The sequence below is a fragment of the Drosophila hydei genome, unplaced genomic scaffold (assembly GCF_003285905.1).
Source record: "Drosophila hydei strain 15085-1641.00,03,60 unplaced genomic scaffold, DhydRS2 tig00000001-arrow-pilon, whole genome shotgun sequence".
Lineage (NCBI taxonomy): Eukaryota > Metazoa > Arthropoda > Insecta > Diptera > Drosophilidae > Drosophila > Drosophila hydei.
In genome coordinates this window covers 7,513,037-7,657,215 of record NW_022045643.1, presented here as the reverse complement: position 1 = coordinate 7,657,215, position 144,179 = coordinate 7,513,037, and the positions used below count along the sequence as shown (strand labels likewise).

At 39.3% G+C, this 144,179-nt stretch overlaps 4 protein-coding genes and 6 non-coding genes across 10 annotated transcripts; 8 read left to right on the top strand and 2 right to left on the bottom strand.

Annotated features, from left to right (window-relative positions):
• The first annotated feature begins 26,963 nt into the window (after positions 1–26,963).
• Positions 26,964–27,826, top strand: LOC111604536. The gene is made up of 2 exons (XM_023322635.2): positions 26,964–27,448; positions 27,653–27,826. Exons 1-2 carry the CDS (start codon positions 27,186–27,188, stop codon positions 27,696–27,698), a joined length of 309 nt encoding a protein of 102 aa, XP_023178403.1. The 5' UTR covers positions 26,964–27,185; the 3' UTR covers positions 27,699–27,826.
• An 8,620-nt stretch (positions 27,827–36,446) lies between these two features.
• Trnap-agg lies at positions 36,447–36,518 on the top strand. Its single transcript has one exon. It is a non-coding gene; the product is annotated as a tRNA-Pro (tRNA).
• A 1,740-nt stretch (positions 36,519–38,258) lies between these two features.
• Positions 38,259–38,383, top strand: Trnal-caa. The gene is made up of 2 exons: positions 38,259–38,296; positions 38,339–38,383. It is a non-coding gene; the product is annotated as a tRNA-Leu (tRNA).
• A 200-nt stretch (positions 38,384–38,583) lies between these two features.
• On the top strand, positions 38,584–38,710 carry Trnal-caa. The gene is made up of 2 exons: positions 38,584–38,621; positions 38,666–38,710. It is a non-coding gene; the product is annotated as a tRNA-Leu (tRNA).
• A 309-nt stretch (positions 38,711–39,019) lies between these two features.
• Positions 39,020–39,144, top strand: Trnal-caa. Its single transcript has 2 exons — positions 39,020–39,057; positions 39,100–39,144. It is a non-coding gene; the product is annotated as a tRNA-Leu (tRNA).
• Positions 39,145–60,539: 21,395 nt separating this feature from the next.
• Positions 60,540–125,276, top strand: LOC111604521 (leucine-rich repeat and immunoglobulin-like domain containing-NOGO receptor-interacting protein 4). The gene is given in 5 exon segments (XM_023322617.2): positions 60,540–61,105; positions 80,819–80,872; positions 91,174–91,250; positions 102,618–102,691; positions 122,124–125,276. A coding segment is annotated over 1 exon segment (2,355 nt). The 5' UTR covers positions 60,540–61,105; positions 80,819–80,872; positions 91,174–91,250; positions 102,618–102,691; positions 122,124–122,449; the 3' UTR covers positions 124,805–125,276.
• Positions 89,496–89,567, top strand: Trnad-guc. The gene has a single exon. It is a non-coding gene; the product is annotated as a tRNA-Asp (tRNA).
• Positions 125,277–126,538: 1,262 nt separating the features above from the next.
• LOC111604526 (probable serine/threonine-protein kinase clkA) lies at positions 126,539–128,868 on the bottom strand. The gene is made up of 3 exons (XM_030225727.1): positions 127,342–128,868; positions 126,897–127,285; positions 126,539–126,834 (listed from the first exon to the last, which is right to left on the bottom strand). Exons 1-3 carry the CDS (start codon positions 128,866–128,868, stop codon positions 126,603–126,605), a joined length of 2,148 nt encoding a protein of 715 aa, XP_030081587.1. The 3' UTR covers positions 126,539–126,602.
• A 141-nt stretch (positions 128,869–129,009) lies between these two features.
• On the bottom strand, positions 129,010–133,682 carry LOC115483270 (venom allergen 5-like). The gene is made up of 3 exons (XM_030224616.1): positions 133,587–133,682; positions 129,681–129,861; positions 129,010–129,623 (listed from the first exon to the last, which is right to left on the bottom strand). The coding sequence occupies exons 2-3, from the start codon at positions 129,849–129,851 to the stop codon at positions 129,105–129,107; spliced, it is 690 nt and encodes a 229-aa protein (XP_030080476.1). The 5' UTR covers positions 129,852–129,861; positions 133,587–133,682; the 3' UTR covers positions 129,010–129,104.
• Positions 130,164–130,245, top strand: Trnal-aag. The gene has a single exon. It is a non-coding gene; the product is annotated as a tRNA-Leu (tRNA).
• Positions 133,683–144,179: the final 10,497 nt, after the last annotated feature.

The window sequence follows — 144,179 nt, the reverse complement described above, 5'->3', positions numbered from 1 at the left end:
TACAAAAACGAGAAAAAAGCACAGCGTGGCAGCGGTTCTCACACTATGCGATTTTGTTGCCGAGTGTTCCTGCCTGTAGTTCCTTAACTCTCCACATCGCTCTTATTATCGCGTCAAGCTCCAGCAACAACAGCAAGAAAAACTAAAATGCTGCCAGCAGCTTCGCTGTGGAACTATTTTGCGGTCCGTTGCCTGACAAATGGCAGCAACGCCATCGTCAGAGCATTTAGCCAAAGTCCAGGGAGTCGACGTCGACTGCCACAGCCAGAGACACAGCCAGGGCGAGAGCCAGCCACTGACCGCCTCTCGGTATAGGCTTTGTAGTCTACTTTTCTTTAGTACTCTTCAGTATTGGGTATATTGATATAGGCAAAAGGCAAGCGGCAGTCAGCTAAGAGTAAAGTCTGAGGTATAGAGAGATGAATCATTATATACCCAATGATATATATATATAGATGTAGAGATGATATTTAGGTGGCTAGTTGGATAGATAGAGATAGAGTAGATTGGTAGACGAAAAGAAGTAGCATCCGAATGGATAGAAAGATACGAATATATAGATACATATAAAAAGATAGATATATGTATTTAGAAATTTAGAAAGAAAGTTGTCTTTAAACATATATTTATTTATATATAATCTATAAAAAATGCAAATATAAAATATATAATATTTAAAGTGGGATAAACATAATTATAAAGTTATATTAAGAATTAAACAGATAGATGTATAGATTGATATATAAATAAATAATAATATATATATAAATAAATAATAAATAAAAATGCTCATTTTTACAAACAAATAAATATATGTGATAGCTCTACAGCTGGATAGACAGATAGATAAATAGCTAAATAAATATAGAACACGATTAAGCACATTATCATCTAGGTTAGCTATCAAAAATATTTCTACCAATATTATTTCTTATTTCAATTTTATATTAAAAATGCTTTCTCATAAAAATTCCATATCGGCAGCTTTACCTGCTCGGCAGCATATTTCATAAAAGGCAGCCAAAATTCTCACTCAATCTGTTCATTATCGTCCAGTTTTCGCCTATTCATTTCGCTCTGAGAGTAAGGCAAATGATTCTTTGATTCCATTCAGAACTTCGCTTTTCTTTACAATTAATCGCCTTAAAGAGCATTTCAGCTTCGTCATTCGCTTTGAATTGTGTATAGTTTCTGGGCTCGTTGGTAATTAGATTTAGTTTAGCGCACAGATTTTGATACGTTAATTGTAAATTGTGCAAATACATATAATTGTGTGCTGCCTGAAGATAGCTGCCTCCGATTTGCCTGGTTGCCCTCGCACTCCGACGTGGAGTGGACTCTGCCTTTTTTATTATTTCTGCTTTAGTTTTGCTAAATTAGCGGCTGGCTAATGCGCTGCCCCGCTGCTTGCTACACTTCTTGTGGCGTGAAGAAGACAAATGCCGAGCATTCTTTTCTCAAGCCTTTTGGCTACGCTTTTGATATGTGACCGAGTCGAGAACTGGGCATGACCACTGCACTCCGAGGCGCAATTAATAGCCACGACAATTGCCGCAGTTCATCAGGTTCCCACGTGGAATCCATATACCCAACGGCCCCAGCTTGTATATGAGTCAACAAATCCGTTTAAATAACAATCATTAAAGGTTCATAGCCAGCCTAATTGGAGCTCAATTCATTTTCGATTATGTTCTTATATAATAGGCGTATCCTATACAAGCTGCATTCTGTCCCAATCATAATGGAGCCCATTATCCTGTTGTGGTAGCCGAATCGTCTCAATATAATGATTGCAAATTAAATTCTATTGGCACAAAAGCTCAAAATGAGAGATTTCTCTGAAGACGTGAATGAAATGTGCGAGGGCAGTCTAAGAGATTTATACCAGATACTCAATCTCTCCTCATATATAAGTTTTTATATTTAATTTGTGAAATATTTTTTGTACGCCCCATTTGCATTGATGACAAATCAAATTATCTGCGCCACAATAAACCTTCAAAGCACCGATTTAATGAAGATGATAAAAGAAACTTTTCCTCTGCCCCGGCATACATTTATGATAAAGCCCAACGCGTTGCACTTCGTTATACGTATGTATAATGGGTCTGAAAATTCCTGGAACTCAACCTTTTTGCTACCTTTGCCCAAATTATGCGCTTCAATTTAAAGCTGCATAGTATACCGATGCGTAGTCCGACCGATATATCCACTTGCTATACGCTTGCAGAAAAAAGATTTCACCAGAATACAATAACGAAATTATCATTGTCTCCTACATCATTCGCTTAATGTGGATCCATCAATCTGTGTCCATGAGCGCGCGACTGTCAAACACCGACGAGACTGAGAGAGAGAGAGGGAGAGGGAGACGATTCCGACGGACCATCAATCGCATTAAAACCATAAAAGGATTGCTCATATGTAGTCAAGACTGAGAACTGGCGATTCATTGTTGTTGTTATGGACTGTTTATTTTGAGCTCTTTTTTTACAAGCTCGGGCGGCGGCTGTTTAGGCAACTGATGAAAAAGAATTTTTAAGTCCATTGTGTGCAGTGTTAAAAGTGCCCGAAATATGCGACTGTGTGTGTGTGTGTCTTGAGTGGCGAAAGGACAAAATGTCACAAAAGCGTGACGATGTGTCGTAAAGTACCCAAACACTAACCCAAAGGGCCGGAGGCTGCTGGGCAGAGCGGGCGGGCGCTGCTTGAATGGGTTGCGCTGAGTCCGGTGCGGCGTCTGGGACATGGCTTTTTACTACTTTGTGTTTGCTTGGCTGCGCTTTTTATGATTTCCATGTGCCACACTCGACTGTCAGCAGTCAGTCAGCCAGCCAGCCAGTCAAGCCATGCCTTAGTCCAGGCACAGTCCCAGACCCAGATACACATCCCAGCTCGCGCTCCACTGCTGGCTTAATCAGTTCACTTCTGTTCAGTTCGAAAGGTTGGCCGGTGCACAAAGAGTCTTTGGCATTGGCATTGGCTTGGCTTTTGGTTCAGGCTCTTTGTTATCTGAAGCATTCATGTGCGACATACCAAGCAGACACAAACACACTCACATTGCTGTATATACGTGTGTATATTTGTGTACATATCTGAATATTTTATAATGGGTTCTTCGCTTGGTTTTATGGCAGCATCTTGCACGCATATACACATGTGCATGTCTCTCTCTGCATTGGACTGACTCTTTAAGCGTTTGCTTGTTGATTTTTCAGCTGTCCAATTAGTCATTTTCATCGGCTTAAAAAGTTTATTGGTAGCCACGAAATGCGATTTTAACTGCCCGCTCGCCCGCCAACATCTTTCAGCTGCCTGCATTATTTTTTTTTATTTTATGCTGCGCTCGAGTGGCAATTAAAACTATAAATGTCCAAAAAAAAAAGTCACGATATGCCAGCCTTTATGGCCAATATACGTACTTAAGTATAAATAGTTGTTGTTAGCCCACTTATTCAACTGCTCCAGACAAAAGTCTAGACAAATTTTGCAGTGCTTTTAATTGCATGTTAAATGCCACTCGAGCAGCAGTGGGCGAAAAGTTGACTTTTGTATGAGCAATTGAAGTTATTGGAAAGCTGAAACCGAAATGCACTAAATATATAATTGACAAAGGAATTTGATGTCACAGCACAAGAGAATATCAAATTTTTATTAATTGTTAGCCAAGCTTAGTGGAGCCTTAGTGAGAAGTTACTTGAGTAAATTTAATTTTAAGCAAATATAATTTAAGCAACTGTTGATGTTTTATTTAATTATATTTTATTTAATTTAAGAAATAAAAATTAGGTGTAATGCAACTGTGCAATAAATCAAGTGAAATTATTAGAAGCAATTATTGTTATCAAAAATATTGAAAAAAAAAATCATTTATCATCATTTATATTTAGGAATGACTAAATTTTGGAAGCTTTTCCAAACATTTTAAATAATATATTAAACGTTTTTGCTGAAAACATACAGTACTAAATTTTGTTTTCGTTTAAACAAAATAAAACCGAGTCTATTAGAGAAAAATTATACTATTATAGCTGAAGAGATATAGAAAATATTCAACATTCATGAAGGCTGTCTAACCTGATGACCTCAGGCGTGTATGGTGCATGCCTTTGCTAGCGTTAGTTCCAGGTTCGTATATGAGGTTAGTACCTGATTGTATTACTGTCTTTGACCAGTTATAGATAAGTAATATAAATTTCTAATAGCTTAAACTCTTATTTCTATATCCCAATGCCTGTTAGATATTCTTTTCATTTGTAAAATTTTTTAAAGTCTTCGGAACTAAGCTAAGTATTATAATATATAAAACTTATATAAAATATATATTTTTTTAAATTAAAAATTAAATTGTAATATATATATGTATATACTGGTATATAAATATTAGTTCTGCTTTTCTAGTCACAAATAAAATGTTGTTTCTAATTTATATTCTTTCAGTGCATTTTGATAGAAGTTTTTGCTCTGCTGCTTATTTGAGTTATAGCTTTGTCTTTAGATTGGCCTATATAAAATGCAAAATAAAATACATATTAAATTCTGAGTGACTTCCCCTTTCAGGCATGCACTTGTGATATAATTCATTGCAGTTTCTATCTCTCTCTCTCTCTCGCTCTCGCTGCTGCTTCCGCTGCTTGTTGTCTCTGCGCGTGAAATTCACAAGAAATTAACACAATTAACACTTTAATTGCAAACTTCCGTTTGCGCTACTTTTTCTTTGCCAAGTTCCGCCAGCGCGCTCTGCCGCCACTGGGACAAAGACGGCGCTGCAACGCTTCAAGACTCATTCGCAGTGTCTCTGGTCTCCTCGACGTCATTGTGCATCCTTTTTTTTACTTTTAGTTGGCGCCGTCCCGCACATATGTCTGTGTATTGCAAATAAAGTGAACGACTTTGCTCTCGGTGTAGACTTTGCCTCAAATGAAAGCAATTAACACTTTAATGACACTTCCAAATGCCCGCACAAAGGCACCGAACGAACTTCTGAGTGAGGAAAATGTGCCTACGGCACATACGCATTACCCACATTTTCCCAGCTGTCTTTGCGCATGGGCTTTTCTTTTGTGAAAATATCCAAATGTGCCAACTGTCGCACCGGCCACATCTCCGACGTCTCTAGCCCATGCTCGTCATTAAGATCGAAATTGGCCAAGCTACCAATTGAGTCTCACTTTTATGCAGTGCTCGCCTCTGGCCAAATGCATAGACGAGTTATTATGCGTTTTCCTAATTAGAGAGGAAAATTGTTAAATTCCATAGACGACCAGCTTCTGTCGTGTGCAGCAAATTGGCAACGACTCTCATGTTCTCATTCTTCTTGTCAGCCAATTCATATGCTCTTGATTATAGGCCAACCACTGTGAATGATGTGTGCAGGCCTGCCAGAATTTGATTGCTTTTCACATTTAATGCGCACACTTGACACTTTTCCTTTGCTCAGCTCAGTGCCGCAGGCGGCCACAGAACGAGTCTTTCACTGAACTGCAATCGGCTGTCTAGTGAAAATTAGCTACAGGAAATCAGAGATTGAGCTTCAACTAAAAGCGGTTAGCTGTGCAGATTGTGCTTGCAGAAGAGACTCTAGAACTATGAAGTTGAGTTGGGCCTTAGAATTCTTTGTGCTGATTGAATGAAGATCAAAAGGAACCGAAATCTGAAGAGAAGGCAAATATTTTAAATATATATATATATATTTTTAATATTATAAAATTCCTACATATATTCTAAAGAAGAGAAGAGTGAAATTTAAATTCCTTCATCATCCTCAAACTCTGACCCCAGAGGATACTGCTGGCTGGGTAAGATCTTCTTTACAAGCACTTAAATAATGATATTTTCTACTGGCTCTTAGCTCTTATTAGACTGCATCTCTTACTTAATATGTTAGATCTTTTCCTGATCATTTCCAAAGTCACCAAACGCCAAAGCCAAGTTGAAAAATATGTTTTGGCGTAAGCCCATCGAACCTATTCAAGACATCTTGAACTTTCAAATATTATTAAAGATGACAGTTTTACTTCAGTTCAGTTCGAGTTGAAAAGCGTTAGAAATTCGATTCAGAAACTTTTCAACTTCTATTCCAATTGCAAACGATGTTGGCAATAGCCAGCTAATACCTGCCTTAGTTTATTGCCCTTGCCAAGCAAAGCTCAACCATATTTCTAACAACTCTCTTTACCAGCTCTTGGCTCTTGTATAACTGTCCAAAGTCTATGCCTTTATTTAATATGCCGTGTCTTCTACTATGATTCTCTCCAAAATCAGCTATGCATAGCCGTTGGTTAATTTAAGCCAACTTGACAGTGGGCGCTTGGCCCCAAAAACCTATCCGTGGCAGCTTGCTAGGTTTTGTTATTTGAGGAGTGAACATCAAGACCTTAAGAGTTTCCTTTCAACATTAAACTCACACCCGCCGTGAATAAAACATATTTCAGCTCGTGGCGCAGCTCCGTTTGCTTGTTGCCTGTCGCCTTTTGTTGAAGCAGCGCCTGGTCCAGGGCCCCACCCGGAGGCGAGCTGCCAGCTGGCAACTGGCAACTGGTAACTGGCCTGTCAATGCAATAAACGCAGCAGCCAAAGGAGCAACAGCATCCTAGCCCGCTCCACAGTTGTGTTGTTGTTGTTGTTGCTGCTGTTGCTTGCCTTTTTCATGTTTATTGCAAGTATTTCAATTCGGCGTTTCTCATTTTGGCCAGAGCTGGTGAGCTATCCTGTTGCCTGGCTTATTTGCAAAATTTTTTTTCTATTTTTTTTCTCTCTGTGCTCTCGACAAACAACAAAGCAAAGCGAAGCCGGAGTGGTAGCCGCAGTCGAAGTCGCAGTCAGAGTCGCAGTCTGGGCTGGGCATATTCTTATTTGCCTGCCGGAGCAGCAGGAGCAGCAGCTGCTGCTGCTGGAGCAGTGCATATGGCAAACGGCTTGGCTGGACACGGTAGCTGCTCTTGCTGTGCCCTGCTGGGTTTTGCTTTTTTACATACGCTGGGCGCCATTTTATTTGCTTCTTTTTGCGAAAGACGCGTGTCGAAGGAGCGCTTCGGCAGGGTGTAGGCAGTCATATGTTTTGGCCGTCGCTGCTCTCCCACTAGACAGCCCGCTGCGCTGTAAGTAATTTGTGGTTTCAGGCAAATACTCTGATGATGTTTTTCTTAAATGCTTTTTTCGTTACCCGGATTGCCCTGCTCCGTCCGCTTCTTTTTTTTTTTTTTTTGGTGCTTCCTTCCGCTTTACGGGGTTTTCTGTGCAAGCTTTTCTATGGTCGCCTTCTTTTTAGCGAGCTGTATCGTTAAAAATGCCTTAAAGGCATTTAATTTCTTTTGTTCATTGGGCGAGCGCTTTTCTAATGGGCGGGCAGCTGCGAAAAAAAGGCAAACCACACACAAACACACAGAGAGAGGCCCCAGACCTCGGCTGAGACCCAAACTGAAGCAAACAAATCGACGTTGCATATCCTGCGCCATAGTCCTCTGTCCTGCTTTTAACAATTTCAATAGAAAATTAAAACGCAGCGGAATTTGCTTTGCTCGTTTCCATTCTTGGTTTTTATTTTTTTTTATTTTTTTTTGTCTGGGCGTTAGCTCAAGAAAAATTGTTGTTCTCTCTGTGTATGAGTTGGCACTTTTTGTTGCGCTGAGCCGCAGCTGGACCGCCTCGGAGTGGGCCCTATGTAAATAGGCGTCGGTTTTTGGTAGCCCTCTACAAATTGCACAATACTCGCTTGCAAGGCAAACGCAGGGGGCCAACTCGCTTTTTATTTGCCGTCTGTGGGCGGGGCAAAGTGTTTGCCGGCTTTCGGTAGCCTTTGTTTGCAGTTTGTTGAACTCCCGGCAAGTGGAGCTTGTTCTCGCTGTAGATATAAAATGTAACTACGGCGCCGTTTCACTTTGGATTAACTTAATGCTTTGAAATATGTACTTGCCAAATGCTGTTTCGCTGCTAATTAAAAAATCTCTTTGGGTTATTAGAGCAGACAAATAATCTTTAAGAATTTCAATTCAGTTTGCCCGCAGTTGAAGCTCTAATGACTTGCTGAAGAGGGCTAACAAGTGTGCTAGCTAGTGGCATGTCTATGAAAGCAAGGTTAGCTTTTGTCTTTTATTGTGTTTTGTGCTGTCAAATTGGATCATTGTGAGCCAGTAAAACGTTTAGGAATGCAGATGATAGAAGCGAGATAACATGTTTTGTATTCCCTAGTTCCCTTTGATATACTTGTGCAAGCAGGTGGCGCAGCCAGTAAATCGTTTAGGAATATTCCAAATAAATATCTTAAGCTAATATACTCAAATACTGTATTATTAGATACATGAATACTCGTTACTTTCAACGAATTCACAGCAGCCAGTAAAACGTTTATGAAGACTAAAAACTTGCAAAACGAATTCCATTCATTCTTATATCCTCAACTTTTCTTACAAATGTTTTAGGCATAGCAGCCAGTGAAACGTTTACGAATATAGACAAGTCTTTAATAAATATAATTACACTCTTATGCATCTATATATATTTTTGTACTGCATCACTTAAGTTTCCAATATATCTATACCAGGACACTCCAGCCAGTAAAACGCTTATGAAAACAGAAATATCAGTAAATTAACCTCGTTGTCCATTCTTGAGTTTGAAGCATTCCTGTCAATATTTCTGGTTAGTGCAGCCAGTGAAACGATTACGAATATTGAGGATTTCTTTTGCATTAAATTACTTCCTTAAGCAGCTATATTCATATTTTCGTTCTCCATTCACCTATACCAATACCAGTAAAACGTGTACCAATACACCAAATTCATCTAGGTTTATTTTATATTAACTTGTTCGCTGTCAACTTGCAGCAATCCCCCTTACACTCTGACACATCCATAAGAATTTCCTTAAGTTTTATTTTGCTTCCCTTGTGCTGCGAAACTGTCGAAATTCTGATGCTTCGCTGTCATCTGTGACATGCTCTTGTCCATGTTTATTAATATTGTGTGCTCTTATGTATTATGCCCGCCACCCCACATCAAATTGCAGCATGGTCAATCATCATGGTAGCCATTTTCATTTGCCCCCCATCGATGCTTTACTTAAGTGAGCCCAGCAGACTGTTTGAGCTAAAATACCGCAGCCATACCGTTAAAGACCTTTTTCGATTTAACGCACTGCGGGAGGGGATTATTTCATACGCAACTCTCATCAGCTTTGCGCTTAGGGGCACGAGCAAAACCCAAAACCAAGGCGAATCTTTACGCAATCAGGCAGACTGGAAAAAAGTGTTCTAACTTTTGACTGAACGAATGAATGAATGAATGAATGAATGAGAATGAGTGCGTGAGTGAATGGAGTTTAGTTGCCATTTTTTCATTACGACAATTTACGAGCAGACGCTACGCGCTCCAGCGGGGGGCGTCGAATGTGCGCGAAATCAAAGCGCGAAACATTTGCACAATGCAACCGGGGTTTGAGTCCGATTTTTTTTCTCGTTCGCCTTTGGCATAGCTATAGAGACAGCGGTTATAAATTGCAACCCTTTGTGCTGAATAATAGCGAAAACGCACCCGTTCGAAAATTACAGTTATTAATGCATGGGGTGCCAAAATACTTTAGCAGTTGTTGTGCGTATATTTATGGTTGTGCGTGTGTGCGTGTGCTTTTTCCGTAACGCCCCGTGGATTTGCCCCCTCTCACATGTTTTTTAGCAACACGACAATATAATTTACTTTGACACTTCGAGCAGTTACTCCTTTTCCTTTGCCGCAGTTTTTTCAACTTTGCGTTTTTTCTTTTTTTTCTTTTTTTTTTTTTTTTTGGTGTGACATGTCACAATAATCTGACAGTTTAATTATATACGCGGAAATTTATATATACTTCCACACTGTCCGTAACTGAAGCCGACTCCGTTACGCCCTTTGGCAATTTCCTACACCATTTCTTTTGCTCCGGTTCCGTACGTATCGTTTAGCAATTCGTGGTTAAATCAATTTTTTCTTGCTGGTTGCCTGCTGCCTGCCGGCTCCATTTGCTTTTCATTTGACAGTTTTGGGTCAGCTTTGGCAATTTTTGGGGCAGTTTCCCCTTTTTTTTGTGATTTTTGTCGAAAGGTTTCGCCTAGGCAAGTGATTACGCCATACAGATTTTTTTGTCGGACTTTATTGTTGGTAGAAGTCATGAATTACTTACTTACTTTCATTTGGTTGCATTGAGGACAAGCTTTTGAGGCCGGTATGCGAGGTCGCTTGCTCCCGAAAGGTGACTACATAAGGAAATACAGTGAATGAAGTGCATAAAACGGTCTCAGGACAAAGCCTAGAAGACATGCGTTACCGTCATATGTGTTTGCCAATAGTTATTTTAGTATTTGCCGATTTCTACTTTCACTTCGTTGCTCCTCCTTTGTCATATGACAATTCTGCCCTCTGTGAACTTTGCCTTCCATCTACATGTGCCCATTTAAAAGCTTTACGCTGTTGTTTTGGCACTTCCTGAGCGCTGCTTCGCATATGGGTTCAACTCAGCTGAACTTCCGCAGCCTTTTGATGGGAACAACTGCTGTAGCTGCTCAAAAATTCGATACATCATTCATCAAAACGCGTGGCGTGGGCCATCAGACAAAAGCCATCCCATTAGAGGCGAACATAGTTTCGCGAGCAGCTCTTAGGTCTTTGCCAAGTTTTTCGCCCGTAATCCCTTTCTAATCGAATTACGGCAAATCCCTTGAGCACTTTTTGTGCATTAAGGCAAATTCAAGCGTAAGAAACTAATTTGAGGCGCGATGCTCATGCATATGCGCACTTTCTGTTCTCCCGCTGCCTCACTCTCTCTCCCATTCCCTCTTCCATTTCTTTTATATATAGGAATACCAGCCAGGCAAGCAACCAGGCATCTAATTTAATAGAACTGCGCTTTGCCATCAGTGCAAAGTCATAAAAACGTTGCGGCTGTACAGATATCTGAGAATTGATAAAAAGCGTCGAATCAGTAAAAACTCACAAGAGCCAGATTAGCGAGCAGTCAGGGGCTAGCTGTCTGATTATATATATATATATATATATATATATATATATATATATATGAAACTTACCCCTAAATGGGTGTTTCCCACAGGACTAGCCAGGCTGGCCAACCACCAGGCAACACCCACCCCCCTTTTGCTGCTCTCTGATCACATTGTTTTCCCAAATCGGATTTTAGTTTTACACTAATTTCTTTGGTTTAAGACTCGCTCACTCGCTCGCTCGGTCGTTGGCTGCTCGGCATCTGATATGCTCAGTCCTTGGTCCTGGGTGCCGGCTGCTGGCTGCTGGTTGCTGGCTGCTGTTCGCTGCTGTTGTCTGGTAGTATTATAAACGCTTCGCTGGACATTGCCGGTCCTGGGCTGATGAATCCTCTTTGATTGCACTAAACTGCAATCGAGACGAATGCGCAAAACGTGCAGTGTCATGCGGCAGGCTCATCTCGGCTTGCTACGCTTCCTCCGGTGTGCCAATCTCCAATTCCAGTGCCCGCTTGTGGTGTGTGATAAAATTTTATTCACTTGACGGCTGACTGGTCAGGCCCTTATCACAATGCTCAGATCGTGCTCTGTATAGCTCCATATCGGGGTTTTAGTTTTACTTTCAGCTAGTCTTGCTGCTGCACATTTTTATGGCCAGAACAATTTAATTGGCTGGCAAGAGATTCCAATTTTTTTTTTCATTTATTTTTGGGGGACACTAAGCTTACATTGTGCCAGATTTTGTGTCTAAAAGTTTGGCCAAGTTTGATAGCGTTTGAATTCCGGCTGAGTCATCTTGGCTGAGATTGATTACAAATTGCATTGGCCAGTGGCAAGGCAATAAAATTACTGAAGCCAGTTCGTAGACAAGAAAAATCAGATTAAAAAGTCATTTGACTTGCCCAGAGAGGGAGATTAAGTAAGTACAAATTGAATATTTAACTAAAGGCATTTGTATATAATGAGAAACAGTGAAGCAAAATCACAAACATTGTAGAAAAGTTCTTAGACAAGAAATAGATTTGTTAAAGAAATTATTTATATTGGATACTCTGAGACTCTTGTTAAAAACTAAAGAAAATGTCGCTAGCTAATATGTTTATATTAACTTAAATATAATTGAAGACAAATAACGCTAATTGTATACAAATTTTGAGCCAGCTGAAACAGCTGCCTTAAAGGAAAATAATTCTCTTAAGCCATTCGAGTAAGACATTTGCTTACGCTAATTATTTTAGAGGAGCTTGCTGACTTCTCTATGGCAAATAAATAATAGACACATTAAAGCACAAAGAATATGATTGTTAAAAGTTTCGAGCCCGCTAAAATTCTAAAGTCTAACTAGCTGAATAGACAGAGCTTGTTGTCATCTTGCAGCTCATAGGAAGCTGAACTGAACCAGTAGAGTTAGCGCTTAATGAACGCTTGTCATCTGCTCTGCTAAAGCCAGCCACACTGACTCACCTACGGCTGGAAGACCAGAAGTGCAAGTTTGGAGTCAGCCTCTATGTCGGGTGCGTGCAGCTGGCAACATCTTGACATGATCGTTGTCGCTCCAATGGCACTTAAAATGCCAGAACTTATTTCCATTTGGCTGGGCAATTATAATATTTTGTCCAGCTCAAGCAGGCAGTCGGCATAAACTCTCGCCTCTCTGCGTTTCACAGCCACAAAGAAATGCAAAAAGAAAACAGAAACTGCTTTTGCGTTTACCTTTTTGTGATTTGTGTGTTTTACTCCGTGAATTTTTTGCCGTAACGGGCTGCCAGACAGTTCAGACGACGATGAAAGACGTCTTAAATATAATATTGACATTTCTTTCGCAATGCCTTTTCACTCTTGTGGCTCAGGTTTCCAGCGGGTCCACAAACTTTGACTTACGCAGTACAAATAATTATAGACATTTTGCTCCGCCCGCAAGATATATAAACGGGAGGCTGTCCAGTGGGAGAGAGGGAGGGAAAAGAGAGGGAAGAGTGAGAGAGAAGGTGTAGAGAAAATAAAAAAGGGTTAAGTGCTTTGCTTTGCTCTGCTTTGCTTTGCTTTGAGTGTCGTTTACATTTTTGCGGCAACTGTCGCATAATTTGCTTTGAATTATTTAAAAAGCAAGCTGGGTCTACATTTCGCCCATAGAGTGCGTCCACTGTGGCATGCCTAATTGAAAATGCTAGACGGCATTTTAGTTGATTTTCGGTTTCGGTTTCGGGTTCGCATTACTCATAAAGCATTGCAATCCATCAATTAGCAGCTTCCCTTTCGGTGTGCTCTGTATGCGTGAGACCGCAGACTCAAAAAAAAAAAAAAATAAAATGAATGACTCATTGCGCTTTCATCAGTCGAAGCTGCTGTCAATAACTCAGCCAATGCGATCCGCTGTATTATGCACAATTGTTGCGGTGCGAGTTTCAACACATTGCCGCATTCGGACAGCTCCGATAAGCATGAACTTAACTCAACGCAGCTCAACTCAAGTCATCTCGGAGTTCACTTAAAACGATTCACGAGCCTCTCCTTATTCGTCCCCGGCCTTTGTTATACTTTACTCAATCGATAATTAGCGCACAGCTCTTCAAATTTATGTTGAAAATTCAAAATGATGTTACTGTTTCGCCAGAAACTTGTCGCCTTCTTATGAATAAGCCACAGCCAGAGTTGTCTCTCGTAACTTTGCGCCCAGATCTTGAATTATTGTTATGATAATTGTGGCCAAGTATATATTTTTTTTTTACTTTAGACGTCCCACTCTGTGGGTAGCTGTTAATTTAATAAACACATTCAGTTGGTTTATTTATTTTATATTTCTTGTTCAGCGGAAATGCCTGGCAAGCAACGCATTTACTTAGATAAAGTCAGGTGAACGTGCTGCTGACTCATGTGCGCTAAAATAATGCGACAACTCTTCGGAAATTTATTGAGTTGACCAAACAACTCAATCTATGTCGCATGATAGCTACTAGACAAAGTGCCAGAGGCCTCTGCAAGGTTGACTATTATGAAGTTTTCATTATGTTAAGTGGTTTAACTATAGCTTTTCTACTCACTCATAATCACAGCTATTTTATCTTTGGCAACCTGAACTTATGAGAAATGCATAGAAAGGCATTGCACGAAAACGATTCAGATTTGCTAGCAGTATTTCTCCTTCTCTCTCATTAACTTCCACTTGAAATCATGAGAATTGCATAGAAAGGCTATACACGAAAAGGATTCAGATTTGATTGCAGTATTTCACCTTCTCTCAACCACTTGAAATCATGAGAATTGCATAGAAAGGCAATACACCAAAACGATTCACATTAGCTAGCAATCTTAGTGCTCCTCCGCTTACTTCTGTGAATTTATGAGAACTGCATCGAAAGGATCTCTCCTCCTCATCAGCACTCTCCACATACAAATATTCCCTAAAAAATATACAGCTTAAAGCTTAAATATAACTGTGGACTAACAATTCGTATGGACAACTCTTTGTTCCAATTAAATTGAGTGACTCTCAATGTCATGGATAGCAGTTTCATATTCTGTGTAGCAATTTATTCGCAGCTGGCCGAGCTGGCCCAGCTGTGCACATCCTGGCTGTTAGCCTTGTCGTCTGCGACTTGGTTGTGATTTTGACATGCCTCTGCCACACACGCCGCCCACATGGGTGCGGTTGTTGCTCTTGTTAGTTGTCGAGCTTCCATGTCTGATTCTGGTTCTGTTTCAAGCCCTGACCATTCACTCAATGGCCAGCCAAAGCCAATTGTCAGCATGACAAACGGGCCAACGACAGACATTTTGTTGCTTGTTTGTCTGTTTGTCCGCTTGCTTGTTTGTTTGTCTGTTGGAGATGTTTGCTGTTGCTAATCCTGGGGCACAACAGAGTGGAGCCCACACGCTTGTCAGCCACCATATTGTTTGTTATAGTGTAGCCCTAAAATTATTGATAAATATTTGTCAATGTTCTTTGCTGAATTATGCGCGAGTTCGTTTGGGGGTGCTGCCAATGCTTGGGGAGCTATTGCTAAACATGATTGATTCATGGTCCATTCCCGAATGCACACACAAATAGCCAAAGCAGTCCAGTCATGTGGGAACGCACAGACCCCTTCGGAAACGAAACGAAACTATGAATGCGATTTGGCATACGCAGTCCTAAATGCATGCAACTCTCAAATCGAGCGTATGGCTGACTGCGCTGCACAGAAGGACGATGCTGACTAGTACTGACAATGTTGACAGCAATCGTATGTTTAAAAAGCATAATCCCAGACGAATGATGATGAATGGTCTTAGCGTAGCAACCGTACCCAGCGCAGCCTTACCACCCACAGACGCTCGCCGTCGTTTAACTAAATCCTTGATGAATGATGTTGCCGGCGCAGTGGCCCCTGGCGCCTGGCACCCGAATTCAGTTGCCGTCTGCTGCGCTTTCATATTTGCAGGAGCAGAAATTCAAAACGGCAACGACATTAGCAACACGCCACCAACACCAACACCAATGCCGCACGGATGTTTTGAGGCGCAATTTTCATTTACGCGTCATTTTAATGATGTTAAGTGATTGTGCAGAAAACGAAAAAGGCACCCACACAGAGGCGAGGTAGAGTTCCTGCTTAGTTGAGTTTTTGCATTTGCCAACCAAAGTTTTCGTAAATAGATTTTTGTGCTCTGTGCACTGCACATTCTGGTTTCACCAGCTTGTAATCCATTTGAATCCATTTTTCACTTTGTATTTGCTATGGTTTTAGCACTGGGTCGCAATGAGTTAAGGTCTCAGCATCGTTTTGATTTGTTTGCACGAATTGATAAATGATGTCTGCACCACAAAGCAGACACATGGCATGGAATGAAGTAACCTTTTGAGTTGCTTTAAGCGATGCTTGCTGGCAGTGCAAGAGATAGGGCATATAGTAGTGGTAGCTTGTCCAAATTCTAGTTATGAGCAGATCAATATGTGTGTATTCTATAGAGGATTATTAACTGTGCTAGATAGAAGCCAAAGCTTTAACTCTTCTTACTTATCAGTTCCGATTAATCCCAACGGAACTCTTGGTTGCTTTAAGCTAATGAATCAGCATATATAGTAGTTGATGCTTATCCGAATTCTAGGTTTGAGTTGATCTTTAAATGGCTATTCTAAAGAGAACTACATTGGGCTAGATAGAAATCAAAGCTTTAACTTTAGCTTACGTCTCAATTCCGATTTAAGTCAACCTGAGCGACTTCAGTCAACAGTCAAAAGCTTATTAAATCTGGGAAAAGCTCTTAAGTTGCATTAAGCTACAGAATCAGGGCATTTTGTACCTTAGCCAAATTCTAGCTATCAGTAGATCATTAATTGGTTATTGTAATAAATTCCAAATTTGGCCTGATAGAAGTCAAAGCTTTGACTTTTGAATACTTTTCAGTTGCCACAAACACAAGCCTATTAAACTCTGTCTAAAAGATGTAGAGTTGTCTTAACTAAAGCTTGCTTCCATCTGACATTCCAGATTATAAAGTTGTGAAATATCTTATTTAAATTCTGGCTACGATAATGTCTATAATTGGAGACTTGAGCTAAGGCCGTACTCTTCTGCAAGCTTTTACTTTTTCTTATCATACTGAAATGTACTCAGTTCCGCTTAAGCGAATTCGTGGGCGACTTCACTTAACAGCCACAAAATTTATTAATCCCAACGGCACTCGGTCATCCAATAAATATTTCAATTTCCTGCGATTTTTGGTTGACTTGGCACCGTTTTGTATCAAATGACTTATCAACTTAATGTGATTTGGGGTTTTAATGAATTTGCAGAAATTAATTTCCAAGCTGCGATTGCAGCAGCTGATATCAGTGTTGAATATATATATTTCTATATATATATGTCTTGGCTGGTGTCGCGGCATTATCGGACGTCGTGCGACATCGTTATGAAGCATGTGCCGATAAAAGTAATATCCTGTAAGTGACACGTGTCGATGCAGTCATGCGCATTGGGTTTAGCTAGCGCGACAAACTAACCTCAGGCTCTCGCTCAGCAAGTTGGCAGTCCTGTGACAGCATAGCCAACTTGCTAGCGAATGCAGGACTCTTTTGTGCCGCCTGCTTGTTTGTACAGCGTTGCTAATGCTCTCACTTCAATAAACAACGTTTTTTTGTCCCAAAAATGAGCAGCGCTGCCCGGAAATGCAATTGCATTTGCTGCGACAATGTCCTTAAGCCCACAACTAGGCTTCCTCCTACCACCCCTCGTCCTGCGGGCTCTCTAGTTTCGAGGGTGGCTAAGCAATTGGGTTCGGCTACGTGAATTTATGAAGCATAGCGAAAAGTGCAATGGTCGGTGCAAGCAGCGGACAATGCATGGTTCGTGTTGCAGTGGTTTTGCTCTGGGGTTTATCGCCCTTCAATGGCTATGGCCACCCTATGTTTACTCTGCTGTCGCTAATTGCTTGATATATGCTTGTACTTGTTTCGGCTTATGTATGTAGTTCTTGTTGCTGCTGTTGTTATGGCTAACAATTCGATTGCAAGTCATTAAGATGTGCATTTTCAGGGTTGCACGGGCTGGTTAAACCTGTCCGTGGGTGTCTAGCTGAACGCCAGCTGCTAAATGGGGCGTACAGCAGGTGAAAAGTGTCTCCACTTAACATTAGGCTGATAATTGTTACTTACAGCTCCGAAACTTATATCGATATGATTTGTTTTGGGTACTCAAAAAAGTTCGCTCATAATTACATATCATTAAAAACTTTCAGAAAGTTATCGAAGTTTGTTAAACAGGAAACTTTGTTGTAATAATTCAATCAATATAAATATGACGCTGTTCTTATCTATTTTTAATTAATATTCACAATTTCATAATAGGCCAACTAGTTTAATTATAGCAACTTCTATTTGGACAATCTTTTTAAGCTTCTTCTTTTTTTCCTCATCGAGTGACCACAAACTTTTTAAATGACAAAGTTTTGGCCATTTTTTCCTCAGCCAGTTGTGTGTAGCTTTTATCAGTCTTGACAATTGACCTCACAGAGATGGTGTCTGGCAAAGTTCATCCGAGTCTCAGTTAATTTTTGTTCTATACACCTACTTTTCGTCAGTTAGCTATTCATAAACATTATTACAAAGTTGCCTCCCCAGCGATTAAGGCGACTCGAAAGTTTTCCCTACCTACACATAACTTGGCTCATGTCACAAAGAGGCAACCCCACGCCTTGCCCAGCCAATCAAATTAACTACTTATAAAGTAATTTGAAGGAACTTTGACTGCGACCCGAACAATGCCAATGCGTCGCCGTAGCTCATGAAAAATTCTATTAACGGCAACGGCATGGTGCAGGCGAAGCCCAGCCACCTGGTTTGGGCCCTGCAGCTGTCATTTGCTACGAGTATATGCATTTTTGAGCCAATCAGGCAATGCCGTTGTTTACTTAAGCAGCTCTGTTCGGCTCCTTCTCCCCCCCCGAGAGCTGGACGCCCATTTGGTAGCTGGCAAGTTTACATTTGACACACCTGCTTTCGTTTGAAACTTGCCACGGGGCAATAATTGCAACAACGAGCCGCCGCTGCCACCGTCGCCATCGCCGCCAACACCCGCAACAACAACAACAATAAACAGCCAAATGAGTGCAGTCTGTGGGCCCCGGCATTGTGCAAAACTTGTGCCAAAGAAAGCCGTCGGAAATGCTGTTGTGGAGTTGAATCGCCTGCGCTCCTCCTGCCACGGTCGTCATGCTGACGGCTTGATTGAAGCCAGGCAGGCTGCTGCCAAAACGCCTGCGAGCTGTTTGTGCTGGATTGGACGGTTAGAGCGTGCGCCTTAAATAAACAATTCACATTTAATTACGTCTAAATTTGGTTTTGAGAACAAACAGCGCGACGACAGCCGCGAATGCAACAGCAACAGGAACTGGTACAGGAAAAGGAACAGGAGCAGAACGCACACGTCCATGGGCGTCGTCAATGAATGTCGAACAAATTGGCAACACACGCGATGAGAGCTAAATATTGCAGGAAGCGTGGGCATTGAATGCTGAATGGCGGCGGCCAGGAATAATAAACGGACCTATGGCTCCGCATTCCTAGGGGATAGAATTATGGGTTCCTTAAATTACTTTATGTGCTCATTCTACTAGCACAGCCGCAGTCCTTTGGTCCGTTGGCACTTTGGAGGCGAGCCAGTGCTGATTGCATGCAATTCAATGAAAACTTTTTGCCAAGATTCCCCCTGCCAGCCGCTACTCCCCCGACCAGCTGGCTGGTCCAGTAGGTAATGCACCCTCAAATCGATAGTAATGGCGGTTTGGGGATGTCAGGAGAGTGTGTGTGGGTGTGTGCGTGCGAAGCAAATTCCCAGTCTCAGTTGTGCCAAAGCACTAAATAATTGCCCATATGTGGCCCAGGGAGCAAGCACTGAACGACTGACTGAAAGGCGAACCACCCTTTTCAACTGGCTCTGGGGTTGCAGTTGCCCGATTTCGTTGTTGTTTCGTCGATATTTCTTTTTTCAATTTATGCTCATTTATTCTATCAATTTAACGAAACACACGCACACACACACAGGCGCATACACTGTGAAAAATCTATGGCTGAGAGCACAAAAAGACAAAATAGATAAGGCAAGTGTGGTAGAGCGAGATGACAAGCAAATAGCGAGAGAGATAGAGAGAGACAGAGAGCGAATATGGAAGAACAGATTGCAACTCGTGCGTAAAGTCGGTCCCACTGTGCCCAGTAAGAGGGCGAAGGGTCGACCCAGAGCGCGCCTTGTATTTTGAAAGCAAATATTTTCTGACAAGTGGAAGTCAGATGTCATATATGTACTGCGAATACGCATACCCCAGCCAAATGCCGTTCGTCTCAATTGCTACTTGACATGCACACACAGTCACATGCACGAATACAGTCAGCGAGGGTTCTCCCATACCAACTCAAGTGAAGTTGTCAAAAAATAAAAATGAAACAAGAGAGTATGATTATGCTTAGCACACCGAACAATTGATGCACTTCTAGATGTGGGCAGGATTTGTGAAGGATCATTCCTATTGAAGTCATATGAGGTGCTAAGAGTAATGGAAATAGTTGTAGGATGTGGAAGTAAATGAACTTAATGTCAATATGTTCGACAAACAAAAGAACTGAGACAAGTTTTTAGCTTGAACTAGGATTAGGAGTAAGACTGGGGCTAGAAATACAAGAAGAACTAGGAGTAGGAAGGAGTAGGACTAGGAGCCGTAGGAATAGAAGTATGAATAGGACTAGTGCTGGAACTGGCAGAATGACTAAGAGTATTAGGACAAATAGGAATATAATTAGGAATAGCCAAAACTAGCAGAAGAACTAGGACTATAATTAGTTGGGACAAGGAGTAACTAGCTCTAGGACAAGGAATAGGACTAAGACTAGAACTAGCTGGGGCTAGAGCTAACAGGTATCAGAACTGAGACTAGGACTAGTTAGGGCAAGGACTACCTAGGACTAGGAGTAACTAGGACCAGGGCTAACTAGGACTGGAACTAGCACTAGACTAGCTAGGTGTAGGACTAACTAGAACAAGGACTAACTAGGTCTAGGACTAGCACTAAGGATAGGACTAGGACCAGAATTAAAGCTAAGAGTAGAAGTAGGAATGAGACTAGAGCTAGGAATAGATGTAGAAGTAGGAATAGAAGTAGGAAAGGACAGGGACTAGGACTATGACTAGGACTAGGAATAGGACTGCTTTTAGGGCTAGAGCTGGGACTAGGGCTAGGGCTAGGACTACGATTAGTACTAGAAGTAGGGTTAGCACTCGGACTAGCTAGATCTTAGGCTATCTAATATTATAAATAACTAGGTTTAGGGCAAGCTAGGTTTTATCCCATTATTCCTGAGCTCAAATTTCCTATAGTAAAAAAAAGATTTATGCAGATATTTCATGACTTTTCGGTCGCCCACTGATAATCTTACTACCACTCCAAGTATCAGGCCAAGCTTCTCATAATATATATTATATATACTAGCTAAAGAGTATGTATTTAGCTTACTAAATACCTCATCTTCATGACAAAACAATGTCAGCCCAGAGAAGAGCACGGCAAAGAACGCAGGCAAAACTCGAAAATAAATCGTGAAACCCAAGCAAAATGCCTTGCGGAAGAGGAAGTGTTTGACAAAAAGAAGGCAAAACTCAGGCATTAGAGCTATAACAAAGCTGACAATTATTGTTTGACAGTCGACAGGTTTATGGCGCTAACCATTTCATGATCTGCCAAAACGTAAATTGCCATTAGCGAAAGAAGTAAGAGTACTTCAGATAATCTAGTCAAGCACACGCATAAACGTAGTTAACAATTTATGTCACAGTTCCTATAACTTGTCTAAATTAACAGGCATATTATATTTCTACTTCGTGCAACTTGTGCCACATAAACCCATCAGGAAGCTTCATTAGCAATGGGTAGCAGCCCACCCAAAAAAAAGGACGTGCAGCGCAATATTTTGTATTATGAGACGCTTAATAATTTATGTATTTCCGATTTATGTCCGCGCATTTTTGCGTATGCTTCCCTCACTCTGCCTACCAAGAGCGAAGAATGCGTCCTCTGCCTCAACCCTACAAATTTGTCGGCCTGCTCTTCGCTCATTTGTATGCGTGCAGTGTTGCGCAGCGCACTTATTGCGAGACGGGGACACTTGGGTATTAAAAAAAACGCCAAAGTACTGAGTACTGTCGAGCCGCCCAACCACCCAAACACCGTGGGGATATCCACCCACCCAGCCAGTCAACGAACCATTACTATTTTATTTTCAGTCTCAGTCTCAGACTCAGTCAAAAATTGTATTATGCACAAGTTGTTGGGTTGGAAGGTTTGGTTCCTCATTATGTGTACTATGCCTGGCTGTGTACCTCCCCCAGTCCACGATTGGGAAGCGGCTTTTTATTAAGAAATCATCGTTGATTGTGTGGAAGGAAATGATGTTGATTTTACATTTTACAAGATGGCAACCGAGACGACATATAGCACTAACCGGGGGTTGGCTTTCACTGTGGTAAGTTTATTAACATAATAGATGGCACACGCTCTTTTGGGCTGGTACTTTGGGGAGTTCTGCTTTTTTTTTTGGGACTGGGAGCTGCAATTATGTTTACTCTATTTGAACAGGTTTAATGGATGAGAACGAACCAAGTACCTGTCTGGCATAACTATGATATTTATGCGTATATTTAATCAAATATTCATATGAACTCCCGTCAATATTTGCATCCATAATGTAAAGTAAGTGAAGAGAGAAATCTTTGTTAGGGTAATTCCCAAATGCTTAAAGAACCTGCTAAGCAGAGTACCTAATATATAAGGCCTATGTTTGAGGAACTTTTCCACTTACATCTGGCATGCCTGCTTTCCAAGAAAAAGCTGACCTCAACTCTACTTAAAGTCACTCAGTTTTGATTATTCCGCTTGAAACTATATTTCGTCATGGCTTCCTTTCGCCTTTCGCCAAACCAAACTTCTTGATGGCACTTAAAGTCAGGGCTCTTCAGGCCGCCTCTTACCCTTTTGAACCCTGGCATTCGACATGGCAGCCGAAAAATAGTTGCTGCCCCAGCCAAGAGACCAATAACTTGTGCCACAGACTTGCCACAGACAGAAGGTTCAGTCAACTGCTCGACCCGTACAAGTACATGCGATATCTACGTATGAGTGATGACTCTTTGCAAAAATCTATAAATCTTGTCAAGCAGATGCCCCTCTATCCCCAACGACCCTCGCAGGCCTGGCCCAAATTGTTGGGCTTGAAGCGTTTTCGCTATTTCTACATATTTTGTTTTAGGGGGGTCAACGTCGACGCATTTGCAACAAAATTAACACAAATTTTCACACAAATCGCACGTGGCAAGGCCCCGCTTCTGTGGCAAGCTGATTGCGTCTAATGTTCGTCCGTTTTGGGTGTCGTGCATAATCGTTAATGAATTATGGAGCTGCATGCAAGCGAGGCGAGGCAAGGCGAGGGCAGCAAAGACTGTTTCTAATATGCGTGTAGCACATGTTTTTGGCTGGCCTACTTCGAGTGTGTGGCTGTGTGTTGTGGGTCTTTAATGAAATTTTCCTAGAGCCTTTTGTTTTAATGCATTCCACACACCCATAAAGCGGCGCTCAGCTCTGGGTGAATGTTTTTAGTTGCCTGCATTGGGCTAAGGGCACTTTGTACCAATTTCCACCCTGGGCCTTGCGCTGGCATTAGTCACGGCCTTATCAAGGTGCTGCCATCGCTCTAGGCTTAATGTTTTTGCCAAATGGCGCCACACCTCTTGCCACATTAATTGCTTTTCATAATAATATTTAATTTCTTCAATAAATTTACTTTGCTTTTTTCGACTCCCTAGCTAAGTGCATCGTTCACACTTTGTTTGCCTGGAGACTCTCAGCTGTCTGCAACTCAAGCTTTCGCTGCATGCATAAAATATTTAGCTTCTCTTTTTTTGTACTCATTTGAATTGAAAAGCTTCTCGCAGCGATTTGTTATGCAAGTTTAGAAAACAAACAGCAAAAAAATAAAAAAAAAAGGGAAAAGCATCCATAACGAAACCTGACGCTCAAAATTTGCTGAATGCTCCGCTTGCATCTCATCGCTGCAGCTTCCGTTTACTTTCCACTCTCTTTTATATATATATATATACATATATATATATATTTTTTTTTTTTGTGAGCGTTTTTTGTTTGTTATCAACTTTGTTGCTGCTGTAAAATGTAATTGCATATGCAGCCACGCTTCAAAGCGCCCATAAAAGGAGCCGCAGCAGCTGGCTCAGCGACTCAACAGCCAGTTGCCAGCTGGCAAGTCGCAAGTGCTCCAACAGGCACTTTTTTCTCACTCTCGATACCCTGTACATGCGTAGCGTGCGGGTGAGAAGGGAAAGGGGTATATAAAATGGCATTCACTTGATGAATATTAAAAGTCACTATCTGTAGAGCCCCGTGTGAAAAACTCTTCATAAGAATAAAAAATTAACTTCAAATAATTAAAATATTAAACTTGTAGTTTCTTCTAGTACATCAAACCCAGCTAGAGTATTCTCTAGTTATTGTTATAGTATTTCATATATAGAACTTCAAGTGCTTATCTCCACTTTGCTCCAGTTCTCTGTATTATACGACCTATAGACCTATTATAACTTTTTAAAACTTCGCTATCTCTTTATTATAAATGTCCATAATCTAAGCCCCTTAATATATTACACTAAATGCAGCTGATACTATCTATACTAACTGCTGCCCAACCCAACATGCAATCACATCGAACCACTTTCAACTTCTGAGCCCCATTTTTTTACCCCAACTCGAAGGGCGGATTGGCTGCGCTTGTGTCGGAGTGAGTCAAAACTATTTTCGAAATGTTTTAAGCGATTTCACCAAAGTATTTAATCCTTTGAATGTTTTATTGCTTAGATAGTGTTTGCTTCCCCCGAACGAACAGCGGAGCGTAGCCATACAAATGTTTACGAATCTGTGTGCATTGGATACTCGTAATACCCGCGCGCATAGTTTCAACTGAAAATATTTGTAAAAAAGAGACAAGCAAAAAGCAGTTAAAACAAACAACGAAACTGAAATCTCTAAATAATAAATATATAACGAGAAAAACAAATTTCAACGTTGCATTTAAAAAGTTGTTCATTGTCATGTTGTTTCAGCTCGCTTCGATGTTTGCACACATTTTGTAGCTTTGGGCTTTGGCATTGGCTAAAAGCTGGGCACATTTAGATGTTCTATAAAACTTTGATTAAATGTTCTGATATGAGATTTATTTATGTATATATATACATATATATGCATGTATAACAGCAGTTCGAGGTCTATGCAGAAAGTAACGCTAGATACATCAAATTGTTTTGAGATTTGTGTGGCATTGCGTTGATAATCTTATCCCTAGCCTCTGCCACTTCTTTCTTGTTCCTGAAACTGGAGAAGCCCATATAAGACGATGATATGTAGATGAAGATGCCTGAACGCTATATATAATTATAGGTTATGCATAAATTTAAAAGAAATTCTTTAAAGTGGCCAAAATGGATATTCATGAATAAATAAAGATTCCAATATTTTTTTAATTAATTATAAAACTTCATAAAAAGTTGTCTTATGGCCTATAAATGCATAGCAGATCCTATGCCAGCTGAATTATTATTTTGGTATATTTATTTAAATATTAGCATACTTTAATAGCCAGTTATCCGTCTATCAGTTTTGCTTGCTCATATATGCTAAGGTATCAATCGGAAATCTTGATTTCAAGTCTTTCACAATGCAATCAACAAGTGCCTCTATATCATCACTATGTGCACCCTTAAACAGCAGTTTTTATATTATTTTTAAAATGCATTTATCACTGTGAATAGCTTGTTAAACACAGCTGCAACCACGCTCACCTATACGATACCTATACATAAATATATGTGTATATATTTATGAGCCCAACTGTTAAATACATGGAAGCCAAGCGGGCCCAAGGCCCCTCCTCATAATTGGGCTTAAAATGTACTCGTACTTGTCCCTGGGATTATGTTTTAATATTGTACGTTATTCAATATGTGTGCATAAAAATAAATGACTCGATTGCTTTGTTTTCCTCCCATTTTAAATTGCTTGTGCAGCATTCAGTTTTATGAGCGCACAAATTGATGCCGCACTGTTGATTTATTGAAATGCTTTTTACCGCTGAGCGCTACGTGTCAAAATATGAAAATTAAAATATCAACGCACGTCGGAAAATCCAGCACTTTTTCATGAGCTCTCTTAATGCAGCGCATTTATTCAATGCCGCATTTCGAGCGGCAGCCACCAGCTTAATGCAGCCAGATTTTTGGATCTATTTATTTCTCTTTTCAGCATTTTTATACGGAAAATCGGAAATCAAATGGTTTCGTTAAAATGTATGTAAATGGCAGAAGAAGGCGTGGCCGCGCCTATAAGAGATATATATTGTCTGCTTGTCCGTGTTCGAGGTGCCGAGAAGATGAAGGTTCCACTCCTGTTGTGAGTTTGAATGTTGTGGGAAATTCCTCAATTTCAGACACAAAAGACCAGGAAAGTCAACATTTTAATTAATAACAAAAATTTCGAGGCATAAATATTGAGACACAAACCTTGACCAGTTGCAGCTTCAGTGCCATTTTCATGAACTTCAATTACAGCTTTCTGATAGATTTCGTCCACAGGTACATTGGAGTCACTGATAGCGGATAGCTCAGCATTTCTGCTAAATATGCTGCTGAGACCCACTTATCACTTGTCTCAGACACCCACTTATTGAGAGTGTCAACCGTATCCTGTGTTTTCTGAAAATCCACTGATTCCACAGTTGAGTCAAAGAGACCGCGCAATGTGCTCTAATTTTCATCCAATACTCTCACATTTATTGACGCAAAGATACGATTTGCCGTAAATAAATTCACATTCTTGGATTGACCAATATCTTTATGCTGCTCATAAAATCGTACCATCGCCTGACGGTCAGACTCGCTTTTGATTTGTAGAAATTCAGCGATCTCACTTTCAGTAGCGCCACTCGAGCTGCGCTGCATTTAAAAGTGATTTCACTAATTCCAAAGGATGAGATTTTTTTTATTGATTGCGACATCGATTTATGGACGTTGGCTGTCCTTTCTTAATTCTGTTCTCAGCTGTCCTGAACACATCTGCCTAACTCAAGTCACCTACCCAACTCATAAACATAAACTCTGAAGCACAGAATTCGCGGTCTAATTAAATTCCATGGCAGCAAAAACTCGAAGAGCGACTTTGAAGTTAAGGTCAGCCAGGTTGCTATATATATATGTATATATGTATATATCAAGGAACCACTTGGGAAGTTGAAAGTCGGTGTTGACATTGTTTGCCTGCCAGGCATTTCGTCTAATTGTATCTGTTGAAAATATGTATATAAATATTTGAAATATTTCTTTTTAATTGCACAAAGTCGAAAAGTTTGTTTTAAGCCTTTTCGGCATAATTACCGTAGAGCAGCGCCCATTGATGATGCGACTCGCGATGATGCGACTCGCTGCTGCATCAATCGAGTAGCTGTTGCGACGCTTCTGTTGCTGACAAGGATTCTAGACGTGGGGCAGGAGGTCTGCTGTGTCTGTGCTCTGTCGTTGCATATTCAACAGCCAAGCTCCGTCAGGCAAAAATATTACATAATTATACAAAGTAAGGCAAACACACACACACACACAAAGGCGAGCATCTGAAGGACTGGCTGGCGTTTTGGTGTTTGATGACCCTGTTTATGAATACGTTAGCATTAATTAACTTTGATTTAATTAAACGTACCACGGCCCAGGACCCTGCCACGGTCACTTGCCAGGCCCAAGTCCCAGTCTCAGTCAGCCAGCCTCAACTTATCAGCTCGACTTGGCTGCCACTGCTGCTACTTCTGGTTAATCTTTTAACCAGTTGCTGTGCGCGTTGCGCCTTTTGCGGTTTGGCACCAAAAGCTGGCAGCCAACGCAGCCAACTGGAAGAACAGCAGCAACACGAGTAAGTGTAAGTCAAAGAGTCCTAGCTGATTCTACCTCCTTTTCTTGGTTTTTTTTCTCTTGTCTTGGCTTTCTTCAAGTGGAAAATCCTTTTGCCTATTTACGTGGCCTTAACAAGTCAACACCAAAGGCGTTGCTGGAGCCGCATTTGGTTGTCTTTTGGCTAAGCCCTAATGTATTTTACATAAGGTTTTTGTTCTTCCAGGTTATATTTGACTAAAATAATGATACGATTACAAGAGATAACTTGAGGCTAAGAGCTGTTGATGGTATGAATGTGAGGCTTATTACAGGAAATATGTTCATGTGGGAATGTGTTTAATGTTATTTTCAATAAGGACCTATCGCACTTTCGAGTAAAGGAATTTCCCTTTGTCTCAGGCGACGCTAGAGTTCGACCCTGGAGTCTTATAATTGGAATAAGATATATTCGTATTCTAAATATATAACTAGTCTGGCAAGTTTCATATAGAATGTGTTAAAATGTATATAAAATTTGATTAAACTGAGATCTTCTTTATAACATTTACAGTTAAAAAATTTTGAAAGAAATGGGAGAACTCAACACTTTTTTAATATTTATTTTATTATAATAACACTAGAAACTCACACACTTAGCCTTAAAAATATATAAATTCTGACTAGGCAAAACATTTTTTTTAATATTTATTAAATATATTCAAAGAATACAGATTTTTTGTTAGAATCACCTGCTTTTTAAGCGTACATTATTAATACGGGCAGTTGCAAATTTGTCACAGAAATTTAAAAAAAATGCGATTAAACTTAGCTCAGAATATATTTTTAAAATATTAACAGAGAAAAGTCTCTTATGCATAGAAAATCTTGGAAAAAATATATTTAAGAACACGTTTTGTATATATTTAATTTAATTTAACACACACTTAGAAAAACTATTTAAAAATGTAGATTATGGGGCTGATTCTGATGCGTTCCCAGCAAGCATTTCATACTCCACTCTCCTTGCTCTATGCTCCATTTTTCTTTCCATTATTTAGTCACGCTCTGTCGTGAATAAATTATGGATACTAAGAGAAGCTAGTCTTAAGTAGAGAAATCTTTTGGAAATATATATAAAAATTATGATTTGACTTAGTGCTAACTAACATCAGTTACTCTCCTACATCCCTTTGCCTTTGCCACAACTTGAAATGCTTTGAATAACTAAATGCGTCTCACTTTCGTGGCCTTGCAGCCCCAGTTTTTATTCTAGTTCTGTTTACATACCGAATACACTAGATCTAATTACATATGCGCTTTGATTGTGCGGCCCACTCTCTGCCTCTCACTATATCAGTTGCTGTTTCTTTTATGTGTGTGTGTGTGTTTGTGTGTATTTTGTTGGCTGCTTTCATAAATTAATTAATTGGCCTGCGGCTGGTCAACAACGGCAACAGGCAAATAAATAAGCAAAAATATTTGCTTTAATTTATGTGGCGAGTGGCAAGTGGCAAGCAGACAGAGACCAACTGGAATCGAGTGACTGAAACTGAGACCCTTTGGCCTAGTTACACATACTCTCTACCCGCCTCGCTCTCTATATCTGGGCTCTGGCCAAACCTGCCTGCTGTCCGCCTGCGCCTGATGCCATTTACAAATTGCATTAGATTAAAGCGCGATAAAACGCGGGACGCGTTCACTTGGCATGATTTCGACTTATTTGCACTTACAAAAAGGCCAACTAACAAGGCGGGCAGGGAGCTAGCGAGCGAGCGATGGTGGCCTGGTAATATTTCCACGCCTTGCACATTTTATAAAAAGCCAGTGCTCTTCGAATGGGGCATGTAGAACATGGTTAATTAGCAATTAATGAAGCGATAATGAAGCCAAGATAAACGACAACACACTGACGTCGACGTCGACGATGATTATGACGATAATGGTGATGATGATGATGATGATGATGACGACAACGAGGCTGTTGATATGGCATCAAGGGGCCCAGTGGAGGGCTTCATGCCGCTGAAGACTTTGGCAGGCCGAGACCAAACTTGGTCTGTGTGTGTGTGTGTGTGTGGATCCAACGGCCTTGACGAGGACTCCATGCTTTGAGGATGCTGTTGCGGCTGCGGATGCGGATAAGCGGTAGCTGCCTGTTGGCTTGTTTTTATTTTTTAGGCAGCTGCTGGGCATAAGCAGCTTCGCTTTTTATTTTTGTTTTTATTTTTTACTTTTTTCGCTTTGCCAGCCGTAAAATAAAATGTGTTTTTTAAGGGTCTCACTTGTTATGTGTGTGTGTGGCTTGGGCGCGCGAAATTGTATCATTTCCTTGGAAAAAAACATTTTGTTTTCAGGTTAATTAGTTTCCCGGCACTGGGCATGAATATTTCCTGTCACTTGCAGTGGCAAAAGGCGTTGCCAATTAGATTCGCCACGAAGGTTAGAAACCCACAGATCGACACACAAGACAAATGTCCTTGGCCAACAATATTTTGTTCAACTTAAGCAATCTCTTAATTATATACAAATTCAATGAGTACGCTGAACATAGAAATATACAGACTAAAGTTGTTTATTTAAACAAAATGAAGAGAGAACTGAATGTATTTTGCCTAACTAGTTTTTGGGCTGGGAGCTTATATTATTTAAAAAAGGTATCTAGTTAATTAAATATAAGACTATTTCTTTCATCAATAAATATGCTAATTTATGGAAGTAGCTAAAAAATATTTCTAATTTATTTTGTATACAAAAACTCTTAAATTTCAATTCATTGCAAAAGTAAATTTGGTTAAGAAAACAGGTAAATAAATTTATATTTCATTTATTATTTTAGACAAAGAAAAATGTTTTTAATATTTTACTAATTTATTTAGATGTGTAAGTAAATAAAATATAGGTATCATCTCAGGCAATTACATTTTTTAACAAATAAGTACTATTTAGAAAGCACCTAAGTAAACGAATCTCTTATATATATATATATATATATATTTATATATATAATATAATATATTTATATATACATATATACACTTATATTTCACTGTTTCGATCGTTCATTAAAATATAAAAAATTATGTATTAGACCAAAATATTTTTTTATTTATTTATATTATATTACTCTTATTTATGTATTTATAATAATTGTTATATTATATTAATTATTATTAAAATTATTTCTGATATTTTGAATAATAAATCTGAGTTGATATTTTAATATATCTTTTACGATTTCTATATCTCATCAATCATAAAATTATCAACAATTCATTCACAGTTGAACATGTCATATAAAATATTTTAAATTAATTGTATCCCTGTTGTCCGTTGCTGCGTGGTTCCCCCAAATATCTTTGGCACTTATCAAAGCCGGTATACAATTTTTCAATGTAGTCATAATCGGGCCATCACATTAGCTACCAATTCTTTCGCCACAATCTAGCTGCCATACTCGAACAGCGAAGACATCGCTGGCCAAGCTGCTGGCTGCCTCGAGCTTATGACAGCAACAGCAGCAACAGCAGCAACTGCAATCCCAAAATGCGATCTAATTTTCATGTTATTTGATAGAAAACTCTTGTAGAAATCCGTTTGTTGCTCAGCGTTGCTCTGTGCGCAGTCATGCCAAGAATTTATCACACAGCAGCAAACTTTTTGAGTTGCATCAGTCGCTGCGAGTGGCAAAAAGGGGGCCTGTGGTCGGTCCATGTAACATGGATTGACTGCAGTGTCTAGCCATTGCAGCCGCCTCAGCCACCTTCACCGCCGTCACCTCTTTGTATATTATCAAAAATGGTGTATCTGTGGCTGAAGCTTCCTGAATCTCATATCGGGCATGGCAAACATGTTGCAAGTTGTTGCTGGATGCTTCACTGGCGATCGTAACAACAGCAACTGTTGCCGTTGCTGCTGTTGCTGTTGTTGCTGCTGCTGTTGCTGGCGCTGTACGAGATTAAACAATGATTGCATTTTCATTTGCATTTTAAGTCACGGTGCAAGCAAAACCAAAGCATAAGAAGTCGAGGGTCGGGATCTCACTTGGCAAGTGTTGTTGCTGCTCCCCGTCGCTAGAGATGTGCGTTGCTTGCCCAATAATAATATGAGCTCGTCCATGGTCGTGTCACGCCGCCAGCTCTAGCTGCAATTGCAGCTGCCTTTTTACAGCTTGACTTCCACTTGGGGGCCGAGAAACAGGTTTGCCAAAACTAAACACATGCCGCCAGCATCGCTTGGCTAAGATTGAAATGCAAATCAGTTAATGGTGTTCCTGTGATGCTGTTGCACTGCTGCACTATAGCAAGGGCAAACACCATTCATTGGAGCTGATGTACGTGTTTGTCTGCTTGCCTGCCTGCCTGCTGCTGTTGTTATTTCTACATACATATATATATATATAATTGACTTGGCCCTGGCCAACTTGTACGGCATCCTATCGCAATCCGTATGACCCATAACTCAAATGGCCAAATGTTTGGCTTTAATGCTGCCTTCATGCTCATAAAAATGAAAATTTGTGCGACAGCAACCAAAGCTCGGGAGCGCAGCGCTAATCTTTGTCATGTAACAGCTGCTCCTTTTTGCCGTTTTCGGCAGTCCTTTGAGTGGGCGGAACACTCATCTCGATTACGAGGTGTAAATTTACTGAAGCACATAAAGCCATTTGGCGCGAGTGTCCGCTCTCTAAGCCCTCCCCAGACCATGGCCCAGCTCAAAAGCCAATTCATATATTTACCGTTTTGCCAGTCGACTTTAGGGGCGCATTATGCACTAAGCTTTTCGGACATTCAATGCTAGGAACCATCAACGGCCCCTACTTTCATCATCATCATCATCATCATCATGTGAGTGGGGTAGAGTTTTATATATTTTGATGATATGCGGATTGTTGACTCATTTCAGCTGCTAGATAAACGCAGCAAATGCCCGTCGTGTCCTTGCAGTCCTTGATTAAAGTACTCACCACAGTTGGCTTTGATTGAGTGAGCCATTGGCTATGCTGGACTAGTAAGAAATGCACTAATGCAGCTAAATAAAGTTCAAAGGTAATAATCAGCTTTTGTAGGGGGTGACCATGTAAGAGAGGTAAAACAAGAAAGTGCAATTAAGCAAAATTAGCTGAAGATTTTATAATGTTTATTATTTTATTTGAAAGCTACATTTATGCCGTTATATGAGTAAAAGCTTATCATTCAAATGATTGCTATGGTTTTAATGGTAAGTCTCTAGCTTAAGGTTCAAATATGGTTGAGTCAGTGCAATGCATGGGGTGGTATTTTGGCAACTTTAATGTTGCTTAAGAACTATTCCAAAATGGTTTTGGTTTATTAGCATAAGTTAAGGACTTCAGTTTGCTCTGCAGAGTATAAAGAAAATATATTGAATTGCACATCATCGAGGATCAATTGGCTCATCCAGATATGGCTGACGAAACAAATCACTTAGTCACAATTTTTATACTTTTAAAATATTTTTACATACTTTACAGACTAATGCATAATTTATAATTAAATGGCCAATTTAAAATAATTTGTTAAAACTTAAATAATATCAATAACTTAAACAACTGATTTTAAATAATTAATAGAAATAGTATCAGTCTTGCTTGGTCATCGTTTTCTTAGCATAGAATAACTGCAATCCATTTCTCCTTTTTAACCAAGAATTAAACTTATATATAATATATAAAATTCAACAAATTTTTGGTCTATAATAAGGCAATTCTCTGATAAGGAAGTTTCCATTTCATATTTCCATGCCAGTTCCGCCCACGATCTTGATAAGTCCATATTGACTATAGCTAAAATTTATGGCTATTGCTGCTGAGCGAATATAATTTCACATGCTCCGACTTATTTATTGTATATACTTCACAGCACTTTCAGTTTTGCTTGCAATTCGCTGAATCTGGATTGTGGTGCACACATTTTTCATGGTGCGCCACCAAAGTCGCATCTTCCCTGCAAAAGGTAAACACGCTCGGCACGTTGCTCGGGCACAACAGCTACGTCTAGTCTTTGTTAAACAATCTATAAAATACAATCACTTTCAACAGGAAAATCAACAAACACTGGCACAGAGCAGGCCGTCTGCCCTTTAAATCATGTTCAGATCGTAGGGAGCAGCAGCAGAAGGAGAAAAAAAACGTGCCTAGATTCCAGACTCTGCTCAGAGTAATTTTATATATATATAAATATATATATATATATATATATTTCACACAAAGATCGTAATTATGGGTTCGTAAGATCTTTGCCAGCATCGCTGGCATGATCGACATCGCGAGTTGCAAAATATATGACCGAAAACCTGATGAAAGGGCAGTTAAGCAAGGCTTCAGCTAGAGCTGGAGATGGAGCTGCATATGGGAGCGCTTTGTATGGTCGTGCATTAAATTTAGCACAGTGTTTCTCTTCTGGCTGGCCACGCCCACCAAAGTGGCATGCGGCCATGGTTATGTAAACAGCAAGGAGTCGATGTAGTTGGCATAGGAGCGAGCAGCAGGCGAGCTGTTAAAGGCCACCAAACCGCTAGGGCTTTGAAGATGATGAAGACAACCGACAGCTGGCAAAGACGCAAAGCAAACGCTGCATTGTGCTGTGTGTTGGCCAGAAGGCAAAGGTTGCCACACAGCCCGCCCACCGAAGACACAAAACACAGTGTGCATTAAGTGTTAATGTTGCATAAGTTGACTGCACTTCAAACTGAGCCGCGCTGAGTGCAACATTGGCTAGCTGGGTGGCTCAGGGAGTTGCCAAGAGCTGAACTGAACTAGATTAGCCAGATGCATGATGTATATTAATAGGGTCTATACAAACACATTTTTACTCTAAAAGTATCTTTAAGTTTAGGAATTTCTTTATCTCTCAACTGGAAGGCTTATTCCTCTATAACGTGGCTTCGCCATTTAACTATTTATTTAATTATGCTGGGCATTTTTATGCTCCATCAAGCTCAGAGTCCAAATCCCCAGCGCCATTAGGCAAAGCAACAGAGCTGTCAACTACAGTGCTGCACACGTAACTGAAGCTACCCTTAAAAATGAATAAGACGGAAAATCCCTCCACACACACTCGATGCGCAATTAAAATGAGTAATAGTAGAAAATTCCCAAAAACATGAAAATTCATTGAAGAGCAAAATTACGCACTATGCGAGCTGTGGGCTAATGAATTCAAATGAGACGCCGACCTAATGCAAGCTTCGCCTAAATTCAGTGGCTACAGTTTAATTACACGAACGCTTACAAGCCGCCAAAAGACAACAAGGCTAAATGGAAATGTGAAAGGAAGCACAAAAAAAATCATAACATCTGTGACGTAACAAATGAGCCCAGCGGGGGGCGATGGCCCGCAGCTCTGTCAGCCCGAAAAAGCAACCACTTCAAATTGCCATGCAACTTTTTAGCCGAATTAAGACATAAAAAAGCAGTTGCAACCCCTAAATCCTTAATGAAGCCATCATTTATTGCGCGTACCTTCAAACCGAAACAGTTGCAAAGAAATTTTAAGTGTGTTTACCGAGCACATAAATTGAAAAACTGACCATATGAGAGTTCAGTAACTTCTAACTGGGCCAACTTTGATGTGTGCCCCCTAAGCATTTGTTCAAATATTAGCAAGAGGCCCACACAGCGCATAAAAAGTGAATCCCTTTAAACAAGAGGGTAGGCATGGGAGGGGGTATCTATGAAGCAGATTGAAAACTGCACACAGTGGGCTGAAAATACAAAATGCATTATGAAACTAGTAAGAGAATTTCAATTTAGTTCAGTTAAAAAAATAAATATTAAAACAACTTATTTTTATTTAATTTTGTGTTAAAAAGAATTTTAAAATAATAGCTTAAAATAATTTAAATTTAAAAAAATGATTTAACTTTTAAAACAAATAATAAAATATTATTTATATATTTGTTTTTAATATTTAAAAAAGTTCAAGTCATATATTTTACTTCTAGGGTTTAAAAAAATATAAAAAATATTATTTAAATTGTTTTCTTGAAAAACCACTTTTTTATTGAAAATATAATTATTGCAGATGAAAATTAATGAATAATAATTTTGTGAATTAATTAATACAATAAATATATACAATATAAATTATATAACAAATATATCTGTTTTTATTTTATTTTAATATATTTTGAATTTTTTTGTGTTATCTAAACCTGTTTTTTTTTTTCAGAAATATAAATATTTAATTATTATATTCATATGTTCATATAGTTTTGGCCACTGTACAACAGATCGCGTCGCCTGTCTGCCAAATGGCAGCAGCAGGGTAACCACAGCGAATCAAGTCAGTTTATGCGGGTCACCCTCCACTTGGCATATGATTTGTTACAATACGAAGAGCAACAGCTAGCCAAAAAAAAAAAAAAACAAAAAAAAACCAGAGGGAATAAAAAATAAATAAAAAAGAGCAATGCATTATCAAGCTGGCCGCACAATAATGTTAACGAGCAGCGCTTTCAGAGATTACAATCAGTGACAAAAGGCACTGCAGAGTCGAAAGGATGTGTGTGCTGCTGCTCCTGGCTACGGGCTGGACTCGACCCGTTCGCCACTTTGGCAAATGGACTCTCTGCTGGCGCATAATTTTTGGATTCTGTGGCACACAGATGCCGCTGCCGCTGCCGCTGCCATAGGCAAAACTCAGATTTATCGCGGTCAGCATATGGGGCGGATTTCCAATCAATATTGGCGGATGTAGCAGCTGTTGGGTCAAAAACTCCGCTTGATTAGCCATGGGAACGACTGCCCGTAAGTCTCAAATAGCTATTTAGCAGCTAATAACCACTTAAGCAATGTGACAATGTGACAAAGTGATCGTCAGAGTTCAGCAAGGTCTGTCTGATAATACCAGCCAGCGCCGAGCTCCATAAAATGCCTCAATTTGTTACTTTATTATTGTAAACGGGTTTTTCGCTGAATCAACAATTTACATACATAATTAATTCAACAAAAAACATAAGAAAGCACTTGAGCGCCAAGTGTGATGCATTGATTTAATGATTTAGTCGCTCATTGTTCAACTGGCTCGTTGGTCTAGGGGTATGATTTCCGCTTAGGGTGCGGGAGGTCCCGGGTTCAAATCCCGGACGAGCCCAAGTTTGAGTAACATTTTTTTTTATTTTTATAAATTTATATATAGTTTGAATTATCAAGACAATTATTTTGGAATAGTATTTGTCCTGATAACAAAATAAAATAATAATATTGTGATTACTTATAGCACTAAAGCAAATTTCTGTAGCTTAACAGAAATTTGATAGCTTCAACTTGAACCTCACAGTGCTGGCCTAAGATATCAAACACTTATAATTAGTTAGGCATTATATGGCCTCTTAAGTGTTAAGAACAATTAAGGGCATACAATTACCTTTACTCACATTTTCCCCTGTGGAAAACTCTTTTTTGGGGACAAAAGGCGAGGGCTTCGATTACCAGACGACGTTGACAGGTTGAGCGACAGGCAAAAGCCAGCAATGGACACTCTGCTGGAGCATTTAAAGTGCAAGCGTCTGGTCCAGCGACTGACCTGACACTGGGCAGGCGCTGTGCTCCGCCGGTCTGGCTTTGTGGCTATTTGAAAACCGACGCCCCACAACGCGCACCCGAGACACCGAGACAGACACAGACACAGACACAGACTGATCCCCTGTCTGGAGCATCCAATGAATTTATATGCATTGAAAATTAACACAACAAACTTTTTGGCTTGGCTGCTCTGGTCAGCCTGGAGAGGCGAGAGTCGCCTCGCCTCCCCTCCTCGGCTCTATCCGACCCTCGGGAGCTTACGTCTGTCATTACTGTTTAAAATGCAGAGACCAAAATCCATTTGCCCAGCCAGTGGCTGGTGCACATGTATCCCATTTGGACTGATGTATCCGATTGCATCCATAACAGCTGGAAGCACGTAAATCCCATTGTTTCATGCGTTTTGCATGAGGAGTTTCCAAGTCTCTGTGTTGTGTGCCCTGTCGATTTCAATGCCAAAGCCCCAGGCGATTCGGACGGCTGCCGGAGCTGCATTTGATAGGCCGTAATGTGCGAGAGTATTGAATACTCTTTTCTCTTCTTTTTTATAGCTGACAAATGCAGTCGGGAGGGCTCTCTTCCCGCAGCCTGTGGTTAACTCTTCTGGCAGCTTGGGCTGAAGCACGCGCCTCTCTGCCAGCAGTCGTCGCCTGCGGACTCTGCAATTGACTTGAACCCGTGGCGCATCAATTGTTGGCTGCGGTTTGTGTGATTTTTATGATGAGGCCCGAGGGCAGCAACTTCAGCATCTGCGAGAGCTCGTTTTGATTGCCCTGCCGGAAGCGGTGCTCAGGTTACATTTTAGCAACGTTTAAGCCATGCATAAAATGGCCACTGAAATTCGAGAAGTAGCAATTGCAAGTACAGTGGTAATTGGCAAAGAACAAGCAAGCACATCAACATGAATTTGGCATAAAAAAGATAATTATAAGACAGATAAAGAAAGCGATATATAACAAATTTTTATTCATATATTCATTTTTATGGGACTCACTATAGTTTAAGTTAAATTTCATTCCCTCCTTTCGTTCTCATACTTCTATAAGCCACTGTACATGTGAATTGAATATATTATCTTAAAATAGGTGTTGCTAGGCCGCAAGCTTCCAACTCTGACGCTCACACAAACACACACACCCACTCACTGATTCACACACATGCATAGCAGCGCGCAATTGTTAAATAAACTTTCCTATGTTGCGTGCTCGTTTTGTTATCTAATATTATTGCTTGTTCTATAAATAGCTTGCACGCCCGCCTCTCTGAGGCAGAAGTAACAACTCGGCTGTTAGCTCGTCGCTCGCAACATGTCAGGATGGCCGAGCGGTCTAAGGCGCCAGACTCAAGAGCTTAAACTCTTGCCTTCGAACTGAGGGTTGTGTACGAGCGTTCTGGTCCTCTCTGAGGGCGTGGGTTCGAATCCCACTTCTGACAAATTTTTTTTATTATTATTATACATTTTTTTTTTAATTTACTTTACGTTTGTTAGTTATTGGCAAAAAATACTTTATACTTTTTACTTTTTTGTTATGCAAGCTTACTAATAAATTTAATATATATAATTTATTGTTGGTTCTAAAAATGATCCTTTACGATAATCTCATATTTGTATATTTGCTACCCATCATCAACGTGTCAGGATGGCCGAGCGGTCTAAGGCGCCAGACTCAAGAGCTAAATACTCTTGCCTTTGATACAAAGGCGAATATGTGAGCGTTCTGGTCCTCTCTGAGGGCGTGGGTTCGAATCCCACTTCTGACAAACATTTTTTCCAAACAAAATATCTGATAAAGATTTCTTTTTTAAATAAAATAATTACATTATTATTATTTTTTTAAATATAGTAGTATTTATTACATTATTTTCAACAAAAAGCTAGAAAAAATGATCATAATTATAAATTATACAATTACCTTCTAGCCAAATAGTCCTTTGTGAAAAATAATATAACAAAATAAGTGTTCTATTATATTTTTAACTATATATGTATATAGAGATATACTAAAATTTAAAACTAGATATGTGTTTATCAATGTTGTGACGTTGATTTTTAGCCCAACCCAAACATATGTCAGGATGGCCGAGCGGTCTAAGGCGCCAGACTCAAGAGCTTTAATCTCTTACCTTTCATAGAAAGGTGTGTGTGAGTGTTCTGGTCCTCTCTGAGGGCGTGGGTTCGAATCCCACTTCTGACAAAGTCTTTTTGTATTTTTTAAAATCTTTTATCGACTCTTATTATATATGTCGGAGAGTAGGTAGTAGAAATGTATAGGCGCCTTGCCGGCGCGTGCTGGTAATATGTTTGAAGGTCACACTTCATATATATTGGTGCGTCTTCGAGCATTTTCGTAGAAACATAACTGCAACATTATGTGATTGGTTGCCTAAGTTTTGTAGTTTGGTAAAGTCCCGTTTTAGCGGGGCGACAGCGTTCTGTCGCTGTCGCCGAGTGTGGTTCGGTGGAAGACACGCACAAGAATTGTGCGTCTCGAGTCAGTCTTTGTTAAAACTCGAGTGCGACCGAAACTCACTGCGCTAACGCAATGGAAAGTAACACTAATCTGACATCAGAAGTGGGATCTGGCCCTTCACCTACAACATTAGATGGACCATGGCGTACCATCATGGAGTTGCAGAATAAAAATCTAATTGAACTTGTGCAAGCTTTACAAACAACGGCATCTGACGTAGGACAGAGCAAATCGGTGCAACTGCCGAAATTTAACCCAGACATCGCAGGCGCCAAGGCTTCATCGTGGTGTACCACTGTAGAAATTATTCTACAAGAAAATTCATTAAAAGGCGGTGCACTGGTCGTGGCCCTAAGTACAGCACTAGAGGGAAGCGCTTCTCAATGGCTTTCTCATGTGTGCTACGCAAATATCACCTGGATCGAGTTTAAAGAACTTTTCATCCAGCGTTTTGACACTATAGAAACACCAGCTGCCGTGTTTCTAAACATGTTGTCAAGTCGACCGGCTGACGGCGAGAATCTTGCAGTTCACGCAAGCCGCATGGTTACAGAACTATCGACGAAATGGCGCCAAATGGAAACAGAAGAAATCGCCGTGTCTGTGACTCTTGCGTTGCTGGCAAGTTTTGATGCTCGCCTGCAGCGTTTAAGCTTCACATCAAATGTTCGAACCAGAAGCGAGTTGCAGTCCGAACTGAAGGCGTTCACTTTTGCTAAAAGAAAAGGTGGACCTATGGAGCAACAAACTGACATTCATCCAAAAAGACAAAAACAATCATCGATAGAGTGCCATTTTTGCGGCAAACTGGGCCATAAAATGATTGATTGTCGACTCAGGACGCAACGAAACCCGTTTACAGATGGCAAGGAACGACATGGCAGGCAAGACGTCCATCATCTTGAGAAATCAAGTGTAACTTGCTACAAGTGCGGAGAGTTGGGTCACATATCCACTCAGTGTACAAGGAAGGAAGCTGACAAGAACATAACATTCAACCGGGAAAAACGAGTGGAACAGTGTAGGTTGCAGTACCCAAGGGATATCTGGACCATAGAGGACAAGTTTTCGAAATAACCTTCGATTCTGGTGCGGAGTGCTCACTGACGAAAGAAAAGATAAGTAAAAAAATTTTCTGGTAAACGATTTACGAATATTGTTATGTTAAAAGGCATAGGCAACAGTTCAAATGCAAAGCGAAATTGTTATTGGGCGAGAAATACTAAATCAGGGTTTTGATATTGTCGTCTCATCAAATCAATTTAAGATCGTAAGAACTAAAATAGTTAATTTATGTACCGGCAATGAGTCAGCCGAAATGGATACTGAACTTGAGGGGACAGATAAAATAAAGTTGCAGTCACTGTTGACAAACTACTCAGATTCTTTTATAACAGGAGACCATATCGACTGAGTCCATGTGAACGAGAATTAGTTCGAAATAAAGTCGAAGAACTACTGCGTGCAACATAATTAGACCCAGCTGTTCACCTTATGCTAGCCCCATATTATTGGTAAAAAAAAAAAAAAAAAAAAAAAAAAAAAAAAAAAAAAAAAAGAAAAATGGTTCGGATAGGCTCTGTGTTGATTATAGACAATTAAACTCAAACACTGTGGCTGATAGATACCCGTTTCCACTTATAAACGATCAAATAAATAGACTTCAAGGAGTTTATTATTTTACATGTTTTGATATGGCTAGCGGATACTATCAAATTCCCTTACATGCAGATTCTATTGAGTATGCCGCGTTGTGACACCAGATGGACAGTACGAATTTTTATCTATGCCATTCGGACTTCGAAACGAACCTTCTGTCTTTCAACGATTAGTTATACAGGCTTTAGGAGATCTGGCAAACACATTGTGTTAAATGTTCCTACGGAGGCTGGATTATCATTACAAAGTGTTTCTTCTTAAAGTCATCTGTCCAATTTTTGGGTTACGATATTAGTGCTGTCGGTCTCTGCTTTAAGACAATTTATTGGATTGGCGTCATATTTTCGGAAATTTATGTAAGGGTCTTAGGATGCATTGGATGAGATTGCTCGACCGTTGGGGTTGCTTTCACTATGCGACACGACACAAGAGGTTGATTTGGCAGAATCAAGAGCTTGAGCGGTGCAAAATATATCAGCAGCGGCAGCATATACTAAGCGCACTTTGATAAAACCAAGGCTAAGGTTGTTGGATACAAAGTAGGAGATTTTGTGTTGTTGAAGAGTGAAGAAAGGCATCAAACAAAGTTAAGCCCAAAGTTTAGAGGACCGTTGCAAATAGCTGAATTGTTAGACGGAGATAGATATATCCTTAGATCATTGACAAATAATAGAAAGTACAAGTATGCTCACGAAGAGATACGAAAATTACCAGAGGAGTATGTACCAGTTGAACTAGAAAGTAGTGAAGAGGCTTTAAATGATAATGAAAAAGAAACTGTTGAAAGAGACAGTATTGATATAAAAGAAACTGTTGAAAGAGACAGTAATGGAATGATTGGAAAAGAATCTGTTGAAAGAGACAGTAATGGAATGATTGGAAAAGAATCTGTTGAAAGAGACAGTAATGGAATGATTGGAAAAGAATCTGTTGAAAGAGACAGTAATGGAATGATTAGAAAAGAATCTGTTGAAAGAGACAGTAATGGAATGATTGGAAAAGAATCTGTTGAAAGAGACAGTAATGGAATGATTGGAAAAGAATCTGTTGAAAGAGACAGTAATGGAATGATTGAAAAAGAAACTGTTGAAAGAGACAGTAATGGAATGATCGAAACTGTTGAAAGAGACAGTATGGATGCCTGAAAGGCTAGTTATAAAACTTAAAGAATGTCATAATGCAAGCACAAGTGCAAAACAAATGTTTTGATCATGGCGTGTGGCGCATAAGATGATGAAAATCGAAACCAGTTGGGTTTATGGTAATAAATAAATAAATAAATAAAAATTAAAAAAAAAAGAAGAAAAAAAAAAAATCAAGAAAGTTAAATTAATTTAAAGAAGAATTTTATAAATTTAAGAATGATACAAAGAGATGAAATTAAAATTCTGGAAGAAAGTAAAAGTTGAAGCTAAAATGATGTAGTTGTAATTAGTAAAGTTGTAGGGAAAATGTTAATGTTAAATTCTATTCGATAATTTATGAACAAAACGATTTCTGCAGTAAAACATTTTTGGGGAATTACACGAGGTCGTGTTATGGTCAGGATGGCCGTGTCGGAGAGTAGGTAGTAGAAATGTATAGGCGCCTTGCCGGCGCGTGCTGGTAATATGTTTGAAGGTCACACTTCACATATATTGGTGCGTCTTCGAGCATTTTCGTAGAAACATAACTGCAACATTATGTGATTGGTTGCCTAAGTTTTGTAGTTTGGTAAAGTCCCGTTTTAGCGGGGCGACAGCGTTCTGTCGCTGTCGCCGAGTGTGGTTCGGTGGAAGACACGCACAAGAATTGTGCGTCTCGAGTCAGTCTTTGTTAAAACTCGAGTGCGACCGAAACTCACTGCGCTAACGCAATGGAAAGTAACACTAATCTGACATATACTATAAGGATGTTTAATCCCCTTTTATGTCGCCTAAGCCGCAGTAAATTAGTTTTACCCCAACTGATGCATATTAAATATTTATATCATCTGACTTCTGTACTCGTACTTGTATTTTAAGCACACATATGCAGCTGTTGTTTTTTCCATGTCGAACTACCCAGACTTTAATCCCGCTTCGCATAAACAAATTACCCGCTGTGCCTCCTTAAAACCCAGCACGCCTGCAACTAATTAGTTTGGTTTTATTTTCATTTTTTGCCTTCTTGTTTTTTGTCATGTTGCAAGACTTGCTGAACACGAGTGTATGCTGCTGTTGCTTCCTTACCTTAGTCGATGGGTGAATTTTTCATTCTGTCGACTGCACTTGAGTGCACTTGTTAAGGTTCTGGGCTGCCACCTACGCTCGGTAAGCCACCGACAACAACAAGAGGAACTACAACAAAGGTCGAAGACGCACGTGGCACAATGGGCACGCAATCAGACCCTCCGCCCGCCGATACTCGCCTGTGCAATGGGCAACTCGAAACTCAATTTAAATCCAGTGCATATGCAAAGTGTCACGTAATTTCAATTACACAGAATGGAAAACGCAGCAGAGAAAACTGCACAAGAGTTGAGAATAAAAAACTCTCGCCCAGTTTACAAACTAAGCCAAGAGCGACGTCGACGGCGAAGCTGGTGCGTGGCATGCCCCGAAAGTGGGCGCCCCAGCGCGTGTTGCATGTCAATCTTGACTGCACTGGCTGCCCTTCAGACGCCTCCGCGCTGCGGCAAGAAAAGTGTGTGCGAAGTCTATTGACTTTGGACAACAATAGAGACGCGGCTTAGTGACCCATAATGCCTTTGCCAACAAGTCGTTTCGCTCTTTCTCCACTCTCTCCCCACTCCTTCTGCATCTCCTTCTCCTAACGTGGCCAGTAATCCACAGTCCACGTTTTCTACGTGTAGACCAGACCCAGCGTCAATATTGTATTTGACGTCTTAGCTGACTGCACATAAAAAGTGTATATCAGACCCGATTAGCAACTGAAAACTTTGATCAACTGAGAGACGTGCTATATATATATATATTTTCGTTATATTTTAAAATATTTATGAGATTTTTAAATGTGGCTGGTTTATTTTATTGATTTATGCAAATATTTTAAAAGATTTTTCAATCACGGAAAGTTGTCGATATCTTAAAAAGAAAAACAATTAGAAATTTAAAATATTTTAAAAATTGAAATATTTTAAATTTTGACTTTGTAAAATACATAGGTAAAATACATAATAGTGTAAAAAAATTTATTTTCTAATCTTACGACAAACAACACTATTTTTTATATTTTTAACATAATTTTTAATACTAAAGGTTAAATATTCTATACAGAATGTTTTGGATATAGTTATTTCTAATATTAATTATATTTTTTTTTAACAAATTTGAAAGATGTTAATTGTACTTAAGTAGAAATAAATATAATATATATATATATATTATATGTGTATATGTTTACAGGTTTGCACAGGTATAAACATTAGTTGTTTTTTTTTTCAAAATATCTATAGCTTAGTCATATTTTAGGATCTATTTACAATAAGAAATTACTCAAAAACCATATATTTTAGAATTCCAATTGTATAAAAATTCGATTATAGCTCAATGCATTTTTCATATTTTTCTAAGCTAAATGAACTCAAATTATTTTAGGACTTATGTTTAAATATATATATAACATAAACATGACATAATTAAAATATAAATATATATATTTATATATATTTTTAGGATTTATGTATAAATATATATATACGTAGCTATAAGCATTGAAATCTTGTATTATTTTAAAGATATTTCTTATTCCATTTAATTCAGAGCTAACATTATTTTATATTAATAATTTAACGAAATATAAATCATAATTTTACAATTTGATTTAATGATTATTTTACCTAACATCAAATTATAATTTTTATAATTTTTTATATAACAGAAATATAATTTCATATTTAAAAATTACCTTCCAAGATCCCGAGTTTTAGTAATAAAAGCACTTCTGCAGGGCAACTCATAGTCCAAGTAAATTATGTTTTCAACCATTAAATTGTTTCCATCTTTTGTGAAGCATTTCCGCTCCTTTATTGAGCTATCCCTGAGGCAGTTGCCAGTGCACTTGTCCGGTTCGTTAGAAGTTACGGAAATAATGCTGATTCAGATCGGCTCGAGCGTGGTTCGCGCGACTGCGCAGCTGCAGCTTTGGCGTAACTAATTTGTTGGCGTTGCAAATCCGTTTTAAATGCTGCTTGTTGCTGCTGCGCGATGAAATTGATTTTGCCTTCTAGTTGCTGTTGTTTTTGTTGCCGTTGTTAGCTCGCTTGACATATGGACTTTAACAACAGGTAGTAATGGCTCTGATGGCCAACCACAAGCCATTTTGTACCGCACAAAATGTTGCAGTGGCGGGCGTCAACGTTACACGTTGCACGATACACGTGTGTCACATGCAACGTGCCACACCTGCTGCCCAGCTCTACAGCTATATCAGTGTTGCCCTGTTGCATTTCGGGGGTATTTAGCGGCTTTCATTGCATCATTAATTTTGATGTGCGCGCTGCCCCGAAATCAACCTGACCACGACAACCTAGACAGTTTGTTGAACTTGATGTGCTTGGCCAGGCCAGTTAGAGGAGTTGAGTGTATGCGTGGCATGCATGAGCTGACCAAGCAGGTGTGATACTATTTGTGATAAGTTTAGCTCAGCAGTTGTTTGAGTTAACGATAACATTCAAGCGCTTAGATATTCGCTCAGATTTGCCATTTAATGCTGAGTTTTCTTACATGTAAAATGCTTTACAATTATACTTAAATTATATTATATTTATGAGTACGTAAGTTGAAGTTGGCGTGTATTGTGTGGCCCAGCAAGTGTGATACTATTTGGGATAATATTACTACAGCAGCTGTTTATGTTATCGACAACATTTAAATGTTTAAAAAATCAATGAAACTTGCCATTTTATGCGAAATTTTTTAAATTGTGAAAATGCTTTAAAAAGGTACTTAAGCTGTGGTATATGCTAGCTAAGGTTGGCATGTATTGTGTGACACAGCAAGTGTAATACTATTTGGGATAATTTTAGTACAGCAGCTGTTTAAGTTATCGATAAAATTTACGCTTCTAAATATTCAGTAAGACTTGCCATTTAATGTAGAATTTTTTAAATTATGAAAATACTTTAAAAATTTACTTAAGTTGTGGTATATTTGTGTATATGCTAGCTGAAGTTGGCATGTATTGTGTGACCCAGCAAATGTTATATTATTTGCCATAATTTTACTGCAGTAGTTGTTTATGTTATCGATAATATTTCAATGCTCAAATATTAACTACGACTTGCCATTTAAGATAAATTTTTTAGCTTGTGAAACAGTTTTAAATTTTATGCAAATTACGCCAGAAACTAGGTTTCTCTTGGATTTTATCAGCTGACTACAAGCGGCAAAGTTGATAAATTTGAGCTTAAGTTGACTCTATATCTTAAGCCAACATTTAGATGCAGATTGGTTCAATGTAAAGAAGATATATAAATATATATATATATATATATATATATATATATATATATATAGCAAGTCAAAGCCGAAAGAAATATTCAAGCTATAATTTCTAGAAGCTGAGGCACTGTCAGCAACTTGGCGGCTATAATGCGCCCTAAATAATGGCATAGATGTGGCCACCAAATAAGTTAAGAGGCAACGCAACACCTTAAGCCGTTTAGCTTACATTACAATTTCATTTGCCATTGCTCTTATTTGCTCAGCCCAGATATATGTGGAAGGTATAAAGATACCCACTCGTTAGTTTTGCGCTGACCTTTGTTCGACAGTCGAAAAAAGTGCAGCACTTTTTCAATAGCCATAAGAAGTAGAATGCATGGAAAAATATTTGTGAACATTTTATGCCACTCGGTGCATGCCACACGCTCTCAAATAGACTGCGAATGTATGGACAAATGGTAAAAGAAATAGGAAAAAATCTTAGGCTGACACTGACAAGTCGTGTGAAGCACACCTGCAAGAGTCAAGCGCAGACCGCAAAAACAGAAACCGAACTGGAACGTGGCTTTGGGGCGACTGTGTGGGGCTGGGGCAGAAACATGTTGCAAAATGTAGTCGTCGGGCCCGTCAGCTGCGTCGTTGTGGCCTTAAAATGAGTGCAACATTGGCTGTCCGTCCGACCGGCCGACCGTCCGACTGTCTGTCTGTCTGTCCGTCTGTCTGCCACAGGCTGGCGCTGTGCCAAACTAGCAAACTTGAAGTAGCGCAGCAGCAGCAACAAAAATGAATAGAAAAACAAATGCCACAGCTTGTTGCAAGCCCCAAGCCTAAGGCCTTTCGCTACTTGAGCACACACACGCACGCACTCATAGGAGGCAATAGGTAGCGGGTGTTGCAAGGCATTGTCCTTTGGCACACCGCAGGCGCTGCGCGTGCACAACAACCACAAGCCGTGTGGCAGCGTCACACGGCTAGCCGTAACAATGTTGCACACTAAGCTAAGGCGATAATGTGACAAGGATAACGAGCCAGAAAGAGAGAGGGAGGGAGGGAGAGAGAAAGGGAGATAGCTGCTTGTTGTTATCACGGGCTACTCTGCTGCTGCGTAATGCGCTCATTACGTGACGGCATCGCAAGGCAAGTGGCAAGTGGCAAGTGGCAAGTGGCTTAGTGTCTGCTGTCTGGACTCTGTCGCTATTTTTAACCATTTTTCGGCTTCGACTTAAGGTCCAAAAATTGAACACGACATTTTCATTCCAATGTGCATGCCTCAACTATTGGTTTCCCAGCGCTGCTGCAGTGGCAGTTGCAGTTGCTGCTGTTGCAACAGCTAATTAGACAATTGTCAGCGGACGATAAGCCAAATGGATCTACGCATTGCAGTTTTTGTCTTGCCGTTCGGAATGTGAATTTATTGTAAATTGATGAAATTGTTTTGCATGCGGGCAATTTGAGGTGAGTAAAGGAGATTGGCAAGCCGTGGAATGCTGCAGGGTATAGGGTATAGGTTACAGGGTATAGGTGCCTGTAGAGCAGACTGATGTTGCCAGCTGGAATGCACTCGGAATCATTAGTTGCGACCGAAGGAGGGCTTATGAAAGCCAAATAAATATGTTTAAGACGAAAATATTATCTATTTATAGAGTGCCCCTCTATGCGATTCTCATGAATAAGCATTTATATAAGCCAAGGGCACTTTTATTGATTAAACTGAGTTAAATGCTTTAATTTTCTGTCACTTTCACAAAATAAACGCTGAAAATGACATTGGAAAGTAAACATAACTAGGGCATAATAAGGAAGTGGGTAGCTCATCTGCGCGATTCTCATGAACTCAGCAGATACAAGATGAAATTAAACTGAAATTAGATACTATACTATAATAAGACTGATTCTCGTGAATTGAGGACCTAAAATATGGAATCGTATTTAAAATAGTTATATATTCAATTTAATATACACTCTCTCTTTCCCTATCTCCATTTGCCACTCTATCTCCATCTATTTCCATCGTTGTCTGTCCCTCTGTCTCACTCTCGCTAACACTCAATTGCTCTCTCTCTCTCTCTATATATATGTATCTTTCCTTCTTTAACTATCTGTGTATCCATTTTTATCTTTTTTCAGTTAACTTCCACTCTTCCATGTTCCTTCTCCTTTTATTGTTATCTATTTTCCAATATCTTTCTCTCTTTTGTTATATATTTTCTGGCTGTATTGGTCTCTCTCTCCTCTTCGACTCTATCCCTTTTGACCTACTGCTCTATATAGCTCTCTGTCTCCCTGTCTCTCTTCCTCTTCGTGTCTGTCTCTCTTGGTCTACCTCTCTCGCATCTATCGCGCGCTCGCGCGATCTTACTCGCGCGCGAGAGCGGGAGCAGCTAGCTTATCCGGCCTCGCGCTAGTGTCTCTCCTATCTATCTCTTCTCTCTCGTCTCTCTTGTTCTCACTCTCGCCTCTCTGTCTCTTCCGCGTCGCTCAGCGTTCCGAGAGCGCGTCGCTGGGCGATCGCTCACGCCGCGGTCTGCTCTCTCTATCGCGATCGCTCTCTCTATCTCTCTCTGGTAGAGAGTCTCTCTCGCTCTTAGCGCTCTATATCTTCCTAGCGGCGTATCTCTCTCTCTCGAGTCCGTCTTCTAGGTCTCTGCTCTCTTTCTCTCTCTATGTCTCTCTCTCTCTCTCTCTCTCTGTCTCTCTCTCTCTCTGTCTCTCTCTCTCTCTCTCTATGTCTCTCACTCTCTCTCTCTGTCTCTCTCTCTCTCTCTCTCTCTTTTTCTCTCACTCTCTCTCTCTCTATCTCTCTCCCTCTGTTTCTATCTCTCACTCTCTCTCTCTCTCTCTCTCACAATCCATCTCTCCCTCTCACACTCTTCATCTTACTATCCCCCACCCACTCATCATATTTTGATAAGTTCCAATCGCTGAATGTCAGCCTGTTGCAAGTGCATTGACCGTCACCTTAACTGTCTTAGCACACATCAGAGCCGAGGTCTGTGCACCCTGCTTAAATTAGCATAGAGCCAGCCTGTGGCCAGGAGAGGCTAATTAACTAAACTGCGCCCAATTAAAACTTAATCGAGCTTGAAAGGCCTGCAACTGCAGAGTTAAGCAAGTCGCAGCAGCTGCACTAATTAGCTTAGCTCTCACAAACAGATTCGAAGACGGGCCGATTGTGTGTGCGGACCTTGGAGTCGTTGAGCGGCGCTGTCACAAGCCATAAATTTTCATAATTTGACAAAAATTGCACATAATTTCTAATAGTCGGTAGGCTTACGGCGATAAAAATCGCCTCGTTGCACAATCCTCGAGTCGCAAGGAGCGCGAGTGCGCTGCCCGAGTGGCTGGATGGATGAGACTGATTGTGAGAGTTGCGGTCTATTAATTTGAAATGTCTTGAGATAAATTACTAAATGACTACCGCTTACGTGTGATCCATCCATCAATGCCATCATTAAGCCAAACATTTGACAGAAAACGAAACGAAACGAAACGAAACGACGACGCAGACGATGATGAAGTTGGCATTGGGTATGGGCTCCTGCTGCAAACTAGCTGGGAATCAAAGTGTACCCAGAGCGAGAGAGAGAGAGAGAGAGAGTGAGAGCGAGGCAGACCCCACAGTGTGTGTGACAAGGCGGCGACGTCGTCGTCGCTGTCTTCGTCTTGTTCTTGGCGGATTCCTAGCATTTCGTAGGGTGCTGTCGATAGGTCTATGCCGCATCGAGTCTCCATGCACAAAGGGCCGCCGACTGCTGGCTCGTTGCAAAAATATTTGTATGCCTTGTCCCTTGACGGCGCTGACTGCACTCAGGCGTGTCCAGGTATTTCTACTTGATTATGTTGATAAGTGCCCGCCACATATTTCTCGATTGCACTTGTAATAATTTGTTTGCCACTCATGTTTTGGCTTTTTTCTCTCTCTCCCGCCTGTCGGCTGTAATCAATGCCAATGTGAAGTGAGGCAAGTAGAGCTGCGGACACACATTCCGCGCCAAGCTCGAGCTGTGGGAGCTGCGAGTTGGACCCAAGTTCCAGGAACTCGCCTGAGCTCCACTCAGCGCTTCCGATTGCGTGCGGTCTTATCTTTTGATTTCATTTATATATATATATATATATGTTTATTTATATATTTATATATATTTTGTGTTTTTATTTGGTATTTTAATGAGTTTGCTTTAAATTTGAACACTAAAAAAATTCTGTTTCGCTTCTGTCTGCTGGTTAAAGTCTCGCTTTGATCTTGGTCTCAATAAAGTTGCAGTAAAAATCTTAAATAAATATATATTCTAAGCACATTTTACGTTAGGTGAATTCATCTTGAAATTTTGCATTTCCTGCCGCTGCACTTACCTGTAAGCCTTAACTCACCTGACCACATGCGTTTTTTTTTTGTTGTTGCAGCATCCTGTGTGCAAGCTGCTCGTTCGGCTGCTGCCTATGCAAATTTTATGTTTTATTATATTTGGGTCAAAAGTTTTTAATAGTTTTGCAACTCCACAACAAAGTTGCCGCCCAGCCGAGTGGGTGAGAGGGAGTGGGGCATATTTGTTATAGATTTACTTATAGAAAATTTAAGAGTTTCCGATTGGAGTGGACTTGCACTTAATTAAATGCTCTGCAAATTGCATTTATTCCATACTCTGTTAGCAAATCAATTACAAATGCCTGGCCCACTTTCGGTTGCAACGTTGCTGCACGAAATGTCAACGACTTGGCCCGCAATGTATGTGTGTTTAAAGGCCTTCTTTTTGGCCTGGTCTGCAGGTGCCTTTACTTCACTGCTACAGCGCTCTGTGGCTAACCTAGAAAAAAACTACAAATCCGTCTTTTTTTTTAAGTTTTGATTCGGTTTTTTTTTTGTGGCCGCATTTAGTGAAAGGCTCAAAAAGCCCGTTGACGGCGTTGCTATCGTCGCTGCTGCCAGATTAGCTACACTTGTGCTCCATTTAAATGGCCTGGCAGCTAAATTATGCCAAGTTCTCTGCAATGATACCCTGTAATTTGATAAGCAGGGAGTAGAATCGGCTCTGGCAAGCGCCTCTAGTCGACGTTGAATGTTTTAAGAGAGTTCTTAATCAATTTTAAGACTGATTTAATTATGGCTTGAATATGAAATATTTATTTAAATTAAGTTTTCTTATTTTTGGCATTCTCACAGCTAATTGCACAGCTTAAATTTAGTTTTCAGACTCAATTGAGTCTTTTTTAAGATTTATATTCATATATATAGATTGTATTTTATTGTATCTATGGTTAGGGTATCTGTTAGTTGAGTATTTCTTATATTTATGTGCCCAAACATCTTTAAAGGCCTTTAATATAACTTACTTATAAAGTAGAAAGGAGAAATCCTTTGTAAAGGCTGGCAAAGTGAGCTTAGCTTAGCTAGGGTATTTATTAGTCGAGCATTTTTCATATATCAATGCTTCTGTATTTATGTAAAATCTTTATATATTTCAAGTTTTTGTTACAAATTTAGTTTTAGAAATTTAGCTGTAAGCGTAAGCTGGTTTCAGCTAGGGTATCTTTTAGTTGAGCATTTTAAATGATTATAAATATATATAAATATATGTATACAACTTCTTAAGAGGTTTTGGCTTTCTTACTTGCTAAATTAAAATTATTTCTAATTAAAATTTAATATTAAATTTAACTCCAATTATGTAGTCTAGGGTATCTCATGGTTGGGCATTTTGAATGTTTATATAAAATTATATAGAGTATACTTTGGTGGCAGATATGATTTTTTACTTTCCATTAACAAAATAATGCATTATAGGCCCATTAATACATTCTAGGGTATCTTCTAGTTGGTCATTTCAAGCATTCATTGACAAACACTCATGCCACTTTGTATTTCAAAGGATAAAACTGCTAAATAAACACCAAAGACTATTTTAATTAACAGGCAAACTTAGCTTAACTTGGTTAGGGTATCTGCTAGTCGAGCAACTGAAATACAATAAACATATGCCTATATAACTGTGAGAAAGCTTTCAAATGAAGCCTAGAAATTGCTTTTACTAGTCTATAGTCTTACCTTGGCTTAGTTAGGGTATCGTCTAGTGCATCACTTCCTTTCTAAAAATATTCTAACAGTATTTTTTGGTTTTTTACTCTTTTTGTGTGGCATGCAGCCGTTGCTGCAGTTAACTGAAAAGTTTTTCTGCAACGGCTCTAAAGAAAAATAGAAAGTGAAAGACGCCGACAAACCAAATCGAAAGAAGAAAAGAAAAGCAAAGAAAATGGCAATCAAAGTGTTTTTCCGGTTAATGTCGACAACGCCCTTTCCCTGAGCGAATGTCGCTCGATCTAGAAAACTATCTAGGAAACTTTCGCCAGGAATTTTTACGCCAGGCGGGTCAATTGAATTGCTATTTGAGCGGCAGCGGAGAGGGTCTAAAAAGCAAACTCTTTACTATCGAAATTCTATAAAACTTTGCCTCAAATTTATGTAAAGCAGTTCAAATATTTCACTTTAAAACTTCAGTGTTATTTCTAACACTAATATTTAGTCAGAAATATTTTACAAAAATTAAATATAAATTCTAGAACACAAAACTTAGGCTAACACCTAGCCTAATGTGTTGCATTAGACAATATTTTTCTTGCTCTATCGGGCATTGTGCAACACTGGCTGCTGTAAGCTAAGCAGTCTGCAGCAACTGCTAAAAAACTGGAGTAAAAACAAAAGTTATGATACAGAAATTAAAGTTTCGGAAGCTCTAAAGTTCAACTATGTGTGGCTATGCATATAGGGCTAAAAGTTGGAGTGCAGCTGAATACCATAAAAAATAGCTAATGACAAAAGTGTAAGAAGTCGGCGTTGTTGTAACTGATCCATATGGAAAAATATGGAAAGTTAAGAGCAAAGTTTTGCAGTCAGGCAGCAGCAGCAGCAGCAGCAGCAGCAGCAGTTGATGATGCTCGGCAAAGTAAGACAAGTTTTCAGAAAAATGGGTCAATTACAATGTACGAAATGAGGCGAAGCTGAAGTTGTGCAAAATGTGTGCGTGTGCAGTGTTGTTAAACGTCACAAAAATGCGGCAAAGCATGATTTAGAGTGCAGTGTCTAAACACTTAAAGATATGCTCGATATATATATAATAGATTGCGACAGTATTGGCTAGATATTGTGTGCCAGTGTTGGTAAATGCCACAAAGCAACCGCATGGCTTACATAAAACAATTGCACCTGCATTTAACTTCAACTCAATGCCAAAATTAATATGCTACCATAAACTAGCTCGAACGACCAGTACACTCTATACACACACACACACAAACTTGACAGGTATATAGAGCAGTAGAGCTGGAAGAGCAACCACAACTATGCACATGGCCAGGAATATTCCCTAGGTGAAAGTATGTGAAAGCATGCCATAAATCGTTTGCCTGCTGCCCCGATGTTGTGGGTGGCTCTACAACACAGATAAACCTCTCTGTGTGTGTGTGTGCGTGGTGTTGGTGTTGGCTAAAGCTACAGGCGATTAGAATTGATGTGGGTTACTAAGCAAACATGAAAGGCTATTACGTTAAGCGTTACGTTATGTTACGTTGCGTTGCGTTGCGGCATTTTATGAGCTGCCTGCAACTCTTACTGAAAGCGAAATAGTTTTGACTTTCCTCGATCCGGAGCTTAGACATAAATTTAACAGATTGATATATATTCTCGCTCGCTGCTGAGTTGATGTGCTGAGCTCGTGCTAATTGCCTTATAAGTTTCGCTTATTGGAATTAGATTCTTATTAGAATATGTTTAGCAGAAGTAAATGGTCTTTGGTGAGCTAGGCCTCAGACTGAATGATTTTTGCTTGAGATAACAAATATTTTAAGAAACTTGGTGACAATTTAGTAATATATCATAATCGATATTATATCCTTAATGGGTTATTCTCTAGATTAAATCGGACCGTCGAACAGGTTGACAGGAGGATTGACGGAACCGGCTGGCAAACGGACGGACGGGTGGATGGATGGACAGACGAATGGGAAGATCTGTGAAAATAAATATTGATCTATAAAGTTTCCGTTAGGGTCCACTCTAGATTAATTCGGATGGACGGACGGACGGAAGGGCTAACGGAAGGAAGAAGGGACTGGTGAATGGATGGGTAGAGGGACTGATAAAGGAACAAGCGGATCGTTGGATCGACGGGTAGGCGGATAAATGTACGGACGGGTAGATATACGGACGGACAGACGAACGAGCGGGTTGGCGGCTGAGCAGCCGAACGAAAAGGTCTAAATCGATTGGGCTATTAGTTCTGATCAATAAAGTATATACCTTCTAGTGTCGACCCAGACAAAATTCCATTTTCCATCTGCTCAGAATCAAACCCGGTTCAATGCAAAACTTTCAATAATTCACTCGACTTCATTCCTCCAGCCTCAAGCACTTCTTAACGGTTCCATTCCTTCAAGTCAGCTTTAAATGCAAACCGATCAGAAGTGTCATGACCCATTAAGAGAGACTGCATAATTGAGCTGTGTTGTGTAATGCCTTGGAACACCTGTTGGACAAGTGCAGCAAATAAAATACCTTAAAAGTATATATATTTATATATACCTGTACATATATATTTGTATATAAATAGAAACACACGCCAATTTGTCGTACATGTCGGAATACAAGAATTTGGTAAACTGTCAAACAGCCAGCAATAAAAATAAACCTCACACAAATTCATATTTCTATGCACATGTAAAAATCATATGAAAAAAAAAAACAACGAAATAACTGCTACAAAAGCAACAACAACTTCACTTACAAGTGTTATACGCTCTTATTGTTGTTGCTGCTTTTTTTTCTTCTTTGACGCTTTTTGTCCCCTTCTCGCCTATGACAGTTCTTTGACATCCAACTGTGATTTTTGGACAGCAATAACAACAAAAAAGCTCGCGCTGCTATTGTTGTTGTTGCTGCTGCTGTTGCTGTGGCACATGTAAGTGTGTATGTTAATTTGATTTTGGTGTCAAATGCTTTGTTATTGCGTCTGTATTTTTCTCCTCTCTCTACGTCTGTCCCTCGCTCGCTCTCAGTTTTTATGGGCTGCACTTTGCTTTGCGCTTTTATAGCGAGCGCAGTTAGTACGTCAAGTGCTGGCACCCTCCCTCCCGCTGCTCCGCCCGCTGTCTGTGCATCTGTCTATCCCTGTCGCTCTTTAGGCTTTGTGCCTGTGTCAATCTGTTTGATTTGCTTTTGATTGTGCGCACTTATGTCTTTATTGACAACGGCGTATGGCTACGTTATATAAATAATTTATTACATACCAACATTGAGCAATTTGTAATTGAACACACACATATGCGTACATGCATATGGGAGCTTTTGAATAACTTTGATTTGGCATCGAGAGCAATTGAAGAAATTGGCATAAACAAAAGCAAATCGCAAAAATGTTCATCGAGTGTTCGCTGTCTGTAATTGATGCACTTGTCACACATGAATATTTCAAATTGGTCAACAATAACAACAACAAGATACCCGCAAATTGCATTTTAATTTGGCAAACAACCAAACTGACCCACAAACACTTGGCGAACAATGCATTTTCAATTAGGAACAGGTACACACAGGTACAAGGTAAGTGCCTAATGCATATTGATTTATGCAAATATCAACTGACAAATCATTCAATTCATTGTGTTAAGTACTAAAAACGATAGTAAATTCATATGTATTTGGAGTCTTTTAGCATTGAAATTAAAGCCAGTATTAAATATTTTTTTTAATACTAAAATTAAAGTTTTGCAATTTTAATTTTAAATAAATATTTAAGATGTTTTAATTTGCATTTGGTATATAATTTAAGCTTTAATATGATATTCATAATTTATTTTTAATTTATTTATATATTTTATATATAAATTTATATTATATTTAAGCTTCAAAAATATTTTAATTTGAAATATATCACTTATTGTTAAATATTTATTTATAATTTTTAGTTTAAATAAAAGAAAAGCTTTGATCAAAAAAATAGTGCGACTAAGCATTAAATATTAACAAACACACTATTTTGAAAACTATTTGAAATGAATATTAACATTAACATTTATTTTTATTATTATTTTTTTTTAAATTTACAACCATTTATAATATATCTTTTTCCAAAAATTGTTTCTATTCGAACTTTATATATATATTATATTATTATTTAAGCAATTTCTTGAAAATAAATATAATAAAAACTTATTTTAAATATATTTCATATTAGTTTAACTATCTTATTAAATATCTATCCATAAAATAACTTTTAAAAACATAAGCAAATTTCTTTTATTTTTGTTTTGATAACAAATTTCTAATTTCTACAAAATTTTTTAATTTAATAAAAAGAAAGAATTGAAAAAATATTTTAAAGTAATAAACATAAAAATTATGTAATAATAATATATTATATTTAACAAATTTATTTGTGTATTATTTTTGTACATTATATTTACTATAAATAATTTTTAATTAATATAATTTAAATTCTATTTTACATATTTTATCTTTAAACATTTTCTTGTTAGTGCATTTATTTATATTTTCATATAATTTCCAATTATTGGAGCTCCTTCACATAAAATCTAGATTTTCTCTATAATAAACGATCTTTGGCTATGCGAATTTTCATCAATTTTTCTTTGTTTATGCTTTCTCCTCCTCTTTGGACACTGATTTTTGGGAAGCCGCGAATAATAAATTAGTTTTGGGACAGCGAACAAAACAAACTCATTTATAATGCCGCAAATTATTTGTCACTATTTTTGTGCACTTGTTATTGGAGCATTGAGAATAGCTCGATGGGGTATATCGGTTGTGTGGCTGTGTATGTAACAGGCAAGACTGTTAAGCTCTCAGGAGCAGACACATAGCTGAGCTATCAGCACCAAGCGCCAAGGCGCGGTATTTACTAGTCGGGCGCTCTCGATTAAATTACTCTTGTTTGCTGTTGTTGCGTTTGGCACAACTTTTTGCTGTTTATTGGGTTGAAACGCGTGCCACACACACGCACACACACACACAGACATTTGAGATGTGGTTACCATAATTAATTTGGCCACAAAGACATCCACAGCCAGCAACTACCGTGTGGCCCCCAAACAATGGCAAACAAATTGATTAATGACAGCGTATTAAACAATAATCGAGATAGGCCGCCGCTGCCGCAGCTGCCGTCACCTTGAGCGCCAAGGGGGCGGAGGGCGGGGTCAGCTACCAAAAAAAATGTGATTCGCCCACGCGCAAATTTTTGTTGTTTGCGCTTCGAGAAAAGGTTTTTATCAGCAGGCCAAAAATTTGCTGTTATTGTTATTGTTATAGTTGTTGTTGTTGTTGTTGTTGTGCGCTCAAAACAATTCATTTAAATAATAGCTGGGCCACTTGGCCAGCCCAGTGGGAAGGAAGCGAATCATTTTTCATATGAAAAGCAAATTAATAACGTGTAATTAATATTTTGGTTTAACGGAATTGTAATGTGTGCGCACCTTTATCTGTATCTTTATCTTTATCTATAAATGTATTTAAATATGCTGCCATTTCTGTGACAGTGAAGCTTGGCTAAGCTGGAAATGTAAAGCAAATGCCGAGTAGAAAAATTAAGACATGAAATCTAGAAATTAATTGCGAAATGTTGCCACAAGTGCGAACTAAATAGTTCATTTAAGTAACTAGTTCAGTTCGCGAGCTACAAAGATTTTTAAGATCATCATAAATTAGGATTTTATTAAAATTATTCAGTGAATTTTATTTGTTTATATTTTTATTTTTTATATATTTATATTTACATAATTTGTTGTATATCTAATTATTTATTAATAATATATAATAATTAAAATATATCATAATAGATTTGGGATATTTTTTACAATAAAGTTTAGTTTTAAAAACTTAAATAGTTACTTAAAAATCAATCGATATTTTTTAAATATTTGCTTTCGTTTTATACAAAATATTTAAATTTAAAATTTAAATATTAATGAAATTAAATAAATAAAAAATCAATCTTAAATTTATTTATTTCTTTTTCAATATTTTTAAAAATATTTATTTTACTTTTTGCTGTTATTTTAAATTTAAAAAATTATTTTAGCCTTTAAATATAAAATTTAATTAAATACGCTTTAATTAATTTTTTTGCAATTAGTCCTTCAAGCTGTAACTGCTCATATCAACAATGCCCTCTTAGTGACTCTCCAACTGTAATTAGTGCCACTCAGGTTTGACAAGCACCTGCAGCACTGAAAGAGTTTCAACTGCAGCAAAACATCTTTAATTTCAGCATATTCCAGGCGTAATTCGTGTGTAAGAAGTATATGTAGATTAATATGTGTGTGTGTGTATGTGCACACATTCCCTAAAGGCAAACTTTATTTATGCAGGCGCACACACACACACAATGCATCAACCCCCAACGCTGCTGAAAGCAACCCCAAGGCATTTGCTCTACGCCTCATACCTCACACCTCGGCCCACCCCCTCCCTCGATCGCCTGCCATCCATCCACATGCACTTCACGGCTTGCACTCTCTCAATTATGACTTAATTCATATCTAATGGATATTTTCTGTGAAAATTTCGTGATTAATCGCTGCCTGGAGGCCGAGTCAGGACATGTCATTTGGGGGTTGCTCGCAGCAGAAGGAGTCTGCGACTGCGACTGCAGTTGTTCACACATGTTCACAAAACAACAAAAAAAAAAAAACGATGAAGTGTTGGGGCAACTGTCGAACAATGGCGCACCACTCGAACCACTCGCACCACCCGCTGCAATAACTCAGCTCTGAAACTTTTCGAGTTCTTTTTACATTTTCACAAATTTTTGCTATTAATGCTACCGCCTCAATTGTGGGGGCGTGGCGACATACTTATTCAGCATATGCGACGGCGGCGACGTGTTGCAACTTCCGTGCTGCAAAAACTGATGATGTCGCATGTTACTTTAATACCTTAAAAAACAACAACAGCAACAACAACAACAAACTGCATTTGCAGGCGGCTTTTCTTATCTATGGCACGGCAGCGCCATCTGTGTGTGTTTAGCGGAACTAGCGCGCTAAGGAAAAACTTGCTGCGAATGCATTTTTATCTAAGCGATGAGAGAGAGAGCGAACATGTGTGAGAGAGCATCGAGCTTGAGTGACTGTGAATGCCGGCAAAACAGAGCACAAATTTGCGCTCTCTCTCTTCCGCACTCTCCCACTCAACGCTGGCTCTCTGTTTATCTTTGGCAATGCATTCTATTTGCTTAGCTTGCTGTTGTTGTTGTTGTTGACCGCTCCCAAAAAAATCTGATTTGCATATTTTGTGTGCACTTCAAGCCGCATACAATTTCAATTGCTATTTGCTGATAAGCTGATAAGAATTGAGAGTTATTAACCTATTAGAATTTATAGTGGAATTCTTTGTGTTAAATGTGTTCCAATTGGAACAAGGGTATGGAATAGAAGAGCAATGAAAATTAATGGAATTTTGTATTTAATTTCAAATAGTTAGGAATAAATAAAATTTAATTTTTTATTTAACGGTATATGGAATTTATAATAAAAAAATAAATTTATTTCACAAATTTATCCAAAATCTTGCCCAGTAGATCAATTTGCCTGCTTAACAACTTCATTGAATCAGCAAATTATTTGTCTCACATGGCGCCTAAGCACACCTGTATGCCCACTACACATTCTTAGCAGACCAATTGAGCACGCACACATACTCACACCCTCAATTGACACCCACAAATGTTGTAAAAACCCAAAAAAAGCGAAAACAAATGTTCAATGGGCCAGCGCTTAGCCAAGTTTCAAACCTTGCACACTCAGGCTTATCTAACTCAATGAGAATCCAATTTGAGTATTTCTCAGGAACGCTCTCTGGCTTGTGTTCACTCAACGCTTATCAACTGCTCTCAGATAAATTTTACACTACCCAATTCGCTGGCTGCGCTTCGTGTTCCTAGACTTTCGTGCGCTCGTGCGCTCGTCGCACGACGAGAGCGAGAGCGAGTGTATGAGCGTGGGGGCTGCTGGCAGATAATTTTAGTTCATAAACAAGTTTCGTTGCGTGCGATGCCCGTCGCGCTCTCAGATACTTTTTGCCAGTTGAGCCGAGTACGTGAACGTGTCTGGACGTTTTTATGGACAAGCGTTGTGGAGAGTCAGCGAAACTGAAACCGAAACCGAAACCGAAACACAAAACCGTTACCGTTAACCGAAACTAGCGAAATCAAAGTCAAAAACAAAAACTCAAAACTGAACCGTTAGCCGTTAACCCATACAGTTTTCATTTAGTTGTGTGTTCATCAAGTGCAACGCGGTATCTCGCGCGCGTGCAAAATTTTGCTCTAGTTCCCCCACCTCTCTCACACACACACACAGTCGCACTCACACTGCTGTCCTCTCTGTCCGCTGCAGCTGCTGTGCCTAGTTATGAGCGTTAACCCGTTCGCGTTGCGGCGTGCGTGCGTCTTGTTATTGTTGTTTTTTTAGGCAATTGCCAAAAACGTTTTGCCATTCATCATCACAAACAAAAACAAAAACAATTACAAAGCCGAGCTAATTTTCGCGTGTTACTTTTGTTCAACGACTTTTGTTTTTCCGCAAATTTTCCAAGCGTAAGTTTTAATTAAGTTAACTTTAAGCTTTATTAATGTCCAACAGCTTGTGCTCTAGCTATATTTTTTAGCTTCCTTTTTTTTTTTTGGCTGTCAGTAAGCAGCTCCCATGTAATTTATATCTTTAAATTTGTTGTCCGGCAATCGATAAGGTCTCCTTCTTCTTCTTCTTTTGTTTTGGTGAAAATTTACAATCATTAATTATGTCATTCCCGAAAAGAAATACTTTGGGAAAACAGGTTTGCGTTTCGTTAGAAGATCTTAAAGCTTGTGCAGTTCCTGGAACTTTGGCTCTTTGGTGTTGTTCCTCGCACTTAGATGTGAATCTGCGGCAACTCTTCATGAATGAAGCGCGATCTGGGCTTGGGCAGCTGTGGGGCGTGGACACTATTACATGTGTTTCTCTCTTTGCGTGTGTGTGTGTGTTGGTCTTTATGTGGAAATACTTGACACTTCTGCAGAACAGTTACCATTTGACTTGACTTCTTCTTGAGCTGCTGCGTTGCTGAGCTGATGTGTGTGCTAGCTGGGCGTGTTTCTCAGCCTCTTTGTTTGTGCCCAGAACCGTTGCTTAATGGCCCAAACGTGAGCTGGCATAACGCTGGCCTAGACCACAAGTTGTGTAACAGAAATGAGCAGACCAGAATGCCTTGACTTTTTACTAAAGCAGAGTTTTGACAAATCTTTAGCTCTTTTTGAATACTACTCCAGGTACTACTATTTTTATGAACAGAAGATTTATAATGAAACTTCCTAAAATACTCTAAAGTAAATTCTTTTTTTTTCTTAGCATTCTATTTTGAACAAAAAGTATGCATCTTTTTATTTGTTAACAGAAAAAATATTTTCTTATTTTATTATAATTAAGTTTTGTGCACTGCAGCGCTACTATTTTTATGAACAAGGCGCACTTTAATGTCTTAACAAATGACTCTTAATTTTGTTGAACTCATAAACATTTTTAGTTTATATTATTTTATAATCAAATGGCAAATCCTTATTTAACATATTTTATAATTTATTTATTGTTAGCCTTAACAGCTTCTAACATATAATAAAGGTAAATAGTATCACTCGTATTTGGTCACCCTGCATAGACTCTAGCATTTGCTCTGATTTGATTCCAATTAGAATTAAGTTCGTTCGCTTCGCTCGCGCTGTTTGGCCATTGATTACCCTAAATTGAACGCACAGTGAGGCGTTACACAACACTTGCAACACTGCCACACGCAGCGAACTTTTGTAATCGCATTAGCAAAACGCCAGTTCGCAGTTTGCAACATGAATGAAAAGTCGAAAAGGAAAATTGATGTTTAGAGTAAAATCAGCTAAACAAACGCTGCTAATTATGCGCACGCTGACTGTTCACATCAGCAGCAGCAGCAGCAGGAATATATGATCAAAGACTACATCTAAATACACATATAGATATGTATCTATATATTTGTTTATTTGTTGACGCGTGTGTGTTTTCATGCCACTTGAGCTGGTGTTGCATAAGCGCGCCACAAACATTTTCCGGTATGCCGCATGCTTTTTTTAACCTTGATTAAGTTGACGCTCTAATGATGCTGCTAATGCTGCTGATAATGTTCCTGCTGATTACAATAATGATGATGATGATGATGATGATGCTGCTGCTGCTGCTGCTGAGTGGGGGCAGCCATAACATCATTAGCAGCCGCTCGCTCACATTTCTAACACCGGTACGTGGCTCTCTCACGGCGTCTCGTATTTTTAATTGCCGCCCAGCACTTAGCTAATGTAATTTATATGACTTCTTATGCTCTAAAAGCTTTAAACGTAGCCAAAAAAGAAAAAAAAAACATAAAACAACAACAACAACAATAAGCAGCAGCAAAGTGCAGCAGCCGAGTTCTAAAAGATGCGAGGCAGAAAAAACTTTTGTTTATATTTACCTAACATTGTACTTGAAAGATATTTTCGTTACTTTTTGTGGCACTTGGCCCCTCACCCCGCCCTCGTCTGACTGTTTATGGCTCTTTCTGTTTGTTTATCTAATGGCTAAAAAATATTTAAGCTGTAAAATTGCTGCCGTGAGCTGGCTGAAAGCAGAAAAAAAAAGTTGATTTTTTTCTCCGGTATTTACAGAAGTCATAAATACCTTTCGAGACTGCCGAGGCGCAGCAGAACAACAAAAAAATTCTAAAGGTTTAGATTTGGGCAGAAATTGAAACTCGGACTGTGACTCGGACTCCGTCTAGGCATCAGCCTCAGCCTCAGCCTCAGCCTCAGCCTCAGCCTCGTCTCTTGATAAGCTCGCACATAAAACTTTGCCCAAAACACAATTTTCCTCTCGCTATATTTGAAATTTATGTAAATGTTTTAGCTGCCTCGGCCTCAGCCTCAGCCTGAGCCTCTGCATCTCTCGCTTATCTCGACTGCTTTTCCTGTAGGTAATTAAAAAGTTTTTGCTGCTCGTCTGCTCAGATTAGCTAATGCAGGTTGATATATATGTGTGTCTGTGTGTGTGTGTGTGCTTGGCCTTGAAATCGTTGTATAAATCTTGTTAGTGTTTAGTTTTTGGGCCGCTTGAATGGCATGGAGGCCACTGATAAGGCAGTAGGAGTAGACCTGAAGCTGGGCCATAAGTAGCGGTACCTTTGTTTTGATATTAAGTAACGTTTTAATTAGATAAGTTAGCTCGAAATGTGGGCGGCGGAGAGGGAATGAGACGAACTGAGAAGAGTGGGAAGTATGCAAAGAAGAGTGAGAGCAATGAGAAAAGAGAACAAAAATTAGAGCAAAAAGAAGAGACTGGAAAGAGAAGAGAGAGAGAGAGAGAAGAAAGCGTGAAGACTGCAGAAGAGAAAAGAGTAGACAGAAGGCTTAAGAGTCTAAGAGATGGAAGACAATTGATAAAATAGAAGAGAAAAGACAGAGTAGTCACTACTATTTTAATGAACAATTAAATTTTAATAATTTATCTGAAGTGCACGAGCTCAGTTTATAGTTAAAATATTTTTAAATCATTAAAAATTATATAATCTAAATATTCGTTTCAAATTTTTTCAAAATATTGTTTTTATTGCTAAATTGTTGCTGTCCAATATTTAGTGCTTAGTTGCACTACTATTTTTCTGAACACAGCGAATATATCTATAGTCAACTTGCGAATCGTGCTCATTACAAACTTCCATTCATCAGTCAAGTCACTAATAGCATAGACAGCGCTGCTTAGTGACTGGTAACAAGTTGTTCGACTTCATCTATTTTGCTTTTGTGTTCTGACAGCTCGAGTCGTAATTATAACTGAGCTCAGCGCCTGCTCATCGACAGCCTGTGTTTAGCATAGATTTGTCTGTTTGTCTGTGCCCTCAGTCCATATTTCGCAGCACTTCCAATTCTCAAGCTAACACATTCCAGAACCATATCATTTGGCCAATCAATTAGGCATTCCGATCTTAGTGTTCGACTTGGACTTGGACTTGGCTAATCAGATGTTGTGGCTGCAATTAATAAAAGCCACAAGCAGAGTTCAATAGCAGCGAGCGAGTATTGAATGTCAGTTTAAAACACGAGTATTGAATGTCAGTTTAAAACAAAGACTTGACCTTGTCGGAGCTCATGGAACAAAAGATCATTAGTTGGAGCGTCTAGTAAAAACGTTTGATTGCCCATAATTATGGCCAAGTTAAAATGACAGAGGAGACGCCGCCGGGTCTCAAGTTGTTAGCCCTTGTGCCAAAATTAGTTTAAACGTCTTCAGACGACGCCCGAGTGCGAGGCGGCGGACAAAACTAGCTGGCAAACTTTCATGTGGCATGCATTTTTTATGGCTTAATTAAGAGGGAGAAAGAGAGAGAAAGAAAGGAGACAGAGAGTCTGTCTACAAAATAATCTAGATAAAGTGATGTAAGCAGCAAAAGAGACACAGAAACACACGCACACACACAGAGCGCTAATTGTGCCTTGTATGTTTGCTGCGTACAACGCGTCGCATACATAATATAATTAATAACCATAAATGTTAATTGCGCATACGCCACGTAAGGCAACTATTTGCAAGTCTTACGCTTTGCTTTATGGCCGTCGCCTGGCTCACTATCAGCTGTGTGCGCTTGTCAATAGCTTTTCGTCAGACTATTTATAGACACGTGTCCTGCAAATATGTTTGCCTAGGTGAAAAGTGTGCGTTATGAAAACATTTACACGGCGCCTTTTCCGCATCCTTTGTGTGTGTGTGTGGGAGTTTGTGGGTCTCTGCTTTGTGCCCAAAGTTTTTGTCAGTTAATTAAGCAAATATTTTTTTGTTTACCGAGTTAATTTGCTTTGTAGACCCAACCTGGGACCCTGGCGCATAACCCATTCCCATTCACACACAAATATTGTTGACATGTGCGGGTGGCTTCGACTCTGCTGTTGCTTTCGAAATTAACTTGGCTTAATTTGCGAGTGGCTTTTTGGGCCAGCGAGCAAAGTTTTGTACCTAAGATAGTTTGGGCCGTTTAATCGCTTGGCTAGGCTTAGTGGCTTAGCCATTCAGTCCAGAGGCCCGAAAGCATTTAATTTTAACTCGACTTTAAAGACGAGTCGCGCACTCCCTCTCCCTTTCTCTCTCTCTCTCTCTCTCTCTTTGTTTCGCCTTGTGACATTTGGAAATAGCTTTGTGTTTATTTTGTGAAACTTGGCTGCTGATAAAGCAAAAATTTAACTTTTGCCACAAGTATCAATAAACCCATAAATTTTAAAAAGCACAACTGAAACACAAAATAAATAGCAAAGAAATTGTTGCTGCTGCTGCTCTTGTTGTTGTTGTCAGCCCACAGATTTATTATATATATATACAGTTATAGATATATATTCGTATTATGTTTTATTTGGACTGCGCTTGTTTTCCGGGGGCGTCAACTATGTGGCCACAGCCAAACTTCTCCTTCTCCCTCTCCCTCTGCTGCCTTTTTTAACTTATCTGTTTTGTCAAGTTCGAGTGTAACAAATTTTTGCATATTTTGTCATAAATTTTGTGGTTCCATTTTATGATCATGTTTTTGCCCATGTTTTGCTCTTGAGTTTTTGCTTGGCTCTAGACTGTTTTTTTTTCTCTCTTTTTGTGTGTTGTGTTTTATGTTTTCTGTGGGCATGTTTCAAACAATGTTCAACTATTAAATGCCTCGACAAATTTCAAAAATGTATTTTCATTGTTCTTATGGACAGCGCGCTGTATATAGTAAAATATATTTAGAAATGTTTATAGTTTTTGTGCAGACAGATGGTTGACTAGTAGCTGACACATGGCCGTGACAGAGAGGCGTGGCACATGATAATTCATTTGCTCTAAGTTAAAAGATTAAAGACTAAATTGAGTATGATATGGCCAATGAGGCGGCTGAAAGCTGTTGGCAAATGCGCAGCAGATAAATGTGTTTTATAAATAAATGTGACTTGGTTTACAGTTAACTGACACATATATATAAATATACGATATATATAATATAAACATATAATATTAGTCATTCAATATAAGCATTTGCTGTGTTCAGACTCAATTCATGTTCAATTCTCTTTAACTTTAGAAATAAATTGCGTGTTGAACTTAGCTCATTTTCATTATATATAATATTTATATAAATTGCACTTTAATATTAGCTTAACTTTGTGAGAGTTCAGTTCACAGTTCTCTCTTTAAAAGTCTGATTAGTTCAATTACCATAGCAACTTTTTCACTTTGAGCTCTGTTGCATGTTTTCTTTCTTTTATCAAGATTTTGCTGCTATCTTCATCCTCTTTTCAAATTCATTCTTGTTTTTTAAAATTTGTACTAACTTGAGTCTATCTATTATAATCTATACGAACTAGACTCAACTTTCATATTAACTTAAGCATTTTCTCCTGCTTCCATCTAAACTTGAAGCTTTTGTTGCTGTTAATTGCTCCCGCTTAAGCCCTGCCTAGTATCAACTCATTATCATATACATATATGTAGAATCTTGTATCCACATTAGACTAATTTGACTCTATTAGACTCTAGTTTTTTCATATAAGTTGAAACATTTGCTCTGGCTGCCATTAAGACTTCGATTTTCTCTCTGTTGCGCTGTCAATTGCTGCCACTTAAGCTTAATCTAATATCAAATCAATCGCGATCAGTCGTTCGACCTGTAAAGACGTGAATTCGAACAGCCTTCGCTTAAGCTCTACTGCTGCAGAGTTCTAAAAATAGAACTTTGCGGTGCATTCTTCAACGCAACAGCAACAAAAACCGCACACGCAGCGTTTTCTTATCGCTTGCTTCCGCGTAACTCAATTGCTTTAATTGCAATTTACGAAATTTCGTCGCTTGGCGCGAGTGCGCCTGCACTCAAAAGCACAATCCGCGATGACATCTAATGTCAATAACCTCGCTACAGCTGTAAAGGTAAATGCAGAAATGCAAGCCCAGCTTAACGTTGTGATGGCAAATAGGCAAGCCTCCATCATGCCAATAAACTCAAAAATAGATATCGCCTCCGTGCAAGGCATCACTAACAACAAAAACACGAAACGTAAACAGCCAAATTCACCAAAAACCATCAAGAAAAGGCTCATCTTCGACGAACCAAGCACCAGCAATGCAGCATTAATATCAGAAAATCGATTTTCACTGCTCGTAGAAGAAGATGAAGACTACAGCGAATCACCTGTAGCTCCAGAAGCCCCAGTATTGACCGACCAGCAAACTACTCCGAAACCTCGTCCGCCCCCCATATGGTGTCCAAACATCAAGTCTGTGGCCCTACTTCAACAGATAATAGATAAAGTAATTGATGCTAAATCATACGTAATTAAGCCAAAGAAGAATAACATAGGTGTATTAACCCAATGCAGTGAGGACTATCGCAGAGTTATAGACCACTTTACTAAGCTGGAATTGGAGTTCCACTGCTACCAGCTTAAGGAGGACAAACCATATAGAGTCGTGTTCAAAGGGCTTCACTCCAGCACTGATACAACACTAATTAAAAAGGAATTGGAAACCAAAGGCCACACAATTACAAATGTGCACAACCCACTGAGCCGTATGGACAAAACACCGCTAAATATATTTTTTGTTGACGTGGCTCAGGCCCCCAACAACAAAGAAATTTTGGACATTCGAGTTGTCTGCAGGCAACGCTGCACAGTGGAACTGCCAAGAAGATACAACGACCTGACACAATGCCATCGCTGTCAAGAATTTGGACACACACAACGCTACTGCCACAAAGCTCCCAGATGTGTGCGTTGCGCCGGGAAACACGCATCCAAAGACTGCACCCGCGAAAAGGACCAGGCACCAACTTGTGTGCACTGTGAGTTACAGCACCCAGCCAACTATAAGGGCTGCCAAGTATACAAGCGGTTGCGCAAATTGCAATCCCCAGCACAAAAAAGGAGTCCCACACAAACACCGTCTACGGGTCCGAGTACTGCTTCCGAAATTACAAGGCCCCGGAGCATTACCCAAGCCACGAGCTTTGCAACGCCTATTAGTGGTGTTTCTTACGCACAGGCCGCTAGAGGTGGACCGTCAAATAAGAATACCACAAGTGACACTTTGTTCACTGAAATGCTTCAGCAACAACAACGTCAGTTTGACGCAATTAATGCCGAGCTCAAAGCGATGCGAGAAGTACAATCCCAACAAGCAACCATGCTAAACAGTTTAATGGCCATCATAACCAAGCTTGCCTACAAATAATGGCTTTACGTGTGGGTATCTGGAACGCCAATGGCCTGAGAAACAAGACTCAGGAACTGGCTGCGTTTCTCTCACAAGAAAACATAGATATAATGTTAATAACAGAAACTCATGAGTGCCCCACTACACAAATTTTCGGATACGAACACTATCAGGCTCATGGTGAAGGAGCAAACTGCTTTGGTGGATCCTCAATCCTCATACGAGCAACAATACCGCATACACCTTTACTGCCAATTTGCAACGCAACAATGCAGGTCTCAGCCATCACCCTGCCTACGTCTATTGGAGCGATCGAAGTTGCGTCAATTTATCTTCCGCCAAACACTGGTCTGTGTGATCATCACATGGAACAGGTTCTAGGCCAAAGGTTGAATAAGACCCTCATCGGCGGCGACTGGAATGGATGGCACCCATTTTGGGGAAGCAATAGTGCGAATCGTCGCGGAGAAGTCATATTTGAGGCGATTCAAAACTTACAATTCAGCATATTGGCGACTGGAGCCCCCACCCGTTACCCAATTAATGGACACAGGCCCTCGGCAATCGACTTCGCTGTCTACAAAGGCATCTGTGACCGGCAATTGACCATTGAAGAATCCTTGGACCTATCCTCTGACCACCTGCCACTAATAGTCACAATCCACGCGCAGCCACAGCCCTTGCCCATTAGGAAACAACTACTGCCAGCAGGATCAGATTTAGGAGTCTTTAGGCGCGAGCTCCATTACTCTTTGCACATAGAAATGGAACTTAACACTCCTGAAGACGTGGACTACGCAGCAAACAAACTGCAGGAAGAAATAGTCAAAGCTGCGCACCAAGCCGCCCCACCATCTTGCCAAACAAGACAACAGTCTCCGTACAACATCCCCCTCACCTTGGAGGCCCAACACCTACTAATACACAAAAGATGGGCCAGGAGACGCTGGTTAAGATTACGCACGCCTGATGCCAAATCCATGTACAACGAAGCCACGAGGCATCTTAAAGCTGCTCTCGCCCTGCTTCAAAAGAGGTGTATCAGCGATGCGCTGGTACGAGCTGAATCGCCCACTGACGCAGAGTTTCAATTATGGAAATTTACAAGAAAGCTCAAACGGCAGCCAATACGACGTCATCCCATTCGGAGCATTTCTGGTTCCTGGCACATTGGAGACGAAGCTCAAGCTGAGGCTTTTGCAAACCACCTTCAAGACCAATTCACGCCGGTGATTACCGCAGAGGCCTCAGAAATCGAAGCAACAGAAGACATCGTTCTCTCGCCCCTCCCAGCTGAAGACCAGATAACTGGATGTACAAAAGAAGAGGTTCTTGAACACATCAGAAGAGTGAAGGCAAAAAAATCCCCTGGATATGATCTAATAAACGGCAGAGTCCTTAGAGCACTGCCTGACTCCACCATAGACTACATAACTATGGTGTACAACGCCATGCTCCGCATCCGGCACTTTCCAGCCTGCTGGAAGCGCGCCGTGATTGTGATGATTCCTAAGCCTGGCAAACCCGTGGGAGAAATTGAGTCGTACAGACCAATTAGCCTGTTGCCAGTACTCTCCAAAATATTCGAAAGAATATTTCTGGAACGAGTACTGACACATCTGGGACGCCAGGAGGCCATTCCAAACCATCAGTTTGGCTTCAGGAGACAGCATGGAACACCGGAACAGGTTCACAGAGTTGTGCACCATATCCTTGGAGCCTTTGAAGAAAAGATGTACTGCTCTGCCGTCTTTTTAGACATCAAACAGGCGTTTGATCGAGTTTGGCACCTGGGACTGCTGCAGAAAGTGAGGACCACCCTTCCAGCCCCATTTTTCGCGTTGCTATCCTCATACCTTATTGGAAGAACCTTCCAAGTGTCAAGGGGGCAAACAGTATCCTTGACTAGACCAATTATGGCTGGAGTACCACAGGGTAGTGTTCTAGGCCCAACACTTTATACTTTATTCACAGGAGATATGCCAACTCCCGAGCCAAATATAGGAAGTACAGATGCAGTACTCATAGCGACCTATGCAGATGACACCGCCATCTTATCACGTCACGTATCTGCGCAAGAAGCTTCAGACTCACTACAAAAATATCTGGACTCTTTCGGACGCTGGGCAAAACGGTGGTGTATCACCATTAATGCACAAAAGTCTGTACATACTACCTTCGCCACTAGAAGAGGAGATTGCCCAAGCGTTGCATTGGGGCCCACTATTCCCAAAGCCTCAAAAGTAAAGTACCTTGGTATCACTCTTGACAGAAGGCTGACTTTTAAAGCGCACATAAGTCAAGTAACCTCAAAATGCAAAAGCAAGCTAAAAACCCTCGACTGGATGCTGAGAGCTTCAAGCAAGTTGTCTTACAGCAGCAAGGCCGCCATCTACAAGGCAATAGTTGTCCCAACCTTCGTATATGGTATCTCTCTATGGGGCTCCTCGGCGAAGACTACAAGGAACAAAATTCAGACCCTGCAGAATAAAGCACTACGCAGATGGACTGGAGCCAGCTGGTTTGTAAGAAACTCAGTCTTACATAGGGATTTAGCAATTCCCACAGTTGCTGAACTCATTGGGCGACACAGTTCAAGATACGCGGACAGACTTGCAGCGCATCCTAACCATCTCGCAAGCAACCTGGCTATAAACAACAATAGGCGAAGACTGAAGAGATTGCATCCTCTAGACAATATTAGAACTAATTAAGATAGTAGCTACAAGTGCAGAATAATTGGCATATCTGCCCTCCCATTAGTTAAGGTTTAGAGCTAAATGCGCTATAGAGTCTAAGACAATAAGCTGCAACAAAATAAAGAAATAAAAACGAAAAAAAAAAAAAAAAAAAAAATATCAAATAATTATAATATATACATGTATTTACAATCTAGTAACTTCTTATACTAACTGTACTTTATTAGTCTCTAGTTTTCATATTAACTCAAGTCATATCTATAAATCAAAAGAATCTAGTATCTCCATATACTAACAAGGCTCTATTCGCTTGTCAAGTCTATTGTCTTCTATCAATACTTTGCCTTTCCTGCTCTATCATTTGTCCACGCTTCACTTCAATCTATTATCATATATATGTGTATCTCAGAATCACCTTTTTACTAACTAGTCTCAATTAGACTTTAGTTTCTATAGCAGCTCATTCTTTGACCTTTGCTGTCATCAAGAATTCTCTTCATTTGCCCATTTGCTGTTCTGCCAACTATCTAGATTTCCCCTGCTCGTCTACCGTTATATCTAATATATACATTATTGTATGCTTTTACTAGACTAAGCTCTAGAAGACATACATTTGATAGAGCAGCTCATTCTTTGACCTTTCTTGCCTGTGCCCCTTTGCTGGGCCTGTCAATCGCCGCCATCAAAGTCAAAGCATATCTTATCTAGACATTATTTCTACATTATATTCTGGTTTGCTGCTAGCTGGCAAATATTGACCAACAATAGGCGGCTATAAATAAGTAAATAGGGTTTCGTTACCGCGTCGATATTTCCTCAAATGCGCTTGCACAACAATTGCAGCCGCAGTTCATAGAAATCACAACTAAATGAGAGCAGAGCGGGGCGAGGCCGAGGGCGAGAGTGGGGCGCGGGTAGGTCTGCCTAGCTATCGCAAACTCGGGGGCTAGTCACCTACTCAGCTACGCGCTGGCTGTGCTTTTTATCTTATCGAACTGTTATCAGCTGAAATGGTAAAGGTAAACAGTAGATAAGGCAGAGCTGACTTGCTGACGACTCATTTGCCTGCATTTCAATATATACTATGGATGTATACGAACATATATATTGCCATAAAAATATATTTGTATATATTTATATACATGACGCATCGCATTTTGATGGCCGCTAGCCAAAAAGCATTTAGAAAACTTTTGAATACGCATCAAATCAATTTAATGGCTCACAACATTCATCAAAATGCCATCAAAATTCAGCAAAATTTAATTATTAAACCATTTCTGGCCATATCATTGTCTATATATCGTTTAACTCTCCAATTATTCAAAATCTCTCCCTCTCTCTCCCACGCTGTCTCTCTCTTTCGCGCCCGATCGGTGTGAATAGCACGTTCCCAGCTGCTAAGAATGCATGCAATGGACAGAGCCTACAGGGCAACTATATATGGACACATATATACACATAAATACATAGATATGTATACATATGTCTACATATTTATATATATGGATGTCGCTTTCTGATTTCGTTTTTATGTGCGTTCATTAAGTGTTCTGAGCGTATTCGACTTTATGTTTTGTTTTTCATCAGTAATATATAAAATATATAAACTCACGTTTAGTCTAGTTTTATGAAGTGTTGAAATTGATTGGTTACGCCCACTTAAGGCGTAGTATTTTGCCATGTAAATGCAATTATTTACGGTGATCAAACAGCTAGAGACTTGAAAATATATATACCCATCAGATAAAGCTTTGAAATTTAAGCTTAAAAAAATATAAAATAAAAATCCCATAGTTTCATAATCTATCTTATAGATCTTCCACATTTATAGACAGTTTATGCTCATCCATATATAGATCTTATGGATCTATAAATAGATCGATAGATATTATAGATCTATAAATAGAGAGATCTCCATGGATAGATAGATCTTATAGATCTTCCACACTTTTCGACAGTTTTATATCTTTTAGATCTTTAGATAGAAAGTCCTTATAGATCCACATTTCTAGAGCTAATCTCAACAAATCTTACAACCCTCTCCTATACACTAAAAGCAAAAGAATTGCCTAACTTTATTTTATTTACTTATTACCATTCGATCGCGAACGAGTATTATGCAGTCAGTGACGCTCAATTGCAGCTTGTTAAATGATACATATTTAAAATATTACGTGAGTGCAATTTTTAAGCAGCCGCATGCGAACAGCTGGGCCAGTGAATTGTTTTAATTACATTTTGTGATTATTTTAACTGCTAACCGAAAAATAATAGAGCCATAGATTGGGTAATTAATATCGCTCAGGTAAACAAGCATGTCGAAGTTGTTCAGTTTGTTGTAAAAATTAATTACGAAATATGTGCTTTTAATAGACTCAGACTGGGTCTCGGCCTGATTATTAAACTGATTAGTCGAGCGAGAAAACAGAAATAGAAAATTGTTTTGACTTTGAGCTGAGAACTCGCAATGGGCTAAGTGGACGAGTTGCTGAGAGCTAACTGCTGATAACTGCATAAGAAAATATTGTGATTAAAAGTCAAGGCTGCTGAGTGACGAGAAGACTTTGATATAATACTAATTGAACTCAGGCATATTTAGTCATATCTTAATATCATTCAGCTTTCATGCTTAGCTTCAATTTTCAGACCTGTTTTGTGCGCTTACATCATATCAATTAAATTTGAATGGCCTTCGGCATGCAAAATCTATGACATTTTCTCATGATTTACATGCAAGTATATATATTATATATATATGTATATAGTTTGTATATATATTTGCATTTGGCTTTCGGTTTTGTTTGCTTTTCGCCTTTATTTCCCATGCATGTGAAACGTGTTTTGCAATGCCAAAAATGACATTCGCAGCCATTTGACACAGCACCCAAAAAGTGTTTTACCGCCTGGTCTAAAGTCTGCTTTGCATTAGACAAATGACTCCATTTGTTGTTGTCGTTACCTGTTGCCTGTTAGCTGTTAGCTGTTAGCTGTACGCGGCTACCAAGGTGAGTCAGCTCATTTGTATTTAAATTTTTAGAGACGCTTTCAGCAGCTGTGCGAGAATTTTGCATAGTTAATTAATAATTTGTGGTTTCATTGTTCGAACAGGTGGCCACGCCCCTACGGTATTTATCTGAAAAGCTGGATTCAAATGCGCGTTCATCGTTAAATATTTAAATGAACTAGATTTTCACTCTCTGTCGCTGAGTTACGCCCTCTATCGGCCAGTTATATTTGTCTCTTTCCATTTGATTAACAGCGCTACGACCCAATAATTAGTTCCACTTAAGCACACATTAGATAAGTGCACCGGGCGCAAATGTGTGGACATTTCCTCAACTCGAAGTTGATTAAAAGTCAATATTTTCTATAAGACTTTTAAGACTCTATCTCACTCTCTCCTTCTTTGCATTGTCTAAGCCACTAATTATATACTTATTCAAATAGCTTAGGGAGTTACCAAAAAAAAAAAAATTATAAAAATTATTGATATTTCTATGCGATTTGTTGTTTGTCTGCTGCGTTGCTTGCTTGTTTGTTTGTTTATTTAATGTTTGTTTGACTCGAAAATTATTTGGGCTAAGTCAACAGAAATGTAATCAATGAATAGACGAAAGCGCCGTACAGCACTGGACACATATCTATGGAAAGAAAGGGGCAGAGATAGGGAGATGACGAAAGCCAAAGAGTGAAAAATGAAATCGAAAATCGAAAATCAAAATAAAAATATTTTACTTGGCTGCGTATTTGCTTCCTGGTTTCACATTGTAGTTGCTGCTGCTGTTGTTGTTATTGCTCAATTTGTTTATCAAATTCGGTTTTTAAATTATGGCCTTTATGCGTTCGGGCTTGCAGCCCAATTTGGTCGGCATTTCATCAAAGTTTGCTTGGCATAGGTTTCGCTTGGTAAGGTAGGTTTCACAGGCCTTGGCCTAGGTGATGAGGGATGAAAGGGGGAGAGAGATTGAGTGTGTCTTGCGAAGAGTGCTCATAAAAAAGAACTTCAGTGACTTTGGCAGATATCAAGTTAATTGTGCTGTTGGTGTTACTTGAAGAGGAAGTTAAGACTAATGCTTAGGCTATTCAACTTAGTCTTCTTACAGCTCATAGCACAATAATGACTTATTGTCTACAAGAGTTCTTAAGACTTTCCACTTAGATGCATACTTAAGCTTTCTTTCAAACTTAGTTAAGACGTTGTGCTGCTTCTTTGAAGTCTAAGTTTTTGGCACATGGCTAAGCTACATTTCGTTGAAGTCGTTCATTAAATTTCTCTTCAGACTTTCTACTCTTTTTAAAGGCCAAGTTCTAACAAATGCTTTAGCAGAATGAAAATTCTCTTTTCCTTTCTTTGAAGACACTATTCAAGTTCTCCTACATATTTTTCCCTTTCTTTCAAGGTGCTCTACAAATTCTCTTAAGACTTTCCACTTCTTTGAAGACAACCATTTCATATAATACCTACTAGACTAAGATCTGATACTTGCTGAAGCTTCTTCCTAAGGCTCGCATTCCTTTGACTTTTGTCATAGATTTTCTGATGTTTCTTCTCTTTTTTGTATGACTTCGGAAATATTAAACTTTACATTAAGCAACCTTTCTTTCTCAAGACTTCCTTGCCCTTTCTTAAAGAATGTCTTCAGTTATATTAAAGGCTTTCTTCTCTTTCTTTATCTTCTAGCTCTCTTAAGAATGTAAACTAACTGCTGATGCTGATGCAGACTTACTTCACTGTTCTTAAATTTTCTTAACAATTTCTTCAAATTATCTTAAGAATTTCTTCTTTCCTTGCATGCCAAGTTCTGACTAATATTGAAGCTATTCAGCACATTCGTCGATTAACTGCAGCAGCAATTAAACCTTGTTACCTGGCAAGCTCTTCCAAGATTTTCTATTCATTCTATCCATGTTTTTTCTGTTTATATTAAATACTTTCAGCTTTAAAGCTTCTCCCTCTGTTGTTCTATATTCATATAATATTCCTGCATTTGCTATTCAAATGCGAACACAACTTAAATTTCTTAAACTGTGCAGCTCTTAGGCTCGTGTCTTATCTTCCATTGGCCTCAAGTTGGAGCACAGTTCAGTTGTCACAGCCTGAGCGGAAGTCCTGTGCTGCCGATGAGGCCGAGAGGCGCGAACCCTCCGGGCACTACATGCGAGTTGTGTGCCAATTAAACGCACGCTGCGAGGGTTGCCCAAGATGTAGTTAAAGAGCCGCCAACTCGAACTAATAAGGAGCTTAAGCAAAAGGCAAATGTGCTAAAAGGTTTACACACCGTCGCGACGTCGAGTTCTGTTGACAAAACAGCCATAAAATGTTTCAGGCGCTGAAACAGTGAACAACCAAAAGAGCCTGAGAGAAAGAGAGAGGGTATAAGAGAGGGAAGGGGAGGGCATGAGCGTAGACAAGGAGCGCTCATTGTGCTGGCTGAAATAAAATGCTAAAATTATTCATTTTGCAAATAAGCAGCGTAAATATTTAATTAACAACTCAGCAAGCGAAAGCACACAAAGCAAGAGAGAGAGAGAGGGAGTGAAAAAGGGAGGGAGGTGTGGCGGGCATAAATGTGTCTCATATGTGCGTCGTCTTCTAAGGTTTCCTCTCTGTGTGTGTGCGTGTGTGTTGGTAATATAATATTTATTTATGTGTCGCAGGCAGTCAAAGTCGCCACCTTGTGACGTCACAGCTTGAGAGCAATGGCATGTCTAGCTAGAGCTTTGACAAATACTTTTAGATATCGCTTTAAGAGCGGCGGGTCGCTGACACGATAACTCTTATCACTACAAGCGATCAATGTGCAGCTGCAGGTAAAAGGCGACTTAGCTGCGGCTAATTCATATAAATGAGGAAGTGCTTGACTGAATGATTTAGTAATTTTGGTTCAGATAGTGTACAGCTTGATATAACTAAAAATGTACGAGGCTTGGTGACTGCAATCAGTTTTATCTTAGATATTGTTTCTATTCATAACTCAGTTATGACTTAGAAACATGGAATGTGGGCTGGTTGTGAAGTGTCGTGAATGTTTTGATATAGAACTCCTTTGCCACTTGTATAAATAAAGCTTTAAAAGTCTAATTAGCTAGAGTTACTTACTCATAAGTCAGAAACTGCTTATATGACTTAGAAATCGAATATGCTTACTGAGTATAGTGCTTAAAACTTAATTAGCAGCTGTCTTAACTTTTAGTAATAATAAAATGATATCATAGTTAAGTTTACAGACAGTACATGAAGTCCTTTAGAATGTTCTACATTTTCTCGAAGTTTGTAACTTCACTCATTATTTGAGGCTGAGATTTCATATGTATTTATAGAAAAAATATTTTGATTGCAATTTAGAAATTTGATATGTGGGTAAATAATACCTAGAAAACAGCCAACTCTATACACGTAATGCTTGTTCAAAGGCATAAATAGTGCGCAATAACCCTCATATTGTATTTTATTTTGAGTCATATTCTTAGTCATATTTGAAATTTAAGGTAGCTCCAAAAACTGTTTCCGATTTTTATTGAAATTTGAATGCTATAGACTGCTGCATATGCTCTACTGAGAATCTTAACCCCTAGTAGAATTCATCCTTAAACACTAAGTTAATTCAAATACATCTGTCTAAGATATTATTCATAATTTAGTTTAGATATTTTTGGAAGTAAGTGCGACTTGGAATACATAAATACTACAGATATTAATATATTTTTAATATTTAATTTACAACAAGTTTAATATAAAATGAAAATAATATTTTGTTTATTATATTTATAATAATATTTTGTCTAAAATAATATTTATAAAATATTTTTTTTAAATAAAATTATTTTGTTTTTTTTCTAAATAGTTTTTTATTTTATTTTGTTATTAATAATATTATAATATTATTTTATTGTGTTTTTTTTTAATGTTCTTAAACTAAATATATATATTTTTAATATTTTAAATATTTTTCATATAAATTCCATTGAAATAGTATTTTTAATATATTTTTTGATTGTATATTTCTCCTTTTGCTGCAGGTTCCATTAAACTCCTTCGCTTTCTTACTATCTTAGCTTATCTTATACACCTTTAAGCAGACATTTGATTTCCTGCTGCCAGGCTCTGCTTCCCTTCTTTGATTAAATGTACAGCAATTGGCTAAGCGGGTCGACAGGCAGAGAGTTTCGGGCCTAGAAACAAACGCTTGAGTAACCCAAAAGAGCCTGAGTAACAAGGCCCAATCCCTTCAACCTACGGCCCCGAGGGCAACACTGACTAATTAAATTAGTGCAGAAATTTGCTGTTATTATAGTATTTGTTGTTGTTGTTGTTTGGCTTTAATTGCTTCTGTGTTATTTTAGTTGGACTGCTGAAATGACTTAATAGATTGAATGGCAGTGACCTCGGGGCGACGCTCTTTACGAAAATTTCATTATTTTGCGGCTGGCAAAGAGAGGGCTGAACTTAAAGCGGCTTTGCGAAAATCGATGCGGCGGCTGCTGCTGCTGCTGCCAACTAACAAATTCGTAGCAAAATAAAGCAATTAATAACAAATATGTTTATACATTTTATAAGCCATCAAAAAGGCGCTGGGCTCAGCACGTGCCTGACCTGGCCATTTTATGTGCAGGTGCTTAAATATTCCATTAAATGCGCGTTAGACTAGAGCCCTGGAAGTTAGCTGCAGACCGAAAGAGCTCAGCTCGAAAAGGAATCAAGAAAAGGGGAAAAAAGCTGTGAGCAACAGTAAAGTGTTGGTTTATTTCATTGTTTCAATGCGTTGCACAAACAACTCGTAAAAGTCAGCAAATATTATTGCCTAGGCTTTTTGGGGTCGGGCTATTAAAATGTCATCATAAGAGGGGCGGCAAGGGGAAAGGAAAAGGGTATTAGGGGTAGTCGAGCATAGCCGCTGAACTGTGAATGATAAGTCAAGACACGCAACTTCAATCGTGCGCCCGCTTTTAATGGCAGTCCAATTCCCAGTAAGCGCGCTTGACGTATTTATTATTTAACACCTTCCATCAGCCAGAGCCAGAGCCAGAGCCAAAAAACCTTAGCGCCAAACACCATACACATAAAAGGTTGACCTTTTCGCACACGCACCCACAGCCGCATGGCCCACGCCACCTGGGTGGTCTTTCTTTCTCCATTCATTTTATGAGGTACTCTAGTTTTTACGAGTCGGCTTCAGCATAGGTTAGAATATTTAAAAGTGTGCTTAATTATACTGTGAAAAAAAGAGAAGCGAATAAAGAAATTCTCATGCCACGACAGCCACAGCTCATAAAGTGTTTTTGTTTGCTACCAAGTAATTTCTATAGCGTGACGAAAGCTTTTCTTAGAACCGAATAGCACAATTAATTTGCAGCTTAATTACATAACGGCAGAATGCTCGGATTCAATGCGCCAAAGTTCAAAGGGTTTGCGAATGTTGCAGCAGCTCACAATTTTAAGAGCCAAAATTGTAATCAAAACGTTTTTATGTGTTGGTATTTGCGTGAGTTTTAGTGAGCTTTTGCTCGAAAAGCTACTTTGTTGCCGGTAATAACTGAAAAAAGCTTTTGTATAGATACTAATTTACCATATGTGAATTAATTGAAAAAATTCCTTATGTGTAAAAAATATTCCTGAAATTGGTGCTATTTTTAGGATTAAAGAAAAACATATATTTTATAGTACTTATATAAATAAGCTTTATAATGTGCTTTACCCGTAAGCTACTATTTTTAGTAATAATGAGCTTTAAGTTTTGATATGCATTTGTGTTCCTGTACCAAATTGACGCCAATGAGAGCTTAAAGCTCGAGTGTGCTTCACAAGAACTGTCAATGTCTAATGTTACTATAGTAATTTGGAGCAGTGTATTATATGTTGCCCCATAAATACTATGTATAACTCTCAATATCTGACTAAAAAATGCAAATTTTGTAACCTCAGCTATTTTATTTATATTTATAACTATATATTGTAACTATATATTTTATCTATATTATAACTACATAGAAGCGTAATATTTTCTTGAAACTTTCATTAGTCCTTGAGTTCATTTAAACTCTTAGAACTTCAGTATCATTTGTACTTTATTCTACTTTATATTATTAAAGCTTCTTTTATATAAAGAAATAGTTTTTGCACTACAGAAAATACATTTTCAAGTCTCTATTCATACTACTTGTTTAACACCAACTCTAAACATACCTTCAGCTATACATAACAAATAATCAATATTACCTTTAGTCACTTACACTATATTAAAATATACCTTAATCTCTCTAACAACTCTTTATTATTTGATTATTTGGAACTCGCCTTCATATTCACTTCACTAACTATTTTTTTTTATAATTCCTCTCTACTTACAGTTAAATGCCAGCACAAATTTGATAAGGCCAAGCCACAGCTGCTAACTTTTAGGGGTAAGTTTTCAACTACTTGCATATATCGATCTGGGCGCTCAACTGGCCAAAAGACTAAATGTGCCCGAGTCCAAATGTCCAGAAATGTGTCCAATTCGCTCTGTTCACGTGTTGTTTAACACGCTCCGGCGGCTGCCTGTTACCCCCTGTGCATAGTCAAACTGTAACCCAAACCTAGACCCCCAAGCAGCAAGTCGCTTGCTATTCATGTACGCTATCATAGAGAGACTCAAATTGAATTACAACAACAAACAGGGGACTGACAGCCGAATGGATTTTGCTACGAGATGCTCGCCCGTTCGCCCGTTCAACCGTTCGCTCGCATAAAATATGCAATTGCAAGTGCGGACATTTGGCAGGAAACTATGCAGACGACGCGTCGTCCCGACGGTGCCGACCGCTCAGGTGATATATCGCCAAACTAGTTTACGCAACATGTGGCATGTGCATTTTGCATGCCACAAAAAGAGAAAGAAAGAAAAAAAATGGACATTTTGACATGTGGCGTTGCCTCAAGATTTGCCACAGATAAACTACAAATGGTCAAAGCGACTGGTTTGCAAGTGTCTTTTAAATACAAATGTTATCTGCTGACCGCCCGACAAATATCAAACTGTACATGTGCGCGTGTGTCTGTGTACGTGCCACATTTTGTGGCTGCTACAATTTTTAATGGATTGACGGCAGACAGCGAATGCGCATTAGAAACCGGGCGGTGCCCCAAAACGAAGAATATATAACGTATATCGTATGCCGTATATCGTATATCGTTTGCCGAGTCATGCTTAGACATGGCCATCAGTTGAACTCGTCGACATGCAGCAGATGCTGCTCCTGCTGCAGTTGCAAATGCAATCGCAATCGCAGACTCCAGTTGCCACTTGGCTGGCGTCAACTGCCTTTGCATGCCAAATTTCGCATGGCTACTGCAATTTTCTTTCAATAACTGGCCTCCGTCCAGCCAGTTGGCTCTGGCACGTACTGGCTTAAAGTATCTGTTGGCTACTTGAGCGAGCTCGCTCACTCCCTTCCCCCCCCTCTCCTTCCCTCTCTATTGATACTGCATATATTTATTTTAATTGCATTTGTTGTTCGCAGCGCATCGAGTGCCTTCTCGAGGTGTTGTGCGTCCGATAAACAATTTCGAATGCTTTCGGGCCATCAGTTTCGAGTTGTTTCTGTTACGTGTCTGAAGTTTTGGCTAATTGGCCAATTGAATGTTAGTTTTGAGTGTGCGATTTTCTATTGGTATTTTAATAAAGACTTTAACAATTTATTGCCTGCTGAGCTTTAAATAATATCATTAAGCTTTACAGGTGTGTAAAATGGTACATTCCAATTGGACTTCCTCATTTATTGTTATTGCAGTAAGTTTAGTGCCTACTGCATGTGAGGTACATAACTAACATTTTAGTACCTAATGGTACACTTTAATTGCAGCATAAGACTACCAGAACAGGTTCTATTTGAATGAAATTGTGTACCTAAGTAAATCGTTTATCATAACAAGTGCAGTTAGAGATACATAAAGGTACAGCTTAACGACTGATAAGTAGGGTACATTAGGTACTTGGCAACAGTAATTATTACAAAAGCATATTCTCTAAAAGTAGGTACATTTGGACTGATTTTCATTACTGAGGTACCTATGCATATGCTTTAACAGAGTTGGTACATTTGGAGTGCTGTTTGCTGTTGAGATACATAAGTACATTTCTGATAAGAGTTGGTACATTAGGCGTACTGTTGCTCAGTTATGTACCAAGAGTAATCTACCACAATTGGTATATTTTAAGGAGGTACATAATGTAGTTAATAACAATAGGTACAATATGAGTCATTTTTGTTACTACAGTAGGAACTCTACAAAGTATTACACTTGGTACATTTTGAGTATTAATGCTTGCTAAGATACAAGGTGTATCGTTTATAGCTGAATGTACCAAACAATTGGCGAAATAGATGAGGTACATTTTGGTACCAAACAGGACAGCTTTAATTGGCGAACGTTTTTTATAAACATTTAAAAGGTTTTCAAATTGAAAAGGGCCTTACAACTTTTAATACATTTATAAATGATTTTTAATGTACCTTAATATATAATTTATATATAATAATTTGCTCAGATAAATAAACACATATATCTTTATCTTTTTTATCTATATATATATTTTTTTTTTGGCTAAAAGCATTCGTTTGTCTAAATGTGTTTGAATGCTTAGCCAGGCCCAGCTACTGTCTGCCGACCCAGCCCCTTTCCAGATGGCTTAAATAAAGATAAAAACAATATATGACTGAGTCAATTGGAAGAGACAGAGATAGGTACAGAGAAACAGAGAGAGAGAAAGATGGGGAGAGGTCTCAGGTCTCATAATTGATATTCATATGTGGATTTTGTGTTTGTCGTTTGACTGCATCTCATTAGCATCGCACATCCTTATAAGAGCTGGAGTATGTGTCGCGTTACCTGCGCTTATAAATAAGCACATAATCAGGCGACAAAAGCGTCGAAAACGTCGACAGCAGCAGTGGCAGTGGCAGTAGCATCAGCATGCATAAATAAATAAATAATTTGCAACAATTACCATAAGTTGGGCTTGACGTCTTCTTCTGCTTCTTCCTACTCTTTGGCATTCCAGTTATGACTAACTTAACGTGAAGTCAACTCTCGCAGCATCAGCCTCAGCCAGATGATGTTGTACGCTGATGATGATGCCAGCTACCAGTCGATAAACATAAATAGCTGCCACGAGCAGCTATCATAGACAGAGACAGACAGAGAGAGAGTGAGTGAGATAGCTGCCCAAAATAAGAGCCGTAAAGTGTTTGACTTTATGGCCAAATGGGCGACGCGGCTTTTGCATGGAGTCGGCTTTAATTAGCGCTCGCCTCACAATTAAATAATATTTTTCTTTCTTTTTTTTCGCCAGCTATCTGCCTCTCTCTCTCTGCCCCGCTCTCTGTCTCTCTCGTTTTTTTCTGTGTGATGCCGCCGACTTGTTAACTCGCTGCCTGACAGTCTGCCAACAAGTTTTAATTACCAGTCAGACCCACGAAATAAAAAGTAAAAATTGTCTCCCGGGCAGTTAGTTTTTGATAGTCGTTGGCTTTTTAATGACACTCGACTTGACTGCTGCCTGTTTTCGGTTTTTTTTTTTTTTTAATAATATTATTTGTTGTCTTTTTGTTGGCTGTGTGCAAATACTTGCATTTTAAACGTATTTAACGATCCGTGATTCTTATCCACACGTCGTTAATTTAGCTGTCGCTATTCATTTGCGGCAGATGCGGCGATACTCCTAAAGATTTCTGTATATATATAAATAAATATAGAGAGAGAATCATATCAAGTCAAAGTTCTGCTTATGAGAGGCAGCTGGGGCTGTGCCTTGGTGTTGATTGTCTCTATTGACACATTGACATGCATTTTGTCAATAAAACCAACAGCAGCCGTTTGTCATTCGATTTTGACGAAGGTCGTTTCGTTTGGTGTTGGCCTCCAGCCAAGGCGTATCACAAATAAAATAAAATATATAAAAATACAATCATATAACAGCAATTCATGCTATTGCTCTAGATTTGTACTTGATTTTATTTAAGCTATTAAATTGAGTTGAAATTCATTTCGGCTTGTCTTAGTTGATATCTGGCTGAAGATGCAACTTGCCACGATGTCACTGGTAGGCAGCTGCGGGCACGCCCTCTGCACTGGTTGGCCACGCCCACGCTGCTTCGTCTTATTTACAACTTGACATTTCACTTGCCAGAATCGCGGCACTTCAATGCGCCCCAATTGCATTTTATGACAGACCGAACTGACCTACTTAACGGCACTTTCCCAACACACACACACACACATTCACATTGGCCGGCTCGTCCTTTTCAATCGCATTATAAATTTAATGTGTTGACCTTTTTTTTGCGTGCCCCCGTTGGACCGCAATTTCAATAGATTGGCTGCAGAAATCAGCGCTAAAGCGTAGCGAAAAGGACTCTTACGACCCTCGTAAAATTTAACTAAAATGTCCATAAGTAGCTGACGGGGTCGAGCTACAAGTGAGCCGCAATTCCAGCTGCATGTATCTCCAGGGTTGTCGCATTTCACGCTGACTGCACGACGCCCCCCATTTTTGGCCAATATCCTGAACCATTTCCGGCTTTGTTTTTTGCTCGCTTCTTCTACTTTCGTCGCTGTTGCGCCTTTTGTTATAGAAGGTCGCACACACACATACATACAAATTTATTCTTGGCACATGCTCAACTCATGGCTAACAATTTTCGTCACAAAAGCTGCGTACCGGGCTTAAAAAAAACCAACAACAAAAATAACAAAAAAAGCTAAAGCAAAAGCAAAAAATAAATAAACTTTGTAAAGAGTTCGTCGTTTGTTCTTGTCGCTTGGCATTGAATAAAACGTCTTCAACTAGAAAGCAAAACATTGTAAATTGTTTTTCTTTGGCACACACACACACAAGTTGAGATGGAATACCCCTAACGCACATGTCCTGTATTATTTTTTTGTTACTGTCATCTTTTTGTTTCTTACTTCAAAGGCAGCCTGGCTAAAAAAACTTTTCTTGTTCCAATGTTGTTCGCATTGCAAGGACCGTACACGTTTTTTTAAGCACTGTCTTTTGGCCATCTAGCTATGGTTTATTTTTATTTTGTAACAAGGCCCAAGTCCTGCGTGCTGCTGCGCTTGAGCGCATATATTTTATTGACTATTATTTTAGCCATTGGGCCTTGGGTTTTTGTTCTGTTTAAAGCTTGTATTTATTGTCTATTTATTTCCTGCAACAATTTTATTTAGACCACAACAAGTAATAGTATATATATCTATATATAAATACATATATATGTTTACAAATCTATTTTTATGTTGTGCTCTAATGAACAAAATAATAAAAAGATTCACAATGTCTTAAAGACTTAAAAGGTTTTTCTTGTTCTTAAATTTAAAGAAAAAATTAGACGGATAAAAATAGGAAAATTAAATAAAAAATATGGCAGTAAAAATATATAAAAAAATAAAATAAATATAAGATATATATATCAGTATATATATATTTAACATTTCACGATTAACTTTATGATATTTTAACATTTATAGCTAATAGCTCGATTTGTTAAACATTTTGTTTGTTAATCTATCAAATTGTCTAAATTATTGTTAATTTTGAGCGTATCAAATTTTCGCACATTTGCATCGGATCGTGAATTGTGGCAATTAAAATATTTGCTACGCAGTCTCATTCACACACACACACACGCACAACAAATGGGCATCACGACTGCGAATAAAATGAATATAAAAAGTTTGTTTTTTTGCTTTTATTCAATATTTTCCATGGGTTTCAGCTGAGCTAAGGCAACTAATTGACTGGCTGCAAGGCCTCGAGTCTTATGAAGGCGCGAATATAATGAAAAGAGAGAAGGTGAGAGAGAGAGAGAGAGAGAGAGAGAGAGAAATAGGGTCAGTGTGAGAGTAATTCGAATAATTACGAAACGTTAGAAAAACATTGAGTTTTAAAGCTATTTGCCACTAATTTTATTAGATTTTATTTTGTGTTGCCTTCGCTTCACAGAAATGATGATTGTAAGCTATAAAAATAAAAGCAAAAAAAAAAACAAGAAGAAAATAGAAAAGCGGAAAAGCAGTAACGCAGCTGGGCAGCATTGCGTAAGTAAGCAAAAGGAAACCATCCTTGAAATCTATTGTCTGTCCTTGAGGGTTCAGAGTCGAGACAAATGCAATGAAGCGGCCAAATGGCAAAACAGAGAAAAAGCGGAGAAAAAAAAACAAATGAAAATCAAATGAAAATCAAGGGAAAATGCCAACAACTGATGCCCAGCCCTTACATAATTGAAAAGCATCAAAACAAACGACATCAAAATGAAAATCAAAATATCTCTTAAGATACATGATAAAAATTGCAATTTCTAGATAAAGTTTGATATACACGATATATATATACATATAAATGTTTATAAAATAAATAAAATTAGTATATATTTTTCGTGTTATTTGTGCTGCAATTGAAAATAAACATGCAATAAAAGCGAGGCATGCAGCACAGTTATTGGCTCAGTATCAATAATAATAATAAAATAACAACAATTGTATTTTATACACACAAAATTTAACTCTCAATAGAGCGTTTTGAAACAATTTTAATAAAAATAAATATATGCAAATAAATGAAAAATAAATGAAAAATAGATGCACTTTGCACCATTGTCAGTTCGAGCTCAAAGTCCAACCTAACTCAACTGCTTGCAATTGGTCGCTCTTATAGATAAATAAATGCTTGCGGCGATTCAAAATAATTGAAAATTGAATGAAAATCAAATGTGTGTTGTTGATTTTACAGGATATGCGCCTAGTCGAATAATTGTTAAATTAATTATTCAATTGTCACAAACAAACTCGCTAACACACACACACCCTCACATATACACAGTCATTACTGTTACATTATAATAATGAAAAGCTTTCACTTTAATGCAAAATTCGAAGCTTGTCAAGCAGCTGTGCTCGAACGCGAGCGCGTGTGTAGAGTTATATTCATGTGTGCCCACATGAAGACTACACACACACACACGTATATATAAGCAGCACCTATTGTTGCTGTGTGCTCCAGTTGCTGTTACTGTTGCTGGCGCCGCTGCTGCTGTTCCACGTAGGTTTGCAGTGGCCATAAACAAGGACACGCACGCAATTAATTGCAGAATTATTACAAATTTCATTACATGCTAAAATATGCAAATTGTTTGACGTCGTCCCTCCTCACTTTCCACTCCCACTAAAAGTTGCTACTATGCTGTCCATGCAATTAAATGCATTTGCATACATAATAAATAAATAATGTGGCAGAAAGCAAGAAAAATACAGAAATGCCTTTTAATTATCATTTTAATGTGTTTATGAAAATTAGAAATGTTCGCAAAATGCGGGCGAAAAGATAGAGAGAGGGAGAGGGAGAGAAATATATGTTGAGTGTAGACTTTTAAGCTTTACAGTGTTGCTGTTTGTTGTTAAGTGAGCAGAGGAGCGAGCGCGACAGAGTGTGAGTGAGCGAGCGAGTGTTTGAGGGACAGCTGCATTAAGGGACATTAACGCAAAACAAATGCAATGCAAAAATCTACAGCTGCCCAAAACTAGTCAGTCAGCTGCGTGGTGGCGGGGGTTGGTTTGTCAGTTGCAGTTCTTGTCCCATACTAAAATTGAAACCCATTTGCAAAGTAGCAAATGTCCATTACATCAAAAACATTGTTGTTTTTGTTGTTGCCTGTCTGCTGACTGTTATTGTTATTGTTGTAATTGCGCCTGTTTGCACTGTGGCTATGCTACAGTTGTTGTTGTTGCAGCATAAATATTGCATGTCTACAAAATATTTGGGTTAAAATTTTGCACGCACACACATATACACACACGCTTACTCAGAAAGGCATGCATATAAAAAATGTTTTATTTGCATGATTGCACTCAAAAAGGGAGTGGGAGCGCAAGAGAGGGAGATCTGCTGCTGCTGCCGCTGCCGCTGTCGCTGCCTCTGTCACTGCTGCTGCTGCCAGTTGAGTGTCAGTTGAGTGGCGTATTTGCTGCCAGCGGCGACAGCAGCGTCGGCTGCAATCGAATTGTTTGTGTAATTGTTTCTTTTATTTACAGTTTTTTTTTTATATTTTGCACGATTTTTTCCATCCCTTCCATCCCTTCCATCCTTTGGCGCGCTGTGTTTTGCAACAACAATAATACGTATAATAATAATAGCAAACAACACAAACGCACCTTGCGGTTTCTGCGGTCGCCGCGTGCCGCAGCTGCTGTCTCGCTCGCACTAGCAATCGCTATGCGCTGAGTGAATTGGACTGTGAGATACCCAAATGCAGTCGACACTCGCATGTGGAGCACAGAGAGCCGAGCTTTTTCTATTTTTTTTTTACTTTATGCTTTATGCATTATGTCTGAATGGTTCAGAAATCGTTTTGGGACTGCGGCACTTTGTTGCCAGTTGTTTGATAGTTTTTGTAATAGGTCTCCAAAGAGCTGTTATCAACAAAGTTTGACGTGCTGACAGCTTTGGAGTGCTGTTAAAATGGCACACAGAACAAGGTGCATTTAAATCTTCTCTACGAAATTCACAAATATTTCTTTGCAAAAATATTGAACTTCAATTAAATTGCTTTTAGGAATACCAACAACTATAGGAAATATGGAATATGCATTTAATAATCTATTGACTTCTGTGACGTCATATAGCATTGGTTGTATTTGCTTTGAGCTTTGCCGCTGTACAAGTAAAACAAAACAAGAGAATCGCTGATAAACATAAAATCAGCAATGACATCGCATAATAAAGAAAATGAAAAGAAGAACCACAAAGCAAACGCCAAACAGTTATGCAAAAGCTTGTCGCTATTTATAGTCACACATACAACTTGTTAATATATGCGTGTGATTAATAAACGGAAAACTACTCACACTTGTAAGCTTTCATACCAAAAAGTTACTGAAGCGTGACGTTGTTCTGGCTGTGCTTAAGCTTGTTATTTGCTCATGCTAATTTGCTTGGCTGATAGCTAAGACGTTTCATGTAGACTTTTAGATAATCATAACTCAACGTCCTCGATAGTATAGTGGTTAGTATCCCCGCCTGTCACGCGGGAGACCGGGGTTCAATTCCCCGTCGGGGAGAGACTGAAAAGTGATTTTTTATTTTATTTTTTATTTTTTAAATTACAAACAATTAAATAAACTGCCTTCATGCAACGGACACGCAGTATTTCAGTGATATTTCAATATTTTTAAAATAGAAAGCTCCAGCAGCTGCCAATGTCAGTTAGTTTGGGCCCACAGGTCATAACTCGCTGAAAAGCTAAGCACACAAGGCCGTATAATGGCCACACCCACCCACACATAACGACCCCCAAAAAGAGGCTAGTGAAAAGTGCGTTCCGATTCATTTAAGCCCGAAAAAAGTTACGAAAAAATAGAGAAATGAAAAAAAAATACAAAGCGAAGGCAAACAAAATCTGCGCAAAACCGCAAAACAATAGTCGGAATAGTTTTGGAAAAATCTATGCCAGTGGCATTTGGCCCCGCCCATCGCTCGAGAGAGGCGGCGGACCTGTGACCAACGGACCACAAAAATCACGTTATTTCAATTGAAATTCCCAACAATCGCAGCTCCATCAATGGGACTTGACTCCCGGCCCGGTTATCTATTGCTTTGCGTGTGCGTTTTGTGGCATTCTTGGAATGCTGGAGCTTTTGGGCGGGACTTTCGATCGACGCCCACGTGCAAAAATTTGAAAATAATCCCCAAGCCGAGTGCGTAATATCGCCAATTTATCACCAGGCGTTAGGCTTCACACACAAACAACAACAGCGGGAAACGAAAGCGAGTGTGGGCAGGGTGGAGCGGAAGGGGGAAGCTGCCGCTGCTGCCGCTCTTTCACTCTCGTTTGACTGCGTTTTCGGACGCCTCTTCAGTTCCATTATCGGATGCTGCGACCTAATGAAGAATTATGTTCATAATTTCCAAATTTATCGCTGCGACCCTCTGACAACTTGTACTACGATCATAGAGATGAGGTTGTTGATGACGATGATGCTGCTGATGATGCTGGCTGTCGGAGCTCTGTCTAACACTTAAGTGTGTCAAAATGTTGTCGCTATGGAGATGCTGCCACACACACAAATTGCTGGGGCATGCAGGCAGCTGCCCCAACCCCAAACACAGACAGACAGACGGACGGACAGACCGGGCGAGCGTGTTAGTTACAAGGCGACACACTTCGAAATATGTGTATTATTTATATTTATGATGCCTTCCTTCACTTCACTCCACTCGGGAGCTCATCCTATTTCAGCTCCAATCATCAACTTAGCTCGACTTGGCTTTGTTTAGGTTCACAGTTCAAAAAGTCATTTCAAGTTTCGTGTTTCAACAAATTTCAAGTGAAAGTTTTACGCATTTCTTCATCATCTGGTGCTGCTGCTGCTTCTTCTTGCTGAGAGTGTGTGCTATTAATTTTCACTTAGTCCAAGTTCTCGCTGCGTATTCAATTTCATTGTCAATCCTTTAAACAGCTGACAAAACATTTTCCATTCTATCTTCCGCTTTTCTTTTCGTATTTAATTAGAAATATTTTTAGATATTTTTAACTTTGAATCGACTCTCTCTTTCACTCGCTCACTCTCTCTTTCTCTCTCTGTTTTTAACTCTCTGTTTTTAAGTGCAGCATTGAGAATTTATGGGACAGCATATTAAATTTATATGTTTTGCTCTTCATTACAGATTATAGACAGACCAAATTGTGTGTGGATTAGTCGACGAGTGGAGACACATGTCGCAGAGCATCAAGCACTTTATGGGTGAGTGAGTGTCTGATCCACAAGTTGACTTTATATATAGCAGGGCTAAGGCTTTGTTTGAAGTCAATTTTTAATGGCATTTTAATGCTGCGAGAGAATTGCAGAATTTTGTCGAATAGATAATATATATGTAATATGTTTACTTAAGCCAAAGATACAAAAATAAAGTATGTTTTCAATTGAAGTTGCTACAAAATTATAAAGAATAGATTAAGTATATATAATGTAAGTAAAAGCTTTTGTTCGCTCTAAGTGATTATAATTTGTATTCGATTCTTGGGCTAAGATACAAAAATAAATTGTGTCTTCAATGAAAGTTGCATAAAGTTCTTAAAGAGCTTTGAACTCATTTAAATAAAATTCACAAGTCAAGGCCAAGTTAAGGCAGCAAATTTCAGTCATAATTCCACCTGAAGCCATGACTAATCCTTAATTATAGTCACACATTAGCAGCATTTCAAGGTCGTTCATTAAAAACAGGTTTCAAAATGCGCTAAGTGCAAATGTTAATTTGCTTTTGTTTCTATGTATACATGTATATAAATATATATATATTATATCTGTATCTTTTTTGTTTGTTGAGCTTCGCTCAGACATTTAAGTATCGATGCAAAAACAATTTGCATAATGCGCAAATGTTGCGCTCGATTGGGCATAATTTCGGTGGCGCAGCTGAAAAATATTACGAAATTGAGTTGAAATAACATTTATATATTTATTTTTTTTTGCTGTTGGAGGCAAGCGGAAATGCATGCAACATGTTTGCGAGCGCAGATACTTTGGCTGCAATCCGTGAGATACTTTTCGTGGTCTTTTTTTTTTCTTTTTGCATTCAAGGATCCAGCGCTCAAGCATCCTGTGTGCGCCAGACAAAATTTGACGCCTGCGTTTTTTTTCGCTTTCTTTCTTTCCATTTTGTGGCATGCCTTGTGGGCGGCAGCCACGCCTCCCAGTCGCTTGTTGTGCGTTTGTCGCCGCCTGTTTGTTATTTACCGACAACTTTATGGCCACATGTCGACGTCGTCGAGAGCGACAAAAAATTGTCATCATAAACAACAGAGCACGAAAAAAGGCAAAACAAAATTTTGTTGCTTAAATTTCTGCCTCGTTTTGCTGTTGGCTTTTTCTTTATTTTCTTTGGCCTTTTTTCGCAGTTGTTTTTCCCGACGAGCATGTGTGAAAAATAAGAAGTGTTACCCCCACAAGTGGGTAATGCTGGGGGCGTGGCTGGGCTCGAAAAAGCACCGCGGTGTCTATTTAATGAAGTGCCATCCCAGCCAATTCCCAAAGCCCAGCCCTGGCCTCGCTTGGCCTAAGGCCTTAACTTGCTGTCGATGTTGTTGTTGTTGTTGTTGTGATGACAGTGTGAATTTTCACATGCGACTTTTAGCTGCAGTCGCCGCAAACTGCACAAAGAGCTGCCATTGAGTTGTTTATCTTGGTGTTTGCGCCGAAGGTGCTGGCTTTGGCTCTGGCGCTGGCCAAAAGGCATTCGTGTGTGGGCGGCTGCCGAAATGAGGTTGGCAATTGAATAAATTACATATGAGGAAACTACGAGCTAACCAAGTTGATTGGATGCAGTTCTTAAATGGGCTTAATATGATTTTGCTTTATGAATTGTAATTTAACCGAATAATGCTGGAAATCTAAACCAATTTTAGTGAAACTTCAGTTGCTATGCAATGCAATCTACTTGATTAAATTTGTTTCTAATTTTATTTAATATTATGATTTGCCTCTAACTGAAAATAGTTGTTTTGTATAGGTTATTATTATTATAGGTGGTTATATTATTGTTAGTATTCTTTGGTTAAAATCATGTTTCTATATCAATCAAATAGTTAATTATTTTTATTAATTTAAAAAATATTTAAATATTCTTCTATTTGTTGTTTTATAACAAAAGTTATTTTATTAATTTTTTTAATTTAATTTTTTTTTTTAATTTTTTTATTTTTATTATTACTTTAATTTATTTTTTATTATTATTGTATTTTTTTTAAATTTATTTATTTTTGTTTTATTTTCTTATTTTTATAGAATAATTGATATACTTCTTTTACTTCTTTTTAAATATATAGAATTTCTTTAAAAAAAATATTTAATGGGAAGTTTAACTCCAAAATGTTCTCAAACTGTTGTCTAATTTCCATATTTTTTAGTTTTTAATCTAAAATCTGTAGAACATAATAATATATTATGTGTTTTCTTATATAATATTTTTATTTATTTATGACATTCACAGACCTGTTATTGGTTTTTTTCTATTTTTTTGCGCAGCTACTAAAATTTCTGGGAATTTTTTCTCAAACTTCCAGCTGAAAGTTAACCTTTAAAATCAATTCTCATGTAGCTACATTTGTCAGCTGTATCAATAACAATTTTATATTCTTTATTGTTTTTTTCGAGTGTAATTCACATGCAGACACAGCGACACATTCATCTAAAGCCTCGACAGGCAATTTGTTTAGCACACAAATATTTATTTTAATAATTTTTTTAGGTTTTTTCTTTTTTTTTGTTGAAATTCCTCACATGTAATTGTCATTTTGTCAGACAAACAATAGGCTCAACTGCGACGCGTTGTGGGGCAGCAGCGGTAGAAGGCAGCAAGTGCTAAGCTCTCCATTGTTTGCCAAAGACTTGGGCTACGGCGGCAGCAGGGAGTGGGCGCTTGGGGCTGTACAGCACAGAAAATGCGTAACGGCCGCATAAATAACAAGAAATTAGCAGGCAAATATGTCAAGTCGTAGGCAAAAAACAAAAAAAAAACTCAGACTTGAAAATAAATCTGGAAAACTTGTTTCTCTTTTTGTCTGTTTTTTTTTTTTGAGTTTGCATCGAAACACCTGCGTTTGCTGTTATATTTTGGTTCAAGTACTAAATCACCTGCTTGGTAAAAGTTTATTTTTATCTAATTTGAATTTATGCGCCTAGATCTTTTGCGCTAGATCAGAGAAACAGAAACAGAAACAGAAACTGGTTTCGGTTGGCCCCGCTCGTGATTTATGCCACACGATCAGAACTCGCTGCCAGATTGTCACAGAAGATATGGCAGCAATGCGTTGCGGCTTATTGAAAATGATAAATACCAACTGGCTGCGCAGCCACATGATGTGTATTCTATGTAAATTGCGTTCATTGTGCCGACTGACCCCCAAAAGTGCGGCTCATTAGCCCAGTAAGTTAGTCCGACTTACGCTTTAGTCAGTGTATAAATATTGATATTGTTTGCTCTATAGACTTGATGACTAATTTGATTGGCTTACATGAGTGTTGAGCGCAGAATGTGTTGAGTAAGGGCTAAAGTTAATAGTTGGGGTTTCAAGTGTGGCTTATGAGGTGCTTCAGAAGGTTTTCATTACCATAAGAAAGACTTGAGAAGAGGTTTTAAGAGAGATTTGGTAGTTGAAAGAGTTAAGAAAACTGACTGAAGACTTTAAAGGTGTTTCAGATTGAAGAAAAATTATAACTTTTAAAGTTATAGAAAAGGGTATTATAGATAGCAGTATTTAGAATTAGGTTGCATAAACTAATCCAAGACTTTCCAGCTTGATATAGTATTAAATGAAGAAGCCACAAAGATCTGCATAGCTAATTATAGCCACAGCTTTTTATAGTCTTTCCTAGTAACTCAGCTCTCATTTCACATAAGCAAAGATCCGTAAATTTGTATTCTGCTTTCCATCAGCTTCCCACTACGCATTATATTAATATTACAATTCTTGATATTTAAAAGCATTTTTGTTGCCCTAACAAAACTTCAATACATTCTGCTGCTATGGCACACACAAACGATTGCAATTGCTTTTTGTTTCCAATGAACAAAGGTTTGTTCTGGCTGCCCTTTTAACAATTTTTCATGCGATATTTAACCATTTCCACACAGTTCGGACACGCTGCGTAGGGAAACTCGCATTCAGCCAAGCATTTCATTGATTTTGCGGAATCTCTGATACAACAACAGCAACTCATAAAACTACAACATACAACATAATAATCAACAGTGAGTGAAGTAATTGGAGCTCCAGCCGCGCGCAGCTCGTGGAGTGAGAGGGGCAGTGGGGATGGTGGGGCGGCGGGGGTCATGTGGGGCACATATAAATCTCGAATAAAAAAGAAATTCATCTTCATAAAAACAAAAACCGGCAGCGGCTGTCGATGCAGCCAAAACCCAGCCGGACCCAGCTGTGTGAGAGATAGTTTACTTGCGATAATCACACCAATTCAAAAGCCCCACCTCGCCGCCGCGCCACCACCATGAGACGTCATAAACACTTGAAAAACTGTTCAAATTTTGATGTACCATTTACAAGTGGAGCGTCGCCTGACTGGCTACGATACCCTGTAGCCATGAGCTGTGTGCAGAGCATCGGCAAATAGTTAACTGATTTCGCTATAGTTCGATCGATAATAGTTCAATTTGCGTATTTAGTGGCTCGTAAATGTTAACGGAGGCACAAACAGTTCATCAATGTTTATGGCTTAGGGTATTTAATGTGCGTCTACCTTTTTATTTGATTTGTCTGCCTCTTCTCGTTTTTATTGGCAATGAGCTTGGATTTGTGGCGGCTTCTTTTTGGCTTGGGCGATCTCAGCGAGCGACTGCCTCCATTCGAAAATTACATTTAATGTGTTCTTGCACTGATTTCGGTCTCGTTTTTTCTTTTTGTTTCTTTTTTTTCTGTTCTTGTTGTGGGCCCAGACTGAGACTGGAGAGGCGTGAACCTGTTGAAATACGTTGCCAGCCAGCATCCGTTGAGCCGTTGGCTATTTGTCTGTGCGCAAACGCATTTTGATTGTTTTCTTTGGGCCGGCATCAATAGAAGCAACAACATAATTATTTGTCTTATTGCGCCTAGAACCTGTCGATTTAGTTGTATTTTATTACATATTTCGTCTTGTTTGCTTGTCGACCTTAATCACATTTGAAAGTTCGAGTTTTGGGTCGATTTGTGATGTCTGATTTCTGATTTCTGGGATTTGTTAATTGCCAGCGTCGACGACTGCGATGGCTTTCTTATTTTCACTTGGCAGCGCACTTGGCGCTCTTGGCTAATTGCCATATTAACCTATGGCCCCCATGCTGATGCTGTTGCTGTTGCTGTTGCTCTTGCTGATGATGATAATGAAGCTGGCCGCGCGGCTCTGCTTATTTGCAAGATTGAACTCTGCTCGACATTCTGGCCAAGTGAAAGTAATTAGTTGGCATTGCCTTCGGGTGAAAGCTGAACCTTTAATTGTTTTCTGTATACCCCTTGTCTGGCTGCCCCATAATCAATCAACGCTCCAGCATTCGCATGTCTTGTCTACATGTGCCCCTGCGGTTTACTACTCTCTTTTTGGGGTGTGTCTGGGGCGGTCAATGGGCTGTGGTTGAGCTGGGCAGCGAAAGTGATGTTTGATCAGTTGTGGCTGATTGCAAATAGCTTAGGTAACACAGTAGCTTAATGAAAGCGGAATATTTGCTGGCATTGAGTGGAAGATACTTTAACTAGATATATATCAATCCACAATCAACCGGATGTTGTCATCACTTGAAATTTATTTCAATAAAATTCCAATAAATTCTTTTTCAATTCCAAGTTTGTCTCTCATAAATATTGAAGCTCTCAGCTGTCGTAAGAATTTATAAACTTGTTTTAGTTCGAAGTCAAAATCAATTTAACGATCCAAAGTTTAGATAAACTAGTGATTAATTTTAACGATCGATTTATTTGCTAAATGGCCATCGCGAGGTTCTTTTTGGCTGACTTTGAACTCTGGAATTAGGTTTCTAAATCAATCTGAGCCGGATCAGATATTCTCAGCCCGGCCAATTGTTCGACAAAAATATGTTAATGTCTTCAAGTTTGACATGTAATTGCTCTTTTCGGGGCCTGGCCACCCAGTTGGCTGTCTCTCTCACGCTCTCATGCTCTGCAGATAACGATCCTTAGCCGATTGCAACCCCGGCACAACATTCCGAAGCGTTTCACGTTAAACTGTGCCAGTTCAATCAGAACAGGACGGCCCGAGAGAGCGCAATCAGGCGATCGAGTGGTGGCTCCCATACGCGCATAAACATTGCAACCGATCTGGATCAGCAGCGAGAGGTGGTGCGCTGCAGCTGGAGTTAACATTCAAGCAGCGCTGATTGTCATAATTAAGGATGTTGTATGTTGCTGGCATGCCAGACGCGCTCTACTCGAGGCACTTGTAAAACCAACAGAGATAACCGTAAGAACAAGTTTTCTCAAACTGCCAGAAGAGACGAAGACAAAGCTTCCGGTTGGCGGCTGTGCTGTGGTTTTATGCCTCGGCAGTTTCCAAGATCAGCCGCCACATCTCATAATTGCAGTTAAGCAAAAATTATATACCACTGCGGCGCTGGCAACGCCGATCTTCACAGATCTCTCACACAGCGCACATAACGCATGTGTCATCCTCTCGACAGGGCGAAGAGAGCGGCCACTCGACTCGACTCTGACCATGTGTCCATGTCTGTGTAAATATGCCAGCGGTGCAGATCTTCGCTCAGCTGCGATCCACCACAATTACTGCAACTCTATGTGCATGTGTGTGCGTGTCTGTGTGTGTGTGTGCGTGCTTGTGCTTGTGGCTTAGGCAATCTGTGGCCAGCCGCTTGCCGGCCTGCACTCGAGACAAATGTATATCATTCATCAAATTAAAAGTTCAACAGCGTTGCAGTTGCCAGTTGCCAGTTGCCTGCCAGTTGCCGTGAGGCAACAGCTAGCTGCGAGGGCAGCTCTAGAAGTATAGCAAGCTAATATGAGCAGAACTCAAGCGTTTTGTATATCATGTAGTTGGGAACCGTAGATACTTTAGCTTCAGAGAGTTTGAATATAATTTTTAAAAAATTTATTTCGATTAAATTTAAGAGAGAAATTTGTCAATTTGGAAAGCAAGATTTTTCATATATTATATATATATAATATTTCTGAATTAAAAGTTGTGAGACATAATGCAAATATTTTATTAGATATATGATAGATAAAGTATAGGTTAGATGATCTGAACAAGAGGCAACTCTGAGTTCGATGTTTAAGCTAGTTTATAGTTCTTGACTCACATGAATGTGGTATATATATAAACTTTTGCATTATTTATATAAACAATATTTACAATGTAATTCAGAACATATACATAAAATCTGAATCCATTTTCCATCGAAACTTCTAACCTAAAACGAGCTTAAAAGTAGCTAAAAAAAAGCTAAAAGTTGCATAGCTAAATTGCAGCTGAATAACGCTTTAAAACAGCTGTAGCAGCCCTCGCTTATGTCAGCATAACAAAACGACCGCAAGTCAGAGTATCTGACAGAGCAACTGTTGCTGCTGCTGCTGTTGTTGTTGTTGTTGCTGCTGTTGCATTTGACGTTGTTGCTGGCATTGCTCTATTTTACAGCCAGTCTTTGTTTGGAAAGAGCGAGGGGGAGGTGAGGTCTCTTTGGCTGCCAATCATTGCCCTCGCTGGCCTGACGTCTGTTGCTCATCTCATCTTTGGACTCCATTCACTCAAACATCAGACGAAGAGGCTTCTCGCACTAATTCTGCATGGCTCCCCCCTTTCCCGAATCCAATCCCTACGGTGGGCCACTTGTTGGCATTGCAAGCCAGCTGCAGACCCCAGGCCAATGCTTATTAAGAGGGCTTTTCAACTTGAATGGCTTCCTGAGCCACTTTAATACAATCTATGTGGACACACACACATGTGTGTGTGTGTGTGTGTGAGTATATATGTGAATTTAAAAGGCTGCAGGTCGAGCTGTTTGCCCTTTGGCTCCGCTTTTAGATTTGTCTTGGCTGTATTTTAAAATAGCATTTATGAGCTTAGACGGCTTAAGACATTTTATTGGTTATTAGTTTGTTGCCAGAATTTATGTGGCACCAAAAGTTTGCCGTTCGAATCCCCCCAGTTGAGACTTGAGAAATCAGAGCATCTAATGAGCTTAGCACGTGTTGGTCATCCATTTCAGATGTTGCTGCTGCTGCTGCTGTTGCTCCTTGTGTCCTGTTTAGTTATCCAGTCGAAGTTCGTTCGCTTCGTGCTGTTGTTGTTTTTGTTGCTATTGTGCTGAGACTTTAATCTTTAATTGCTTTTCGGGTTGTGTGCAGGCGTTTCACTGTTGGTTTTAGTATTTATAATGCCAATTTGAAAATGTGGTCAAGAGCGCATGTCTAATATGCCACAAGAGAGGCAGACTTCAATTAAATTTTATATTTCATTTAAATATTAAAAAAAAAATTTGTATATATAACTTAACCTGAGCAAAGTTTCATTTAAATAAATATTTTTAAAATATTTATTTTTCATTGAAATAAATGTTATTAAAGTATTTTTTAAAATATCTTAAATTTTTAGTTCCAAATTTTAGGCAATATCCAAATCATAAAAAAGCACTTTTATGTACCATTCCTTGCTTTAGATTTCCACAACATTTACCAAAAAAAGTCTAGAAAAACTTTTGCGTACCTAACAACAATTTCCATTAGCAAATGCAACCGCAATGTGCCACAAAAAGCTGCTCAAAAGTTCTCTGTCGTTTTTATTTGGTACGTTTCCGAGTTGCAGGCAGACTGGTTCGCTCTACTAATTTCTCGTCTAATAATTTGCACTTAAATGTTAGCTGAACTCTGTGCTCAGGTCTCAGTTACTTTCATAGAAAATTCCCTTTCATAAACAAATTTTCGATTGGGCAAAGCGCAGAGCGGACGACGAAATCCACTCAAGGGGGGCAATCGGGATATGGCTGGCTGCAAGGGGCGTGGCTGGCTTAAATTACGTGCTCTGCACAATAGTTCAATAACGGATACGGCCACAAAAAAAAACAAAGCAAAAAAAAACTAGAGAAATAAAAAGCCACAGACAGGCATCCAACAGATACGCGCCGGCATGTTGAAATATTGCAGAAATACTGAGAGATACTTTCAGAGTCAGCTTGTGGAGAAAACCAAGTTAAGGCCAGGCCAACAACAACAACAGCAGTAACAACAATAGCTAGACTTTTTATTTACATTGTATATGGCACACACGACTACTGCTAACTACGACAAATACTGGAGCACAGGAAAGGCACACACTGAAAATATTTCCCGTAGCGCTTACGGCTTTTTTGGCCTGACACTCGACATAAGTTATTATTTGCTCTGGCTATAAGCAGTTGGTAGGCGTGGGGGTGGGGGAGGCCAGTTCCTGCCACACAGTGTCCAGGATGTACAGCTCCAGTTTGCTAGTCAATTGTGCTGTGGCCCCTCGCTCACTTGTTGTTGTTGTTGCTGTTGTTGTCTTTTGGCTGTCTTGACTGTCTTTCTGACTCTGCCGTATCTGTCGCTGAGTCTCTGTTTCTGTCGCCCGCCTTTCAATACAACTTTCATGGGCCAACGCTTGCAATTGGCGAGGGTGGCCTGAGAAGTTACGCATATATACAGTAAAATATGATGTTAGTGGAAGAAAAGTAGATTTTTTTTTGCATTTAATATAGCTTGTATAGATATAAAATAGATATTAGTCAGATATATATCGATAAGTATCGATAAATTGATGCAAAAATAAATTATAATAATCACAGAAGGAACTTATTATTACATACAGAACTATTTGCTGTCTAACTATATATTCAAGTTAAGTTATTATACTATTTTGTGTAAAGACTATAGATAAACTGAAACTGAAATAAGAGTTCAATTCTTTCGTATAATAAGAAAAAAAAATTATGTTTAATTCAGATTTCTAGCTAGATTTTCAGTCTATATTTTCTAATTCAACTGATTTTTATATTTAATATAATTTAATTCAGCTCATTGCTTCACTTATCTCCCATTTGACATCGAACCAACTGTCAAGCAACTCTCGCTCTGGTCTCACATTGTTTTGTTTTGCTATTTGCTGCTGGCTTTTGTTTGGCACTCCTTGGCTGGTAAATAATGGTTAGTTTTTGATTTCAAACAATAATTCAATGGCATAGCAGAGCAAAGCAAAGCAATGCGCCAACTGGGGTAGAAAAGTATCTTCGAGCTGGTCGCATCCATTGGCGGGGCAAGCAGTCAATTTGGTGGCGCTTTGCTGACCATTTTTGGGTGGCCACGCAGTTCGAAGCGTTGCGACGCCTCCTCGAGATACTCTCGAGAAGCCGCACGCGTTCCTCTTCTCACTATTGTTGTTGCTGTTGCTGTGCCCATAAAAAGTAAGACAAGTTCCAGAGCGACGCGTTGCCAGGCTGTCGCTACAGTCGCCTCTTGGCCTGGCCTGGGCCTGTCAGCTGAAGCTGTTAGATACAATTACAGTTAGCTGCTACAACAGACGAGACATACTGTAGCTACAGCTACGTAGTGTCGAGACTTTGGCGGCACTTCTCTCTGTGGCTTTTGATGTTCAAGCTGCCCCTCCGGCTTTCTAGCAAAACTCATGTGCGGTCCTCCATCTGCAATTTCTCTATTCTCACTCACTCTACGTGTGTGTGTGTGTGTGTTTATTTCATCTGATATGAGCTGTCTGTAAGACGAGACACACTGCAAGTCAATGCCAGATTTTATTGTTTCAAATGTAAGATTTCTGCTTTGATTCGCTTATCGTGCTTAGCCTGCATCTGTATCTCAATCTGCATGTGCTTTGTTTAACCAACTGCAGATACGTTGAGTCAATTTCTGCCTGCCTTCTGGCATCGCACACAAATACCTGAGCTGTGTGAATCATCAGATACGTTTCGCTTTGGTAACTGCGCATTAAACTGCGACAAGTGTTTTTGGTCTGTGGCAAATTGCATAATTGCTATGTGCCGTGGTCAGTCCATCGATAATCGCCCCAATGATTCATCATCGTTGGTGTGCACACTTTACAGTTCTCAACTCTCTGATCTGACCTTAGAGATATATGCAAACTGTGTGGCCAAAGTTGAAGGCAGCTCAAAGCATTGACTGAGCCATCGATTGCATCAGTTCTGTTAGAGCGTTGGAAAGTTTTGTTTCATATTAGATGAAAAATATGAAAATTATTACTTGATTTCAGTTTTTAGCAGTGTGCAGGGTATCTCCTAGTCGCGCACTCTCTATTAGAGCAGTTTCAGCTGCTAACTTTTATGTATAAATAGATATTTAGTCTCATTCAGCTGCTAACTTTTATGTATAAATAGATATTTAGTCTCATTCGTAGCGCTTTTAAGTTGCATTTGAATATAGAGAAGCCAGCCCAACTGTAATCAGTGCCTTTCTATGTGATTCTCATTGATTCTAATATAACTTTTAGCCTTTTATGCTTGACTAACAAGTTAGATATTGAGGATTTGTATTATAAACTTAATTAATTATAAATCAGCTCTATTTTTCTAACACTTTTACTAATCTATAAACTTTTTTTTTTGACTTACAGCAATATGCGTTTGTAAAAGACAGCTTCCTCCAACTAATTGATGGCAATTCTTTTGTTTGACTGTGCATTTTTGGGTAAGTGTTGATTAAAGACGTTGTGTGTATGGCTTATGGAATCATTGGAATTTTCTCACGCAAAAATTGCATACTTAAAAACCAGACAGAAACATCAACATTAATGAAAATTAAAAGCTCTGAGCTGGCACGAAATTAACTTTATTCAATCAACGCTTTTTCCACGCGAATTCACTTCCCAGTGAAACTGAAATAATATTTATGTCATTTTGCTTGTTGACACAAGCCGAAAACGAATGTGCCTCAATTTCATTTAAAGCGCAGATATTTACATGAGAACTGAAATGGAATCGCTGTTAATCGCCTTAAGGGCTGGCAAATATTGTCAAAGGCAACAGTTCTTAACTTGAGCCTGCACAAAATCAATTGATTTCTTATTTATAAAGTGAATGTGAATGTGAATGTGAATGCCACACGTTTCTCATATGACGAGTGTACACTAGGAGGGGGCTGTTGCTAGCTGCTGCTAGAGTAGTAAGTTTTGGGAAGCCAGAGCCAGCACCTTCTAAGCTCTAGACAAACAAGACGCAGCTAAGGCAGGAAAATGCCTCGATGGGAGAAGTAAACAAACAAGACCATAAATAAATTATTTACATTGGCCCAACGACTTGGCGGAGGAGTCGCAGCACAGAAACTAGGTAGTCAGTCTCTGCCGCCTCAAGTTTTGGGGAGGTGGTAAATATTCTTTATTTTTTTGCAAAATCAACAAAACTGAAATGACAAAAAGGCATTCGGCCGGCAAAAGCTGACAATGGCATAAGACTTGGCCAACTTGGCCGACTTGGGCGACATGGGACGTGGCGCATTATCAAGGCAAACAGAGGCATAATGGACGCGCATAATGGAGCAACCAGGAGGACAACAAAAACTCAGACTTAAATTGAACAACTAATAGTGGAAGCAGCAGCAGCAGCAGCAGCAGCACAAAAAAAAGGCAGCAAAGGGCGATGTGTGTGGTCCGCTAGCGAAATTAAATGAGCCAAGGAAATGGACTTGAGCTGGCTTTGCGAATAGAACAGAGGGAATAGCTAGTGTGCTCGAATAGGGCTGGCTCATTGTGTTAATAAATAAATAAATAACCGCAACGATTTGACTTACGGGCTTATAGACAAAAAAACTACGTACAACCGCTATAAATACATCACAGTGGGCGTGGCCGTGTGCTTAAATGCTTAATGTGGCGGGCTTTAAGCCAACCCCAAGCTGAATGTTAAAGCTAATGCAACTGCGATGATTTGCATTTGTGCGGATTATAGAACAAATTGATATAGGAAATGCGCAATTTGTTCAAGCATCCGTAATGGGGGTTATCCAAAAGATATATTGCATTTTTTCTTATAGCTAAAAACTAATTTAAATTAAAATAATGCACGATAACAGTAATGCTAATGCTAATGATATATAGCTATTAAAATAATTGCTGAATAAATTGAGAATAAAGTTTTTAGTTCACGCTAGAAAAGCAGTTATATTTTAACTTTAATTTTAAAGCAAAAAGTGGGAATTGTGCGCAGTGAAGAGGGAGAGAGAGAGAGAAAGTTAAAAAGAGTGAGAGAGTATGAGAGACACAGATAGACAGGGAAACAAAGAAAGAGAGAGAGAGAGTGGGAGCGTGAGAGCGAGATATTTATCTGTACTTATATAATATGCCAAGACTCTTATATATATATATATAGCTTCAATAGCACAATAAATAATTCTATCAATACTCCAGACGCAGTGAAAGTATAGCTAATATCTATAGACTCTATAGGAACAGTGTGCAGCCACGCAGACTCCTTTCTCTTGCTATGCAAATTGAATAACTTACTGCAAATTATAAGCTTATGTGAGAAATTGTTAACAAATTAAATCAAAAATAGTAAAAGCGCTGATTAGTTTGAAATTTATAAAATATATTTCAAGCGGTTCATTATCGCATTTTCCGTCTCTGTTCTTGCCCCGAAGGCGGCTCAATGCGCATCAACAGCCAATTAACCTTTAAAATAAATTAAAAAATAAAAAATAAATAAACAAAAAGCATTTGTGTTATCAATGGCAGCTTTTTTAATCATAGTTCACATATGCATGTATATATATATATATATATATATATATATATATATATATATATATATATATATATATATATATATATTAGTATTATAATATATGTATATATTTGCATAAGATAATTACGCTAAACGTTATGCGCATTTATTTCCCATTGATTTTGCATTTTTTATGTGAAATTGTTTAACAACAACAAAAAAATAAATAAATAAAATATATAGAAATGCATTTTGGGTTTTCTTTGAATGCTGCTGGCTGTTTATTAAATATGCAAATCGTTTCGAGCTTAAAACTTAAATATGCAGCTTACAAAAGATCGAACTAGTTAGTCAGCAAAACATTTGTTAAAAGCGACCGAAATTTTTGCATAATGCGCCAAAAACCTTTTCGGACTGACTGACTTTTGTTTTATTTTTTATTTATTTATCGCTTTTTTTAATTTACCCTGTCAGCTCGATTTTATGGCCATAATAAATGAGTTCGATCCGGTGCTGTGACCCTAATGAGCTGCACTCGCTTAGGACAACTCAAACACCTCTCGGCCCCTTCGAGCGCATCAAATCAAATTTGAATACTGAGCTGCAGCCAGCTGTAGCTGCCAACAGACGTTAACAAATTTCCGATTATGTCATTAGCTACCCTCCGCTACACGCCCCAGCTGACCCAATTTGATTGAAATTGCATTTTATAGCTATAACAAAACAAAACATGTTTTGCCGTATTTTCGCCTGCAATCGGATATATTTTGCCTCAATTATTATTTAATTGCACTTTCAATTTTGCAATCTGTGCCACACACACACACACACACAGCTCAATTTGTCAAAGTATTTTCGTGTTTGGGGAATTGCTCAGCTGCTCGTAACTTAAGCATATGTATTTGATTTGATATTCAATTTAGCTACGCAAAAGTCGAGACTCTGACGGATTAAGGTTGCCCGCCTCACGTAGAAAGTGAATTGAAGGCTCAAGGCCAAGTGGTCTTTGCCTGTGCATACTTAAGTTCATTTATTATATAGCTTAAATCATGCATTAAAATTATGGATTTTCTTTAAGGAACTTTATGGCTCGCATTAAATGAAGAAAAGTATGTTTACCTAAGCTCGATAAGCATATATGCATATATATATATATATATAGTAGAAAAGTGAGAGTAAAAAAAATTGTAGGAAGCTTAGAAAACACTAGAAGTTAAGAGTAGAGAAGAGAAAAGCAAAGAAAATATAAGATTACAATAATACTCTCTTTCATCTATAGCAAAAAGTATTTGCCCGATCCACAACAATACACAAAATATATACAAGTCTCTTAATTGCTTCAATATATTATTGCTCGCAATAATTTATTCTCGTATAAACCAGTTTTAGTATCAATCAACTATCAAACTCTTCCACACTTTGTTACTTTTTCCATTTTTCCAAATATCTAACCTCTAAAGTATTTAAAAAATATCAAACTTTATTTATTACCTAAAGCCACTAATTTCATAAATTATTTAGTTACGTCTTGCCGCCTATCTGCCAGCCATCGTATCGCATTGCCTTTTAGTTGAAAACAAATCGGTATAAATTACCTAAGACTTGAAAAATTTATGCACGCACTTTTTGAACTTAAAAGCGTTTTGTGTGCTCTTTTTCGATGCGGTGCGATGCGACCCCCCGTCCACTGGGGCTCTGGGTGTGCGTATTCCCCAAGTTTGTTTACATTTTGGATGGTTTGTTGTAATTGCTGAGCGTAATTTATGCCAACGCCGGGCCAAAGTCAATGTCGAGCCCAGCAACAAAGGCGAACCAAAAGCGAAGCGAAACCACCAAGTGCAAACACACACAGAAAGCCGACATAGACGACACGGAAAACCGTTTATCTGAGCAAATGTATCTCAAGGCAGTAATTACAATTTACTGCTGGTAATTATGTAATTTCAGATGCGACAGATATAGTTGACAAACCAAGTGCGTGTAGCAGCCAATTGCCGTATGAGTCGAGTGCGTGTCTAGGTCAATGGCTGTTGCATGCATCTAACCCACTGTCATTTTCAAGCGTGCGCATTTAAATGAGTCTGAAAGCTGAAAAAGAATGCACAGTTGAGCAGCTGCTGCCACGTTTATTGACAGCTTGTTAGTAGTAGCTGGAGTAGGAGCAGTAGCTGGGGGAGTAGGCGGATGTGAGGCTGCCACATTGCATGCTGCATGCAAGCAGCTATGATTGGTATTTCAGGTACTTCTCTCAGCAGTTCGCTGGCTGAGCCGCTGAGCTCTTAACTGGCAACGTTTACTTTTTTCAAGCTTTGCTTGATTGCCTGCACTTGGCGCGTTTGTTAGTCAACGGGGAATGTTGTCATTTCCGCTGCACGGCCATCCATTGTGACTTACTCTTATGTCAACTTTAGCGCGTAATACACGCATTTCCGCTAGCCCAGCCACAGATTGAGAGATTTTGTAGAAGAGAACAGAGTAAGCTAGATCTTGCTACCTGACGCCTGTTCATTAATTGTAGCCCACTAAAAAGCCGTTTATTTTCAATTTAATTCTATCCAAAATACATTACTTATAGCTGCCAGCCGAGCAGCCCTCAAATTAAGTATTTCCGTTTGGGAAAAAATTTCAAATTGTAATTTAATTTGCGCGCAAACAAAGCAAAAATACAGACCAAAAAGAAGAGTTGAAAACGCAGCTTCATCAACAGCATTAGTTTGCACATATTCAAATGAACTTCAGTTTTTTTGCTGATTGAAAAAATATCATTAAAATAAAAACAAGCCAAGTGTTGGGAGCAGCAACAAAAAGACAGGAAATACGTTTGGCTAACTGTGCAGACAGAGAAGAAAACTGAAGCTGGAAATCATTGTTGCGACCCGCTGGATCATTAACATACATTTGAAAACGCAAATTCCTGTGCTGCGATGACTGTGTGCCTTCGCTGTGTGTCTCCATGTCTTTCCATCCCCTTTTTGGGTGATAATGTGGTCTTGGCTGTTGGCTCTGCGGCTGCCACATGAAAATTTGTAAGTATGTTAGACTTGTCACTTGCACACTTTATGCCCATATTTGTCACATTTGCGCCATGTTCGCCTGGCTGGGCTGGGTTCGGGTTCGGGTACGGGTACGGGTTCGAGTCCGGGCTCAGACATAGAATAGCCCGCGGCACAGCGTCCGGCGCTGCTTCTACATGGTCTCTAGTCCTTGCCCGTTGTCAGCAACGTTGTCGTGGTTGTTGCTCGTTAGTTGCGCATCTGATTTGCCCAACTACGACGGCAACGACATGGAAATTTCATTCGCTTTTCCTGCAACTCCTTCGGGTATATACTGTTTCACAGATCTAGAGTTTCAGCAGCTACAGATTTATATGTGGAAGCAACCACAATTTTATACCATAAGAAATTGTCAAAAATTTAATGAGAAATATGTTTAGGAATCATTTATATAAAAATTCTTTTATATCAGAATATTTTTTAAATTATGAATAAATTAACTGGAGGAGAATAATATATATGTAATGAAATATATATATTCATATTTGTTTATGATAATAATATATTTTTGCTATTCTAGGCATTAAGAAGAAGAATATGAAGATGTTAGAAAAAGACTTTGTTTTTAATTTATAAAATTGTTTACATATTTTCCCATATATAAATATTCTCTAATTCAAAGTTTAATACAATTTTTACAAAATAAAATCAGAAAAAACTAGAAATATTTATACATAATTATATTTTATTGTAGTCAGTTTATTTGTTATAAATAAATAATTTTGCAGGGTATCTCGTAGTCCCCCCCCTGCACACTGATAACGCAACTTGTTTTATTGTTTTGCCTGCTGCTGTTGCGGTTGTTACTGCTGCTGCTGCTGCTGTTGCCGTTGGCCATATTTGTATGAATAAATGCGTATTTAAGCACATACTTACAACACTTGCCATGTACATATGAAACAGACCCAGACCCAGCGCCAGTCCCCAGTACCCAGTCTCCAGTTGCAGGCCCCACTCTGCGGCCCATGGCCGAGGCCGCGGCCGAGGCGAGGTGTTCCAGCTGTGGCCGTAGCTGTGGCAGTCGCAGTCGCAGTTGCAGTCTCTTGTCGCAGCCTCTCCAGGCGCGCGTTTTGCATTTCCCTTTGCGCTTTTTCCCATTTCCACTTCTTTAACTCTTGCGGTTTTTCTCGTTGTCACACATTTGCTTTATGCTGCTTTTTAGCCAACGAAATGCTCATTTTTAAATTTGCGGCATCGTTTTTCCCCGTGTTTGTTTTTGTTGTTGTCTACTTTAATGCAGCACGTTGCAAATAGTTTATTAATTATGCTCACACAATTTGCATAGCGTTTTTTGTTGACTTTGCTTGGCGCTTGATTCAATTGCGACATTGCGCTTGGCATAGTTAATTGCACAAAAGATAATTATTCATGTTTGTCTAAGTGGAAATCAGGGCATAAATATGTTTTAATTAAAATTAATAAATTTCCCATGACAAGCTAAGAAATATGTTAGCTTTGGCATATTTAAATAAATGTTTTCTATATTTATGTAAATATAAATATGAGCAGACTCATTGAGTACATGAAGGGAATGTTAACTTTCGCTTTGCTCTATCTCTCTTGGCAAAACTCTCTCTTTTAATTCAATTTCTCGTTGAGCTATTGAAATATTAAACTCCAAACTTATTGTTTTTTATTTTTTTAATTTTATATTTATATTTATATTTATTATTGAATATCATTGCTCTTTCTATAGCTCATATCTGCAGTCATTTGCCACAGTTGATATTTTCTGCATAAATACGTTAACAGCTTCTCTTTATAAAATATTCTAGGATATTTTTCATTTATGTGTAGTTTTGATAACCTTCTTATTTTATTGTTTTTTTTTTTTTTAATATCAGATTGTGCTTAAAAGTTAATCTTATCTTTTTTATTATTAAACTCATTCTTTTTTCATTATTCAATTTTTTATTATTTCTATATATTATTAGTGTCTAATTCTAATATTTATTAAATTTATTTTGAATATCACTATTTTTAAATATTTTGTAAATATATTTTGATAACATTATTATGTATATATTATTAAATTTCATATATTAATATTATAAAAATTTGTTTTTATTATTATATTTTTATTTATTAAATAATTCTAACCATTATTTTCCTATTAATATTTTTTAAAATAGTTTTATTACTTTTTTTTATATAATAATACTAAAAATTAATATACTTTATTATATATTATTTTTTACAAATCTATTTCTCTCTCTCCTCCCGCTCGGAGTCTGTCAGTTCGAATTTTCTGTTTCAAGCCGATTCACAAAATTCAATTACTCTTCATTGAGTGCATCGAAAGAATGTTAAAATGAATTTTATTGCGAATTTCAATGAACCATTAAAAAATTAACATAAATAATTTAAAAATATTGAGTGCAAATTAAAAATATATATACACATTCACATACGCTCTCTCCATTTAAATGCATTTTTTAAGCTTTTGTCATAAATTGTTGGCATCAAATTGTGACGTTATTAACAATTTAGCGCTGTTGCAGCTGCAATTTGTTGTTGTCTTGCATAATTTATAGATGCTTTTTGCAACACATTCATATCAATGCAGTCACAACAACAACAAGATTGAGAACAGCAACAAGAAAATTAATATAATGCAATATGTTTGACAACAAAGTTCCGGCGTTGAAATTGAAATTGAAATAATAAATTGTTATATGTGAAAATAAAGAGAGAGATAGAAACAGACAGAGATAGAGAGAGCAAAGATAGAAGCATGCGCCACATTTTGAATTGTTAATGAGACACAAAAAGTGTTAAATGTTCGTGACGTCGACGTCGCTGCCGCTGCCAGCATCGTGTGTTCAATAGTGCTGAAAAGTCAATTAAAGGTAATCAAATCGAAACTGATTGCATTACAACACCAAGCACAATCACAAACAATTTTATTGTCCATTTATAAAATGTTCATTTTTGGTTTGCAAATTTGCGCGGCGCGTTTTAAAACGCCTTGAAGTTGACGGCGCGTTTTTAATCGCTCGAAAATCTCGTTTGTCATTTGCTTATGCAAAATGTTGGTACGCTTTGTTTAATTTGTTTTACCCGCCACATAGAAAGATTATATTATTGTTTATGCTTTGTAAATTATATATTTCAAAGCTTAACTCATCAGTTTTCAATGATTTCTGAGAATTCAAATGCTTTATTTATGGCTTTTTCGCTTTTCAGCTGAATTTAATACGCTTAAGGCTCAGCAGCTGCTGTCTTCTGCGATAGCATATACAAATGCTAATTAAAGGTGTGAAATTATAAGAAGTCAGCAAGAATTTCAAAGTGACATTTAATGCGCCACATACCCAGTACTATGCCACAAGCTGCGCTATCAGTTGTGAGTCTGGCCGTGAAGCACGTCTTGTGCGCATCGAAGAATTCCAATGCAATTTCGTGCATGCAATTTAGCTTCCGCGTTGATCCAGGGCCGTTGGCCCCACTTGGTCTGGTCGACGGCAATTGCGTGACAATTACATTCGCTGCCGCCTCTCTATGCGCTTCTCGTAATAATTGCCGTTGACTTTCACATGCCGCCGCGTCTGCTGCGCTCCAGTTAAGCTGGCCAGTGCGTAACTTAATTAATAGCAGAGCGTAGACTCAATAAACTATGTGCAGCCAAACAACAGATCTTACAGTTTGTCAACTTTCTTTGTTAATTGAATTACCGTTTTCAATTGACGGCAGCATACACATATAGCAGTGCATAAATCAATTGATTTGGGTCGTTCCGATTACCGATTGCTGTTCGCGTCCAATGCACCCTTTGCAAATAATGTCGAAACATCAAAGCCGCTCAGCAGAACATTTCACATTTTACATTACACATTTAACATTTCAAATGCAGAGAGTCACATCATTCATTCATTTAAACACTTGTACATCTGTTCGTCTATCAATTATTGTTTGGTATGCGCCACTTGAGAGTTTCTCGGGGGTCGCAAAACTCTCGGCGACGTTTTCCACTGCACAGTTGACCGACTTTGAGTTGTTGTTTGTTTGTGCGTTTGTGTTTGATTTTCATTAAGTCGCTCCCTTGTGCCATTCAGTTGTTGTTATGCAGTCGACTTGCCGCTTGCAGCTTGCAACTTGCAACTTGCAACTCGCTGCGCAGTTGCAATTACTTGCGTCATTAAGCAGGCGACCAACAATGCCGGCATTGGGTTACTTTCTGAACCTTTTGTCTGATTTATATTACTTCCAGTTTTAGAGTCGCTAAAGATTTTCAATTGAGTCGCCGCTTGCCGCAACCGGCAAGCTGCAGCTGCAACATTAACAACTCGCAATTAGTGTACAAACGTTCCACAGCTGACCCACAAAAAAAAAAATAAGAATAAATACACATGCAGCACGTATGTAGCCAAAAGCCCCAAACAAACTTGAGCTTAGCGCAGCTAGAGGATGCTAGTTAAAGTTAACAAATGCAAGTTTGGCCAACTTTGCAAAATGTATTGAACTTTAATTAGTTTGGTCCAGATAAGTTTGTGGAAAATGGCTAAACATAACAGTAATACATGCATAAATATTGTTTAGTATAATTTAATTTGTTTTTTAGTTTTGCAAAGAAAGTTTCTAAGCATGAAAATCGCATAGAGAGGCGCAAGGGAAGACGCTTATAATAGATGTTGAGCTGCAGAGATTTTTTGAGTCAATTCCAAGAAATTTAAGCAAATATATGTTCACTTTTGTACTATATAAATATAGGCAAGTCAATGTAGAACCCTTGAGAGTTGACATTTAATGAGTGATAAACTGGAACAATGAGCGCCAGCTGAGAGCGAAAGAAGCAAGGAAAGAATGGAGAGAAAACGCAATGAATATAAATCGTATACAAATCTGATTCTCAATAGAGTTGAGCTAAGTTTGAGCGTAAAGAGAAAAGAATTTTTTTTAGATTTATATATAGAGAGAAATTATCTGGCAAAAGTTGAGTGTTGAGGAAAGACTTTCTAAGCCAGCCAATATGTAGTTAAAATATTTCAATCATGATCTGTTTGCAGTAAGGATAGCAGTTCGCCAGAATTTCGCATATAAAGTCCAGAGCTTACATTCAGTATATATACAACTATGCGTCCTATAATTGCTAAATTCAAGGAATTCGCAATCTCTGTTATTAAAATTACGTTTCAAGCATAGTTTTCTCTAATTGAAAGCATTTCCAACGACCCACTGCAGAGCAGAGCCGAGCTGTAAGCATGCCAGGCGGACATACGTCATTTTATTACTATATTGCTCACTTTCTTTCTGGTCTTTAGCACGCATTATTGAATTAATTAAATTCTTGCGCTTCAATTAAAATCTTATTAAGTTCTCGCCAGCCTATCCACTGAGACGGCTATGAATAATGCCTTGAGTAGTGGACAACGGGCGGAATGCAAAAAAAAAAAAAACTGAAAAAACATCTGCCAAAAGCTTTCTTATTCACACTTGCGTATCCGTTGCACATAACGAGTGAGAGAGAAAGAGAGAGAGAGCGAGACTAAAGCATTGAGTCGCTGTCTGAAAGCCTGCAGAGGCAAACGCAGTCTTCCTGGGCATAAACATTTTTCAAACAATATATATATATATGGAGTCCTGGTAAAAAGGCGATTCGCCTGCCTTGTTGGTCCTTTTGTGTGCCATGTGGTTCGTTTGCGTTGCTTTGGCTATGCTGGAGTTGTGCGAGTTGTTGTTGCTGCTGCAGTTGCCGCTGTTGCACATATTGCTGCTGCATTCTTCGCATAAATTTTTCCAAACGCACTTAACTCACGTCGAGGTCTGCTCGGCGCGGAGTCTTTAAATGAGTCTGCTTGCGGCCGCTCTCTCTCTCTCTCTCTGTCTCGCCTGTGCATAAACAATGGCACTGTTTAAAGCAAAAACCTCGACTATCCCCAATCTCTGGTTCCCCGAATTCCCGAACAAGCCCATGGCACATGTGACGTTTCTGCTGCGGCGGCGGCTGCTGCTGCTGCTGGTTTCCTTCATGTTAAATTCAGATGCTGCAGCAGGCGTAAGATGAGAAGAGGGAACATTGCTGTTGGGGTCTGTGGCTCATGGCATTGAGGGAGTCCGGGCCGGGCCGGCTGTAGGCAAAACTTTTTACAATGTTGAGCCTGGAAAATTTAAATGCACAGTGGTACAAAGAAAGGCATTTCGCTGATGAAAATGAAAGGCATTTTGGGTATGGGAAAATATTTTTACATTAATCAGTGTAGCCTTTAGCTTTAGTTTGTAAATTTTCTAGCTTTACGTCAGTTCTTCGATGGAATCGATAAGCAGCTAAGTGTCCAATAGCAGTCTTAAAGCTGCTTTTTGTAGCCCAAGTCGTAGTTTATTGTTTACTTCGCGTTGACCTGCATTGCCGCCCACAATTCAGCTGGGCCACGGCTTGGGCCAACTAGTGAGTGCAATGGCCAACTAAATCACCGCAACTGTGCAACTAAATTTCAAGCGCACTAAATTTCGCACACGCCAACTGCAACTAAACCGACTCCGACTCCGACACCGACACCAACACCGACTCCGAGCATGTGCCGGGGCTTTCCGGGCCAGGCTGCCCGCTTAGAATCGTGTCTACTTGCGACTTCCTGGTCTCTTTGCTTTGCTTGCTATCTCGCTCTCGCTCTCTGCTTGGCTGCTGCCCTTTTGTTATTTCCTTGCCGTCCAATTTTCGCCATTTTGTGGCGCACTTTGCGCCCGCTTCGCGATTTCCAAAGATTTATGGCGCTCGCCATGGCGGCGGTCACCGTTTGGCGGGCGCTACTTAGTTCAGGTAGTCCTGCTCCCAGCCCCTGCCCCCGTTGCTGGGCTTCCTCTTTTGTCTGCCAGCTTGTTGCAGTTCTCGCGTGCCGAGTCAGCAACAAATGCAGCCCGTTGTGTCTGTGCTGCTTCCTAATGCCTGTCAGCATTGTCGCAAAGATGTCCTAAACCTTTTGGCCAACTCCTGCTGCTGCTGCTGCTGCTGGTAAATCCTTTATGCGTACTTCAGCTGGCCTAATTCTCGGTTCGCTTTCATTTTCCTGCTTTTTGTTCCATGTATTTGCCTACTTAGCGCTTAATTTAAACACAAATCCGATCTGCAAGCTGACTTTTGTCGATAAGCAGCCTAAGTAATGGCGTAAGTTGGCAAACTTCCCAAGCAGCAGGCAGAGGTGTGTGTGTGTGTGTAGATATATAAGGCTACCTGGCACTGGAAATGTTACTTGGCGCTAAAATGCTGAAAAGAGCCTTAACTGATTGCTGTCTAAATTATGCTTATTAAAGCCTTTTAGCTGGAGTTTTAGGTTTATATATTTAATATATACATCTAATGGTTCTGACTTGGTTCTCTATAACAGTCTTATACTAAGGGACTTACTCAAAGCCTTCTAATTCTTTTTTAGTCTATTTAATTTATATTGATTTTTAGCTGGAACTTAGAGAAGCTACTTTAGGTCTTTGTCAGTGCCTGGAAATCTAGCTTTACGTGTAGCTTTCTAGTATATTTTAATTTATTCAAATTAATTTATAAATTATATTCAGTTAAAGCTGTTCGAGGTTAACAGATGCTAAGAAGTTTCTTTTTCTAAATTAAAAGCATAGACCATTATTATTTTATTTTTTTATTTAACTATATCCATAGCTAAGCAATTCCTATAGCAACTGCAGGCTTAAGAGTGATTACACTTAAGGATATCTTATCCTTGATCTAATTTTATAAACTGTTCCATCATTGAAAGGATCCTTTCCCAAATTTCTGACCCTCCCAGCACATAATAGAATTGACTCAGTTAAAGTTTCTTTCCATTGCTTTCCACACCCAACTCTCTTTTCTCTCCGAAAGTCATTTAAATTGAGTTTTATATCCATTTAGCCAACTATAGCGCTGCCAGCTGATCTTCGCATTAGCTTATCGCCCAGCACTTTGCTCCCACTCTCTCTTACTGACGATTTATAGCACTACTTTAAGTTCGCACTTAGCATAAACATTGTAATAAAATGTTCGTAGACGCTTGCCTTAATTTTCGACTTCGCTGCACTAAACGCTGCTCCAAATCCATGGCAAATCTCCAGCCGTGCCAGGTTTATGTTCGACATGCTCTTGCGATGCCATATGCCCGTTTATCAAAAGCAGGCAGCTGAGATAGGGAGAGAGGTGGGGAGGGGTTGTGGTGGCTGCCGAAATGTGGCAGTATATTGCAAGTGGAGCCAGCTAGTTTTCCGTTGGCCATATAAATTTGTTTAAGACATGTAGCAAGGATCAATAGCAGGGATTTATTGTCTGCCACACATAACTTTGCCTTGGCTTTAAAATTCCAGACGACGACGATTGCGTCGAGCTCGAGGAATGCGTGTGGCAAGGTCGTCGGCTAAAGTTTCTTACCTACTTTTTGGCCTGTCGCCGTTTTATGGGCACGAGTCCAAGAAAAAAGAGCGAGAAAAAAACCAAAAATTATGGCTAAAATGGCGACGACGTCTAGCCCACACTCTGCCCGGAAAGCGCTACTCTGCCGAGCGCCTCGACTCTGACGTCTGCTTGCGGTCGTTTATATGTAAAATATTTGGTTTACTTTATGACTGCTTTGGGTATTACTCTTTACTTTCCAGCCATGCCAATTCGCTGTGCCTGGCCAACTCCCTACGTCTCGGGCAGCCAAAGTTTTTGGCCGTAAAAACAAAAAAGACGTAGCCAGGAATTATGCCATAAAAGCGTCGTCGTAGTGCCAACTTTACCAAATTCTTGGCCAGAGCTGCAACTGGTCCGCCTGCAAGTCTCTAAGTCGCGTCCTCGTCGCTTAGTTGGTGTCAATGTTCAAGGGACACATAAAATACTTTTTGCAGCTAAAGCGTTGTACTTTGCCGTATTATAGAGTGAGAGATTACGAAACTTCCGATTAAACATGCCAGCAAATGAGCCAAAGGAGCGCTTAAAGCGTCTTCTTGGGGTTAGTTGAAAAGCTAATTTGTGGAAGAAATTGAATTCAATAGGTCTTACTTAAGACTTTGTGTATTGAATGGAATAGTTGAATTTAACCATGGCTAGAATATGAAATTTTAATAAAATGTGGAATGAATGTGGAAATAATTGGAAATTGCTTAAGAAATGAAGAAAGGAATTTGAAGAAATTAAGTTAGTTTTGGGCTAGAATATGATGTTAAAGGGAATGTAAGAATATTGAATTATTAATTTAAACGTGAATAAAATTCTATAGAAAATAATTCTGAAATTAAGATTTGAATTCAGCATTCACTAAAATATAAATTCATTCAACTAAGCAGGCAGAGATGCATTTAGAATGATTTACTTCAGATTGCATTGTTTGAATACTTGAAATAGAGTATTCAATTGATAAAGGTTCCATCTGCTTAATACTTCTGCAAAGGCGAGAGTAAAATTTCTTTAACTTTTCCTTTTTAGTCATTCAAAACAAAATTCTTCAACCATAAATAATTCTCGTAGCAATAATCAAATTATTTCCTGCTTTAATGTCTCTGGCATTACTTTTAAGTTAGCTTGCAGCTCAGCTTGCTTTCTCCGCTGCTTATTCCCTGCCAGTAAAGCAACAGAAATTGAATTTCGATCTGGCTTTGTGGCTACTTGACAAAACTCAAGTATTTCCCAATAGGAACCGTTGCGATCTGCAACTCGAGCTCCACATTTAAATCAATTGCTAGGCAAACTGGCAAAGCAATCCGAAACTTGCAATTGCCAAGTTGCAAGTTGCAAGTTGCAATTCTGCGATTACTATTACCAAAAAAAAGAAAAGAAAACGAAGAATTGAAGTAACATGTGTGACGGAGACGACGACGAGCGCAATGGCATTGTAAAGCGCCCTCTGGCGTCGGGCGGCGTCAGCGGCTGACTTCTCTCGTTACGCCCCCTTCGAATGGAGCCATTGTTTCGTTTTCTATTTCACAGACGACTGGCTGCTGGCTGCTGGCTGCCTTCATCCATCGACTGACTTTCACTGGCACACACAGAGCCTTCAGCCGGGTGGAGTATTGGGCGGAGTAGGAATGGTTTTTTCTTTCTTTCTGGGAAGTGCCCCAAATACCGCGCTCAACTTTGCAGCGTGCGTGCGCTTCAAGTGCTCGCTGTTTTCTTTTGTTTCGTTTTTGTTTTTGTTTTTGTTTTTGTTTTTGCTTTATCCATTGTTGACTATTGTTGTTATTTCTAGAGCATTGCAAATATTTGACTGTGCTTGTTCAGCAGCAGAAAGTATCTTATAGATGCAGACGCGAAGCCCAAGTCGAAACTGTAAACTGTGCAAATAGTGAGCCAGCGAGTTAGTCGACGGGGACTAAAACTGTGCCAAAAGACGTATGGCACAAAGCAGGATAAATTTGCCAAGTTTATCATAGCAAAATGGGAGGAGACGGAGTGGCAGGGGGAGTTGGGAGCATTGGGTGGGGGCGTGATACGTTGGCAAAACATGAGGCAAAGCATGAGCATAAAATATTGTCAGCGATATTTTAACGCGCGCTCAAGCGAAATTGTCATATAAATAACACCAGGATCTAGGGCGAAAGGGAGCAGCAGCGGTTCCGCCCCAACCCTCCCAAGCTTAACTCCACTCTCCGATGCGGATATGGAAAGTGGGTCTGCGCTATTGGCTGGCGTTACTTTGAAATATTAAACATTTGGCAAAGAACAACAAACCAGTTGAAGTTTATTGCTAGCGTCAACGGCAGGGGCTTGGCCAGGGGCCGGTCTGACAGTTAGTGGAAATTGGAGCCGCTTAAAGATGGGCAAAGGAATTAATAAAGCAGGCAAAGCAGGAGCTGGGAGGGCGGCCCTTTGACTGCCCCAAAAGCACTGCAGACTTCAACAAATGGCAAAAAAAAAACTGTAGAAAACTTATTGAGCACGAGCTGCTCCACTGCAGCCGTCCCCCTGCCTCTATTAAATCAGAAACATGCATTTATTTAGCAATTTCCTGGCAATGGCAAAACAAAAGAAAAACTGTTGCAAAGTCCATGATTTTTTTTGTTTTTGTTTCTGGCAAATTTTCAAAAACTCACCCAACTAAACAATAAGCAGCAACAAAGCTGGGTGCAGGGGCCGAGCAAACAAAAAACGGAAGTCATAGCGCTAGCGAGAGCACAGCCTGGCGGAGCAGCTAGCCGACGGGGCCTGGCACTGTGGCGGAACCAGACAGACACACACACACACACGCACACACTCACAATAAAAGAGTGTGTTTTTTGTGCTACCTTAGGTTTTTCTTTTTCCATTTTGCTTTTCTATTTTCTGTGTGCAGCTTGGCCGCAAGGCTACACAGCCACAGTTGAACTGACAGCCAAACATTTATAACAATGGTCAGCTGCTGGGAGTGGGCTAACACCCGGACACAGACACGGACCCAGTCAGAACTAATAAATGAGTTCAGCACAAACCGGGGGCCAGCAGTCGAAAAAGGTTTGCCCGACGCCGACGCCGTCCGTAAACCAAATAAAAATGTCTAAAAAAAAGAAAACAAGAAAATCTCAGCGGCTAGCTATAAAATATTTAGAGCATACTTTTGAGCGGCAGACACGTCAGCTGGACAGAGGCCAGCGACAGAGCCGAGGGTGACAATTTAAAAGGTGTTGACTGTGTGTGTGGGGGCTAGAGCTAAAAGTTAAAGCGAGCGGCAAGTGGACCAGTGTTGACTAACTTCCAAATTTAGACTTGTTCTTAGCCAAAACAACATTAGAAAGATACTTTGACCTTTACGCAGAGACACAGTTTGTCTACACATGTTAGCTGTTAGCCTACAGCTCTGTGTACTACTTGAGCTGTTGGTTTAGGCCACATTTTGTTGTGGGCTCGCGTAAGTGTCTTCCTGTTAACGTATTGTCTTGCCTGAAACAAAACAGACTGCTAACAGCCGTCATTTGTAGGGAGACTAAGCCAATAGCTGGCAGCGAGTCGGGTCATGTCCTGTCTGATGCCTGCCGTGGGCCATTTAACAACCTGCCTGGCCTGCGGATTGTTTTTGGCCATTTAGCAGCATTTCACATTTCAGCAATTTAAATTTGATTTTCCGAATATTTTGCCAGTTTGAAAGTGCGTGTTGACTGACTGCTTAAGCAGCTGCTACCCGCACACTGGCAGAGGCCGTCAGTTCTTTAGCTGCTTCTTTATTCGGCTCTGCTGTCAGTTGTTTTTGTGTTTTTAACGGTTGGGCTTCGAGTCAAGCTGCCAAAAATAAATAAGCAAAAAGCGAGCAACCTCTCAGTCGCAGTCTCAACAAGTCGCTTTATGGCATATGCATGATAATGATGAGAGGCTGCTCTGTCTGAGGACCCAGAGTAGGACCCAGGACCTGGGAGCTGACGCTCCATTTTTGTGGCGTTGTTTCATATGATTGCGCCCGAGTCGCTCCCGGGTGTTTATGTGATATTTACATAATAAAAACGAGAGTCAAGTCGGAGCTGAAGCCGAGACGCACAGTCTCGAGAGCTGTTGCCAGCAGTTATCCTTTTTGGCGCAGCGCAAACAATACACAAAGCCATCAGTTGTCTGCACCACCCACCCACGCCATGAAGTATGACCCACATCTATGATTATTTTCATGACGCCTTCGGGGCCGAACCATTTCCATGCCGCACAATGCGTAAAGTTGAAAAATATGAAAAAGGCAGCGCCAAAGCCAACGCCAAACATGTTTCAGCTGGGGCGTGGCCAACTGCTGTGTTTTTGTTTATACGCACTGTGGACTGACCGAGAGAACCGAACAAAAAACCCAATAACAAGAAAATACAGAAATTGCTTTCCCTCTCTCTCTCCCGCTCTCTGCCTCCCTCACTCTCTCTCCCTCTCCATATCTTTGTTTTATTTATTTGATAGACCATTTGGGGTTGCGCCTTTCGCCCATATCCTTTCTGGCATCCTTGAACTTCTCGGAGTTGTGCGCTAAATTAAGTTTCCTTTTGCCATTTTCTGATAAATGTCCCCGAAGCATACAAAGTGCAAGTTGTTTTTCAAGTTTCGACCAAAAACTAAACTATGTGGCATATCTTTGGCCTCGTCGCCTTTGGGGAGCTGCCCTCGCCCGGCCATTGAATGGGCTTCGACTTTGGGGACTCTGCGGCAACTGAGCGCAAAGGGTTGGGTCACTGCCTAAAAATCCGATAACAGAAAAAGGGGCAACAGGCCAAAGCAATTTCGGTGTCCCAAAACTTTAACTGTGCGTGCTTTCTGTTCTAAATTAAAGCAGCGTAATTAACACTGGAGCTTTAAGACCAGAAACGTGGCATTGAAACTGCTTAAATGTATCGAGAATTGTTCATAAAAATAGTAGTGCGGCTGAGCACAAAAAGTTGCATTTTTTAGTGATAGGCACAATATTTTGAAAATCATTTGAAATTAATATAAAAATATTAAAATTAAAATACATGTTTTATTTTTTTAGATTTTTTTTGTTTATATGTATAGAGCCTTGTTCATAAAAATAGTAGTGCGGCTGAGCACGAAAAGTTGCATTTTTTAGTGATAGGCACAATGTTTTGAGAACCATTTGAGATGAATATTAAAATGTTAAAGTTAAAATATTAAAATTAAAAATTAAAATTAAAAATTAAAAAAAAATAAAATGTTTTATTTTGTTCGATTTTTTTTTTTTGGCTTGAGAAAAAAAGAAAAGAAAAAAATAATTTTGGTTGTTCATAAAAATAGTAGTGGCTACTAAAGAGGGAAAAAAAACTATTTAACATGAGTCTAACTACTTAAATTATGTTTTATATATTTTTTTTGGTCTTTACATTATTTTTGTTTTTTTATTTTTGTTTTATAACGGCAAAGGCAGTTGATGCCACGCCTCCTGAACTACCTACCACAGTTGATGGCTTTGTAGTAGCCACAGCTCTCTTTCCATAGATTTTTGATTGCATTTAGAACCGGAAACTGATCTCATCTATTGCAAGCGGAATTATATAGTATAGCACTACATCTGTATATTATTTGACCCTGTTTAGTTAGGACATTCAGTTCAAGGATTCCTCAGACAGAAATGGAGTCGCGCCCGTCTAGTTGCCCATTAAAGCTACATTTGCTCGATGCCCCGAGTTAAGCTCTGCCATTGCCAGCTTCCATTTGGCTTTGCCACTAATGCGAAAGCCGTTGCTAATGTTGTTGCCGTGGCCATTTAAATTGTCTTCATTTGTTTACTGCCAGGCAGAGAATACAAAATAGAGACACAGACGGTGGGGGAGTTGGACAGGCAGTGGCGAAATAATCCACAAAACTACCGATTAACTTGCCGGGTAGCCAGCGAGAGCTGGCGAATGCAGCTGCCAAATCCAATGAAAATCCAAAAGCCAAGCAATTTTGAACTCTAATGGAAAATCAATTTAAAGCGCACATACTAAAGCCTCACCCCTCTTAATTCTTTCCCTTTACAGGCTAAACAGCAGACAGAGCGCCACGAATGTCGGACGCCGAATACGAAAGCCATTGGCAAACTTGGCTAAAACGTATTTAACCCAAAATAAAAGTGAGTGCAAGGGAGACCACGAGACAAAGAGCGAGAGAAGCAACTGCATCTATTGGACAGACAGTCAACGTCTGGTCACAGCAGAGGCAACTAACCAACAAACCTAACCACACCACAGACTAGGCACACAGCAAGGGAGTAGAGCTCCGAAGGGGGCTTGCCAACCCATAGACAGAGCCAGAGACAGACGCAGAGCAGGAGCAGAAGGAAAAGGAAGAGACGAAGAGGCACATAATGAGCAGACGAGGGTCGTCGGCAACGGCAACAGCAACGGCAATTACCATGTCGCCGTCAACGTTGCTGCTGCTGCTGGTGCCGCTGCTGCTGGTGCTGCTCGTGCCGACAAATGGGCTGGCAAATTGTCCAAATGGCTGTGAATGCGATGACGAAACTCTGAAAGTCAACTGCGGTGTGGGCACGCTCGATGTGCTGCCCATCGCATTGAACCCGTCCATTCAGCGGCTGGTCATTAAGAACAACAAGCTGAAGACCATCGACTCATCGATGCAGTTCTATTCACAGCTCACATTCCTTGATTTGTCGTACAATGACATGGTCACGATACCGGAGCGCTCATTCGCCTATCATGCCAAGCTCCAGGAGCTGCATCTCAATCATAATAAGATTGGACAAGTGACGAACAAAACCTTTACGGGCCTATCCACAATTACGGTGCTCAATCTGCGAGGCAATTTGATTGCCGAGCTGGAGTATCGCACCTTCTCGCCCATGGTCAAGCTGGTGGAGCTCAATCTGGGCCAGAATCGTATCAGTCACATCGATCCGCACGCCTTGGACGGACTGATCAATTTGAGCATGTTGTATCTGGATGATAATACACTTACCACGGTGCCATCGCAGCTAACATTCCAAGCACTGCCCGGCCTGGCGGAGCTCTACTTGGGCACCAATTCGTTTATGACCATTCCGGCTGGCGCCTTTCAGGATCTGATGGCTCTGACGCGTCTGGATCTGCGCGGTGCCGGGCTGCACAATATATCAGGCGATGCGCTCAGGGGCCTGGAGGGTATACGTTTTCTGGATCTCTCCGATAACCGCCTGCAGGCAGTGCCCTCTGCTGCACTGCAGCATCTGGCTCGCCTCGAGCAGCTGTCGCTGGGTCAGAACGACTTTGAGGTAATCGCAACAGGCGCATTCGTGGGACTGCGTGAGCTGCGGCAGCTGGAGATCACGGGCGCCCACCGCTTGCGCCGCGTGGAGAGCGGCGCCTTCGCCGACAACACGAACTTGGAGCATTTGAATCTGTCGGCCAACAAGCAGCTCAACGAGCTGTTGGCCAATACCGTGGGCGGATTTCCACACCTGAGCACTGTCATCCTGAAGGAGAATCAGTTGAGCACGCTCTCCGAGAGCCTGTTTCCCTGGTCGGACCTGCAGACCTTGGACCTCTCAGAGAATCCCTTCGTGTGCGACTGCCAGCTGATGTGGCTGCGTAATCTGCTCATCAGCAGAAATGGCAGCAGCCAATATGCGCCCGTCATCTGCTCCTACCCGGCCAATTTGCGGGAGCTGCCACTGACGCAGTTGGCCGAGCCACTGCTGGGCTGCACCCATGGCGGCGGCAATAAGCAGGCCATCATTGGCATCATGGTCGTTAGCTGTGCAGCGCTGATAACCACCTTGGCGCTGGTGATCTACGCGTGCCGTCGTCGCATACGCGAAATGCTCAAGGGCCACTCGGCGCTGGGGCGCAAGGAGCGTGAGTATCAGAAGACCTTCTCGGATGAGGAGTATACGACACGGCAGCCACCTGGCTGCGGCGGTGTGCATCCAGCGTCGGGCTATCCCTGCCCCAGCAGCTACAATTCATCGCAGTATTTGGGCAGCCGGCCGATACCAGTCACCGAGCTATAGCTAGAAGCTCCACCCCCACCTCAGCTGCGGGGTCGGGGTGGTGCCCCCTCCAGTCACAACGGTCCCTCGCCCTCGACAAACTCAGGAACAGCGCTGCAGCAGCTGCAAGTGCCCAGCGCCGTCGATGCATCGCATGCGCCCTTTGCCCAACTCAGCCACATTCACTACATGACCAACAATCCGCAGACAGGAGCCACGGCAGCAGCAGCAACAACCACACCGCGCTCGCATCATTCGCAACAGGACATGCGTTTGCTGGCAAATGGCGGGGGCAAGGCACTCGGCCTGAATGCCTCGCTGCCACGTCACATGGCCGTGCGCCAGTGCGGCGTGCAGGAGAGCACCCTGTCGCACTATAGCCAACCGCTTGCCAATGGCCATGCCGGCATACGCCTCACCCAGGATCACTTTAATCACAATGGCGCCGTCTATGCCAAGCCCTGTGATGCCATGGCTGATGCCGGCTACATACACAACAATTCACATTATTCGCTGCCGCTGGACCATGATATGCCGCCGAGTCCTACGCCCACACCGCCGCCGCCGGCGCTGCCGTTGCGCAACGGCATGGGCATGGCTCTGGTGCATGGCAATACGACTGGCCGCCGTTCCTTCAATGCCAACAACAACAATGTGGCAACGCTGTCAAACAATAACCCAGTGCTGGTCAACGGCAACAATAACAACAACGGGAGCCTGCGTCGGTATCACTGATATACGCTAAAGTCGTGCGGCACCTTGGGCCGCACCAAGCCGCAGCAGCGGAACGGAGACATTGAGCTCTACCACTTCTACAAGGGCTGATAAGGAATCGGAATTGGCGATGGAATTGGGTCACATTCTGTTACTTGATATATGCATTAATTAATATTTATGTATTGTATATTTAGTTACTTCTATTCAGGCGAAATCATGTTGTATAAATTAGCGTTTAGTTCAAGTAAAAAAGGCAGCAGCCACTGCACTCAGCTGTTATTCAAGTTCAGTTTGACAAGCAGTTGACACTGGCCGCTAGGTCGTTGGGCTGCTGACGTTAGCCAACACTGCTGTCATCTTCTTTAGCTGTCTTTTTTCGCATCCAGTGATTTATTTAATAAGTTTAACTTAGACATTTAAATTCATGTAAATAATTAAATGCTATGCACAAAGGATAAACAAAAATTATTAAAACACGAAAAAAAATTAAAGGAAAAAACTAAAAACTAAATTTGTATACAAATTATTTACGCTTTTAAGCACAAGTCATTCAAAATATAAATATATATATATATATATTTAGCCTAAAAACAACAAATAAAAAATACAACTACAATTCAAGAGTAAAAATAAATTTAAAACAATTAAAAACCAAAACAATATCTAAACAGAAAACAAATAAAAATTGAGAGATAATTGAAAAAAAAACGAGTAACATTTTTATAGTTAATAAATTCCATATAAATAGAATCAGAAGGTAAACTTAAATTACTTATTGAATTAATAAAATATCATAAATAAAGAGTTTTACGAAACGCAGCAAATAGCAACAATTATGCAAAACTACACAATATTTATAAAGAAGGTACTACAAATTGACACAATATGAATACAAAAGCAATTTATGCAACATAATAAATACAAAGTATATATAAATATATATATATAAATATATATATGAACGTATATGTGTAAATAAAAAATGTATGCTCGAACAAATGTAATTTTCTGTTGTTTTTCTCTATAGCCATTTGGCTGATTGGTTTCTCGTTTTTATTATTTATGTTTATAATATTTTATTTTCACAATTTTTTGTTTTTTTTTTTTTCGTTTATCATTTCATATCATTTTGGTTGCGGGCTTTGTTTTGTGACGAGCTGCTGGCGCTGTTTTAATAATTGTACATATTTAACAATTTAATGGAACAAAATGCAAAACACATACAAGGGAGTTAAACGTAACCTAAACTAAAATAAAAGCAAAATAAAGAACAACTACAAATAAATAAGAACAACACAAAAAAATTGTAATTGAAATATCTATTCAAACGTAAATTCATATTCATATTTCATAACACGACAAATCTCTCATCTGCAAACATTTATATATATATATATAAATATATTGAAAATAAATAAATTAATTTTTATAGACTTTAAGCAAATTACAAGGGACATGAATAGTTAAAACAACTAAAATCGTTAATTAAAACGTAACAAGGAATAAAAACACATTTAATTAAAAATGATAACGATAAGGAAGGCAACCAAAAACAAAATATATGATCATATTCTACTATTGTACAAGTATTACAACTGCTCGCAAGCGGAACAAAAGTAAATAAAAATATATATATAAATAAAAATACGGAAACTCTCGGGTTTGTAAGAGATTCTATGGAAGGCAATTGAGAAAATAAACACTTGCTAAACTGTTCAAGAACTAGAATATGAAATCAAATAAACGACAAACTTAACATATTCAATATATTTATTGAACGTCATTCAGTGAGGAATATTTATGGCTGCTGCCTTGGCTAAGAATAGTATTGCTCAGCTAAGCTGCACAAGTTTGTGAATAACGGATTGTAGCCAGTGGTGCAGCCGGGGCTAGCTTCGCCAATTCTGCTTTTCAGATCTGGAGGTGAGGCTGTGGCATAGACGCAGGTCATTAGGAACTGATTCGATTGGTCTTCAAAATATCTGGCAGCAGCGCAGCCTACGGTATCGCTCTTGGCCTTCAGCATAGCCGTTAGTTGAGCATCTTGGCTGTGATAGAGAAGATTTGTATACTACGATTACTTTATCCAACAGCAACTGGCGCTACATACTTAGGATGGTCAGAGCTCATAGCTTGCCCTTTGTAAAGCTGGTATTCATTCCACCAGCTCTGAAGTGTTCCATTCACCAGCTGTTTATCCGATTGTCCAGAATAGGTGCCCGAGTAGGTTGTAAGTGCCACGTTTTGCCCAGTTACCCTATAACCACTGGCCGCACAGCCGTCATGTTTAACCTCACACTGCATAACATTATTTTCAGCCAGGCTGACCAGCTCCGGACTCCACTTCATTGTAGCCATGCCCTTCCTCCCGGAATTCAATGTGCCCGCTGCTACTGTGTCGCGTAAGAAATTGCTAATGTAGAGTATCTGATTTCTTAGTATTTCATCGATATTTACTAGGTAGGGCCTAGAAGATTTAAAGCAGCCTCTTGCCCAAATCTGAAATTAAAAATGGTCCTTTAGATCCGAATAAGGAAACCCATGTGATTACATACCTTTTCAGGGCAGTTTTGAAGCCACCTTTTGGCATACTCGCCAACGTTAAACTTCAGTGTATTAATTCCCTGACCAAGGATGTTCTGTATGTGTAAGCCTAATTTACCAGAAACACCCCCCAAACCAGCAATGTTAAGACCGTTCTGTACATTGGGCTGTCCGTTGCCATTTTGACCACTATTTGATGTTTGACCATTAATGACATACTGTCCACTTACATACTTCCCAGTATTTGAAGTCTGACCATCAATGTCATATTTCCCATTAACCCACGTCAGACCATTACCAGTAAATCCACCATTCGGGATCAAACCGTTGCTACTAGAACCACTATTTGAGGTGAGACTATCAATGATGTACCCTCCACTATTTGCGATCTGACCGTTGCTATTATACCCACTGTTTGAGGTCTGACTGTTAATGACATACTGTCCATTTACTTGCTGCCCACTGTTTGAGGTCTGACTGTTAATGACATACTGTCCATTTACTTGCTGCCCACCATTTGAGGTCTGACTATGAATGACATACTCTCTAACATTTGAGATCTGACCAGTTCCCTTAGTCTGACCATTAATGTCATATTTTCCATTAACCGAAGTCAGACCATTACCAATAAGTCCACCATCCGAGATCAGATTGTAGCCACTCGATCCACCATTTGAAGTCTGACTATGAATGACATACTCTCTACCATTTGAGATCTGATCAGTTCCCTTAGTCTGACTATTAATGTCATATTTTCCATTAACCGAAGTCAGACCATTACCAATAAGTCCACCATATGAGTTCAGACCGTAGCCACTAAATCCACCATTTGAGATCTGACCGTTGCTACTAAAACCACTATTTGAGGCCAGACTATCAATGATATACCTTCCACCATTTAAGATCTGACCATTTCCATTAGCACCACTGTTTGAGGGCTGACCATTAATGTCATATTTTCCTGTAACTGAAGGCAGACCATAACCACCATTTGAGTTCAGACCGTAGCCACTAGATCCACTATTTGAGGTCTGACCGTTAGGGAGATACTGTCCACTGCTCGAGGTCGGACCATTATTTTCATAGTTGCCATTTATCGGAATATGACCATTAGGACCAAATCCCCCATTTGATGTCTGGCCATTCATGATATACTGCCCATTGTTCGAGATGTTAATTTTTGGTATATACAGCAAACTATTCTTGCGCAGATCATTGCCGCTAGCTCCAACATTTGAGGTCTGGTCGTTGGCATTCTGTGCAGTGTTTGAGGTAAAATCAAGACTGCCACTTAGCTGACCCAGAAACGGGACAGTTATATTTAAGTAGGACTTTGCTCTTCTCGAGATATGATTATTGCTGTCATACTTATTCTTGGTCTGGGCCAGTTCTGTATGATTCAAATTCAGGCTATTTTCATCAAAGTCAACTGCTCCATTGGTCTGGCTTTGTGCAGTTATATCGATTTTTTCATCTCCCAGTGCATGGAGAAATGTGTTTAGTAGAATCAAACTGAGGGATACACTGTAGAGGTACATTTCTGCAAAGCAATAATACAAATTATTACTGAGAAATTAAAAATATATTTGTCAGTTCACAAATAATTGAGAAAGTAAAAGAAAATCAATCAAACATTTATTGAAAACCCACAAAAACTGAAAAGATTATGGAAACATGGCTTGATGTATGCTTAGCTTTATTTATACAACTTGTGAAAATATCGAATTGATATGGTTAGACTTAACGTAACCGTTTTTCAAGAATAAAGCCTTCTTTAAAATATGATGCCGATGGCACCCTTAGGACCTCCTGCTTGAACACGCTCAAGACGACCATAAGCATCGACTGTAGCGTAGTTGCAGGTCATTAGAAAATTATGCGAACCTTTTGAATAGTATCTAGAGGCGGCACAACCTACAACTAAGCTCAGGCCCAAGCCAATTTTCTCTCTCTTACTAGCCTTGTACTCGTTCCACCATGACTGAACGGATGCCAATACCAACTCGGCATCGGTTCGAGCATTCAATGTTCCCGTATAGACATTAAGTGCCAGGTTCTGTCCGGTTGACTTGTAAGACGTGGACACACAATCATCATGAGCGACCTTACATTGCCTAACATTAGATTCAGCTAAGTTTTCCAATTCGTAGCTCCAGCGTAAGGGGATCGTTTTCTCGCTATTGTCACTGCTTCTACGCAAGTAGTTGTGAAGGTTAAGAATATATTCAATTATTGAAGGTGTCATAGGTATCAAATACGGCTGCGGATCAGTCGGGCACTCAGTGGACCATAACTAGAAATGAATTTTGATCAGCCTCTATGCAAAAATGTCATATATGTAGCTACCTACTTTCGATATACAGTGATTCGGGTTTCCGTAGATGGCCGGCTGCGGTGGTCCGTCAAGTAAAAACTGATTCAAATCGCCCAATAGAAGATGTTTCAGATTTCCATTTCCTTGTCCAGAAACAATACCCAGCACCGCGATAAGTGAGAATAGCGATAAACTAAATTTTATCATGTTGAAGTAACTAAACGAGAAATAAATTGTGTCACTAAATATAGTTTAAGCTTATTTAAAACGAGCAGACATAACATAAAACAAACAACTGGGTCAACAAGTGCCTCAAAAAATATTGCAAATACAAGAAAAGCCCTTGAAATCAAGTTCAAGCAGCAAAGCAACAAAGCTCTCGTCTCAATTAGCAAACATATATCATAGAGGGAGCTGCTCTAATGAAAATTAAATTATAATTCGATAGCTACATATATTTACTCTTCATTTGTTTAGTTCTATGTTCAAGAAGCTTTTATTTTCGAAGGGCTACCAAGTGGTAGCGTGGCCGAGCGGTCTAAGGCGCTGGTTTAAGGCACCAGTCTCCTCGGAGGCGTGGGTTCGAATCCCACCGCTGCCAAGGTGTATAAGTAATTTTTTTTTTAATATTTAATAAACTTGTGTAATTAAATGTTTTGCTAACTGCTAAGGACATTTATCAAAAGCTGGCCAGCTGTTTGCGCCACACGAATATGTAAAGTAGCTAAACGTTTTCCTAAGCAGCAAGCAACAGCAGCAGCGACATGTTGGCACTCATCTGCATAATTTAATTACATTTAACAATAACAAAGCATGCACACACACACACACGCAGTGCGTGCTGCGTTTTGCACTAATAAGTGCGAGAACAGAGACTAATTCCATGCTCTTCATCACTCGCTCTCCCTCTCTCTCTCGTTGTCGTTGTATCTGTCTTGCTCGCTCGCACATTTTTCTCTGTCTTTCGCTTTGCAGTTGCCTTGTTACTTGTCAAGCGACACACGACGACCATCAGCAACAACAACAACAACAAAAATCTCAAGTGTAGAAGCCGAGCGACGCTCGCATAAACAGTTACACATTTGCATGACACGCCTCCTGCGCCCGACTTCTCCCATAGGTGCTGTTGCAGTCTCTGCTGTTGTTGTTTGTGCATATGCGACATTAGCGCACGCAAACAACGTGCACACAATTAGAAGAATTAACAGTAGTTAAGGCAGCAACAACAACAGCGGCAAATGGCAGCCAGCTTGTCGGCAGAGAGAGGGCGAGAGCGAGAGAGCGAGAGAGCGTGAGAGAGGCAGGAAAATGGTAACTAGATGCGCTAGAGAGTGCTGCAGGCTGTTGTTCTTACTGCTGCTTCTGTTGTTGTTGTTGCTGTTGTTGTTGTTTCCTCAATGCTTGTAATTTAGTTTTAGGAAACAAGGGTTGGGATGGGGGACAGACGGCGCGTTGCACTTTTCGTACTTCGCATAGTTTGCACTGCTGCGACGGCTTGTGTCGCGTAGCTTTGGCGGGGCAGGAGCCCTGTTTTAGCTGCGGCAACTTATTGGCCACAACATGCCAACTTATTAGGCAAAAGCGCAAAAGTTATAAATTGTTTTACGAGGCGCACATTGTTGCGGGCATAAATATGAGCATAACATAAGGCAAAGCGAGCCCAAAAAGTTAGACTGCAAGGACATGGAATGAAGGCAATCGAGATGGAGTCTGCTGTAGAAGCATAAATGTTTTTGGCTTTAAAGCAAAAATTCAAACTGAAGACTGAATAGGTATTCAAAGGAACTCATCAAGTATACGTCAACCCACGCACAAATAGCTATTTAAAGCCACGATTATCAGTTCTTGTTTCCTTCAACTTGCTGCGAATGTTTGAAAGTCGTGTTGTTTTGGGCAGGCTTTTAGTAACGCTATTTGGGTTTCTAGTTGACCACAACTGACTGAACGGAAATCCGCACAACACGCATCACAAGCCAACAAAATGGGCGACGACCCAGGCCCACAGGATCTATTGTGTAATATCCGTTCGACTATTATTCTAATTTGTGCCCAACAAAAATTAAAAAGTTGCCACGAGTAACTGCCCCTTTTTTCTGTGTGCCTCAGCACAAATTCCATGCAAAATAGAAAACCCAAAAATGAAATAAAACGACCTTTCAATGGGCAAGAACAGCGGCTGGGATCCTTTCCTGTTTTCCTATTCAAAAATAAAGCGAGCGCATCAACAAAAATACAAAAAAAAAAAGGAAAAAAATTAGCAGAAAATACTCATAATATGCACACTATACGAAATAAATAGAAATATATATTTATGGAAAAGAGCATAAAACGAAAAAATTAACATATAAATTAGCACAGCAGACAAAACAACTGAGACTAGCGGCTAGGCGTAGGGCGTGGCTGCTTTTGTTTTGAAAACCAAAAGAAAAACAACAAATACAAAAAAATAAATAAAAAAATAAAATAAAAAAAGATTTCTCTAGCATAAATTTTTGGCAATTAAAAATATTTTTCATACTCTACTGTTCTACAACTGTGAATTTTCCCTATAGTTGACCGCATTTCCTCTGGCTGGGTCCTAAATATGTTGTTGTTGTTGTGGCATTGTTTCCCTTTCAAGTTGCAATAGCTTCTTTAAGCAAACGTAGCAACATTTAAACTCATACCTAGAGGGACTATATATATATATATATGTATATATATATATATATGTATGTGTGTGTGTGTAAACTGCTGACACCTTTGAAAAATTTTCACGCTAATAAAACACAAAACATGCCAGTCACAGCTGAGCGAGACAGCATGAAAAGCATGGCCCAACCACAGATAGAGAACGAGATGTTGGCAGTCAGCAAAAGCCGCAAGCACAAGGGGTAGGATGGGTGTGTGGGGGTGGCAGCTTGGGCTGCCAACTTGTTTTGTATTTTTCGCCCCGTTTTTGTCAAACACAGCGAAACAGAGCCGAAAAAAAAGCGAAACAAAACTGACGCAAAGAGAACGTTGCAGAAATTTGTTTTAATGCCGCGCACTTTTATGCGCTTTCTTTACAGCTTCTTTTCAGTTTTTCCTGCTTTGCCCACTTATTGTGTTACATTTGTGCAGCGACAGCAGTAAAAGCATTTCCCCCTGCCCCCTGCCCCCTTAAGCGAACCGCAACTTGTGCAACATCATAAACCCATTTGCGTTTTTAATTAGTAACAGCGCGCTGCCACAATGCCAGGACATTGGTCAGGGATATGCGTGTGCTGCGATGGGGCGCGCACAATCTTGATGTCACAGAGTGCCCCAAACGCAGTCACAGTTGCCAGTTGCCAGTTGTGTGTACAGCAAAAAAAAAAAAAAAATAGCAAAAGTAAATGACCATGCAAAATTCGTCCTGGGGCGAGACAAAACTGTAGCGAAGCGAATGGTAACTGATAGGGACTGAGCACCATGGAAGGGACAACACTCGAAAAGTGGAACAAATAAGGTAAAAATTTTTAATTGCCGCAGCACAAGAAGAAGCGAACGCAGAAAAATTGTTGCAGCAAAAATGATTATTAAGTTGCGGTCAGTCCTTCAGTCAGTCAGTCAGTCAGTTAGTCAGTCAGCGAGTCAGTCGGTCTCTCTGAGCAACTAGCCAGCGGGTGAGCTGTTGAAAACTCAAAGCTGCAACTGCAACAAAGTTGAATAGTTAAAAGCGCAACTTTTTTCATTCGAGTGGAACAGTTTGCTGAATTGATGGCCCACAATTTGGGGCAATAACCGCTGCCAGCTGCAGCGCAGCTAAGAGTAACTGATGATGTTATCAGACTAAGTGCAGCCTCCCAATGAAATGCTGCCGCTCAATTTGACGTTCAGATTGAGAACAAAATATCAATTAGATTGCCACGTATTATTATTATTCCATCTTGATTTCTCAGCTACTTTTGTAATATCTTTGCCTGCTTTCTGCTGACTTACCAATTGAATTTCCTTCCAGATTTTATTGAACTACCGGCACACTCGCGACACAAGTGAAACTCGTGCTGTTCCACGTAGGCGCTACCTCTTATACCAAACTTTCACTGCATAGCTAATCGAATGTTGTATCCTTCAAGTCGACTGTACTTAATCGGCTTATATATATCCAATTGCTTTTACTCTTCTTATATAACTTTTTATATATTTCCGCTGTTTATTAATGCAAAATAGAGCTAATTTAGTTAGTTCCATACACTGCATTTCATTGGATAAATATTTGCTATATACATGTATGTAGGGTTTTATATCAGTTTGAGCAGCTTCTATTCTAATTTATATTTTTGCAATCGCGCTACATAATCAAATCCTCTCTGTCCTGGCTGCCATGTTGGCCTTCTGCCGTATGACAATTTCTAATCCAAATGGCCTCTTACTCTTACTCGGCTGTACAGCTATCTAGCTATAGCTTGCCTCGCTCTATCTCTCTCTATCTTGCTAAATGAGAAGTTCAGAATAGAAGTCAAGATGCAAACTAACTCTGTTAATACCTCCACCACAACTCTTAACAAGCTCAGACGTGCAAGGCAATTATGAAGTGGATAAGTTTTAATATATATTTTAATCAAAATAATATTGGTTTTTTCTAAGCACATAAATTGATTTTCTCGTTTATTTAATATTGCACTTTAAATAATTTTTACCTTTAAAATAATTCTGACATGATTTATGCGATTTTTCTTGTCAATTTGTCAAGTGCACAGAAATAATTGCATTAAATTTGGCAAAAAAAAAAAATGTAAAAATAAAAATATGAAGGTATTTTTTATATAAGAACGAAGCGGAAATAATATAAATACTATGGCAGTCGTGAGCTAATCGATTAGCTACGGTCGATTTCATAATTTTATAAACAAATTTATTCGCTTAGCCTTCGCCTGGTTCTTTGTAGTTTGCTGCTCTGGCCTTTTGGCAATGTATTGAAAAGTAAATAATGCAATTTGCTACGCAAAAAATCGTCGGCGCTGCGGAGTGAGTCGAGACGGGCCCGGGGCCTGGATGGACATTGCTATTGTTGTCTTTGTCTGAGCTGCTGCTGCTGCTGCTGCAGTTAAGCAATTATGTAATTTTTAATAGTCGGCGACGTTACGCAATTTATGAGACTGAACCTGCGCCGAGGGGTTGGGGTCGCTTGTAAAAGTCAAAGCATAATTTATTATTGTCAGTCGGCGAGGGCTGAAGGAAATGTGACGAACAAGGCGAAGCCACCCTCAGAGCAAAATGATGAAAAACGATTAAAATGCGTCAAAACGTAATAAAAGCAGCAGCAGCAGCAGCAGAAGCGGCAAAAACCGAAGGCCATGTGTGAAGGTGGAGCCAGGAGCAGGACACAGAGCAGCGACCCACGAACCTCATCACAGCTGCGAAATGCAAGCGAGTGACTTACTCGACGCTGCTTCTGATGTGACACGTGCAACGCTTCACGGATTTTGCAGCGCACTCACGTCCCGGACTCGACTCGAGTCGACTCGACTCGACTCTGGACTCCATCCCCGGCTGAGCAGCGATTCTGGGTATTCCGGCATGTGTTAATTGTGATGCTGTTCTGCAGGCTGCTGTCAATTGGCCCTTGGCGAGCGAGCGAAGAGAAAGGAACGCCGCTCACTCCTACCTCCCGAGCTGCCACACTTGTACGTGCAACGCCCCCTGCGCTCCACTCGAATAATATATGGCTTGTATTTTGTGCCAACACATGGGACTGGGCACTGTGTACGATGTACTGTATGCTGTGTACTGTGTACTGTATACTGTGGGGTACGCGCCTGGCACGGACAACATAAACTAGCGGAACTCTGGACCGGCGCTCGGAACTGGGCAAAGTATTTGCGATTGCCGGGCAAAGCGTTTAGTGCACACATTGGTCATGTCCATAAAGTTGTGAGTTTAATAGCTGCCAAATAAAAAGCGTCGAAGCGTTTGCCAAGAAATCTTATATATATATAGCGATTTTTTACGATTGCAGCTTTAATGATTTCCATTTCGATACTGAAACAGCACCCAGACCGAGGAAATCCCATTGTGACAAAGGGAACTCTTAGGAATTCCTTAAATGTCAGTAACTCTTGACTTGGGGATATATTGAATATCGCGAGAGGGGCATTTAGAAATTTATATAATTAAAGGTTAAAGTAATCGTTATAGGGTATACTACTACAAGTACTACTACTATTATTGCAAGTTGTATTTAGTAATGGAAATCGTAGTCTATTGCTACTATTACTATTACTACTATTGCTGCAATTAACTACCTTATACTATTATTAATGCTACTACTATTTAAAATACTATTGTATGGACTACTGACTCGACTTTTACTATTTACAATTACTATTTCTACTACTGTTACTACTTTGTCTGTCACATTTAAAACAACTACGTTCCCTGCTACTATTATTACTTCTACTACTATTGACACGGTTACAATTAGTATTTAAGGTTTTACTTCTATTGTTTTTGCTACTACTTTTACTACTACTAATATTAGTTATTTCGCTACTATTACTACTTTTGGTAGTCTTACTATTTTTATTACTACTACTACCTCTACTACTCTTAATACTCTTACTCTATTTACTACTGCTACTACTTCTACTATTTCTGCTACTCATACTATACTATTCTTAACACTGCTTCTCTCCTTACTAGAGCTACTAATATTACAACTTTCACTCCTATTACTATTTCTACTTCTGTATAATACTTATAATACTATTACTATTAGTGCATCCTTTACTACAGCCATATCAAAATACAACTATTTCAAATACTCCTAGAAATTACTACTATTTTCGATACTAATGCCTCCACTTTTTATTTTTTTTCCACTACTATTAATGCTATTTCTTTCACTTCAACTACATGTTATTCTACTTCTAGTACACAAACCTATAACAATAATACTTCCATCTATATATCTACTACTTCAACAATTACTACTTTTACTATGGCTACATCATTTATTATAAGAATGCCATAGCCGTAGTATTCCAGGCTGAATAAGTCCTAACCTAATAATATCTATGGAGTAGTGTATGTACTACAAAGGAGTGAAAATATTGGCTTATCTCTTCTTCATTCATCATTCTTGTGAATCAAGATGCTGTTTATTGATATTCATATTCCGTCTTATTTAAACGTTAAAAGTTACTGTAACTTTAGTTAAGTTTTCAGTTTGTTTATCCCTTTCTGGATAAATAATCAATTGCGCCTCCGTTATGAGAGCTTCAATGCTATTCACAATGCCCTTGACTTATCCAGGCAATGCCACAAAAGACCATTTAAAGTTTCATCTGTGTTTATTTCCACATAACTTGAATCGGACAAATAAAAAATATGAAATCAAGCAAGTAATAATGAAGAGCTAAAGAGCAAGGGGAAGTCCATTTAACATTATATAGAACTATAAGAAGAACAGCGCAAACTTTTTGTAAACAATCGAGAAGCAAACAGTCGCACTCCCTCGAGAAATGGACCCTGGGAACTGGAATCACACAAAGTAATTGATTGTTTATAGCAACACAATTTATGTGGCACAATTTGATGTGTGCTCCGGGCAGCTTCAGCTGCGGGGGAGCTGGGGCTGCATGAGGAGTTTAGCTGTTACAAAATATTGACCATTTGCTAAACGATAATTCAAAATGTTAAATCGACAATTTCAATTTGAGGCGACTCCCTGGGGCTGTTGTTGTTGCGTATGTACACGATATGTATATGCACATGTGAGTCTCTCCTGGCAATATAAACATAAACTCTATACTTAACAAAGGTCTCGCAGGCTGCACCGCCCCCCGCTTCAGCCTGGTCATGGTTTTTGCCAAAAATCAATCGAACGTGTAATAAAATGCATTTTTGCAGTGCTTCCTTTGTTAGCAACCGCTCGCCACGTATCCGCATTTCATTAAAAAAAATATATATATATATGTATATAGCTCTATGTATAGACTTAGCCGACACCCAATCAGCTGCCCATTCGCCTATGTGAGTGGGATGTTTCGCATTTACCCTTTTGCTCTTTGGGGTTCAATTGCTGCATAAACGTTGGCCATAGTCGTTGGAGTCGACGGGAAAAAAAACCAATTCAGTAGCGAGCATTAAAAAAAAATAAACTCCATGTAGTGGTCATTGCAATTGTTGTTGTTGTTATTTTTACAAGCAATTTAAACAATCTGTTTGCTGTGGGTTTTTAGCTTAACATGCATGTAAACAAGGCACAGCGCATTTAAAGCTCAAATGTTCGAGTATTAAATTCACACAAAAATTATATTTCTAGTTTTTATGACAAATTTTTGTAGATAAGAGAGTAAAATTTAAATTAAAAATTCGAAATGTTTCATATCATAGGAATAAAAATATATAAAAAAATAAAAATGATAAACAAATAAATGAATACTACAATAAAAATAAATTAAAGGATTTTATTCATAGCAATGTCAGATATTTATAAAAAAAAATTATTTTTTGTAATTGATTTTGATAAAATAACTTATAAAAAACATTACATTCATTAGTTAAACAATTCATATTAATGAAAACTTAATTAATGTAAATATAAACCAAATAAAATACAATTTTTTAAACAAAATTATAAAACTTAAAAAAATTTATGAGTGCAACATTGAATATAATTAGTTAAACAATTCATTTAACATTATATTTTTATGGAAACTTAATTAATGCAAACATAAATCAAATATGATTCAATTGATAATATCAAATGTTTGTTTATAAGATAGTAAAAAAAAATTAAACATTTTTTATATAATCATAAATATAAAAATATACAAAAATTAAAGTTTCAAGCAAATTATTGAATATTTCAATAAATATAAATTTTTAATTATATATTTAATTAATTTGTATTATTAAATCAGATATTTTTATTAAAATATGTTTTTTATTCGCAATTATTGTTTTATATAAAATATTTCTGTAATTAGTTAAGTTACAATTTATGACATTTTTAAAGCTGTATTAATGTACATATAAATAAAATATATTACAATTGATAAAATCATTTCATTGGATGTTCTAATTATAATTTTATGGGGCAAGTTAATATATGAAATATTTTTTTGATGCATTCAAGCATTAAAATATAATTTATGCACTGTTTGGGCTAAACAAAATTTCCCAAAGTATTTTTTGTCTTCTACACTATTATAGACAAGAATGTTAATTATCGGTCGGAGAACATCTTAATTATTGTCTAGACTTTTTCTTAATTCCAATCAGTAGCTAATGCTATTCACACGCTGCCTGTTAACCGATATGCCAAGTTGGTAATTTGTTTTTCATTTTTCTATTTCTTTCTCTCATCTCATCTCTACGCATAATTATGGATTATTAAAACTCAATTAAATGTTAGGGCTTTAAAAAAAATTGGCTATTTTTTTTTTTTTGGCAAAGTCTGTGCTGCGTATGCTGCTATTTTTACATGCTGGGCAGGCTGGGGAAGGCACCCACAAAGCTGGCTAAGCACCTGCCGCTGAGCAGCTGCTGATTGACCTAACTTGACCAACTGGGCAATGGCCAGTCACACATTGAGCTGCCTTTTTTTGTAGGTGTATTTTTGGGTCTTTGATTTCGCTATGCTTCATAATTATTATTTAATTTTGATTAATGATTTGTGTAATGCGGCGATTAAAACGTGACTTTGTATGAAAATCGCAAGGCGGCCAACTGCTGAAAAAGTTATTGGACTGTGAAGCCAACAGACGGCGGCAAGTCAAGTCGGAAAGGGGGACGACTAGCAGCAGCTTAAATCAATATATATTGGCTGTGCTCTTGTTCGCGCTGTTGTTAATATTAGTGTACTTTTTCTTGCTGCTCATTCGTCAGCGTCGTCCATAAAGTCTATAAAACGCTTTCTGATTGTAAACAATACAGACGATTTAATATTGCGCGCCCGTTTATTCGACTCGACTTGACGATTGGACTCCCCAGTTCCATGCGACTCTACTGCTAGCCCCAGCGGAAACTTCAAATAAGCAAACAACACGCTGAGCACGCCGCGTACCAGGAACAAGCGCTAAAGCAATTAAGTAGAATACCACACGACTAGCATATACCCTGTCTGTCAAGCTCTTACAGCTTCCACACAGAAAACATGTATCTGTAATACACATAAAGCTAGAATACTACTGTACTTGAGCTCAGCATTTCACTAGTTTTCTATTGAGTTCAGCATACCCTCTTCACACTTGTACAGGGCATTCAGAAATGAACAAAAAAGTTGAATTGAAACGCATGTGCGCAACGGATTCACACAAAGCAGGGGTAGAGACTTTTTTCTATGTATGTGAATGGAAATGAAAAAAGTTTAAGTTTAATTTGAAATGGCAAAAAACTCGACAGTAAACGAGCATACGATGGAGCGAAGAAAAAACAGAGCGTATAGGTTAAAAGTGATGAAAACCCTGGACTAGGAAAAGCCAACGGCAACGTCAGCCAGCGCAATAGGTATGTTTGAGTTGACAGAAGGTTTATTGGCAGCTGGATGTTAGAAATATTTAACAATATCAATCTTCAGAGTCAGCCATGATTGAGCTCTAAAAAATGAGAGGGAAGCAATCGAATGGAACTTATATATATATATATATACATATATATATAAATATTTATATACATATAAGTGAGGCAACCACTTGCTACTACGTTAGTATTTCGATGCGCAAACAGGCGAATAGACTTGATGCTCAGTGGATTTTAGTAGCTTGTATACAATTCAATATTTCAGTAAATGTGAAAGGTTGAGTCTGCCTCGGCTGACTGTTGAATCTGGACTGATGAAACTAGCGTGAAGAATCTGGAGTGAAAAATCTGAACTAGAAAATTTGATCTTTAGAATTTGGACAGGAAAAGCCGAACTAGAGAATCTGAACAGATGTATCTGGACTGGAGAAGTTTAACGAAGTTAAGATAACCCTGGATTAGAGAGTCTCGACTGTAGTAAGACTGCTTAATCTGGACTGTAGAATCTGAGCTGGTGCATCTGGACTGGAGAATCTCTAGTGTAGAATCTGTACTGCTGAATCTGGCTCCCTCGGTCGAGTTAACTTCAGGCTCGTCTGCCTGCAGAATCTGGCCTCCTTGCATGGTGTAAGCTTATATTTATATAAAAAGTATTTATGTATTTAAGGAATATTAGTCATCACATTGGTGGATAGGTATTAATAAATTTTTTATATACATAGATATTTTTTTTGTATACACCAGATAGATAAAAATATATATCTACCAAAAGTATACTTGATCTATCGACTTGGCAGTCAAAAACGTTCTTTTATAATACTTCCGGGTATCGATATGATGAGCATTCATAGTTCTAACTGGTTGCTAGCATGCGACGAGGCAAGTTGCAATCAGGCAGTTCAAGCAAAGCAAAGCAAAGCAAATCATTAAAGTGCACTTCAAGCTCAACAGCGAGCCGTTTGTTTTGGGCTGTGAGAGGTTTTCGGCTCTTGGTGGGCCATAAATAATAATCATGACAATATTTAGCCCAAGGCAATGTGAACTGTTCGCTCGATTTGTGGAGCTCTTCTAGGCAGCGAGACAACTGTTGAGGCGTCTTTTGTTTTTTGCCGCCGTTGACAACGGCTGCGACGCCTTCGAGTCGCCCGCGGGCTAGAGACTAGAATTTGGAGGCAGCTACTGCCAGCTTATCAAAATCGCATTGCTGGCGCATCAGAGCGTGGAATGCTAGCTAAAAATTACTGGCAAATAAAAGCGATGTGAAACAGAAATGAAACTTACACTTTTTAGCAACAAAGCAAAGCCGAGACAACAACAGCAGCAGCAGCAGCAGCAACAGAGGAAAGAAAAGGCAACAGAAAAAATTGCATCTCGGTCGTCGGCATAGCCACAATTCTTGACATTCGTTGGCGAGATTAATGCGCCTTTGGTTGCAGCCGCCAGTTGCCCAATGCCCGCTGCCCCCAGCCCGCTGTCAGTCGGCAAGGGCCAGCACTATTCCAAGTCAGGGCCAGAGATGCCGGCCAAAGTCTTCTCTTATACTTTTTTTTGGCCAATGCGACGCTTGTATTGTTCGACCTGCGGCCTCGTCCTCGGTCATGGGCTCTCTGGTTGCGCAACCCGCAAAAAGCACACAGGGCGATGCTGCTCAAATTGCTGAAGGGTGCGGTGCGGGCAGGGCCTTCCACAAATTGTTAAAAATAATTTATATTAAAACGCAGCATAAAGACAGAGCAATGAAATTGTGCAAACAATTCAAAGTCGCGCCGGGAAGATGCGCTGAGAGATGTGCGGCCAGAGATGCAGAGCTCGGATAGGTTTCGCTGCCATGAACCTGGGGGGAAGCTCGAATCGCAGCCCTGCTCCAGGAGTAGCTGCAAACAAATGTCCGAAATGATATTTTGTCATAATAAATGGCACAACTATGATTATTTATGACTCCGAGCTGCAATTCCGAAATGCGATCGCTGCTCGCTGCAGTCAATTTAAGTCTCATAATCAGCAAAAAAAGCAAAAAAACGAGCGGAAAAAAAACTTTGGTCATGATTTCGATTTCTTGCTTGGCTCAGCTCAATGGCATAATTTATAGTGGCCAGCATATTGAATAGCGCTTGGTTGAACCGAGAAGCCAGCAATCGCTGCCTCTGCTGTAATCAAACTGGAGTTGGAATTAGAAGACGGCAGTTGAAGTCGGCGCTGCAGCTGCAACTGCAACTGCAACTGTGACTTAAGCCACGAACTTGCTAAAGTTTTTGTTTTTATTCTTAGTGAGCAGCAGCTAACGTTGCTTGTATGGGCCAACTACAGATGATTGTTGCGAGCCATCATTAAAGTCACGTAAATCAAACAGCTTGTGCACCTGAACAATATGATTGATATTGTGATTATAATGCTGCTATTTAGCTATGATAATTATAATAAAGCAATGCTTAATATAAAGGAAAATAGAGCTGATGAGAGAGAGTGAGTCGAGTTTTATAGTAGGGCGGAGGAGAAGCATATCAAAGAGACAGCAATTAGAGATTTGAGAGCGACTGAGAGCAATGATTGTAAAGCAGAATAAATATTCGATGAAGCTATTAATTATAGCAAAAAGTAAGTAAATTGAGTTGCTGAGAGAATGAGAAGTTGGTTGAGCTAGGGTATATGAAACTGAAGTTAAAGCAATTCATGATGAACCTATAAGTGTATTGAAGAGTGTTGAGTGTTGCTATAAAATTGTTGAAGAAGTAAAGGAGCAATGAGATTCTAGTGCAAACTGAATTTCTGATGAGCCTATGAATAAGTTGTTAAGAGACTGAATGCTAGGATATCTGTAACTAGAGTAGATGCAATTCATGATAAATCTATAGTGTAATAAATCTATAATTAAAGAAAAAACAAGTTAAGCTTTCAGAGAGAGAGTAAGAACAATTCCCAAAATATATAAAACAACAACAAATTGAGTTACTAAAAGAATGAGAGCTATGTCTAGAGTCTACCTAACTGGGTGATATTAAACAAGACAATAAGCTCATCATGCTGAACCTATAATTATAATATATTTACGAAAAATATAATAATATAAAATATATTATTATATATAATATAAAATACCAAATCATAAGAAAAAACAACATTTATTGAGGCAGTGAGGGAGTTGTTGAGCAAAGATAAGACTCTCATTGAACAACTCACAATGCATAACAAAGCAAAAAGGCAGCAACTTGAGTTGAGAACAAAATGAAAGCAATGTAATATTAGTATCTAGCTAGCAGAGGCAATTGCTGATGATTTGTAAGAGAGATAACTCAAACATATATGCCTGCTTATTCAAATGATCAAAAATACATGAGCGTTTGACCTCATCATGTTAGCTTCATGGCACCTCAAGCCGCCATTTGATTCGAAAATCGATTGAAAACTCATCAAACAGGAAATGTTTGGTATTCACGGAATACTTCCAGCATAAATAAATGTATAATTTTAACACTTTCCACGCGAACAGCCAGGGCAGCTCCCCCATTTCAGATTGTAACATCCCAACGTCTGTGTCCCAAACTAAAGCCCACGAATGCACGCACTTCAAAAGGAATTTAAATTATTTATTATTGAGCGCTAAGTGGGCAGAAGCGACGCAACGCGCTGGTTCATAACTGTTGTAAATTACTTGGCCAGGTTGTAAATATTAATAACGCAAGTCCAACTTCGCGCCGGGGGCGCCACACTCGACTAGAGACTATTTCGATTGCCGCAAACACAAAGGGGGCAGATTGAGGAACCAATTAAGCGCATTTCAAGTGCTACGAAAATAATGCCATGTAATAATAAGGTGACGAAGCGAGGGAGTACCAAAACTCCACTCAACTTGACTTCAACCTAACATTAGACTCATGCCCATTACATAATATATGGATATTTGGGACAGGGCAGGGATTGGAACAATAGAAGCAGCGCAGCGCAGCGCTGACATTGAAAAGCGACGCGTGCAGCAGCGCACACGAAATTAAAAATAGACAGGAAAGGAGCAAAGTGAAGCGGCTGCAGAAAGAGAGAGGGGGTGAGAGAGGGAGAGAGAGAGAGCGA

Bases quoted from the DNA above. Each gene is read 5' to 3' on its own strand.
- LOC111604526 (XM_030225727.1), bottom strand. From the start codon at position 128,868: ATGTACCTCTACAGTGTATCCCTCAGTTTGATTCTACTAAACACATTT. The intron at 127,286-127,341 runs GTATGTAATCAC...TTTTAATTTCAG, and splicing joins TTCAAAACTGCCCTGAAAAG to ATTTGGGCAAGAGGCTGCTT. The intron at 126,835-126,896 runs GTATGTAGCGCC...TCTCTATCACAG, and splicing joins ATGAGCTCTGACCATCCTAA to CCAAGATGCTCAACTAACGG.
- LOC111604536 (XM_023322635.2), top strand. From the start codon at position 27,186: ATGACCCTGTTTATGAATACGTTAGCATTAATTAACTTTGATTTAATT. The intron at 27,449-27,652 runs GTAAGTGTAAGT...TTGTTCTTCCAG, and splicing joins GAAGAACAGCAGCAACACGA to GTTATATTTGACTAAAATAA.
- LOC115483270 (XM_030224616.1), bottom strand. From the start codon at position 129,851: ATGATAAAATTTAGTTTATCGCTATTCTCACTTATCGCGGTGCTGGGT. The intron at 129,624-129,680 runs GTAGGTAGCTAC...ATTCATTTCTAG, and splicing joins CGAATCACTGTATATCGAAA to TTATGGTCCACTGAGTGCCC.